This window comes from Anguilla anguilla, chromosome 4 (assembly GCF_013347855.1).
Source record: "Anguilla anguilla isolate fAngAng1 chromosome 4, fAngAng1.pri, whole genome shotgun sequence".
Classification (NCBI taxonomy): domain Eukaryota; kingdom Metazoa; phylum Chordata; class Actinopteri; order Anguilliformes; family Anguillidae; genus Anguilla; species Anguilla anguilla.
In genome coordinates, this window is record NC_049204.1 from 55,867,155 (window position 1) to 56,011,333 (window position 144,179).

Below are 144,179 nucleotides of genomic sequence, written 5' to 3' on the forward strand. Positions count from 1 at the left end.
TAGGGAGGTCTCTCCAGAACGGTGTGCTGGTTTATAAAACTGCTCCCCTCAATGAACAACAAACGAAAAATGCAGCAAGGGAACACAGTGCCTCACAAAAAAGACTTTTTTCTGTTTGATAATCACATCCCACGTTATAAAGCACAGTAAATGTTTTAATCGGGAATGCCGGAGTGAAGTACCAGCAGTTGGTACTCTGGGAATTTCTTTTTTCCTTGAAGTAAATTAATTAACAGCAGATCATTCTGCGGAGTCTATGGATGCAGCTGAATGCATCATATACTCTACAAGCGGCACAGTGATTTGGTTTCCCCAGAAGGCTAAAAACACACTCTGTGGAAAAGTGCGCAGGATCTACACTGCTGTACCCTCCAGCGGAAGCAAATTTAGACGTGCAGACTTTTTATTTATTCTGATCATACTTTTTATCTTCTTTTTCAGCCCGAGCAATGCGTTTAGTGCGTGAAATGCAACTAAATTGAATACAATTAAATAGTAAAGCGTTTCATATTTAGAAAGGATGCTATATGACAGAAGACAATACAATGTGAAATGTATTGTAAAAATAACTGCTGAAAATTTAGAGGAAAAAAACACATTTAATTATTGACAGGATCTCCAAAACTCCTACTTTTAAGAGAAGGCTAAAGCTGCGACGTCTTTCCCCTGAGCCACTGAAGCCTGTGGACCCAAGTGCTAGGAGCCAACACAGGCCCTGGAACTGAATCTTCTGGCCCCATTCCCTGTCTCTATTTACAGTATGAATTTTAATAAGACCTGTCCAAAACACATTCTTAATTAGGATTGCAGTTGGAATACTCTTTGTCTGTGAGGGCTTTCCTTTCTTAAGTTCTAATAATTAGCCTCATAATATTGCTTGAATTATATCCTTACGCACAATATTGAATAGCACACACTGCCACAATTTTTAAGAACTTGGGATGAATTAAACTCCCAAAAGCAGAAGTTGACTAGCTAGACTAAACATATTTGAATTATCTTGGCAGTTGGGGCAAAATGTAAAACAAGAGATGAATGAGGTCTGGTATTGAATGGAGACCATGCCAGCTCTGCAGCCCTGCAGGGGTAAGCAGAATTGGCCTGAGCATCATCCAGGGATGGGAGGGCTCCAGTTGGCCTTGATGAAAGCATCTCATCTCACACTAGTGACCCTGCTGGTCGGTCGGGTGGCCGTGGTCTGTCTGTTCATCTGAACATGAAGTGTCTTCCTCTGACTCATGTCCGTGGGTGACTATGGCGAGATGAGAAGCGGTTGCCATGACATGCTCCTGAGCTTGTATGCATGTGCTTGCATGCACTCTCCAAAATCAATAGCAGGGGCTGCTGCAATGACTGCTGATGACTACAATTCGTCACTTCAAACTGGAAGAAAGGGCGAGGGGGGAACAAATGCTGTTGCTGCAAATTGGGAAAAGTCAGCAGAATGAAGGCAATGATGACCTTTTACAGAATACTATTGAAAATATGAAAGGCAAACTTTTAAATTATTTGTGGAACCATTTGTAAAATATGTTTGGCTTAAATGAATGCACTTTGCACATGACAGTGCACATTAAATGCTTGGCTGCATGTTGAATATAAACAATTTAATTGATGCAGGTTGCACTGAACTTCAGATCTGAGGCTACTTGATGAATTCATATAAATGACAACAGCTCATCTCTGACACTTTCCTCTAAACATTCTGAGCCCCAGCATCATCAGCTTTAAGACAGATTATCACTAATGAGTGATACCAAAATGTCATTGGCTGGCTGCCAGGATAACAGATATCATTATGAAACAGAAGGGTCAAATCAAAGCAGAGTGTTCATTTGTAAATAGGGAAGGGGAGTGTTATTGAAACAATCACACTTTTACTGGTAGGTTTTTTTGTGTTTTGTGGAATTCAATGAAAATGGAACCTGCTTGCACAGTTTCGTGTTTTTATGACAACTTCAATCACACACCTGTACACCAAAGCACTGAATGGAGATGCTTGCCTTAAAACAATTAAAACTCCCAATGTTATTGTATGGCAGGGAATCTCAGAAGCCACAGAGTTTTGAAGAATGTCACTGTCCCCATTCCGGAGGCTGCATATTTTTCATATTTTTTTGTATTCTTTATAAATAAGGAGGAGTGAGAAGATGGAGGGGTTGTGGAGAACGTGAACTGGGTCAGGCGGAGTAGCAGAGCGGAATGGTGGACTGTGATAACATTAATGGCCTCCCTCTTTTTGACCTGCAATTACAGCGCTCCAAATTATGATCTATACTAGCTAGTGTGCTCAACTGAGCAATGGAGATGGATGGGGAAAGCGCAGAACGCAGCAGATTGATTATTGATTGGGATGACAATGATGGATTGTGAGCAGAAAAGGCCCATGGGAGGAGGAGTGCAGGATTGGTAGGTGGAAGGTTTAAAGGAATTTATTTTGTTCGGGGGGAGGGGGAGGCACGTGTGATAAGTTTACTGAGGGAATTAAAAACCTTTGTGACCTTCAGGGGGAGCTACCTACTGCAGTGTATTTCAAAAGCAGATTTAGTAAAAATAAAAGGAAACCTGAAATGTCTCATCTGCAACTAGCATGACACATTGGACGATAATGACTATCTGGGAGTTCATAAAAATATTCTTTCGGCACCAAAAATTTGTATTTCTTCATAGCTACAAAATAAAATCAACAATAGCCTGAATGAATGCCAATACAGTGGTGAAAAACACTGCTCACTGAATCGCAAAATAAACAAGGAATTCTTGTGTAATTATAGCACATCATTCTACTATCAATATCTGCATCTAAATATGGAATTAATCTTACCATTCTTACATAACCTGACCATTGATCTTACACATAAACGTGTTCCTTTCAAGATTCAGTGGTCATTTATTGTCTTGGACAATCCACATGAGATATGAAGATGCAAATAGAAAGTCGGGGTAGGATTTCACAATCGGCCACGTACAAAACCCAACTTGCTCTTTACGCCATTGTAACTCTTTCATCCAGTAGAGGACAGTGTTAGCTTATCCAATGGTGTATGGCATGTCTCATTGGAAGTTTATAACAAGGATTGGGAGGGAGCCCTGCAGAGCAGCATGAATGGTTGCTTCAGTAGAGCATTGCGCAGTCAACCATAATGTTACGGAGTAATATACAAGCACTCGTTGACGTATAATTGTTTTTTTCTTTAGGTTTTTGGAATATTTTGCTAATTTTGCCAACTGATCAATATGGCTAAAACAAATTCTCACCATGCTGACATGGAATTAGGGAGTGGGTCAGAAGAGGAGGGGGAAGCATGAAGTCTTGTGAGTGTACATAAGAACATGGTAAAGATGTATATAAGATGTTTCCATGAATGGGCCTGCTTGCTTTCCACTTTCATGCTTTCATATGCTCCCAGAGAGAAGGCTCTGCCTGTCAGACTCCTTCTTCTGATAGGAATAGGTTATCCTCTCAGCCAAGCAGGAGTTTCTTTTACTTTCATGTAGGCTATGTGCATGTTTATAAAGCAGAATGGTTTCTTCACTTGCTTCTCCAGTTTTAAAAAAGGTGTCCCAGAGTGAGACAAAATGGTATGAGACAAACAAACAGCATGGTCCTGGCAGAAAGGGCTTTTTCTGAATATAGAATATTTCTGTTTCAAAAACATTTCATTGGTTTTGCCATAATAGCTTCTATTTAATGGGGGGTTTTGAATTATTTATCAATATTAGTTACCTTAGGCTGCTCTATTTTTAGCTTATAGCCTTTTTATATGAAATAACAACAAACCAAAATTAGAGAGTCATAAGATTGTATTGGTCATTTTATAGTTTGATTTTAAAGGTTGTGTAACATGAATACGGCCCTAAAAATAAAATTTTGTTGTAAATTTCACAAAAATAAAATATTTTGCTTGCGCCTAGTGAAGATTCTCTTCGTTAAGTAATGCAGAAACCAGACTGGATGGAATACAGGAGATCAGTAACAAAATGAAGAATGCTTGTTTATAAATATCTTGTTCCATAGTTAATGAGATTTCCTTAAGAGATGGAAAAATAACATGTGCTGTGGTACGATTCATGACGGCCAAAATACAGAGGCAGTTTTTTCTGTTTTGTGAAAATGTGAAAAAAGGGCTGTTTGATGGTTGGGGAGCAGGAGCCAGTGGTTAGAAGAGAAGATGAAGGTTGATATCACTTGCAGGAGAGGTCAGTCAGAAGAGGATCAGATTGACATGTGGTAGGTCTTGTGATTATGGGAGAAGGCGCTGCTCAAAGCTGAAAAGCATAGAGAAGGTGTGGAATGATAAGAACAATACTGTTTGAATGTAGTTTGTTGCTAGGTGTATACAAAGAAGAACAAACAGGTAAATTGATTATTAATGAAATTTCTTAACTAAGTATGACAACAAAATAAAGGTAGACTCTGTGTTCATCAAGAACATACTCCTTGGGAAACCAGGATTGTTTCTTTTTTGGTGATTCATTAAAATAGCTGATCGATCCCTGGTCATAACAGAAGGCCCATACCATTGAAACATCATCCGGTCATTTCAGGAGAATCTCATTCTAACACGTTCTTTTCCCGAAGCATCCAGCTCGCCATTTCTATTCACACTGCATTCCACCTACTGACTGCCCACAATTACTCCCTGGAGAACTTAACTGTGCTGCTGCTGATGCAGCTGGCTTCAATTAAGCAATCAATCAAACTTTATTTATATAGCGCATATGACAAAGAATTTGTCACAATATGTTTCACAGAATACCCCAGTCTAAAACCCCCGCAGAGCAAGCCAAAGGCAACAGTGGCAGAGAAAGACTCCCTGGATGGCACAGTGACAGAAACACTGGGAGGAAGCAGACTCGATAGGGGGAGCCCATCCTCTTCTGATTGGCTCAGGGAGTAGCTTCATAGAGGCAGACATGGTCAGTTGTCAGGCCGGTACTAGTTGCGTGACAGTATTCGGGGGTGGTGTTCCAGGGCTGGGATGACGTGAGGTGGAGCGGAGGATGGGGGCAGGCTTCCCAAGTGGGTTGGTAATCGGGGCAGGTGGCTCACCGGTGGGAGAGGAGGGAACAAAAAATAAGAATAGGAAGTCATGGAAGAGCCATGGGGAGCGGAGGACACAGAGTGGAGATAGCAACACGTGACCCTGCCAAGAGTTTCATATGGCAGCATAGCTAGGACAGATATACAGAGATTCAGCACAGACATGAGAGGCAAGAAACCTGGCCACCCCTCAACAGCCAGCAGACGGGGTAAATACACAAGAAATTGTCAAGAAATCAAGAAAAATTAGGTGATTGCCTAAAAGTGTGGTTGAAGGTTAACCTATATTACCATTTTTACACCCCTTTGGCCCCTCCTACTGGAAACTTCGACATTTGTAGTAATTATTGGTGATATGAGATACACGCTATGTGTAGAATTATTTTCATTATCATTATCATTTATTTATTTCTTCATGTAAATGCTTCATTTAAGTGTCCTAAGTCGATCTATAATATCATTCACAGAAGCAATTACTTAAGTTTTATGGGGGGGAAAAATGTTATGATGAAAACCAGGTCTATTTTTAACATTTATTTTTTGACTAAAAGTGTAAACTGAGCTCCTCTTCTGCTTTAGATTAATCACTTGCAGAAGACTGGCGAGGGCTAAATTAACGCCAGTAATGAAGCCATTAGCATAATTATAACCATGGCAATCAGCCTATGTTTTGACCTATTTCATTCTGTAGATGTCTGAAAACACCGCACTGAAACTGAAAAGGAAAACTCCAACTGTACCCATCCCTCCCAATACTCTCACCTCAGTAGACCAAACACACACACACACACACACATACACACAAGCGTGCGCGCACACACGCACATACACACACGCGAGTGTGCACACGCATGCGCACATGCACATACACACATGCACACAGAGGAAGATAGTCATGCCATCTCCACGTGTGCTTGGGAATCAGTCCCCTGGGTCTCAGTGAGTTATTTGTAAAATTTGTATGTATGTGTATCAGAATTTGCGATTGGATTTTTAAACAATGTATTCATGTTTGTGTCAGCCAATGTGTCCAGAAGGATTTCAGTTTATTGGACAAATGAATTAAATTCTGGCCATATCTATTATCAGTGTGTGCATGATAGGCAAATGTGTTTAAGGATATGTACCAACATAATCTTGCCATTTTTGACTTTGAAAACTAATTGAAAGCAAAAATGATGAAGATGAAAGTTATTATCCATATACCATGCATAATAACTTTAATTAGTTTTAAAAAGGCAATGTGCATGCATTCAGTATACTGTATGACAAAAGGCACTGTCATAATCTTGTATCGTTAGTTGTTCATTGTAACATGTTTTTCTTCTGAATAAAGATGAATAATCTCTTAAAGAATAAAATTTAAGAAAATCTAATTTTGTTAATAAACACTATTTTTGCTATTCACGACAGCGAATAGGCCTATTTGGATAGGAGAGGATGGATTAATTGGCTTTAGCCTGAGAACAGAATAATATATTAATAACAAGACAATAAAATAAAAATGGGCTGATCATATCAAACTCATCTTTAGGCCTATCCAACTTCATAAAGTTTCGACAGAGTAAAAATGCCCAAATTATAAGATATATGTATATATATTTTAAAAAACGACAGTAATGCTATGATAGCTAAGCATTGCTAGGCTCATGTCCTTTCATTTGTAATGATACTTTATGGCATCAAAAATTGACCGTTATTGGCAAATGCAAACTCTGATTTGTGTGTGTGTGTGTGTGTGTGAGAGAGAGACAAATCTAAACAAATATGAGTGCAAATACCCACAAAAAAAGATGAGAGCCTGCAATTTAAACCTCATTCATACAATGTGGTAGAGTACAGAAGCCAAAACAGCAAAAATTGTGTCATCGTCCAAATAATGGACTGCACTATATCTGTGTAAAAATATCCTATGTAATGACAGTTATGCAATTATTTTTAAATAACTTGAACCTTAGTTGGGTCTGGATGATTGAGGGTAGTGGTGCTGTGTTATATGGCCACTGTTGAGCCCTGGGGATGTGGTGCGGGTGGTTGGGTTTTCATCTTTATGTGAGTGTGTTGGGTGGGGTGGGGGGTGGGATGGGGGGGGACTGCTATGGGCAATTGCTCATGCACAGGACCATCTCCTTTCATGAGTTGGTTGTTGTTTGTGATGTGTTGTGCCTCTGCCAATTATCCGATGTTTACAGCTTTAAAAAAACTCTTTTAAGCCACATTAAACATGCACATCTCCAGAAATAGTTTTGTGGCTGCGAGGTTAATGAATTTCCTTTCAATCAAGGCCTTGGAAATTAACAAGTGGATCTGGAGAGGAGATGGCTGCCTCTAAGTTGATTACACACCGTCATATTCTTCCTTTCGACAGAAACACATACCTAAATGCTTCCCTTCCCCCTCACGCCCAGCCCAACCCAACCCTCTATGCCCACTTCTCAGTTGGCGCACATTAATAACCCAGTGGATATTAAAAGTGTCCCATTCTAAAGCTGGAGATTTGAAGTAGCTTGATGGTCTGACAATTACATTTTAATTTAAATGTTCCAATTATGTTCTGGAATAATGAAGTGATTTTGTCCAATCAGCTTCAGTGTTTTCTAGGTGTAACCATCATCTTAGAGATGCACTTTAAACAGAGAATCCTTGATCAACAACCCAATTTGACATGCACTGTAAATGAAACCAAAAAAGCTTTTATTGTTTTTTCTGCATTGTAAAATTTTGTCTGATTATTTGCTTCCGTTCTTTGTGAAAGTGTGCTGCTTTATTCACCACTAGCCCCAATGGCATGCCACATGACTAGTTTGCTGCAGTGTGGAATAACACTGAGAATATGTGGAGGAGGACAGGGAGTTTAGGGGTGCAACCAGGACAGAGTAAGGAACTGTGTCTGTGCATCTGTGAAGTGGCAGATGCTTTTAATGTCAGCAAAGCAAAGAAAGCCTCTCTAGGATTGAATTTGACTTCTGATGTGTTGTTTATGAACTTAGGCATCCATTCTATGAGGGGGTGATGCCTTTTGAAAAGCGAGTGTCATTCTTTTCAGGAAAAGCAGAACTTCAAACACTTAAATATGCAAGCACGTACACCTATGCATGACAACAAGACAAAAGAACAGGTAACTATGAGCTATGCTTGAATGGGGATGTTAAATGTAACTGAAGACTGTAATCATTTTGTTTTACCTTTAAAGTGTTCATTAAGCCACAAGAAATAGGTGTACACTTACCTTCCCAAATTTAAAAACAAGAAAATAACATTTCCTTTTGAGACAAAGTTAAATATTTCTGATCAAGAGAACTGGAGGACTGAGGATGTATGCTTCTTCTATAAGGATTACTACAAGTTCACTTCTGATTGATAGCCTACTAAATAGACTAGCATTTAGTTCACTAGCTAGCAGAACATGGAGAACAATAAGAAAAACAACACTGAAACCAATTGAATCACCTGTAGAATGGGAACAATACTAGTCATCGTCACTGATAAGAACATGGCTGCCACCATCTGAGCATAGCTATCTACTGTAGGTTAGTAGGCTACCAATGTCTGCCACTTTGTATGCAAAGCACTTCATTGAAGACATCACAAAAAAGTTCTTCAAAGCCAAATACCAAATTCTCCAGAAGTAGGCAGTACAAGAACTTATCTGTTTTCAGAAGAAAAAAAACTTTTTTCAAAATAACAAATACTTACTATCAGTGCTTATTGTCTTTGGTTCCTTATACTTATAAGGAATAACTATTAAAATTGCTTTGACTGCACATGGTGTTTTATGAAGACAATCTGAATATATCATTAGTGCTAACATAAAATACATTAGTCATTTCTAATCTTTATGATTTCAAGAGACTTACACCAAAATTGAACATTTAAGCTTCACTGCATTTTTACATTAACGTGCACAGTGATTCAATTTCTGCACAGCTACAAAAGGTGTTATTACCGTGCATTTTCCTCTGACATCTGTATGGATTGTGGGGGATTTGTGTAGATGAGCAGGGTGGCTGTGTACTCTCTGTGTGTAGGTGGATCATGTAACCTGCTTGTGAGTGATGTCTCCTCTTTGGGCCACGTTCGAGGTGGTTCTGCAGTCTGGTTAGACACTCTGGGTGGAGGGGAGAAAGTGGATGAGGGCAGCAATACTGTGCGTTGGCACGGAGGAGCAGTTCTATGCAGCATTCACTCTTAATGAAAAAGAAAGAAAAAAGGGGATAGACCAGAAAGACAGAGGGAAAAAATGATTCTGAATAATGTATCACTGGTCTCTAATGCCTTCTGTTTAATACTCGCCTAAATCCCTCAACTTCTCGTAAAAACTTCAACAATTTCGCAGTCGAGTAATCTTCAGATTTAATAACCTTAAGCTTCCCTAGCTCTATAAATCTGACGTTCCAACACCACCACCACCAACCCCCCCCCCCCCACTCCCATACATACACCCCCTTTCTCCTACCCCTTCCTCCCCCTTCCTCCGTTCGAGGCGTCTGCGCGTTTTATCTCGCTAATAACACAAAGCCTCGTTCGCGGCCTCGGTGGGCGAGATAACGGAAAATTCCTGCCTATATTTTAATAGCTTCTCTCCGCTATCTGCGGCTCCCAACTCCTCGGGTCCTCGCGCGCTCACCTTGGAAGCTGCGCCTGGAGGAGGTTCCGTGAGAAAGCCCGCGACCGGCGTGCGCCGCAGCACGGGGGAGAATCTTAATGCCAGAGCCCCGGCTTCCCGAGTCGTGCGTTTCGCCCGTTTCGCCCGCGGCTCCACCGTAGCGTAATTACTTGACGAGGGCAGAGCTGGTGGACTGCAGATGATATGACACCTCCGACGGTGCCAAAATGCACGTTACACGATTACTTTTGGGATACTGGACTTTCATGGACCCGTTGAAGTGCCCTTACAAGGCTATGCTTCTTAATGTATTACAAGTTACAAATTACTTCTTTTTTTTTTTTTACAAATGTCAGTCCTTTAAAGTAATGTGCCTCGAAACCCACATACTCTTGTAATGTGCTACATCGAATTCTGAAGATACTGAGGTGTAGTTTTGACTAATGGCAGTGAAATAAGTATTAAGGTTAAGGGATTTCGCAATGGATGGCATTGCTTACTGCTGGCATCATAGCCGTTAAAAATGAATTCCCCTAAAAAGCCAACATTTGGCAAATAGCAATAAGCTGAAAGTTCTTCAATTGGCTCATCTCAAGAAATCTAGCAAACTGTCTATACTCCAGAGACTACAAACAGAATATATGACTCCACGTTAAAAAAGATTAAGCAAAACAAATTGTTACAGTGGATAAATAATTTTGCCTAAAGCTTGCTTGTTTTTGCCACTGCACTTAATTTGATTTTTTTGACAGAGAAACTTTACTAAACTGAATTATTACCATTGGCTACATTTTGCCGATGCAGTTGATTGGCTATGATCAAACATAGACCAGAAACAGTGCGCGAATTGAATTTATGAACGTCCTAACGATATACCTCTGGCGTTGCTCTTCTTGAAATTAGTTCAGCAAGAACACAAATGTGTAAGGATAACTTTAAATTCCGTTTAACTCAACGTGAAGGTGTTTGTGAGCTCTTACAAGATGCCGCCTGGAATTCCTGATGGGATTACGGACTCCTGCAAGAAAAAACCGAGTTCTGTCACACCAGGAAGAAGTCTGCAGAGGTCTGATAGGATAGATGCCAACCGGGGAAAGCTTGGCAGTAGACATACAAACTCACCTCGGTAATGCTATTGCACCCCTGTGAATTTAGGGTGTTACTGTGAAATCTGCGGTATAAGTCTTTTTTGCAGGAGCTTGTTGTCGGTGAAGAAGCAGATGTACTCTGCAGTATAACTTCTGGGAAGGATGGAGATTGTCCCTCGGCTCAGACCAGCTGATGCAGGCACTATCATGACAGTAAACCATAACTGGATAATTCCTTCCATCCTTGTGCAGCAACGTAAGATTACAAGCTATATAGGTATTCCTGCAAGTTTTTTTGCTTCCTGTTGGGGATGTCCCTTTCTAACAAGATAAAAATGATAAGTGTGTGTGTGAGAGAGAGAGACAGAGAGAGAAAGAGAGAGAGACAGAAGCACTGTTACAGAGATAGAGAGAGAAGCAAGTAGTGTGCTACTGTATGTCACAAACCAGATCTGAAAGTGGGAAAATCTTCAGAGCCTTTCCCTTCTGTGTTGTTTTATTTCTGTCAGAGTCAGAATGGGGAAGTGGCTATATAAAGCTGTGCGGAGACAGGAGAACGGGGCAGCTGGGACAGGATTAAACACTGACATTCTGCGGTTCTCATCTTCCTCCCAAAAATACAGCGCTCCTTCAGGGAAAGCCTGTCGTTTGGCAGCGGCCCCTTTCGGTTCCGGGCAAAAAGGATTTGCTTCTAAGTCATTCAGCTCTGTGTAATGGCTTCCCGTATGCTACGTTCTGGAGGGGGGCATGTGTGGAGAGCAAACCTGCTTCGATGCTGGAGTTCTGCAGGGCGAATGCTGATGTCAGGGGGAGGTCTCAGCTCAGGGGTGAGAAGTGGTTGGCGGCAGGAGGGACCCGCTTATTAAATCAGAGTGTTCTGCACGAGAGTGGACGCACCCCGCTAGCTTTCCGTTAACAAGTGGCCATCTATGGTAAAGGTCACAAAGGATCCAGCTGTAATGCAATGTGTGCATTTCAGATAATGGACCATGGCCAAAACAGAGAGCGTCACAACCAGAATTCCCATTCTCTACTGTCTTAGATTACCAGCACTGAAGCAAAGACAATGCAGTCTACCATACAACTGTTCTATACAATGCATGTATGGAACAGTCCCCTATCCACTAGTCATTTCCTTGATGTCCCACTCTAGATTTGATGTCAATGACAATATATGAACATAAAAACTACAATGTATGTGTCAGACTGTACAAAAATCAAAATCAATTAGAAAATGTAATGAAAATGCAAATTCTGTGGGAATTTCGTAAAGAAATCATAACCTATGGAGTCCCTAATGTGACATGGGTGACCGAAAAAAAAAAAAAACTAACACACTTTTGCAACATTTTGCAAAACTTTTGCATTCTCTCTTGTGAGATCTTGCAAAAGATTTGCGTTCTTCCAAGAAATTAATATATGTAAATAACATGTGTACTTCCTGGCCATTGTCACAATTTAATTCCCTGGGGAACAATAAACATGGAGCAGTTGCTCAAGTTTTACTTTGAACTTGGTTTTAAATATGAAGATGTTACCTAGACCATTGTCAATATATATTTATTCTGTATAAACCAAATAAATTTGCAAAAAGTAGGGATGTCTAATCTTATCCAAAAAGGGCCAGTCTGTGTGCAGATATTTATTTAAACCAGCACTTAAAACACCTGATTCTACTTAAGATCTTGATTAGAGACCATGATTAGTTAATTAGCTGAATCATGAATTAATTATTTTTTTTTATTAAACTTTTTTTGTGTGAAAATTAAATGTTATATAACTGCTCTCATTTCTAATGTGGGCATTTCTCTCTGCTTCTAACAAAATGTATCATGCCCCTGTACAACATTTTAAAATACTGCAGCCTGTCCACAGTAGTAAGTAATCAAACTGAATGTAACGTGAGTGTCGCTTGTAAACATTGCCGTCGATCATTGTCTGTGCTTAATTAGTGGCAATTACTTTACCAACTTAGATTACTGAAGTTATGCAAATTGGTAATTGTTTGAGAAGGTGCCTGACAAAGAGACTATCACAACCTCTAGCTGGTGGTGGATTGAAGTATCACGCGAGAAAACGAGGGGAGACAAACTGGTGGCCCTACATATGAATCCAATAAATTCACAAAAAAAATGTAACATGGCATAAAAATCAAATGTCCAGACACTTGTTTGAGTACAATATGAAAACCTTTATTTAGATGGTAAATGAGCATTGAAAGACAATCTACGCATTGTGACTTCACTCAAAATCATTTTCTCAATGCAGCCTAGATCATTAATGTACAGATGCAATTTATTGTTCTATGAGTATTACTATTGATATAAATATTATAACTCATAGAACAGGAATGTATGCATGCTGTGAATGCTGGACTAGAGGAAATTTTTGGCTAATAGCCCTGCTGGATAGTGCCAACAATCCTTATGCGCCACCCCTGTGAGTTCAATTTTGTGAACTGACCACTAGGTTCCCTCATGTTAACAGTACAAGTAGGCTGAGTGTTCTCTATATCTCTTTGCTTTGTAGTCACCATCAAACAGATAAAAACTAGCCACTTCAGAAAACTTCGTCCACAGACATAATGTAATTAGGGCTCAATCCAACTGTCTAGCATCCCTGTAACTTTACAGTAAGCAAAAAAAAAAAAAAAAAACAGTTTCATATCCACATCCTTCCCTGGAGCCTCTGTCTTTCTCTCTCAACCAAGGCTCTTTAATTACACGCCAGGACAGCCTATCACAGGCTGCTACTCATTTGCTGCTGGAAAACAAACAGACAAACAAACAAAAACCAGACTATGTTCATAAATATCTTCAGGGTAACTCTTGGGAATTGTTTTAAACTTTGAAATGTATTTCTTTTACATAGAAAGTGCACCTCCTATATAAGTGTATTCATGCAAATGCTTTAAACTTGGATGAAATGCAAAGTGCGACTTTTGTAGTCTCTAGGAATGTTTTTGTTGAATGTGCATACTGACATGCATTCCAGAGATACTGCCATTTTTGTTATTCAAATTTAAGACATCTCTGTGTCCAAGCTGCAAATGAAGCTCTATTCAAATCAGTCACAGAATTCCTATATTATCAAATAGGTATCTTTTTAAATTGCCATTGTAGACTGCAAAGACAATTCATCTTGGATGACAATTGTGTGTTTCTTATGGTCAGGTATGATGTGCACCATTTATTCTCTTCAAACTTTCAGCTCTGGGAAGTCCTTACATGATGAGTGAAGTACCATCCCACCAACTGACAGGCTCATTATCTGGGCAATGCTATGGATAATTGTTAATGTAGGGTTTCCGATACAGTCTGCACTGGCCCAGTAAGCATTCAACTAGACTGTGGGTCACATCTGTGCACTAGGACTAGTGCCTTAGCAGAATAAGCAGCCCCCTTTATGAGAATCATCTAACATCCTAAAGGTTGAATGACTTGTGATGCATTCTTACTCCTCATGCAAGGCTTGCTTCTATTCTTGGATTCTTTACTCTTAAGCACCAGTTCCATCCATGAGGAGTAAATTCTATTAAATTGAACATATTGCCTGAATTGGTGTGAATCAACTATGCCAGAAATAAGTGGCAAAAGCACAACCAATTCACTAAATTATTTCTGTTAAACAGCTAATTGTGCAGCCAAGTAAAATGTTGTGGGCACAATTAGCAAAACGACCACCCTCTCAAAGCACATTCTTAAGGTCCCCAAACCCCAAAAGGAAAGAGGAACATGGTTGAAAGCCAAGTGAAGACACTGCACATAAGAGAAAACTCAAGCAAGACAGATCTGGAAGCAACACAGTAGGAAATATCACATGAGTCTAAATTAAATGGACACTAACACTCCACTTGGGGAAAGGAATTGAGAGCAGAATTGAGTTACACACAAAATTAATACTTTATATGCATAATACAATTATTTAAAAACTACTTAAAAACAAACCCTTTTCTCCTTTTATCTTGCAGGTCATGAGGCATGTACACAATGTAACCAAAAGTATCAGGACATCCCTTGTTCTGGGGCTGTTTTTCAAGGTTTTTCAAGGCAAATACTACAGCATACAATCACATTCTAGATGATTCTGGGCTTCCTTAACATTTTCGGAAGGCATTTTCCTTTTTCAGCATGGTAGTGCCCCCCAAGCACACAGCAAGATCCATATACTGTAGAAATGGTTTTGTTGAGAACGGTGTGGAAGAACTTAACTGGCCTGCACAGAGCCCTGACACCAACCGCATCCAACACCTTTGGGACCAATTGGAAAGCCAAGTGCGATCCACATTAGTTTACAAATCTTACAAACTAGGAAGTGCTTCATTTTTATAAATCTGTTTACTTCAGCACTACAATAATATTGAATCCATGAGAACATTCTCCGCTTATGTTAGTCTTGTTCCGAGAAATGTATGGGGTTAGCATTATGGTTAGAGTTATAATTAGGTTTAGGGTTAGAATCAGGGAAGGATACAAAGTCTTTGAAACTATGAGAAGCAAAAAATAACACTGTTGTCTCATAGTCACATGTGCATTCATCCCAGAACAAGCTATAAAGGATTATTACATGATAATGCTTCATATGACCTATACAGCAATCTATCTGAAATGATTTGCTGCTGATGGCCATCTGTTGCTAAAATACAAAGAAGATAAATACTGTAATGTCAGTGAAAAAATAAAAATAAAAAGCTCAGTATTGCTACGTGGCCCATTTTGTATTTTTCTTTCTTATTCTTTCATGGCTTAGAAAATTTTTTAAATCTGTCAGAAAATCAATTTCCTCATTCTGCTGCCAACTCGCGGAGTGCAGCACAGCACACTCTGTCATATTTATGGAGTGTCTGTCTTAGGCTGCTGGGACAAAGCAAAGCACAGTATTTACCTCTCACCGGATATGCCATTGACCGTATTTGCAAAGACTGATGATCGGTTAATCTTAAGATGATTTATTAGTTTACTCAGCTAGGGTTTTTTTTTTCATAGTTGAATTTGAGTGAATTCAAAGTTACTGGTCCATGCATTGTATAAGAAAAGGGTAAACAATTTCTTGAAATGGCAAAATGTCTTTCAGAATTTTCTGTAGAAGTATGCAATTCCTCAGTACAAATCACAAATAACCTTTAGTGAAGGATGGAGTAGGATTTTATGCTACTGCGTTCTCATGCGAGGATTTCCAGATTTCAGTGGTTTCAATCTTGACTTAGAGACTATATCCAATTCCTTTGCATGTTTTGGAAGGTTATTTCATAGTAGAGGAGCTTTATTAGAAAAGGCTTTTCCACCCATTTGGTTCTTTCTCGGGATAACCAGATGTCTTGCATTTTCAGAACACAAAAGACCTAGTAGGCTTTTAAGGTAAAAGCATGGCTGACAGATACATTGTGGTAGTCCATGTAATATATGTTCTAATAAGACTTATTATATTTATGGACATGGATGTAGTCAGAGATTACTTCTGATTGCTGCATTAGTTTATAATTCCAGCTGTTGAGCATGCCAAGTGAGTCTGTGGGCTCTAAATCTGAAAGGGGACTCCGCACGCCCCTAGATGCCCCAAGGATTTTTTTGTTTTATCATGGCACCCAGAAAACAAGCTTCACATGCCCTAAACTTGTTACCAAACCCACACTGATTATCTGCATTCGACAAAATGAAATAAATATGTAATTCCTGAGGGGGCCAGATCCTAAAATGCCTAATTTGACACAACAAGTATAAGTATAAAAGTATTCATATAATCATCAGAGAGGACTTAGCCGCAAACTTCAAATGCCTGGAAAAAAAGCTGGTTAGCAGCATCCCTTTGGTGGTGCAAGGATATTTTAATGAGGTCACGAGTGCAAATGACTGATAAATTCTGCAATAAGACATTTGAGCATATTGGAATACGTGTCATTTTTATTCACAACGTCAGTGCGCTTAAATAAAGACCATTAAAATGGTAAGCAATTTATTTGTCTGCATTGAAAAAAAAGCGGTATCTCCTCTAACCTCTTTGCAGGGCTATTTTCTCCTTGAGCTCACTGGAAAGGCAATGCCTTATTAGAGAGACACAGAATGTTATTTGCTGATGCAGTGAAGCCTAAAACAGTAGGGCTGTAGTGTTTAAAGCTGTTCACCCCCCTCCTGTCCCCCCCCGTCTCCCTGAATAATTACCTCTGTCACAGCAGCATTGAACCTCAGAGCCTCTGGCCACAGATATTTCATAATGGGAGTCGCAAAACACCTGTATCTAAAATGCCTCAAAACCCAGAGCGAGGTTCTGACACACCTCGATGTGCTCAGGCTCCTGCAGAAGCCCTTTATATGAGCACACTGCCATAAAACCAATGAGGAGCAACCACAGTCAGTCTGCCGTGTGAATATAGATCTGCGCTGCACAAGAGGCGCTTGTGGCAGGTCTGAGACTTTCAGGATATAAAATGTCTGCAGTGATTAAAACTCCTGCAGTATCTAAACAAATGTATATGTCTTCACTCCCAGGTGTTCAAGAGTTCATTTTTAATGTAAGGAATCAATGTCTCCATGGAAATTCTATTTAGCTCTAAGTCAGACAAAGCCTAAATGTCTGATTTGTATGGTTAAAATGGTTAGCCACTGCAGTGTAGTATCATGCAGTATTTTAAGACTTTTAGTGATTGTGCCAATCGCGTGGACGGCTTTCAAAATTTCACTCATAACATTTGTTAAATTGGGAAAGACCCTTAACTGAAGATCTCATTACCTAGTTTAATTGGACATGCTTGGCAAAGGGGGTTTCTTGGGGCCAACACTATCATAGCCAGGTTATATACAATACTCACTTATGATTTTTGCTTGACAGCCATAATCATAGTGCATAATATTGTTTGCCTGTCCACACACAAACATATCGCCACGTGGCCAATCACAACCTCTGACAACATATGCACTGTATCCGAGTGACATAACAAATATTGTGTGTCAACTGCGTCAATGTACAGTGACTGTGTCCTGGACAGGAGTGTAGAGGGGATGGAGGCGTTTCTGAGCGTGAAGGGGTTAAGCCCGCAGAAGAGGCCTGGCGAATGTGATGCCCAGGCCCCTTTCCGCCCAGGCAGAGAGCAATCCGGCACCGCGCTCATTTTCAACCCGCTTTTATGCTAATGGGACCGGGAGAGAAAACCAATTGTCCTTAAGGAACGGCGCGGAATGAAATGCGCCGTAAATGCCAGCGAATGACAGATCGAAGAGATTGGGAGGAGGACGAGCGAGCGAGCGGGAGGAAGGGGAGATGGGGGGGGGGGGGGGGGGGGGGATGAAGTGAGTGCGGCCTCCGCAGAGACCGTGGACCAGCTCTGCATCCCCTGACCCCCCCCCCCCGCCCCGCCCCGCTACCTTTAACTATGCATAAACCTCATTTTACCACTTAATAGTGGAAGAAATATAAAAATGGCGGTGAAAATGAGCCGCGAAAGCCACTCTGATGTGCATTACCTATAATTAAAAAGAAGAAGTGAGAGACGGGAAGGAGAAGGAAAACCCTGAGGACATTTTTCAGCTTCTTTCCTTTGTATTTTTACTGTGCTCACAAAAGATTTTAGTGCTCGGCAGTGAAATGTTCTGATTCCTTAACGAAGGGGTAATAAAATGCATTCCCCAGGTCGGCTGTGATGGTGGACATGGAAAGTGGCTCAGTCCCTGCTCAGTGGCCACTGTGGCATTAAGCTTCCCACTCTGTCTGACAGTGGCGGTTAATATGATGATTTATTGCTGTAAATAGCTAGTGACTGACACATGCAATGTACATGAAGAATGAATTCTGTTTTTTAATCCTGGTCCTCATATGGCTGACACGTCAGCACAAATATCAACATCTGTTGCGTTAAATTCATGCAGTATAATACTGTATAATAACGCTTTTATTGGTGTACTGCAATTCAGATGTTCATAAAGTTCATGGTTCAAAGTTTGCCTCAATGGAGGATCACCACTCAGGACTTAATTGGACATGCTGCTCCTACACACAACACCTAACATTTAGATTTGATGTGACAAAAACACTACGGGGGCTCATCAAGGAGCCAAACCTTCACTGTTCAGTAACTGTGTTTAGTACTAAATAGACTCTGCTCTTAATCAAGCGATGCCCCTCATACACGTCTTGTATAGGATCTACAGTTAATTGGCTTACTCGGTGCCGTGGAGAATAGCATTTTCAGTTCATGCCCACATCTGTCTAATTCCATTCATATTTAAATATGGCCTGCTTTTGTTACATTTACCCAATGTGTTCCCTGTGATTTGCACAAATGACAGGAAAATACCCAGTGTGGGCGTAGTCCTTGGGTGGGTGGGCTTCCCTTCCCCGGGAGGGGAATTCCCTTCCTAAACCAGTCTCAGGATGACTGTGTCTAAGTTTGTGCCTAGCCCTGCTTGCCTCCAGTCCAGTGGGCTCCCACTGTCATGTGCCCTCCTCTGCAGTGCTCTGTGACTACCCCTGGACCCGGTGCTGATTGGGTGAGCAGGGCGAATGATGATGAGCAGTAGTTTAAATACCTAATTTCCTATTTTAATGTATACCTATATTTACAGTTACAAGAAAAGGTTTGTGAACCATTTGGCATCACCTGGATTTCTGCATTGATTAAATGTGGTTTGCTCTTCATATAAGTCATAATAATAAACATATATTTCTTACACTTAATAACGCTCAAGCAATTGCACTCTTCATGTCTTTATAGAACTCTCTCTCTCTCTCAGCACCCAATTGAGACCCAAGACACCAGGTGAGTTGAGTTAACTGTGTAATCAACTGCTCTAATTGATTCATGAAGTGCAGAGTCACTATGAAAACCAGACCCTGTAGCTCTCCAGGACCAGGATTGGAGACCACTGGTCTAAACATTACAATTCAGGCTTGAAAAAGTATGTGAACCCTTGTATCTAGTAACTGGTAGGACATCTTTAGCAGCAATGACCTCATGCGATACTGCCAAATTTTTTTACTTTTGTCTCATCTGTCCATTGAACATTGTGCCAAAACTTTGTGGAATATCCAGGTGGTCTTATGCAAACTTATAAGGTGCAGAAATGTTTTTTTTTTTGGAGAGTAGTGTTTTCCTCTGTGGTGTCCTCCCATGAATACCATTCTTTTTTTAGGGTTTTTCACACAGTGGACACATGAACAGAGACTTTAGCAAGTTCCTTATTCAGGTCCTGTACTACAGCATTACCCTAGGGTTCTTTTTAACCTGCTTCATCATTGCACGCTGGGAATGCCCACTCCTAAGGAAAGTAGCAACAGTACTGAATTTCCTCCAATTTGTAGACAACTTGTCTCATTGTGAATTGACGAACACCCAGGCCTTTAGAAATTGTGAGGTGGTAGCACATCTCACTCATTGGTTTCTGTGGGTTAATTGTCCCTGATGAGGGGCAGGTGTGTGAGTCCTATTGTGAGGGGGTGGCACCTCACACACATTGGCTCCTTGAGTTAATTGTCCCTGATGAGGGTCAGGTGTGGGAGTCCTATATCTAGCCCCTGGTTTCCAGGGTTTAGCACAGACTCATTGTTTGTCATGCTCTAGGTGTGTAGGGGTGTAAGAATCCACAGAAGTTACCGCATCGATCCTATCTGTGAGATTTGACCACCATTTAGTTTCTTCTCTGAGCTGATTTTCTCTTCCAACCTGCCTGGCTGCAAGTGTCACTTTCTTTAGTAGGTTACTCCACTCTGTTTTCCTTTTGGGTTTTTACTTTCTAGGTAGCTACGCTGCGGCGGTGTTTAGTTTTCTGAGTCCACTGACAGATGATTCATTGTGTAGAGGGAGCAATTATTTAGAGCTCTTCATTTGGTGTGTCCCCTGTCCCTTTTAATCGCTTGGTGATTTTTGTGGTTACCCCTTGGGGTTAACTTTTAGATCCCTTCGGTCTGCAATTGCGTCCCACTTCCTACTACCTTGACAGAAATGCCCTTGTAGCCTTTTTTTTCCAGCTTTTGCATCTGTACAGTTCTTCTATGGTCCTCTGAAAATAGTTCTGAGGGCATAGTTCACATGAACAGATCTTTAAGAGCCTTGAGAGGAGTCTGTTAGTTACCAAACTTTTGTCTTTTTTTATAGGGCAGGGCACCTCCAACCTGCACCTCCAATCTCATCTCATTGATTGGAATGCCTGACTCCAATTATCTTTTGTAGAAGTCATTAACCTAGAGGTTCACATACTTTTTCCAACATAGACTGTGAATGTTTAAATGATGCTTTCAGTATTGACAAGAAGTACAATTATTTGTTTATTAGTTTAAGAAGATTGAGGTAGTCGGTTGTGATTTAGATAAAGATCAGACTGCATTTAAGTAATTAATGCAGAAATCCAGGTAATTCCAAAGGGTTCACAAACCTTTTTTTTTTTTTTTTGCAATTGTACCATACCCATTCCTTTTTGCAAGGTATTCTGCATTTCATATTTGGTGACAGAAAGTTTATTAATTTATCAATTTATCAATCTCCTTATCTGTCTTTAAAGCCCCAATGAACCAAGGAACCTAGTGCTGATGTTGGTAACCTTTCATGATCATTACTGATTAATGATCAATAAGAGATGTGCTCTGATCTGCAGAAAGCAGACACACACACACGTTTACAGAATATGCGAAGGGAAAGAAAGTTCTGCCTATGGCTGAAGCGTTTTGTTTTTATTTTATTGATGGCATACAGTATGCTCAGTGTGTTTAGCACTTTCTCCATGTTTGAGAAAACAACAGGTAAAAAATATTGATTTTGCTTTCTTGAGACTCCACTAACAATAAAAATAAAGACATACGTTTGGGAGTTTCTTCATTAGTCCATTTGAAGCCTGTTTTCTTTTTTCCTTTGGTTATTTTTTTTTTGTTCGCTGTGGCTTCGAAGGCCCTGTTTAATTTGTTGTGCCACTTTCTCAGGATGAGAACCGGGCTGTATGAGGGGAAATCAAAGCTGTTTTGACGAATGAAAGAAAAACACAGACTTGTGGGATTTTAAAGGCCAAATCAATACTAGTCAAATGGAATTTGTTTTGGCCCCATAAACATTCTACCAGTCCTGAATGTGTCAACTACGTTGTTATTTTCACTCAGAGAAAACTGCTGAAAAATGGACGGTTTTCTTTTGACAATGACATTTGTGTTTTTCTGACTTGGGTCAGAGGTCTGGCCAAGACTGTAGAACTGACAGATCAGTGACAAGCACCTGAATTTTGTTCAGGAAATCTATTTCTTTTTTTTTTGTACATGTGAGAGGAAAGCCTGCTTTTGGGTAAAGTATGGTAGCTGTGGACTTTGGTCCAGTACTTCTGGTGTCCCCTTCCCATCCTCCCTCCAGTCACACTTAGGGTCAGCTTAGGGTAAGGTCCAGAACACAGACTAGTTACTGTTCACCCCGTTGAATGAATGTGTAGCATTTTTATGTTTGTTGGAAAGCATCTTTTTCTGCAATGGTATTTTTTGGGTTAAAAGTATGCTTTTGTTTCGGCGTGTGGCTCTCCTTCTGCGCTGCAAGGTGATGAGGGACATCTCACTGTCAGACGACAATGAGCGGGAGAAACTATTCACACGCACTTTTAACAGCTTCTCAAAAATGGCCAATTTCTCCTTTCAGCTTATGTGGCAGGAGAGAAATGGACTATCGCAATATTTGTACTAAGAGCAAGGTGTATTGCATGGGAAGGAAGGACAGGCCTGAGAGGGATTTTGTCAAGGCAGGCAAACAGATGTTTGCTTCTATGTGTCACATAAACAATATCACACATGCACTGCATGGGACACTTGACACCCCCCAGTCCTCATTATTCACTGCTTGACAGTTTCCAATAGCAAGGACAGATAGGGGGCATTGTTTGAGCACGTTATCCATGGACAATAATTCTTTTTTTTACAAGGGGAGAGCAGTGCACCAGTCATCTCCCCTCAGGTAACGAACTTGGACGAAGCCAATGGGATCACACACGGTGTGTTCATTGTCCTTGGGTGACAGCTTAATTGTGTCACTGTTAAAAGTCATGGGAATATCATAATCATATCATTGGGGAGGTCATGATATGTGCAGAGGGAAAGAGCCATACCTTCATGCACTGAAATGCAGTCAGGAAACCTGTAAGGAAAAGAAGAAACTCTTTTTTTAAACTGACTCTTTTTTTTGAAGGCCAAACCATCAGTAAAAGTCACGCCCACTTTATATTCTGTACAAGTATAAAACTGAAGCTCTTGCTGATTATGTATATTTATCAGAGACTGAATATTCTTCGAAATGGCTTTGTGGTGGGCTGTGACCTTTGCGTCAAATGAGCCAGATCTGAACCATTACTTAAACCTTGATGGCGGCAATAAACATTTAGGACGCATCATATGACAAGGAAAAGCCGAATGGCTGGTGGGCTGGTGGTGATCCGAGATATCCTTCACAGCTTATAGCTTAAAAATCATGAGCGGTGAAATCCTGGTGGGCAGGGTACTGCCGTGTCTGCTGCTGGGATTTGGGCTGCTTTATAAGTCTGCCTGTGAGACACGTATGATAACTTCTGGAAACATCCTGGAGAGCGATCAATGGAGAAAAGTGGGGAAGGGACCAACCGAGGAACAGAGTAAAGACGGAACTTGTCTAATGCTTCCCACTGACGGTCTCGCTCAGAAATATTCACACTTTTTTTGTTGGTGTCCAGAAATTAATTGTTTGTTGGAGAATCGTATTCCTGGTGTGTGTGTGTGTGTGTGTGTGTGTGCGTGTGCGCGTGCCTGTGTGTGTACTCTCATGCATGTGAATATGAGCAATGGCATGGGTAGAAGTAAAGAAAGTAATTGAGAGAGATTGTATCTACTGAAAGGACACAAATCAGATGAAATTCAGTCACACATACACACAGTTTCCCTCCCCAGGAGGCCTGATGTTAATTTATTTTAGTTAGTTTTACACTGGAAATAAACTGATACCTGATGTATTTACGGAACAGACATTGTTATTATGCTGCTTTTACTTTATTCCTCCAATAACGCTCTTCTTGTATCAGCTGATGTTATTCTCATAATGCAAATCATGGCCGTGTCTCCATAGCAACCATTTCCACATCTGTCTTGGTCAGCGTCTCACAGGAAAAGGAGGTGTTTGAGATTATAAGTGTTGTGTGTACAGTCTGACAGATGTGTTGTCCCAAATGCAGCTGACTAGGCATGTACGTTCTACAGCATATTCTTTTGATATACAGGAATGTTTAGGAAAGGACTATGTGAGAATATTTAATATTTAAAACACGAGTATATTCATATGTGATAGTGTGCATGTGTGCTTAAGTACATATACCTGTATGTGTGCCCATGCAAAAAAAAAAAAAAAAAAACTAAACTATGTTGATGTGCAATTGAAGTATACAATTTTATACATTAGCATACTGGAAAGAGAACTTACATGCGTATAGTTACAATTTCAGTACGCTGAAGTAGGCTAAATCACATGGTGTAATAGCATACTTACAGTATGTACTGTGTATGTATGTTTGTTTGTTTGCATTGAGTGTGAATGTGAGTGTACGTGTGTCTTCGTATGCTTCTATGTTGTTTGCATGTGTGATGTATTTGATTATGTTTGAGTGGAAGGTGCAGCCTATGGGCAGGGTACAGGATGTGTGACGTCCCCAGTTCTAGAATATGACTCGATGTAATACTGAGGCGCCACTCAGGGGGATAATTTAGCTATCTGTCTGATAATTCAGTCTCGTAATGAGAGGCAAAGAGATCATGTAGCTGCGATAATCAGATGTATGCACTGACCAGTTGGTTAATGAATTATTGGTGCTCACACTCACAACCTACTGTCTGAATCTGTTATTTTCTCAGTAAGACTGATATTAGGGGGAATGTTTTTTTGATTGTACTGTGCCTGTTTGAAAAATGTTTTCAGAATAAAGCTATATGATGCTATAATGCAGACCTAACGTGTGTGAGGATACAGTACACAAAAAGCAATTGCAATTTTACATAGAGAGAGAGAGAGAGTCAGAAGAGAGAGTCAGAAAGAGAGCGAGTGAGAGAGAGAAAGAGAGAGTCACTTAAATAGAGCTGTTCGCTCATTTTTTCTTTTACTAACTATTTTCATCCTCTGATTAACAGACCAGAGAAGGGAAAATCTCAATTTTAATTAGAAAAGAAAATCTATTATCTGTTCTTTGGGATAATTTGTTCCAACTGTGAAAGCTATTAAGAATACAGGGGCGTGAGGTTGGAAATGTGGTTACCTACAAAGGAGGCCTGTATTTTAATTAGCTGTTGTTTTAGCAATCAGGAAAAGGAATGCTTTTTTGTCTTTATTTCAAAACGCTCCCATTTCAAAAACACCAGTAAATCAAAATGGGAAAGGACTGTATTAAAATGCAGCTATTTCTTTTGAGTAAGATTACCAGGTAATTAGAAAGGATTTTTAAAGTTTATAATTTTTTTTAAATTTTTTTTTAAGGAAGTGGTGTATTGTGGAGTTGCAAGTAATGAAGACAATTTGCAGGGGAACAGATGGTGGGTGTTGATGTTCATGTTGACAGGTAGCATGTTGTCAGCACTTGGTGTTGTTATCATACAGAGAACAGCAGCTTTGAGTCTTAATTGGGACCCAAAAGGATTTGGCTTCAGAGCTGGGTGTAGAGGAGGAAAAAGAAGCGCAGACAGGGGAGCAGCCAGCACTAGGAAGTATTAAAGAGAAAAGCACATCAAAAACATACCAGCTGGCCCAACGAGTTTCCTGAAAAGAGGAGAAGGCAGAAAAGTTAGGGTTTTTTTTAAAAATTCCAAGTGGTGCATGTGTGTATACACTCTGAGCCAGAGACTAGCAATTTTACCTGTGGTTGTTAAAAATAGATATTTTTTTATTTACCTTTTGGTGCAGAGCATGACTAATGCTACATCAAAGCACTTTCCAGTAAACTTTTCAGAGAAAAAAAGCCACTGCATTTTGAAAGCTTTTCTCTGTCTTTTATTTAGAAAAAAATGCAAGACATCTTATTGAGGTTCTGGTTGCTTGTGATTGAAAAATGCCTTGCTAGCAGTGCTGATATTACCCTTCAACAGAGTTTCAGCAGAGGTACATTCCTGTCTCTCTTCATCCTCCATCCACTCCAAATGCCATAACAGAAAAATATGTTCATTCATAAAGCACTGAAATTCATTCATCCATATGCCCCTTAAATTGGAGTGTATCACCTACAGTATACAAGTTAATGGATACGGTTCATAAAAGACCTTTATTTGACCTGTATTCGACTTATATTTATGCACAGTGCTTGAAAAGGTCTACATTCCATTGCAGTGCAATTTTATGGATTGCTACATTGGAAATGTTGGTAACTTGTTCAATAAATAAGGACAATACTGTGTTAGAAAGTCTCAAAAAATTTGGCCCAGAACTTAAGCCAGCAGTCAGTCTGCCTAATTGCTTTCGCATGCTGAGAAGCCGATGATAAGAAGTTAGAACTAGGACAGGACATTACAATGGGCAATCTGATGATCACTAGTGGTGTTGGTAAGCCTGTTTGGTGGCAGTACAATCTTACCAATGGCTCAGTGTCGAGATGAGAAACCAATGTGTGGTTAATTACTAATGTGGTGAAATGGTGATGCAATGCTACATGAGGTAAACGTTCCACGGCGCTGTTGAAGTAAGGTTTCTTTCTTTTTAAAAATACATTCTGAACTGAAAAACGAAATGGCAAAAATACTTTCTAACATTCTGTGATATTTTATTTGTTCATGAGTTCCGTGTTTGAAGAATGATTAAACTGTGCTGTTAAACGGTATTAGATTATACTTACCTAATTCATCAAATTGAGACCTGCCGTCATAAACAGCACCAAGAGTAAAGACAGGCCGATCCATACTTAAAATGAACATCCAGGGGCTGTTTGTTTGATGGCCATATGGCCTCATTACTGGTTTAATGACCTGAGAACCCTCTTGTAGTGACAGATCCAGAGAGGGTGGAGGTTGTGTCTGCGAACCCCTCCAAAGCCAAATATATTCACAAACAATTCCAACATATTTTACAGCCAAATTTATGATTATTAATCCTTGTGGGGTCCATAAGTCTATTTTGGTTAAAACTGTTTTCATACGTAATGTTGAATCACACCTTTACATTTGCATACGCATTTTTAACTTAATGTCAGGGAAGGAAAGCTTAAATCTACAAGTAGGTACATCTAAAATTATATTTAGTTTTGCTGTCCTTGAATGATTGCACACACAGGGTGGTTGAGTCTGCTTTGCAATAAGTATTTTTACATATGTATGTCATAGGTCTAAATTAAGAGATTTAAAAATGTCTGGCGCTCTCATTTTGGCTTTTCAGATTGTTCAGTAAAGTTGCTGTTGTAAAGGGAGGGGCAGCTTTATTTGAAAAGACTATTTCTGTGGCACTACTTTTTAATACACTTTCCAATGGTTGTGGAATGCAGTATATAGTCAATCTTCTTACTTTTAATTCCGGCTGTCTTGTGTGTGTGTGTGAATTTGTGTGTGAGGCCTAAGATGTGCTCAGACTTGCCTGACACTTACCTATCCTTGTAGAGTTAATCATTTGTGGGGGATTGCCCAGTAGCCACCGTATTGCTGTGGAATGTGATCATACAGATTTGATGTGAATTATTAATGAAGGCTTAATTAGCACATGTTTAATGAAATCTAATTACTCCTCAATTACACAGTATCTGCTTATGAGAAATCTTCATTAAATTCCTTCTGCATTCAGTAGCATACGCATACAGTATCTGCACCTTTTTGATGACCAGAAGATGGGTGCACAGATGATTCTGAATCACTGTTAGTTCATCCAATTCAAAAATGTTCAGGGTTGAATCTGACAGTTTAGAGTGAAATGGGTGATTTCCGGAGGCTGTTCTCTGCAAAATATTTTCTTCACATAAATAGTCCTGTTACCTGGTTCCCCACTGATTTGGTAAATGATTCATACATCCAGGGCTTTATGTATTATAGTTAATTATTGTGTCTTATATATTCTATTATTACTCTTTAAATCAGATGTGAATTCATTTAGCATATCAGGCATGGCTGACATGCTTGAAAGTGTTATATCTCATGTTGTTATTATATCTCATGTCCAGAGCACACATCTTTTTACTCAAGGTTAGTCTCTCCAAGTACAGTAATCTTTACATGGTCACTAGAACTGATAACGAATGTCACTACATAAACAGTGAAACAATTAGCGTAAGTGCAAATAATGGGAGGATGGCTTGGAACCGTTAGTTATCGTATTGTCTACGTGCCTGATGCCCTGTGATTAGCCAGGCAGTGTGTGGACTGGAAGGATACCCCCTGCCTGTTCTCCCTGAATTCGGGAAGCCCACCAGATCATTACGCTGAGTTGTTTTGTCACAGAAAAAGACCTACTCTTTCATTAGAGCACTGCGTACTCCATCGCTCTGCAGCTCACCCCAGGAAACCGTGAGGTGTCAGTGCTGGCCGAGAGAGGGGAACAAAGCTCAGCAGGCTCTAATGGGCAGTGGCGTTTTTGTCACATTGTACAGTGCCTTTTGCGTCCCCTCTGTGATTTCTGAAGGGTCAGGAGTCCCTCTTTCCGTCTCACCACTGAGCTCAGGCTTTTTGTTGTTGTTGTTGTGAAAGTCTAAAGTCTAAAGCACATAAAGCTGAAGCACATATCATTTCCTGAAAGTCTAATATAATATCGGAAGTAGTCTGTTTTTACTCTGTATCATTGTTTTCATCCTCTTTCGTTTCTGCTTCAGTTAACTGGTGAGCTTGCCATCGTCTCTGCAGCGTGTTACACTCGAAATACCTCTTAGGTGACACGTCCTTGAACAAACATCATATTGGGAGAACAAATTCATGCGCTGCCGTTTCTCAAAATCCTGCGCCTTTGCTTTGAAACACTGCGCCCCGTGGAGTTCTGTCAAGCCATCAGACGCCAAACATTAATACGGATTTCTTGAACATCGCAAGGCATCTACACCGTTGCTTCCGAGCTCTGGAAACGCAGGAGCCCCCATTTTGTCTGAGACCTGATATGGATCACATGACCGGGCCCCGTCTGGCCCGGTACCTGTGAGGGCATGGCATGAGGGGAATCAAGGGTGGTCTGTCCCCTGACAGCCACTGCTGGTCTCGGTGATAGAGTGTACCCAGCCAGCTGCTGTTTCACGCCAGATTAGCCCTCCCGTGGTCAATTTGCTTTTCCTAATGTCAGGTCCCCTCCGCTGCTGGATCGTCTGTCGCCTAGCAACTGTGGCTGCAGCCAAGAGGGCCAGCCATGCATGCGAAATTCCACCTGCCACAGTGAAGGCAGGAGGGCCTGTGTGAACTGATTCCAAATGATCTGTGCCTGCTGCATGAGCACAAAGCGCCTGGAAAATCACTGACGGGGGCGGGGGGGGCTTCTCCGAAAAGTGTACCTCGAGTAGTCACCTCCTGGGTACCAGCGCTGCCCTGGCCTCCCTGGGACCCAGAGCTCCAGCTCTGCACTCAGCCGTTGTTGATGAATTTGGTGCTGCTGCAGGTCCAGGTGATACATCTTATGAGCGCGAATGCAACATGCAGTTACGCTTGATTACATTTGCAAGGCATGAGCACACAGAAGGTTATTGAATCAGATATAAGTTCAATATTACATTAAATTAGCAGACACATCCAGGGCAACTTGTACAGACAATCATTTTCACTTACGACACACCCAGAGAGCCCAGATATTTACCAAAGCTATTCAGGTTAAGCACATTGCTCAAGGGAGCAATGGCAGCACCCCAGCTCGGACTCAGACACACTACTAGTACAAGCCCAGTTCTCTAACCACTATGCTACACTGCCTCCCTGCCAAGCATGTGGTGTTTTCCTTCGTGCATGCATGTGAATGATGTACTGGGCAGAACAGCTGTACACTAAACTCTCATGATACTAATTTCATAAATTGAGAAGCCATAAATGTCAAGCTGATACTGTATATCAGAGGTATCATACTAAAGTCCTGGAGGCTAATAGTATCAACAGTTTTTTGGTGTATTTTGGAACTTGCGTGATTCATTAGAGTGACTGATTGGCTAAAGAGCCTACACTTTGTTTCCAAAGCTTATATCGGTTGCAAATGGAAAGAAAACCATTACGTCTAGAACCAGAGTCTGACATCCCTGGTGTATGTCAACACATATTGAAATCTAATTAATAGTACTCTGCAGCTACAGTACATTACACGGGTGTATTCAGCAATGCTGCTTCACCATTTCGTTCTTGCAAATGAAAGGCATTCAAAGTGACAAAATTCACTTTCGGAATAGTCAGAAACTATAGACCAGATCATCTGAACTGTGGAAACTGTTGGAGTTTCCCTCCAGTGTTCTGTAACTGAAGCCTCCACTTATTGCTGCCGTTGTGTAATCCTGAACTGTGTCATCAGACGGGTCAAGATTTAAACTTATTCCTGTGTCATGCTTCCAATTTGATTATAATTGACCTGCTTTCTGAGAGCGGCTGTTTTTTTTTTCTTTTTTTGCTAGGTAATAACTGCTGATTGTAAATACTTCATCTGGAGAGCAGTTCATATCCATTAGTGCTTCACCCCGTCTTAACCACGAGAGGGCTTTAAGCTCGGCCAGACTGATCACCGGCAGCTGTGCTAGCAGAAGTGGGCTTTTGACACGGGTGGCCAGCAACACCTCGGAACACTCACGTTCTTTTCATCTTTACAAGTGCATAATTCATAGCCCGGTCCGGATTATTAAAACATCCTCTAGCTCAATCAACACCCACAGATCTTATTGAATGCATTGAAGGAGAGGCTTTCTCTTTAATCAGCCAGCGCCATGGAGTTTTACTGCCCACCAAGCCCAATCGAAAACGGCACACAATACAGATTCATTGGTGACTAATGGACTGTAACTACAGTAGCACTGAGGAAACTCGGGACGCATGATGGGATCAGCTTTATGTGGTTTAATTGGCCCTTGAGGTGAAATTGAGGTGAGGTGGTTGTGACCTAAAAGGGAAGTGAAGCATTCATGACAGACAGCGGGGGGGGGACAGTGGGGAGGAAGGGAGCGCTCATCAGGTGAGATGATGTCAGTCTCACTGCCTGCCTCCACCTGGCCTGATGAGCAAGTCTGTGTGTGTGTGTGTGTGTGTGTGGTCTGTAATTCTTACAACCTTCTCACCTCAGATCCAGGCCCAAATGAAATCAACATAGGGACCTACCTGCTGCTTGCAAATTTCTAACTCATTGTTGATGATAGTTTCCCCTTTGGTTTGAACCAGGAGCCCTTTTGTGTCAAGAAACTGGCACCACTACCCTTTTTTGCAATTATTTGTTACCTGGAAGGTCAAAGATTATGTTTTATCCTCGCCTCCTTTTGGTGGTCAGATCATTTCAGTTCCAGCAGCCTGAGAACAGCAGCTGAAAATTTGGTAGACTCAGTCAATATTTTAAAATGAAATCCTTGTACTTTACCTTAGGATTTAACAGGTATGAGCAAAAGGTGAACAGGAAGGATATGACCTTAGAGCAGAAGGCTGTAAAGGTGTAAACCCTAACCTGAATATAATTCAGCTCATCAGAAGACCTTCCTGTTGAACATCTTTAGAGGAATTTAAGCCAGTCTTGGTGAGGTCATATACCAGGACGGTTTCATCAACTATAAGAATTTACAATGTGTTGCTTGACTGGGTATAGGGTATATCACACATACTGTGTATTGAGTGTCTCTTCCTCATAAGAAACTGCTTTCAGTTGATAGATGTTTTAACCCAGTAGGTCCCAAGTCTTATTTCATAGCTTGAGTATTTTAAGTTAATGACCTTGATATAGAGTCATATAGTGCTGTATTTGCTAATTATAATTTCACCTGCAATTAACATAAGTGTGTGCGTGTGTATGTGTGTGTGTGCTGCTTTTTGATCCAAAGGTCTAGAAAAACAAGTGCCCAATGCACATATCTAAAGAACTGAAAGTGTGAATAAGGGGAATGGATTCATTGTATTTGCGTCTGTTGTCTCTGTTCATCAACCTGGCATGTCCGTGGCCTGCTGTTGGAATGCAGAGCGAAGACTCCGGGGCCTTTGGAATGAGATCACTGGCTCCGGTACATTCCGCTGCTTGTGACAGATGGTGGGATGCCGACGGTGCTGAGCCGCAATATTCCAGAAAGTCCTGGGGAATCTGAAAGCAATCATCAACCGGAGTCATGCTTTGAATTGAGGAAAGATTGATGAGGGACGAGGAATAGCTGGAGAAGGGAACAGAATACCGGTTTTTCTTAAATTTATTTGTATTTCTTTTCGTTTTGGCTTACCGGTTGTTTTTTATTGTGCAGCGATTGTCACTGCTTCCCTTTGCATGCAGCGTGCCTTCGGGTTGTGTGGGTGTACAATGACGTGTACATGTCCTCCAAGGCAAAAGACAGCCACGTTACTGCTTCTGCTCATTCTGCTGTTCGTCAGCTGAGCTGCACAGTTATTGCACTGGAGGAGGGGCGCTGCCACTTTCACAGCGACACAGGTGGGTCACAGGCCAGGTGCCCCATCAACCTGATTTCTGCCATACGAAGAGGCTGGGAATATCGTGCTGAAAAACTGTCCCTGGGTGACACTCTGACCAATAACGCACGGCCCCACAGGAAGCTCGTGCTCAGGTCACGGTAGCGTGGGTCAGGATTCAGGCCAAGCCTTGGGGCACATGCAGTGGGGATATACGTTATTTTCCAAGTCTTTCGACTTTCAGTTGCAATGTTATTTGACATGAACTTCATTTACAAACTTTCTAAACATGTAGAGGCATGTGCATATGTTCGATTTTGTAGGGTCTTCAAAAAAAAACACAGTTTTACCTTGCGTTAAACCATCAACTGAAATAAAGTGATCGGATATCACAATGTCTCAGTAGCTTGAGGTTGGGTCAATGTGTTGCTTCGCTCATGCCCACAGCTGGAAAGAGGCAGACAGCGCGCCGCATGCAGAGGGCCTGAATGAGGGCCTGGAGCTGAGGGCCAAGCAGGGCAAAGCCACTCCGTCTGTTTCTGTGTAAACAGACAGCGACGGGTGCCCATCTCTCCTGCCAGCCTCCTCTAGGAAAAACAGGCTCCGCCAAGCAGTCCCGCCACCCCCGTCTCTGTCCTCAACCCCCCCACCCCCCCGCACCCCTCAGCTCCCTGACCAAAAGAGCCAAGCTGCGGGCAAGTGGTCAAGCGATGTCTGCTTCTGAGTGAGGTCTAAGTGTAATGCAGGAGTGTGGTAGGCTGGCCTGCCATGTGGTGGGGAAAAAGAGAAACATTGAAGCCAAACAACGTAACCATGTTAGTTTCTGACAGTTTTCTGGGACATCATGATAAAGTAAGACAAGGATGCCGTATTTGGGTGCTGGGTGGCTCATTTGGGTAAGGCACCATGCTGTGGGGTAAGCATGAGCCCCACGGTCACAGATTGTGTCCAGCCCGTGCCAGCACTGACTGTAGCTGATAGCTCGACAGGGTGAAGTGATAGCAAAGATAAAAGAATCCCTCTATAAATTCTGATAAAGTGTTTGGGAAATGGGCTGTCGTGACTGGAGAGAAATGCTGAGAGCGATGAGAGGGATCTCAGTGGACGTGTTGTGTGGCATCCTTTACATCACTGTCCTTAGCTCGACAGCGGACCCTGAAAGAAACGATGAAATTTGAGAAAGCAGATGTGCTGTGGAGATAAGTCACTGTCCTTTGAAATTCGGCCCACTCTGGACAGCTGGTTGAGGAGGACTCCAGAGCTGTGGATTGGGGTGACTCATGTTTTCATATTCCTGCCTTGATGGAGCTCTTGGCTCATTAGGCCACTAACAACCGGAAAAGCAGGATTCGCTTAACTGGCTCCCTTCATCTGTAACGATGCCAGCGTTCTCATCTCCCCTCTTTTTAACTTAAGAGATCACTGTTGGCAAATGTGCTGAAAACCAATCTGTGCTTTGTGGAGAAATATTTAAACAGTGTAATTTCTTCAGGTCTTGTGTTGAAGAAACACAGAGGAAACGATGTTTCACACTTTTTTTTTTCTTGCAGGAGTATGTTGACAACCTCAATGAAGTAAACATCATATCAAAATAATACACTAATGCAGATGCAGGGGGCACTATGGTCTCACAATTATGTTTCCATTTTACTCTTAGCTGAAGAGTGTTTTCCTGGTAAGGCTGAAAAGAGAAACCTTCCATTGTTTTGACAAATACAGTTCTTCCGTTGACATTGTTACATCTTCCTAACTTTAAAAGTTATGTTTTGACAAAATAAATCAATGAGATAATTATCAAGCAACACTCGCAATGATTAATTAATTACTCATTTCAGTGTCTTCGGTAATGTCCCGAGGTAACAATGAGGTTCCTTTCCTATGAAAGAGCATTATCGCAATGCTAATTAAAAGGCTTTTAAATTAGAAGGCTGCTGCACTGAAAATATAAAAAGAAATATGCTGGGATATTTTCAGACATCTTATGTGCCATGCTTAAGATAATCTGGAAATATTTTAGCTATTTATTATTATTCAAATTTTGGTATTCAATAATAGCAATAGCGTTTTTAAAGGCAATCAGAAGTACATCGCCTTGTTCCTTTGGTCCAATGACTACAACATTCAGCATGCTCTGTGTGTAGTGATTTGCAGGATTCAAAATGTTAATTAACATAGGGAGCCATTGCACATCTATATTCTTGTGTTTATATTCGTGTTTATATTCTTTTACAGCTGGGAATAGAAACCAAGCAGAACTATGGACAACGTGTAATCAACACTGCACTAGCTGAAACTTTGCAAATGGCCAAAACATTACTTTATGACTTGGGTCACCATTTTTTCCTAAAGCATGTGATCCACAGGAATTTAAACATGAACCACAATGAACATCCTCACGGGGTTCCTCTAGGTATTGGATAAGCACGATCACCTGACTAATCGTTAATTGTGACCCTCACAGGAGTTATTTCTTTTCCCAACACATGTAAACATAAAGTAAACATAGACGGAAAGTCAAAAAGAAAAAATATCTTCCCTGTGCTGGCCCATAAAACTTAATTTCACCAACATAGCGCCATGGAATGAAGGCAATGAACTCATCTGAACCTGGCTACCAGAATACAGCCACAGCTCTTGAACCCACTTAAGCTGATTTCCTGGAACAATTCTCACATTTTACTGAATTACAAATGATATATTGGTCTTTGTTCTGTGTGATATTTTATTTAAAAGCACTGGTACTCAAAATTAATTATTTTAAGGTCACACTGGCTTTATATTAGAATATTTTTTTAATGAAAAATATGCAGAAATATGCTGTTTGCATACGTATTTAGTCCCTGTTCTCTGGAAGGTCCAGGTTTACGCAGATGAAAATATTTTCCCTAACAAAAACACAATTTCTTTACCTTTGGCTTCTGCCTGTGAACTATTAGAGTAACTGTAACATTTTCTGGATAAAAACCCCGCTCTGTTTATAGGAACTTTGCAGCCCTCAGACGTGCAGTAACCTGTGGTCAGGCTGTGAATAAAAACAAAAAGGTGTGAAAATGAAGAACAGAGAGAGTGTTATGGAAATTAGAGATAAAGTACAGTAAACAGTGACCGCTGTTGAATCAATAGGCAGGAAGCAGAACCTGCATCACATGACCCAGGTACTGCCTAGAACAGGTCATCCTTTAAAACCCAGCAACGAAGCAAGAAGGAGACTTATAAATTAAGCCACGGAGAGACCAGTGGCTGAAAGTGGAGTAAAGGTGCACCAGTCAACAATATCAAGTGCTCAGCATAAAACTGGCCTGGTTTTGTGGCCAGATGAGACCAAGTGGTTTTTGACCAAAGCACTATGCAAGGCACACCCCCACCTGAAGATACATCATCCATGCAATGGAGCACGGTGAGGGCAGCAACGTGCTGTGGGGATGCTTTTCACCATCAGGGACTAAGCATAATGTATTTTTTCTAAATATATTTACAACGCAAAGGTGCAATGAGTTTAGCTAGATGTAGCTAAGTTACTTAGCCATTTCTATACACCATCCCCATGATTTATAGGTCATATTTGGCACCGCATGCTAAAAGCTCCAAGAGAGGAGCTTTTGTCCTCTCCTGCACCATGCTGGTGAACATACACATGACTATACACAACACTCTAGTCCCCTTTCCATATCCTCCCTTATTTAGCCATTTAGGATTTTAGTTCAGATGTTTGTTTTATTAAACCTCGTCATGTGTCTGATTTATTTGGGTAAGTACTTGAGCCCACCACCTCAGAGAACTTACGCATGTTATCACGTCATTGGTTATCATTTTAATATTTAATATTGAAATTTGTAATCATGATTTAATGATTCATTTTATGAGCCTGATTAATTATGAGACTGATTATACTTCTGTACATTTTGACCACTGCACGAGGTAATATTTATTTATATCTCCTGCATACCTTGGTGCCTACTTGTGAGACTTGTTGAAACGGACACATTTTAATTATCTGTCCTCCCTATTCTACAATTCGTAGAGGCGTTTTCTCCGCAAAAGTTTAGTCCAATCATCATCATGCAATGACAGAGTATATTGCTTATAAATTGACCATGATTAAACTAAATCCCAAAGTTGAAATGTTACATTTTCGTTTAATTTCTGTTTGTCTGTTTTAATCTATTTCATTTTTCAGTAGCTTACCCCTGCCCCAAACCATTTCATTATTTTGAAAAGCCTTCTATTTATAATCTTTGTGCAGGTGATGTAATTGCATTTTTTTTTTTTTTTAATTGTGTAGGCTACTTCCTATAGATTAAATAACCACACTGAATGCAGCACCTGACTGTGGGAACATTGTTGTCAATCATTAAGTGGCATTTGATTTATCAACTGTGGATCACTGAGGTCTGTTGTGACAATTATCTAGTGTGACCAAAGAAAGCTCTACTGACCTCATACTGAGGAATGACCGAAATTCAGGTGGGAAGAATGGTGACTCTATTTATGAGATGGAAGAGTAGGCCACACCAACTATTTGCTTTTGCTATCTAAGCCACTTAGATAGTCTTGTATTGTACATGATGGATTTATGAATTCAACTGACCAAGAACTGTTGAAATCATTGAGAAGCAAAAATGCGACTAACACATTTAACAATGTTGAGAATGTGTGCTTTCCTGGATGACCTAACATAGATTACATTAATGCAAAATAATTTAAAATTAGGTTAATAGGCCCTTCCCTGTATTCAGCATCTTTCAATACAGACATCTACTGTGGTAACATTTTATGATGAAATCATCTATAGAGCACTGAATGTGGCCTTTGCAGTTCCATCTCTTCAAATTCCAGCCGATTTGTTCTTTTGCAGCTATTCCTCATTCCTTTGTGAATATAGTGAGAGCTCTTTCACACCAAGATAGCGTGACCTCTAAATGCACCTTTTCTCTTCAGCTTCACTTTCAGGCCAGGGAATTCCAATAGAATTTGAACTGATTTGCAAATACAATTTCCAATTTAGTGATTTAGTGTACTCACTGTGATGTTCACTTGCAGCAGTCATACTGTGAAAAAATCCTGTCAAGGTATGATGGAGAACAGACACTCAATAGGCTTATTTTTTTTCTTACGGTGTACTTTCACCAATTTTTTTTTTCCATGATTTATGTAATTTAGTAACAATTATGGAGAGGATGAGACATTATTAAGGCATGTAACTAGTGCACACAATGAGAAATGACACCATCTCAACACCTCATTTTATTGTCCCAACATTCAAAAGTACAAATAATTCAAACACAACAGTTTTATGAAAAAAAAAACAAAAAAACATTTACAGCAAGTTTTTTTATTTTGTTTCCAGTTTCAGAAATGACCTAAACTAGCAAGGATAACATGAAGTCATTCATCGCAGTAATTTGAGTAATAATAAGAATAAGAATAATAATAATAATAGTAATAATAATAATAAGAATAATATTAATAATAGTAACAATAATAATCATAGTAATTAATAAGTAAGTAATAACATAAATAGGAGAGACCAGTTTGGTCCAGTGAACTTTTTTTAGTTTTTTTCTATTTAGATAGTTTATAGATTTTCAGATAGTAAACAAACACATTTCAGGAGAAAATGAAAAATGACAAGAGCCTTGTTCCTCACTTGACCTTCCCTCCCACACTACTGGCTGTTGATTTCCTTTTGGCAGGCTGCCACTATAAGGCGCTACAGGGGATGGTGCGAGCCAAAGGGGCTGGGCCTAGTCTGCATCAACACAGCCCAATTTTTCATACGCCCCTATAGACACACACGCACGCACACACACACACACACACACACACACGCATACCCACACACACATCCACAGACACACACAGAGGGTCTAGACAAAATACACACTCATCTCAAAATTTGGAAAGAAACAGGAATGGAATGGATTCACTGGTGGGGGCCATTGCGTGATTGGAGATGCCAGCCCCACTGAAAGATGCAGGCCCCTGAAGCTGCTCTGTGCTCAGATCAGCAAGAGGATGTTGAGCATGTGTTGCTAGTCGCTTGAAGTTTTGGGAAATCTGTACGTATCTGTACGGCCAAAGTATTAATTTACACTAGAATCCAATTCACAACTCCAGGGTCTGTTCTCTGTGTAGACTGCATATTGAATAATCCTGTAACACATCCAGTACATTCTTCTTTAAAAACACTAATTGGTATTTGCTTTGTGGCCATTTTTAATTTTTTTAATTTTTTTAGATTTCTCAGACAGCATGTATTCAGAGAATTCTTCGTGGTAATTAGCAATGACTTCTTGTGATAGCCAACATAATAAATTGAATCTCAACTGAGTCAACTGCTGGGGCCAATGAAACACATAATCAGCACTTGTAAGAGACACAACATTTACTTTTTTTAAAATGATGCTGTAGTGCCTTAAATGCAGGGTGTGGTAAAATTCAGTTTCACTGGGAAACTATGAAAACTATGCTTAAGACCCACATTTTGCATAAAGTTTGAGCTCAAAGCAACAGTAGTGTGTGGTGGGAGGGCATGGAGTGGCCTTAAAAATACACAAACTTATCACAGGTTATATTGAACCAGAACAACTGTTATAACATTCTATTAAGACTAAACTTTATTGAAAAAGATTTAAAGATTTTGTTTAACAAGACAAGAAAAAAGCAATAGCAAATTTAACTATCAACTAGGTTATGCATAGCGAGTAACTGTTTCTAGTAATTAGGGAAGAGCGTCACCAACCCTCATATTTTTTTGTTTTCCTCTTTTTAATTTTTTATATTGTCATTTTGATATATTGGTACAAAGCACAAACGTACTAAAAGTTTTCAGTGCACTGGACTAATGGAAGAGCCTCTCCCCTAGCCATTTTGTTCCCTTTTGCTCAGAAACATCCCCCTCCCAATACCAGAATCACGCAAAAACACGGACAACATAACGAATAAATAAATAAATAATCCAGATAAATAAATAATTTAATTAATGAAACAATCAATCAATCAATAAATAAATACAATTATTTTATAAGCTTTTGTTCGGTTTCTTTTGCCGCGGCGGTAAACTAAAAAATAAATTCAAAAAACTTTTTTCCACAAGCGACATGACAACATATTAAACAGGATTCCTCACGAGTTTTCTAAGTAACTGAACCATCACTTTATAAAGTTGTCATATGAAAAAGACAAGCTTAAACAAAAAACAGTGACAACTCATATAGATATAGATATTGTAAAACAAAAAGTAGACTATATATTATTTTGTACACAACAAATAAAGACACAGTTGTACCTTTTTAAATAGCTCCTTTGAGGAAACAAATACCTAGACTAACAAAACTAGCTAATTATTATTGAATTCTGACAAAACGTTTCACACTCAGCAATTAACCTAAAAGTCAGCAAGCCAAAGAAAACTCGTTAAGTGGTTCTTACAAGGCCCAAATTCAGTCATCTGGCTATTTTCAGAGACAAATATTCAAACCAGATGGGGGCCGACAATAAAAAAACTAACCGAAAAACAGCAGCTCAATTCAATGCCAACATCGAAGATTTTTTTCTAAACAACACATAGAACAACAAACTTGGATATTTAAGATATGTGAGTCATGTTATATAGCACCTACCGCTGATCGCTAAAGGAAGTTTGTTTTGAATGTCATTTCGTAAGTCAAAGCAAAAAGAAATCAATAAATGACGTATGTTTTCTAAATGGATAAATCGATGTTTATTACTGATATCCCATAGACTGATGACAGAAAGAAAGCGAGCGGACAATGCATCTCCTTGCTTTGGGCTCTGGACTGTGAGGACATTTGGGCCTAGAATGACCCCTCTCCCTTCCCCTTGGGCAACGCTGTTGAATAATTACGCGCTATGAAAAGATACGAAGATCACCTGCCTTAATTTGCATCCCTTGATAAAACCTTCCATCTACAAAACAATCTCTGATCCAGTTCTCCAAAAAACAAACAACCTTTGATCCTAAAAAGTACCACGGCAGAACGAACAAGACAAGATGGCACCCCCCCCCCCAAATTAGCCAGTCAAAATATTTTTCTCTTTTTTTCAAATCCAGATTCTTGTAAAAATTCTTCAATAATTATTATTTTAATTATTATTTATAAAAATAGATTTTCTTCTCTTTATTTTTTATTTTTTCTAAACGCATTTTCAAGCAAAGAGATTTTCTCTTTGGCAACAGTGTTTTTAAATCACTTAACGTGTCATCAGGAAAGCTAACCCATCCCATCCCTCTCCCCTTCTCCCTATCCCAGTGAGGAAAGACGTATTTCGTTTGCAATACAAAACAAAAAGTGTTAGAAATTCTTTTTTTCTGCATCAGAGAAAAAGGTGTTATCCCTTCTACTTTAAATGGGGGTTTAATATAAACTGGAAAATGAATGAATGGTCACCTATTTTAAAAAGAGCCCCCTCCCAACACTTCCCAGGGAGGCATTATTCTAAACGACAGTGGATCCGGATTAAAAAGAAACAAATCCTAAAATAAGAACAGAAAAATATATAATTTAGAGTTTAAGAAACGACAGTCTCTTCTTGAAATAAGGGGGACTGGTTTTGCTACTGTATACAGAGAAGAGAAAACAAAACAACAACAACAGTAACTAAAAAGATACACAACAGAAACCCGGTAATGTTACAGGGTTTCCAAATCATGACTATTTTCTCTTTTTTCATTTTGTAATACTTAGGCAACATTGGCTTATAGGTCCAAAGTTATAATATAAGCCATTTCCAGTCCTGTTTGTTTTTTTTGTTTGTTGTTTTCCCGTATGGAATTGCTGTTTTGGGTGACTGTCGGGTGGCGGTTGGTAGTGAAAGGGGGTTTTTAAGGTGGGGGTAAGGGGTGTTCAGGACTTGTGGGTCTTGTTGGTTTTGAAGGAGACTTGCAAGACGCGGTCGCCCAGCCGATACCCGTTCAGGCTCGCGATGGCCATGGCCGCCTCGTCGTAGTTCGTCATGGTTACGAAGCCGAAGCCCTTGCACTTGTTGGTGTTGAAGTCGCGGATGACCTTGACGTTGTTGACCGCGCCAAAGGGCCCGAACAGCTGCCACAGCACGCTCTCGTCCGAGTCTGGGGACAGGTTGTACACGAAGATGCACCAGCCGGTGCCGGTGTGGCCCGGGATGTTCATGCCCACCAGACTGGTCATGCTGTCAATGGTGATGGGGGAGAACCTACGCCAGGAGAAAGAATGAAGAAACAGAGAGGAGGAAAGTGAGAGAGAAAGAAAGAAAGAAAGAAATAAAGAAAAGGAGAGAAAGAGAGGGATGTCCCAGTTACAGCTAAACTAAAACAATGATGAATCAGCCGTGAAAACAGACCATGTTACGCAAATGGGCTTCCATTCATTGACTTTGCAAGCTGTAAGCTCCAGACTGACAGCTGAGCATACTGGATGTGGACTGTCACATCACCTTTACCTTACTGTGTGCTACTGGTCTGTTAAAGCTAAACATCTTTTGCATGGCCATTTTATGTCAATGTCAACTAACATTTTGTTGTGACTGTGGTACAATTGTGTTTTATTGTTCGCATAGTATTCTCAGAAATAAATTCTCGCTTGAGGGAATTATTAATATTATAACCCAAATATTGCAAAGCAGGATATGTGAGACATTGGTAAAAAAAACAAAAAAAAAAACAACAACAATGTGATAATAGTCCTTTCGATAGCTTCACAGAGAGACCCTAGGCCTTTTGTTTCATTTGAACAACAATATAAGAAAGAGTAAAACAAATATGCTATACTGCTACAAGCATATATACACACATATATATATATATATATATATATATATATGTATATTTACTATAGTAATATAATTTTCTTTCTTGCTGAAAATTGTTCCTCACAGCATTAGTTGTGATCCAGGTTGTTCATACCAGCAGTGCAAGTTAATGATGGTGCCAGCTATACCGTACATTTTATGAATGTGTTTGATTGAAACCTCAGTCTGGATACTCCTCTATACGCAACTGTCAGGCAGAGAACGGCAGGTTTTCAGATCATACAGCCATATTGATTGAAAAGACTCTCTGCTGATGCTGACTGCAGGGGACTGGTTATGAAATGCCATCGGCACATGGAAAGCAAGTGCAAAGATTTTCTTTCTGTTTCTAACTAATTGTATTTATTGGGAACTAAATTACAGGAACTTGCTGAATTAAAACATTTAAAATTCATCGGAGATTTAGCATGCACCAAATAAATCTTTTTTTATTATTCTTATAATCTTTTCTTTTTCAGTTTTTTTTTTCTCCGTGATATGTAAGATCTGAATGCTCAGTTGACTCCACTTAATTGCCTTTCCGCTTAAAGGAAATTTCCACTTTAAATAAAAGGTAAATTGCATAAAATGTTCATTTCTTATTCCACCTCTGTGGGAATGACTATAGGCATTATTAGTTATCCGGTTAAATGAGATTTCCGCTTTGCTGAAGATATCACTGAAGAACCCGTTCCCTCTCACTGGGGCTAAATGGAAAGCGCACTTCAGAGCTCCACGGTGTAAGGAACTGCGGATTACACCCACTCCCGCAATCATCCCTCCTGCAGCATCTGACACTGATCAATAGTTCTGCACACACCAGAGGACCGACCAATTCTCTGGCGCTTGTCACGCCTACAATTATTCCAGGCTCTCCTCATCTGTACACTTTCCAACTTCATTGAGCTTCGCTGTCTTGACAGGAATGGGGACCGCATAGGCGAAGCTGCACCCCCCCACACCCCCCCCCCCCACTTGATTGCCTGTCATTTGTGTCTTTTCCTCACAAAGAATTTCCCCATTTCTTTTCAGCGCAATTTGCATTATTTCCCCTTTTTACGTGATTGCTTTTGTCCAGTTCTGGCAAGTGTGTAATGCTCTAACATGTTCAATGGCGCTCAGATTTCTCTAGGTAACAAAGAAGAGCCTTTCACACGGGCCTATTAAGGCCACGTTAGGCCCGGCTTTGGCACAATGCGAGGGAAAAGTGACTGAACTTGCGGATAATGTCTGAGGAGTCTAACAGGCCAGGACCGTGCCACAGCCTGTTTCTCCTCCGCAGAGAATAGAGAAGGCGAAGAGTTGCGTAGCAACAAGCAAGCTGACCTACAGCCGTCCCCCTCCCCCAACTCCCACCTCCACCTAGCGATGCTCACTTCTTCAGTTCGTCAGCAGGCTGACTGGAAACTTGCTTTGTTCATTAATTACGTCCAACTACGTGCCCTGAAAGCAAGAAGCCTTTTAGCAGCAGGCTGGCCTATGCGATGGCAATATTTGAGTCCTGAGCAGTTTTACAGCAGACCACAAACGAATACATAATCTCTCTTTCCCCCCTTTCTCTCCATCTCTCCCACTCTCTTTCTCTCCCTCTCTACCCCTCTCTCATGTGTGTGTATGTGTGTGTGTATGAGAACAGAAGATGGAGAGAAAGAGAGAGAAAAGCATGCCATTTCCCTGTCCAAGAACAAAAGCCGTTGGGTGTAAGATTAATATTTCATAATTCATTATCTTATATTTCCAGGTTTCTTTCTGAATTTGGCATTTGCTCAGTTTGATAATTTCCATTTCGGATGAAGTGAAATTTTTTTTCAATAGATAATGAATTGTTGTCTTGCCAGATTGGACTGGACAGATGAGCTTCTCAGACAGTCAGGGAGAGCTAGGTGTGTACAACCCTTTCACATACAAATATTGCAGCATGGGAGAGCAAGAACTGCTGCTCAACACCATTAAATTCCACCAATGAATTAAAAGGATGCTTTCTTTTCTAGAACCAAGATTCCTTCAGTGTTCATGCATATCAGCCTCATTGGATATGACACTTTTTTGTGGACAAAGAAACTCACAAGGAACAATCTGCAAGATGATGTCATGTGCAGGAGTGCTTGTCTGAAAGCATGACATTTCTACCCATCACACTATATGACATCAACAATAACAGGAAAAAAAAAAACAACAAAAAAAAAAACATGAGCAAAACCAAGCGACCAGAGGCTGCTCTGCCTGCAGTGAAACACAAAATTTCCTGCAGGGATCCAGGTGTCTCAAGCCACACCCCTCAGCAGTGCCACACCCCCTGGCCCACCCATAACCCTCTCACCCTTCTCAAAGAAGGTACTGTACTACGACTACAGCTGCGTCTGGTGGAAATTATCCATTGACAATCTCAACCAAAGCAAGCTCTACACTGTGACTGAGGGATCTCCACAATCATAAACTATCAAGGAAAAAGTCACTGCTGTGATGTGCACTGGCCTTAAAAATGTATCATCATTAAGCTACAGATGAGTGTGAGCACAAAACCGTGTAGCCAAGAGCATGACGGCAGAGTTAGGCTTAGAGCACCTGAATCCAATGGAAAACAAGGCCTAAAAACAAAAGATATGCACAATAAAGCAAACATGTACACAAAATCCAAAAAACGAGTCCACTTTAAATAAATAAATTCTGCAATCATCAAACAACGCAAATTCAACTTTAAAAAAAAATAAAAGCGATTCGATATTTTCTTTTCCTGTTCGATTGGTGGTTGGTGGTTTCAAAAGAAACAAAAGTGAAACAGAAACAACAACAAAAAAAGCAAAAAGATTAAAAGGAATCAAGGGAAAACCTTGAACTGAATCCAATGCAGGTGACTTTCAAAAATAAATAAAAGAGGGTAGAAATAATTTTGTCAACATGGACATCTGGCATTCGGTGAAGTTTTAATTACCTCTTTACGCCATAGGCCATATTAAGCAAATTGTCCAGCCTGTAAAGAGAAGGAGGGTTCTGGGGTTAATGCCAGGCAGATGGTCGACTCACTCAATGGAACTAATGCTACATCCCTGCCTCATTCAAGGAAGAAACACACCCAGAAATGGCCCATTACACTGAGGAGCCCCATCAGACGGGCTGACAGTCATTCACACCGCCACAAAGCAGCAGGCCAGCGCAGAGGTGGAACTGCAGCCCGCGGACCGGCCTGTCCCAGCTGGCTTCCCTTCCTAGCATGGAGGAGCATCTGTACCATCCAGGCACTTTACAAATTGCTCTATTTTCTTACGCTTTCTGGCTTTCTGCTGTACTGTACACGTTATGGTGCAGAGGCAACCTTTTTATCATTTTCATCTCTAGGTGTAGTGTTCACAAGCCCATGTGAACAATCACTAGAGATTAAACAGTTAGGTAAATTGTGTTCTTTTCTTTTTTCTTTTTTTTTTTAAACCAAATTTTACATATAGTCCCTGATTCTGATTTTCTTATTACATGTCATGCATACAACTCCAATTGTCCCTGTGTGCGTTCCAATCTTTCAGTTACAATCCTTAAAATGTATAATCCTCTAAAAAAAACTTTAAACTTTAAGATGACAAAAATGAAAAGTAAACAGATTTTCTCTCCATACAGGGTTCTGTCAGTGTAATGGTTTTGTATTTGTAGGAAATGAACAGAATGAGTGAGAAAATGGCATACCAGTTGGCAATGTTTTGAGACAAAAGTGAATCGAAGCACAACTCCAGCACTGCAGTAACACAGTGAAATATAAGCATGCGTAATTTTATTGGCCAGGAGATTTCCATTTTAGTGTCAATGCATTTCACATATAAATTTGTAACATTTGAAAAAGAAAGGCCATGTTTAAAAAAGAAAGCCATATGTGTGTGGCTTTCTCCAGCCTCAAATGTATGTGCTCAGATGTGTAATGGCCGTTTAAACAAGAGGGGGTCCAATCTTATCCAAAAAGGGCCAATGTGGGTGCAGGTGCTGTATCGCTGGGCTAAAACAAAGCCAGAACCCACATCAGCCCTGTTTGGTTAGGAGTGGACACCCTTGGTTTAACCGAAATGAAATAAAAAGATGAAATTGTGCATTTTTGTCTGCCCAGCTGGACGGCACGGTATCTTGTTTCAGACTGTAATAGAGGTCTACATCCTGACCTGAACCCAATGGTACGCTGTGATTGCACCGGGTCTCGGGCCTATTTTAAGCCCTGTGACATCAGGTCAGTTCAGGCCTGCTGCCAGCTGGGAAATAGCATAGCAACCCTTTGGCAAGCTTTTAACAACGACTGACGACAATGGTTTCAGTTTTTGTAGTGTAACGTTATGCTCAACTAGCAAATTAACGACAGTGTTTGAAAGCACAGGAATGATAAACTTACTATTGTAATGCTTTAACAGAAAGAAAAACAGCGCTAAAACTAGCTGGCTAGCATGTTCTGATCAATACGAACAGCCACAAATGCATTAACATGACATTTAACAAAAAGAAACAAAAAAAACAAAAAAAACAAAACTATAGCTTGCTAGCCTGTTCTGGTTATTAAGAACATTAAAATATAAACTATGCCTCTATTTTATGAACATCCTTTATGTATACACATACTGAAAGAAAGAGAAAATCGCTCCTGTCCTGTTTGTTGCAGAGGTACAAGTGACAATCTTAAAATCACGTTTAACAGAATGGAAAACACGTTTTAAAATTAGCGTAAAATCTCAAATACGGCTGTTGTAATTAGCAAGTGTAGCATGATGATACACAACAAAAACTAGAAGCTTTGCGCGATTGTTGTCAATCATTGTTAACAGCTGGCACAAGTGTTGCTCCCCCTTGTTCCACGACTGCAAGCACCCTCACCTAGCAGCTTTTCCACAGGAAACACAGCATTGTTTTTTATTGTGCTGTATGGTGCTGTTGGCTTGTTATTTCAACGATTGGGCTCTATGGGGTTCAGGCCTAATATCTGGCTAGAGCTTGTCAGGCTGGTTTGGGATGGATGAAAAATACATCAGTCTTAGGCAGACTCGGGCCTAATTTCCAGCCCGATGCGGGCCTCTAGCCTGTACTATTAACAGCACCAGCCCAGTGGGCCAGGGAAAGCACTCATCCACACAAATCAGACTCTGCTTGGATCCGCTCGGCTTGGCTCCTCAATGACTTCCATTTCTCACAGGGTCTGTGCTGTCTCACGTCTTATTAATTCCTCTAAGGAAGGGGGGCGGGAGGGGGGGAGGGGTGAGAGTGGCTGAGGATTTTTTAAAACGCCCCCCCCTCCAAAAAAAAAAAACCAAAGGAAAAAAAAAAAAACAACTGAAAAACCCTGTCTGCACTGCAGGTCAACAGTTGGCAGAGGGGATCGTCTGCGAACCTGACAAAAAATGAAACAAAGGCAAACAAGACAAAAACAAAACAAAACAAAAAAAAGGCAAATCATTAAGGTGGCAATTATCCTATTATCTGGGCAGGGACTGAACAATCTGCTTCCTGGGTAAATGAGTAAATTGGAGTGGAGGCGTAGAGATGGAGCTGCAGTAGGCCACTGAGCAGGAGACATCTGCTGATCTGCTGGAACCAACCTGGCTCAGACATGGCCTCTTCATGCACGCTCCCCGAGCCCCCGCACACAATACGGCCTTTGTGTTCATTTTTTAATGCATGCAGATGGGAGACCTTCCTTTATCAACCCAGTTTTTTTTTCTACACTGTACATGTTCCATTACGTTAAGTCCTGGCACAAAAATAATAATGCTAATTTGTTCATGCTGTGCATTAGCAATGCTAAACCACACTAATAAATGGAATGTGTGCTGTTTTTTTTTTCTTTTCATCTAGCCAATAGAAAAAGCTTTAAGTTGTACATTATAGAGCTACATGCAACTGACATATGATGTGGTTGGGCATATACTGTAAACACACTGGTGACCAGCTAGCCTGCTTTGTCCACCTTGAAAGCCTTTTTACAATGTTTTCCAGGCTTAGATAATCTTTCATCCTCTGGTTCATAGTACGGAAGGCAATTTTCCCTTCTTAGAGACAGTTTTCCTGCAGAGGTTGAAAATGGGCCATGTACATTTTTGTTGCAGCAATGTTCTGCAATTTCTGTTTTCAGTACAGACAAGCTGTTCCATCAATAATGTCCGCTCTCTGAAATTCCTTTGGCGTTTGTGTGTGGTTATACATTTTGCGATGTATGTACATTTTTAATTGGTTTCCGGTGAGTTCTCATGGTTCAAGCAGATCATTTATCCTCACTTGTTTATTTTTTCATAAAGAAACTTTAAATAGGGAACATAAAACAGGAAACATTTAATTATAGCCCCTTTTGATCTCTAGGCTTAGCATAGCTGCAACAAAAAACAGAAAATCAGGTAAGAGCACTGTCCAATACTGGAGTTGATGCTACAGCAAGCGCATTCAAACCCATACGCAAGAACAGGGTGATTTAACCGTTATCATTTATGGATTATATTTGTAGATGACATACACATTTTAAGTGTGATACACGTAGAAGTACAGCCAGTGAAATGTCATTTTAGATGTGAAAATGGAATGAACACATGGCAGGGGAATGAAATGCGACTCCATAGTATTCCAGTGAAGACATTGTGCGTGACAGAACCCCACTCTCTTATGAACAGCTCCTCTCTTATATTCATGGAGCTGGGGGGATAAACCCAAGCTTTTTTTCACACCATATCCTGTTTTTTTTAATGCGCCTGGGACATTTGTCAAGATTTTGCCTTCCCTAGCGGCCTGTTTGGTAAAACCACAGGGGCACTGCGAAAGCTCTTTTTCTAAAACCGGTAACACATCAAAATTGCACACTCAATATTACAGGTGACGTGACTTAACTGTCATGTTGTTTCTTTTTTTAACCCTTGTGGTAACCATTTTGGAATTTCTCCACATTATCACCAAGTACAAAAAGCCAGCCTGTTGACGAAACGTATAAGCGGCCCACAGACCCGCGGGGCTGCCTTTCCCCCCTCCCCCAGGGGTATTACCTGAACCTCTGGGCCTGGTGGTGCAGGGGCCCCGGGTATCGGCGGTTGGGGGACTGGTAGAGCTGGGAGAGCAGGGCCTGGCTGGTCTTCTGGCTGGGGTTGTTGGCGAACTTGACGGTGATGGGCTCGGCGGCGCCGGAGGGCTTCTGTCCGTTCAGCCCCTTGATGGCCTCCTCGGCCTCTATCCTCTTATCAAAGCGGATGAACCCCACGCCTCGCGAACCGCCTGAGGGGCCAGCACACCAGAAACAAGAGGGGGACACTTTTACTTCACCTGGCTGCGTGTGTGTGTGTGTGCGTACCACACGCAGGGCTCTCTTCACCCTGTGCTGTAGAATACTACAGACATACCGCACATACACATACACTGCCATATGTGTGGACTGGAAAAGAAAAACACATCTGGGAGTCTGGAATATTGCTGTTGTTCAAAGTTGATTATCACAAATCCATGTCTTTTCTAAAATACATAATTTGCTTTTAGTTGTTACATAATAGCATTTAATGACATTCTATGATTTTTCCCTCTGTGACTTCCTTAATGTTTCCTTAATATTTTTTTTAATGAAATGGAGAAAAACGAGGAAGAATTTAATCACAGAACATTGCGTCAAAATAAATTAAAAGTGCAAGAAAGAACTGTCAAAAGTACCTAATGTGTTTATGCACTGTAATGCAAGGGAAACAAATCTGAGGGAACAACAGCAAACAGTGCTGTCTGTCAAACAGAAACCAGGTATTTTGCACAAGCGGGCTGCAGCTGTTCTGCTGGTTCTGTAAAACATTTGAGCCCCCCCCCCCCCCACGACTCTGGTCCGAGCTGCGGCGGCAGTGATTGCTAAGGGCAATACGCCTACCGCACTTCACAGCCCTACCCCCCTCCCCCCCCTCCCCCCCTCCCACTTAGTCACGTGGCATTAGGATTGACATTCAAGCAATTTCAGAGCGACTGTTTCATAACCGCCACCTGAAAAGTAACATTTAAAATCAGGACCGCCCGGGAGGTCTTGTGTGGGTCTGCATAAACGCGCGAGGCTTGGTTTTAATGAGGCCCGCTCCGCTGGCCCAGGGGAGCCGCATTCGATGGCAGCGCGCAGGGAGAATTATTTGCATAACACTGTTCGGAATGGCAGCTCCATAGGCATGGAGAAGCATTTCTTATTGTCATATCTCTCTCTCTCCACTCACCATGCTGCTTTTTGCTTATTGATGTTTTATCCTGGGCTGTCTTATTGTCTATTTAAATCAGGCCCTTTTGATACGTGCAGCTCTGAGCAAACATTTGAGTACAATCGTTTCAGCGCAGAACACTGTTCTTTCACTGTTCTTAGGGGCGACATAGCTCAGGAGGTAAGAGCGTCTGTCTGGCAGTCGGGGGGTTGCCGGTTCGATCCCCCGCCCTGGGCGTGTCGTAGTGTCCCTGAGCAAGACACCTAACCCCTAATTGCTCCTAACGAGCTGATTGGTACCTTGCATGGCAGCCTTTCACCGGTGGTGTGTGAGTGTGTGTGTGTGAATGGGTGAATGAGAGGCATCAATTGTAAAAGCGCTTTGGATAAAAGCGCTATATAACTGCAGTCCATTTACCATTTACCATTCACCCAAACAGTGCTGTGCTTCAGCCTACAGCATTCGCCCCTATTGACAGTTAGGCGCCTCCTGCACCTGTACTTTTTAATTAGGCCGGCAGCGGATTCGTCCACGGCACAGGCACGCTGTGAATCGAAGGGGTTTGCAGGCGTGGCTGATGGTTCGCAGCGCCAGTTTCAGGGTGAAAGTCAGGTCAGTGAGGAAGGAAGCCTTGGAAAAGTGGAGCAGATTTAGGAAGCCAAGCAGGGAGCTCGTTTTTTTCCCCCCATCTTTCACAACATAATGAGTGGAGCCCTGATGCTCACGGCAGCATAGAAAAATATCCAACAAAACAAAGCACTGCATACGAGGGCTATGGCTGCAATCTTTTCAACTGTAAGTGACATATTTAAAATTACAGCACAGTGCCACGACGATTTGGGAATTAATTTTTTTGAAGGGAGGACTGCCTCCAATTCCTCTCCTCTTCAAAAAGCATCACAGAAAAGGAGTACTGATCTAGATCTAGATCCCTCTGTCTATATCCTTTAACTTTATCCTTTTAAAACTCTATATTGCTAAAAAAAGGCGAGACTGATCCTAGATCGGCACTCCTGCTCCGATATGCTTAATAGCTATAGGCCCCTGACATCCATGTTAGAAGCATTACTGTCCTCCATGTGAATTTCACTAACCCAATTACGTGCACTGTGGATGTCAGCGCTGGGGAGTGGATCTAATGGACAGAGAGTGAGAGGGGGCAGTCATTCGAGCTAAAAGAAGAAGAAGAGGGACATTAGGACCATGACTAAGACCGCCGGTGCAATCTCTTGTTATTTTCCAGTAATGTGCTGACAACTCTCATCTCTGCGAGGGGAGCTCATTGGGCGAATCGCCAGTCCGTCAGCCGTTCCCTGTTGGGCTCCACGGAGACGCAGAGGAAACGCCGGAGTTGAGGCCGAAGCTGCAGAGTCTCTGCGGCGGCAGAGGAAATCTAAACGACAGTGCGAACGTCGACTGTGGCATTTATATTTTCCGCGAGCTTTTCCGCGTTTGACAACACGGGCCGTCCGGCCGTTCTTTCTTAACCTCGAAACGAAGACAAAGAAAATATCGCAGTGACCCCGACAGCTTCCACTGGTTTTGCCACTTATCACAGTCAGGCCGCGTAGCATCAGGCTACACAGTGTAGCCCGCTAAAGGCACTTTCCTATACTGTAATCATTCACAGGTTATGTAACTCCACCTGTACTTATCTCGGCCCGCCAACGCGCGTACTGTACGGTGAGAATCGCTGGTTTATTAATAATCCGGGAGAACGAGGGAAGACGGCAGCAGCGAGGAACTGACGGTGCCCTGACAAAGCTCTCCGCCCGCCCACCGCACACGCGCGGCTCCTCGACACTTAAAGACAAAATGAAAACAGTCCTCGGGGAAATCTGGAGAGATCTGAGGGCCCGTGCCGCTAATGAAAGCCTTCTCTCCGCCGGCTCGAACGCGAGCGCTCCTCCGAAACCCCTCGTTTTCCCGCCTTTGTGCGACTCCGCTAACACCGCTAACACAGCGGAGCGTTTATTAAACCCGCGCAATAAACACATTACAAAGACAACTCCGGCGTTTGCCTTCCCCCACTCAGCTCGCGGGAGAAGTGCCCTTGTTTTATATATATAACTCGGTTTGTGCTGACGCAGGTGGTCTTTGAGAAGTCGCGGGAGAGAAGTCTTTGAAGAAGAGGTAAAAATAAGGCACGTTTTGTAAAAGTTCAGCAAAAACCATCTGTCTGCATATTTGGGTTTATTGAGGTCAAGGTGACAAAGTCAATGTACTCTCTGTAGCGTCGGTGCTGTTGGTTATGGAAGAATGTTGTTGTCATGAGAGGAAATAGGGGGCATATTTCACCTTTAATAGCAGGGATGGTTGACACCAGCAAGCAAAGCCACAAAGAGGTTTACATGTAGCATTGTAGGATATAAAAAGGAATGCAAACATATTCAAATCCATGATAAGGAAACTGTTGTATTTGGCATATTTATTTCCACAAAGAAACTCTTAGCAGGGAGGTAGTAGATTGTGTTCTGTTTTTTTACTGCGTGTGCACATGCAAGCACATGTGTGATTATGAGATGCGTGTATTTATATCTATGCTCAGAACACCCCAAACATCTGTGCTTCTACTATATGGAATATGCACACGTGTTAAGTTTTACCTCTCAATGCCACTCCTTTTGTATCACTGTGTATGTAATTATGCTGTGTGTGTGTGCGCATGCGTGTTCAGGCCATCCCTCCACATGCATGTGTAATGTGCATGCGTGCGCTCTCCCCCACTCTTTCTGTATGAGTGTGTGAGTGCGTGTTTGTGCTGTGTGTGCTTGCGCTCTCCCCCATTCTGAGTATGAGTGTGTGAGTACGCGTTTGTGCTGTGTGTGTGCTTGTGCTGTGTGTGCTTGCGCTCTCCCCTACTCTTTCTGTATGAGTGTGCGAGTGCATGTTTGTGCTGTGTGTGCTTGCGCTCTCCCCCATTCTGAGTATGAGTGTGTGAGTACGCGTTTGTGCTGTGTGTGTGTTTGTGTTATATGCGTGCGCTCTCCCCCACTCTGAGTATGAGTGTGCGAGTGTGTGTTTGTGCTGTGTGTGCTTGCGCTCTCCCCCACTCTTTCTGTATGAGTGTGCGAGTGCATGTTTGTGCTGTGTGTGCTTGCGCTCTCTCCTACTCTTTCTGTACGAGTGCGTGTTTGTGCTGTGTGTGTAGCTCTTCTGAAAGAGGGCTTTGCGGGGACCGCCCAGGGGAACAGCGGCGAAGCAGTCATTTTTCACTTAAGAAAAGCAGCATGTAAAAGGCAGCTCCGCGGATCCATTGTATTTGCTCCCATTGATGAGAGGCGTATTGACTGCCATGCGCAGGACCCTGCAGTGCTGCTCTGAATATTTCACCATTGATCAAAGCCTAACAGATATTATATTTCCATTCTCCCTGATGTTGGTTTAAACTGGATGTTTCTATTGAACCTCATGATCTTCAATTGTTCCCCAAAGGTTACAGACACTGGTATAATATAGAAACGGGGCTCTTCGGTATTTGCTCATGTCCACCAATTGAAGAGGTGCAGGAATATGCACGTTCCTTTCGAACGGATCAATGAGAAGGGAAGAGAGCCGTAAATGCCAATCAGTGGCCAAACTCCGCCTCCGTTGTCACCCACAGAACGTGTTTGCCGAATGTCAGGAAGCATTGGGAGAGAAATTATGGTGGCTTGCTACTGGGGTGATGGGAAAGCGAGCCCAGAACAATGTAATGTCTCATGTCAGGTGAAAATGATTGTTCAATCAACATAATTATTCTCTGCGACAGGCAATGTGCTTGGGGCGAGCTGGCCTTTGAAATAATCTGGATAATCTGTAATTAATTAAGTCAGGATTCAGACAGTTGCAACAAAGATAGGCAAAATGTTTTTCGAAATTGAGCCATATTATTTATAAAGAATTGAACCTAATTACAGTAATTTGCAAAAAGACCTAGGAAAATAAAAAAAGGAATGCATGTTCTTATGGTTGGGGGGGGGGGGGGGGGGGAAACTAAATATAAAAATTCAGAGCACATCATGCCTTAAACTCCACTAATTTCAGTGAAAATGACAGTTTGTATATTTCCTTTCCATCATAGCCCTGATGCAACATCATAGTCCTGAAGCAAGACGATGGCTCAGTACACTCCCATATACGCTGATAATGTCACACTAGCTGGCTGGCGTTAAATTCAAGGTCCTCTGACATCCATTCCCGGAAGCAGTCGTGCGACATTGAGATGTGCTCAGGATGCGCAGCACCTCTACTTAATTTTTATTAAAAGACCTAGTCATTTCAGGCAATCATAAATAGCCAGTTCCTTCACTGTGAAGGACAAAGGCATCCCTTTGATACTAAAATGTGTGCGCGTGTGTGTGTGTGTGTGTGTGCACGCGTATGTGAGTGTACTTTTCTGCTCTCCTCTGTCTCTCTTGCCCTCTCCCTCGCTCTCTCCCTCCCTCTCTCTCCTTCCCACCAAATCGCTTGAGAGTTTTAATTTTCGGTCCATTTCTCTTTATTGCAGCATGAACTGAAAGGATCTGCCAACACCGAGCTCTCTGGGTCCTCTAAAATCCTCCTTGTTTCTTAATCACCGGCAACTAAAATTTAATTAGTCATTAAAATTCCTCCAGCGGATCCCCCTGCCTCCCGGGAGGCGTTTCCGGGCCGGGCAGGGGCTGCGTGTGTCAGAGGGAGGGGTGAGCGAGGGGGAGCACGCGAGCCAAGAAAGCCTTTTTTTTTACTAAAGCTACGCTACGCCATCCTCCCACTCCCACAGCCCTGCCTGCGTTCCCCGTCTGAGCGCGACGCGAATCGTAGCAGATCGACCCGAGGAGAGCCCGATTCCTCTAGAACACCGCCGCGAAGATGTCCGACATCTAAAAAAAGGGGTGTTATGGTTCGCGATATCCTGAATTATTGAGATGTTTTCGGACACACTGCTCCACGGAATGCACCGCTATAATTCGTTCTACGGCCATTTAGGCAAGACAAGGGTTTATTTATTTATGAAAGTGGTTTGAGACGAGGTTACAATACGGGAGTATAAGGCTGTCATCAGTGTTATCATCTCCTCGGCCTCCACTCTCTGGCTCTTTGTTTCTCCCTGTGTGCTGAGCAACATGCATTGTGGAAACAGAGGAACACAGGGACCTTTTAGAAGAAATTATTTCATCTGCATAAGCAAATGAACGTGGGTTTACGCTGGCATGCAAAGTGCTGCTCTCTTTCTGCTTCATCGGTGCGTGTTACACATTACACTGGAGTCTGCCACAGGGGGAGAAAGCCTCTGAAATGGATCTAAGAGCAGTACGACGGGATTCACCATGCACAATGCCCCCTGCGTGCAGGCTTGGGCTGTGTGTGCTCAGTGTGTGTGTTTGTTTGTGCGTGTGTGCGCCTGTGTGTGTATGTGTGTGTGTGTGTGTGTGTGTGTGCGTGTTGAAATGAAAAGCTGCCCCATGGATACCTGTGACCTGGTCCACCAGGATGCGGGAGGTGATGATGCGGCCGTACTGGGAGAAGAGCTGCTCCAGCTCCTTCTGGGTCATGGTCTTGGGCAGGCCGCTCACGTACAGGTTGGCGTCTCGAATGGAGGCCGAGCTGGGCCGGGCGTATGACACCTGCACAGGACAGGGAGACAGTAACACGGCAACAGAGTATTAACTGGAGACAGAGAGACAGTAACACGGCAACAGGAGACCAGAAATCAATGACAAGCCTGATTTCGACTATTTTCAAACACAGATATTACTCTTAGTTTGTTTTGAACTGTTCGTCCCACCAGACTTGACTTTGTATGCACCAGTCAGCACATTGTATGAAGTCTGATACTGATGTCAAAATGCATGCAAGAACTGTAGACTACATTTTGGTCTGAACAGGCTGTGCTACGCAAATTATAGCAATCAAGAGCTCAAAATATAAGGTGTGTGTAAATGTTGATGTCCCTGTGAAAAATTTGCTTGCAAAAATCATATGATACAGGAATGTATATGGCATTAATTACTATGTGTGTATATGCCTGCGTGTGTATATGCCTGTGTGTGTGTGCGCGCGCGCGTGTGTGTGAGTGCGTCTGCGCAAATGTGAGGGATTACATGGGTACTGTTAGGGTGTGGGTGTCGCCACATCTCCCTGTCTGAATCACGCAGTAAACCTTCTGCTTGTGGCCCTAGCTGTGAGAGCTGAGTGAGAAAGCTGTCTGCACAGAAGAAACAGTCAGACGCGCCACCAGCTGTCTCTCCACTGCTCCTTCAGCAGCGCGTCCTCAGCCTGCAGCACTTCAGCACCACGGACAGAGCCCGCACACACACACACACACACACACACACAGACGCTTACACGCTCTCAAGCCACACGCATCCTCACACACACACACAGACACTTACACGCTCTCAAACCACACGCATCCTCACATACACACACACACACACACACACACACACACACAGACGCTTACATGCTCTCAAGCCACACGCATCCTCACACACACACACACACACCGCATGCACACATGGATTCACATACCCTTCCCTCTCAACACACATTTTAATTCTTTATCGAAGACCACATCAAAACAACCAAGGGCCCGAAAACAGGCCCACAAACACGAGTACTATGACAGCAGTGGAAATTTTTGTTTCATTAATATTAGGAGGTTTTTATTAGACATCTAGTATTACTAGTTTAGTTATTGACACTGTAGAACAGACGTGCATAAACCCAGCACTGTATATCACAGAAAATCAGGTTAGAATTTATGAAAGCTGAAAAAGAAATGTGGAGATTTTTTCTTCTTCACTTGCACTTCACTGGTTTCATTCTGTTCCTTTCCTCACTTCCTCTTTTTTCTCCTCTTTCTTTCTCTCCTTGTCATACAGCTCCAGATGTCTGATCCATTAACACCTCATCTGGCTGTGTGGAGTGGGTGTGTGTGTGTGTGTGTGCATGCCAGCATTGGTATGGGAGTATGTGTGTGTGTGTGTGCACCCGGGCATGTGTACGTGTGTGTGTGCGTGTGTGTGTGACTGTGTGTGTGCGTGTGTGTGTGTGTGCCCTTGTATGCGTGTGTCCGTGTGCATGTGTGTGTGTGTGCATGCGGGAAAGTGTGTGACTGTGTGTGTGTGTGTGTGTGTGTGTGTGCTTTTCCTCCCTCCGTGGGGCTCCAGTCTTCTCACCTCCAGCGGCTGCTTCCCGCCACATCTCGCAGGGCAACGGTGGGAAAATTGAGCTGGGAAACTGAGAGGTGCCGCAGAGGCGGATTCCACAAGAATAAAAACAGAGACGCCACCTGTGCGTGTGTGAAAACTGCAGACCGGGGCTGAAGCAGCGCTTTATTTTTAACTGCATTTAGCCAATGCTCTTACACAGAGTGACTTAACGCAGATTGCATTTTTTTACATACAAGCCATTTACACAGTTGGTTACACATATTTTTTTATCCAAGCAATTTTAAGTACCTTGCTCAAAGTTATAATGGCAGTACTCTGGCCAGTAATCAAACCCACAACCTTCAGTTACAAGCTCAGTTCCCTAAACATTATACTACATTGCCAACCTACATCTGCACACTGTGGAGTGGTGACTACAGCTTGGCACACACAGACATGCACACACATACACACACACGCACGTGCACACAAACACACAAATACAAACACACGGAGACATACAAACACACACACACGGGCATGTCTACACAGACACAGATGCACAAATATACATACATACACACAGATACAGGCACCAGGCACATACATGCATATGACATAAATACGACCAGGCACATACATGTAAGCACATTTACATAATACATAGACACAGATACACACAGACACCCACACATACAAGCACATAAATAAACACACAAACATAACAACGCGAAACTGGGAATACCTTTCCTCACGATAAATATTTTAAATGCTCCTCTTGCCAAAGCATGCGTTTGAGCATATCAGTGCACAGAGAGCACTTCAAGTGATAAGAAAAGCTAGCTCTCTGCCCTTTCCACATTGGGCTGGAAGACATAGCTGTCTACTGCTATTAGGGAGTCTGTCTTCATTTTCATGGCTGCTTAAGATAACCTCTGGTCCAAAGAGAAAGGCCTGTGGCAGTGAATGGATATTTCAAGACAAGAACGACCTTGAACAACGCTATTAGAAGTTGTAAAAAAGGTTCTTTTTTTCCTGATTTTAGGGGAGAGGCCTTATTGAAATTGATTTTACTTTATAGAAAGAACACAAAGGGAGCATATCAACATCAAAACGAAAGATACTGCATGAAGATGTTCAGGCAGGGCATTACTCCTGAAGGGCATAAGTAGACATTCCCATGAGTGGTCGGTGGGGGGGTGGTCTGTAGGGTTGACTCAATCAGATGTGACGAAACAGACCGCGCGGATCGCGTGTCAGAGGAGGAGGCGGACCACGGGCACCGCGCATTAAGGAGAACAGAGACTTGTTCGCTGGTGTGTTACTCAGTGAACTCGTGTGTGCGGAGGGGACAGACACGGAAGATCGCTGCTTCATTACACACGTGCTGGAGAGCGCGCGGGGGCGGGGGGGAGGAAAACACCGCGACTCAAGAAAGCACCAGAACCGTGAACGTTCCGGGTTTTGACAGCACCGTTCAGGAAGCAAGCGGTGCGCTTTGCTTCGCCCCCGGGGAAGCGGTAGCCACGCTCCGCCGATCCTCCCCGTGTCACGTGCTCTGGCGTGGCGGGTCCCTCGCGACGTGCGTTTCGGCCCCTGAGGCGGCGTCACCCTCGTCCCAGCCTCTGCCAAAACGTGTTCTCCGTTTGAGAGCACAGAGAAGGTTGTCTCCCAAAAAAAAAAAGAGGGGTGGGAATGAGGGAATGGTAACGGTGTGACTCATTTCATTTTGAGTGAGTTACGAGAAGGTAGCGAAACTGAGGCTGAAGCAACCGCCTCTTCTGCCGCGGCCGTCTCCATTATTCCTGAAAACCCGGCCTCAACACAGACCTCAAAGAGGCCTGGCTGATTTAAAAAAAACTGCTGTGCCTTGTTCTTTCATTCCGCCCTCGAACACCTCCCTCCGCTGGGGGGGGGGGGGGGGGGGGGGGGGCTGTCATGTTCCTGACTGTAAGGGACCGGGACACCGCGCAGTGCCCCCGCATTCAGAGCTTGTCAGGGAAAATGTGCCGTGATTGCGTTCGGAATAATCGAGCGAAGATCACAGAAAGCAAGGGCAGGCGTGGTTCACTGTAAAACAAGAGGCGGAGGATAGCGCAAAAACTGATTACGCTGAGTAATGTGAGCATCGCATCTCTGCCATTCCAGGAAAGACCGAGCGCCGTTTCCATCCGGAGAGATAATGCCATTAAAGAGGACGTGTGGTAGCATCATGAAATTACTCCTCCTCTTCTCCCCGTTTCCTGTGTTCCGAGCAAAATCTCCCCGTGCCTAATGCTTCTGTTCAACTCATGAGCAGCATTTAATAATAGTATCTCTCCGTTTAGCATGATCTTTTTTTTGCTATGTTTATTGCTTTTATGATTTCACCTTATACAACACGGCCCATAAGTATTTGGACAGGACCATAATGTTTGCCATTTTGGTTCTGTACTCCAGCATGGTTGTATTTCAAATTAAACAATGGCTACGAGGTTAAAGTACACACTGTCAGTTCAAATTTTAGGGTATTCACATCCATATTGGGTGATCGGTGTAGAAATTGCAGCCCTTTTTATGCATAGCCCCTCCATTTTAGGGGAGCAAAAGTAATTGGACAATTGGCTGCTCAGCTGTTTCTTGGCCAGCTGTGTGCCATTGCGTCATTAGCTCACACACATTTTGCTAACAAAATATCTAGAGTTCTTTCTGGGTGTGGCATTTGCATTTGGAGTCCGTTGCTTTTGTCTCTCAACATGAGGACCAAAGACGTGTTGATGCCTGTAACAGCAGACCATCCTGAGGATGAAAAATCTGAATCTGAAGTTGATCAGAGACATGGCGAAAACACTGGATCATGGAAGACCACTGTAGTGGATGACCGACAAATACTTTCAATTGTGAAAAACAAACACTCTCCAGGATGTGGGCACAGATGTGCCAAGAACAACCATGAAGATAAGACAACAACAGCACAACCTCAGAGGGTTCCTCGCAAGAGTGAAACTACTTATGAGCCTCAAGGACATAAGATCACAGATTACTCGGATACTAAAAATTATATAAAAAACTGTTGAGTTCTGGGACAGACAAGTCTTAACCTGTAGCAAAGTGATGGAAAGAGGAAAGTGTGGGGAAAGAAAGGAACTGCTCATGATCCAAAGCACACCACTACATCTGGTAATGGAGGTACAGGTAGTGTTATGGTTTGCGCATGTACGGCTGCCACTGGAATTGGCTCAATTGTCTTTATTGATCATGTGACTGCTGACAGCACTGGAAGGATGAATTCTGAAGTGTACAGAAACATTTAATCTGCTCAGATACAACCAAATGCCAAAACTCATTGGATGGCATGTCACCTTGCAGAAGGACTATGACCCCAAACATACAGCTAAAGCAACCAAGGAGGTTTCAGGGCCAGAAAGTGGAATTATCCTATCAGACTAAGTAAATCACCAGACCTGAATCCAACTGAACACGTGCTTCTCTTGCTGAAGACAAGACTTACAGAGCCAAAACAGCAAAAATGGTGTCACTGTCCAAATACTTACAGACTGCACTCTATGTACAAGCATGCTGAAATATGGCCCTTGTTGCTGGCTTGAGAGAGTGAAGACAACTCATAGGTTCTTCTCATGGGCACACGTATGATTGGGCCGTGGAGACCCAATCATACGCGTTCCCAGAGAGCAACCCACGGGCACCCAGCTGGCAAACAGGGGTGGCTCAAGCAATGAACACTACTATCCCCACCAAATGAATCCCTCCCATATGTCCTTTGGGCAAAGCCAATTGTGCACCGCCCCTGCAGAGCTGTCGGCCATAGACGCCACTGGCCCGGGCCGCGTTCGATCGGAGACCATGGTGCTCACTCATGCGCCACAAGCGGCACTTTTACCCAGAGAGGTGAAAGTGATGAAAGTCCAGAAGTCTGTCAGCAGTTACCTGCTCATGCCGAGCATGGATTCATTTTTTTCTATCAACACAGAAATCCCATTACACCCCCACATACGAAAGGCTTCTCTTGTTCTTACCTTGATAGTTTTGGTTTGGAGTCTGAGACCGTTTAACGTGTTGATGGCTTTCTCTGCGTCCTTTGGGTCGATGTAGTTAACGAAGCCATAACCCAAACTCTGCCCTGGAAATAGGAGAGAAGAGCGATATTGCAAAAAAGTTGAAGCACAAGTTCATCAACAGAATCTGAGCAGTGCAAACCAAGGACAAGCTCTGACAGCGTACATAGGGTAAATCTGTTATTGATGACTTCTTAAGCCTCTTTTCTTGCTATAGTCCTTCACTTCTGCACGTCTCATCGGTCAACCATTTAACATACGAGTAAAAGTATGGCTGCATGACAGGCTGTAAAAGTGCCTGGTAACTCCAACTGGCGCTGTGCAGTTATCCCTGGTAATTGAAACAGACAGCAGTGAGTCTACAGTGCAAAGACAAAGTGAATCACAAATGTGGAACAGCACACTGCTCTACCAAATAAACACCACCCGAGCTACAGCTCTGGGCTGGAGTGGAGCGGTATTCCTCACATGAAACACCATGCCTCTCCCTCACTTTCAGTGGATTACCCGGATTATCGTTCCCCATTGTTAATTAAAGCCCTCCTGTCCTAAAGAGAATCTCCCCACTTCACCGCTGTTTTTACAGTAATCTCCCTGACACTGATCTGACAAGCTGTACTCCAAAGGTACAGAAATAGAAAAACAAAAATATCTATGGGCTACATGGATATATTTAATATCAAAGTGTCTCATGTGAGACATCTCTTCCTATACTCAGCACACAGACACAATTAGCCGAAACAGAGTACCCTAAACCACCCCCCTTTGCCTCACAGGGTTCATCAAAGCTTCAGAAGCGTCACTTACAAAAGGCTAGCAGCAAAGTGCATTCTCAGAAAGTACATGTGCATAGCACCATAGACGTGTCAGCACAGTAGTACAGCACACAGCAATACAGTCTGAGTAGAATGCCAGTATGTCCCAGCGCACAGGCTGAGAGAGTATCCGCAGTCTTCTTCCCTTTTTGTGTGCGTTTGCTCACTCCTGCAATCTCCACAGACCTCTCCATTGGCCCTACTGAGCACATAACTCTCCACCGTGTGTGTGTGTGTGTGTGTGACACTAGCAGCCACACACGGTGCTTTAGGGTTTCTCTCAGCGTTTCCAGTGTGCCCCACACTCTGCTCTCTGGGGTTTGGCGCCAGTCACTCCGTCCAATTGCGCGTTGGCACGGCTGACGGGCAGGGCTCAGCTCCTCCCGCCTGGAGAAGTAGGACAGAGCAGCTGCTGCAGTGGGGATTCCGCCCACCAGCATCCAGCCGCGGCACCGCGGGGGAGGGGATGGGGATGGGGATGGGGGGGGGGGGGGGTTCTAGGGTCGACAGCTTCCTAGAGTCAGCACAGCGGCCGAACACCCCAGGGAGAACCGTCCTCGGCACGTCCCCCGTGTGGGATTCTGCCCGCGCACAGATTCAGTCTCTCCCGGTGCTGAACGTTTCCCGATGAACCAATTTCACCGCAATTATAAAACCGACCATTTCAAGTACGACTTTGTAAAATATTAAATATCTGATTCGGTTTCATTATGCAAGGACAATTAAAAAACAAAAAACAAAAATCCTTTGTCCACAACGCAGCGCTCTCTCCTCTCACAAGGGCGCGTGGAGAAGATGGAAACGTAAGCACTAACGAACTCCCCTCTCCCACCCTCACTGAATCAACCCTCCCCCCCCCCCCCTCCCCCCCCCCCAGGCACGCTGACGTGGGCAGAGAGCTGCAGCATAGACTGTGGGCCAACACGGGCAGGCAGGCTTGGCACCGCCTGTCACAACAACGGCTCCCCTCCGCGTGTACACAAGCTCAGCGGGTCCGGCCCGCCGCGCTACGCGCCCGAAATAGCCGCGGCGGCGCAGCGCAGGTGCGTCAGCCGCGGCCTGGCGCTCCCCGCGGGCTGCGGGGTGCGGGGCGCGGGGGAATTGGACACTCTGTTCCCGCGCGCGACGCCACTGAAGCGCGGAGCTGCTGATGAAACCCCACACCGCCAGGGGCGTCGCTGTCGCCAGCGCTGCGTCGGGTCCAAGCCCTCATAAAGCAGCCAGCGCTGCGTCGGGTCCGAGCCCTCATAAAGCAGCCAGAGCTGTGCTGAAGCCTCTTCTTTTCTAAGGTCAGCATCAGGGCCGCTCAAAGTGATGATCATGTGTTTTTTTTGTTTTTTTTTCAAGCAAGCCATCAGTTCAGGAAGTGATTTTTGTACTCCCTATGCTGTAAATGCTCATTTAGTATCTGAAGGGAAAACTCGATTTTCTGACATTCGTGCAGTTTCCTTTGCTGTGTACAGTAGCCCTTGGAATTAGCTTGAAACGTGCAGAACGAGAGAGCTGAGCGCTACACCATGACCTGCCACTGCAACATGTTTAAAAGATAAATGGGATTGCTGTTCAAAATGAGCTGGAGATACCCTTAAAGCGACACAATTCATCTAATATATAAAATTGTTCTAAGAAAATCAAGAACCAAATTAAAATAACAGAATAAATACAATCTAATGGGGGAGCAAACACAGAAAATTAGTCTGTTAAAAAATATTAATGGCAAAATTTACTTAAATTAAAATTAGAATTAAAAATGCAAACAGAAATGACACATCGCTGTTTTAATGAGCTTTTAATGAGGGTAAATCTTTATTTTCCATTTATTTTAATTCTCAAGCATGGGTGTGATAAATTTGGTTGTGATAAATCTGGAAGAATTTGAAAGGCAACGCTTAAATGATAAAGAAATTATTCAGGGTTCAATTTTTGTCCATCTAACCTACGATCATAAGCGATCCTAAGTTAGCACATAGCCTGCAGGCCATTGCTCTTATCAGTGTTGACATTCCCACAGTTATGCAATGATGCTGTATAGCAGCTGTCCCTTTCCAGCAGCATCTGCAGGCAGTGAGAAACTTGCTCAAAATTCAGCGGCTGGCAGGGCCTCGACAATTCTGTCCGCGGTTTGAAAACGACATCAAATTCTGGAGAAAAACTATCTGTCAAATATGTTTCCTCTGCAATTCGTGCTATTTTCAGTGAGTGGCCCCACTCGGAGACGCTATGAAGAAGCCATTACTTGTTTCCTGAAAAGCAGCGGGGTCTTGAATGAGGAAGAGGGGGGGGAAAATGAGTCTGTTTGCAGGGAGAGTCCCGCTGCTCCACACCGCACGCACACCGTGGGGGGGCGGGTCACCCCTCAGGCCTTTCCGGGTGACTCTGCTTCACACGCGCTCTTCCTCACTTCCCTCTGTCGCCCTTCCAGGCTGAAACAGCACCCTAAGCTTCATGACCTATCGTAGTTTCTCACACTGTCTCCTCCAGAGCTTAATACGTGTACACAGGCAATGCAAACACTGCCATATGTGACAAGTTATATGGCTCTCACAGTTCCTGAATTTTAATTATAGGGCTTTGTTGGTGATGTCATGTCTGGTACGCTGATATTTCCCCTCCTCGTAATGTCACAAAATGGCGCTTAGACTGGTTGCCTTTTATTTGTCATGAGACCATTTTAGGGCAAAAAGTAAGTAATGGAGAGCATTAAATAGAAAAAAAAAACCTTGGGTGCAGTCAACAGTGGATGACAGAGTTGGATACAGCTAACGGTAACATACCCTGATGGTACGATGCTCCTGTGGCATACACAGGCAAATCTGTTTGGTCAGCCTTAAATGTAATCACATTACAGTTATAAAGAAAGCAGGGATAAATATTTTTCCATATGTCACAACAAATTATTATTTTTTGCTTGCTGGTGTTCTAACATTCTGCCCTTGCTGCAACAAGGGACACACTTCTGGTCTCCACGGTAACAGAGGTGCACTTCATGAAATGCAATGCTAAAAAAAAAAAATATCTCCAGACTCTCAAACTGGTTTTGTAAACACATCTAACTACACAATTGCCTATAATACACTATCATATACAGTTTTAATCAATACATTGCCATAGGTGGCTTAATGTAAAGAACAAATGAAACAAGAACCATATTTCTTGCAAGCGTAGCAAATATTTCATTTTTTCTTATATACAGTAGGTTTACAGAAATACACTTTTATTATTAAGCTATCTGTTAAACAGCATTCTGAGGACAATTAAATTTTTTTGAAACATTTTCTGATTTTATTAGTCTATTTAGCAATTTTATTTATAAAGTAGGCAAAGGCAAAGTGTGGAGGCCGAAAGGAACTGCCCAAGATCCAATGTACGCCCCCTTAATCCATCAAACATGGTGGTTGTGGCTTCACTGATGATGCAACTACTGATAGCAATGAATTTTTAAATGGTACAGAAGCATCTTATCGGCTCAAGTTCAAGCAAATGCCAAATTCATTGAATGGCGTTTCATTCTACTGTAAGACAATGATCCCAAACATACTGCTAAAGCAACAAAGGAGTTTTTCAAAGCCAAAAACTGGCCAAGACATTCATCATCCAAAAACGAAAAAGAGCTGAAGATGGCTGCAGTACAGGCCTGGCAGAGCATCACCAGAGAAGATACTCAGCACCCGCCAATGTGTATGGGTCACATACTTCAAGCAGACATTGCATGCAAAGGATAAGCTACAAAGTACTAAACATGACTACAGTCATTTACATAAGATTAACATGTCCCACACATTATGGTGCCCTGAAATGGGGGGAGATGTATAAAAAGTGCTGCCATTTCTACATGGTGAAAACAAAGTGTACAAAAATGCCCTTAAATAAAAGTCCAGAGCCAAGAAATCAAGAAAAAATGTATTTGTCCAAAACATTATGGAGCTCACCGTATAATGAAAGTACTGCAACAGCACAGAGCAATTAAATGTTTATCTTCTCCAGTAAAAGTACTTGATTGACATATTTTTCTTAAAAATCCCATGTATTAGTTGCGTGATTCATAATTAAATGTAGCAATAAACTCTGAAATCATATATGTTCACTATTTTAAACTGTGAAGAAAGTAATGCATTTCATGATCATATTCATAAAGATTTTAGCCATTTCTAAGAGCAGACACATTCTTACACACAGTGGCACACAGAAAAAGAAAAACACACACACACACACACATGCACGCACACAGCTGAAATGTAAAAGATTTAAAGACAGACTTTAATGTTCTGTACCCGTCAATACAAGCTCACAGTTTAAATTCCCCATTGTATTCTGACTGTTAAAATGCTCCATTGTATTATATACTTTTAGTCATTTTAGTCATTGCTATTCAGTTTATTACCAGGCAAAATACTTAATTCATGTATTTAATAATGACATGACTTACTGATAAATATTTATGGGGAAATTATTCATACAGCAGCATTCAACATAAAAAAGAGTGACATAACATTATTTTAACACACACTATGTCAGGCAAAGTTTGAGGCTATCATGGCGTCAACATCACTGAAACTTCAGTATAATCTTTTTTAGGGGCTGCTACTTGACTGCAAGGCTCCTTGGTCTGAATGCTTGTATGTTAGATTTGTTCCAGTTAGAATTCAGACGTTTGTAGACTAGGGCAAGCTGCTGAATAGCTTTTGGTGCAACATTACTGTTGGTGGACCGCAGAACCTGGCTGTCATTTCAATGCAAGGATAATGTTGAGGGAGATTCACTTCACTTCACCAAGTCACAGTAAAAAGAAAAAGAAAAATGAGAGCAAACTCATAGCTCCATGTTCCAGTTGCACACTCCTGGTTTCTTTCAGCAAATCACACTTGATTAAACTTCTCAATTATCAACCTAGAACCAGAGACGTTCTGAACATTTACAAGATGCAGTGTGAACAAAAACCCCCCAAAAAATCCAAACATTTCAAGGCTTCGGAAGCTTGCAGTGATGAAATTATTCCATATATAACAGTCATGGGATATGGTGTGAAGAAACAATATAAGATGGCAAATTCAACATGATGCTCTGACACTTTTTTTTGTTCCTGGAATTTAATGGCTTCTGCTGCTTTTGTGCATCTCCAAAATTTCCAAAATGTCTGTTTTATGTCAGATTTATCCCAGTGTGCTATCCAAATACCAAATATAAGCATATTTTTAAACCTCATTACTTCCAATACAGGGAAAATATTTCAATGCGCATCACTAAAACAGGTTCCCAGTCACCAGAATACCGCCAACTGTGCTACGCGGGAGCTTCCCAGCCCCTGTCCCCCCCCCCCGTCCCCCGTCCCCCGTCCCCCCTCCTGCATGAGGTGGCTGCTGCCGGAGGCGAGTTGGACAGGAGCCCTGAAATGTGTGGGATGTCTGAGAGGATTGTGGGAAAAGCAGCCCCCGCGTATATCTGGGACACCCCTGATTACGTCAGGCCAGGAAATGACAACACTGACGGCAGAGCAAGGAACCCCTGCTGAGCGCTACAGCTCCGCGGCCCTCGGGTTCTTAAGACCCCGGGGCCAAAATGACACTCAGACGGGCGCAGCGCGTCAGCACATCGGCCCAGAAGAGGAAGACGAAGGAGAGCCCCCGCGTCTGAGACTCGGAAACGGTTCGACGTTTGCCTCCTGCTGAGCGAGGTGCTTTTCAGCCACTGCTGCAGCTAAAACGGGCCTATATGTTGATACCAAGCTTAAGGGAACAACATCAAGACACATTTGTCTTGTCACATGTCATCCACAATCATCTCCTTTCATACTTTGTGTTATTTTTAATGCACTCTAATGTGTACCACAGGTTCGACAACCTGTGTGTGCACTGCAATAAGGCTCGATGGATCTGTGCTGGTAAGACTGGCAGTGTTTTGCAGATTGCATTGACTGTAATGTTTTTTTCGCTAATGCAGTTTGTCAGGCACAGAAGAGCACTGCTCTACTCTGCTGTCACACAGGGCAAAGCGATTTACATTGTTACAAATTGGAACTGAAATTATTCAAAGACAATGCATTCTCCGTGCTCGATTCTTCACTGAGGGAACGATTTTATGCATCCTCACAATGTATTAATTGTCATACAAAAAAGCAAGATGCATCATTTCCGAAGGGAAGGAAGAATTCTACCCTACTTTTTTTTTCCCCATCAGCGTGCAGGCTTTTATTTATGAGTTTAAATTCAGGAGGGAACACAAAAGGGGAAGATTGATTATGCAAAAGGAATTAATTGTCACATTGAGAGAGAAGCTAAATGCATTGGGCTCTGTTTTTTGCTTCATTTTTACTTTTAACTTGTACTCAGTCATGGCAAAGCATTACTGGAGTTGTTACATTTGCACTGAAATGTTGGCTATTAATGCCGATACAAATTAAAGTCAATGAGAGGAAATTATGTATTATTTTAACTGTAACTAATGCTGGCAGATTTATTCACTAAAGGGGACAAGTGTATTTTTATCTAACCCATAGCCAATCATTCCAAATTAAATGAACGGAATTGCATATTTGGAATAAATTGTTCCTGTCTTTAGAAACAGCATTCCATTAAAACAACCAATGCTTCCAAAATTCCATGCCGATCTCAGTCAACTAAGTTTTCAGCATTTCTGTCAGTGAAAAATGATACAGTTCATCCAACAATTTCTCATTTATTGCCTATTATATCTTCAAGCGGTCATACTAGTGCAATGTCTACATTGGAAATCAGATTGTAAAAAACAGTTACGCTTAGGCATGGCGGCTTTGCTTGCGAGAATATGGCGACAAGCTGTATCATAAGAAATAATCATAATATGTTGGCAAAAAATATCCAGATAAATTATTGCCTCGGATTATGGACATCTCAGGCAATCAAAACACTCACTTTCTCTAAACTGTTTTGCACTTCACAAAAGAAAATAATATACAGTATTATCATTTGCCGAGATAATGTCCTCATTTTTACAGAATTAAATAGACGCCAGTTAAATGTATTTAAAAGGAGCTTTGATTAAACAGGCAAATTATTCCAAAGCCATTTATAACAGATTTGCATATATTGTACCTAATACCAAAGTGTTTATCTTTTTATGTGAGGCCTTATTAGAATAAACAACAACAATCAAAATAATTACCCCAATGATTGTCAGAGAAACAATTTAAGATTTGAAACATAAGCCTTAATAAAATAATTGCATTCCTGTGAAGCTTTTCGCAATATTTTTTCAACTCAAACAGTAAATATTTAAAAAATGAAGGCATGTATAAAAGTATATCCTTGTTCATATTTGCAGTATTTAAAAATGCCACATGTTTCCAGGACGGGGATGGAGAAACAACATTCCTTTAGTCAGAGTTCAAGCTGCACCAGGTTTTCCCAGCATTCTCAGCGGGGTTGCCACGGCACACGGCGCGGTATTTCAGGCATCAATCACGATTAATATTTCACAGCCTACATCTGTTCGTTGTTTTTATTTATTACATTATTTTTTTTTTTGGTTTTGTTTTGCCTTGTCATTATGTTGAGTAAGAGGTCACATGGTGTGTGAAGCCCCGGCCTCTCCTTCTCTGACACGTGGCGGGGACACGGCGGGTCCGAGAAGCGGTTTGGGCGTGATGGACCGCGGTTACGGGTGTGCGTGATGTGCACCTGGAGACGTCACGCTGCAGTACAGCAGGACTCATGAATCTTTCAGCGCTAAAAGAGGCAAAAAAATATAGGAGCCACCTGGCTAGGCATTTTAAATGAAGCAAGGACAAAACAGGCATGAAAAGGGACCGGTTGATTGGGGGGGGGGCTTCTCTTGCTTCGCATGGCTGGTAAATTACTTGTATGGAAGTGTCGAAACACTTGTTTCAATAGCCTCGTTTTTCAGCACTGGGGGACTTGTTAATTTGTGCGTATTACGATGTACGAAAGCAATTGAGAGACAGGGGCAGAAGCCTTACAGCTAAAGCTTTCCCTTCAATAGATTTCTGGTGCTGAGATGGGACATATACTGAAATATCTATTTTTCTTATCTCAGTTATTACAATGTGAGCTGTAATTATTTACTGTATGCTGAATATGCTCAGATAAATATGTAAAGAACTCTTATCAGCTGAAAAAAAAGTCACAGATGCAATCTATTCAAGTTCCAGCATCCAAGTGCTGGCTCTCTCTTTTTTTTGCCATGTCATTATAAATACAAATGCATTCATTTTCCTGGAGAAATGCAGTCGGAGGCAAAACATGATCCAGAATAACTGGGAAACTGACAAGGATCCAATTCCTGCCCAGCTGGCACTTGATCAGTCATTTCCATTTTCTGTGTGCTGAGGGCCAGAAGCACTAACACTTTCTTAATGTATTCCATTAAAAGTTTTCATTCAAGATGTTGCCTGGCTCACAAGAAAATCACTACCTCTCCCCGAGGGCTATATGTTTATTTGTGTTATTAGAGGCTAACGGAGGCATTTCGGCAGCAGAACTGGCTCAAGATGCATAAATATAACTGCGGATTTTCAGCTTTCTTCATGCCTTTTAAGACACACAGAGTCTGCTGCAACACCATCTGTTTTGTCCCTAGCCTCAAACATGGGCTTGTCCTTGCACTTCAAGTTTTACATTTATAGTCAGCTTTCCTTTTTTAAATGCAGATGGCACACTCGCGAAAATGAACAACAGCATTCGGACATGAATCGGTGAGACGACACCCAAACGCGCTCTTCCCCTTTATCCTCTCCGCTACAGACAAAAGTCAAACGGCGATTTGCTTGCTGATGGATAACGCGTGTGAGCTTTCTCCGGGTGTGTACCTTAGCATTAAACAAACGATTAACCCGCAGGTCCCCAGTGCATTACATGCATATCGGGAAGGCTGAGGGAAAAGAGTAAACAATCGGAGGTGGCACTTCACCGCGGCAAACACGGGAGTGCGGACAGACGTGAGTAGAGCCAGAGGTGTGGCCAGTACCTGAGAGGGCTTTCACTTCATCAATACTGACAGGGCTGAGTCCAGAGAGGGAAAGACCCATCTATTCAAACGCGAAAGGCCTAGATGTTCGCGTGTCCATGTCCACGCTGACATCTTATTCTCTCATGAGCCCGCTCGTAAAGGAATTTCGTGCACACGTCTAAACGCTGACGGAGAACCGAAGAGCCGCAAGGTTTGAGAGGGGGAAATAATGGCTTGGATCCCAACGTGGAGCTCTGCAAGACGATTCACAGGCAGCATCCAAAAGCAGCTGCCGCACAATCGTTAGTCACTGGAATTCTGGGTGAGATTTTGTCCTGGAGCTTACTGCGCATCCAAACAACCGTTCAGTCACGGATTGTAAACATCCTGCATGTGGCATAAAACATACGAAATTACGCACCAGCATTCCGCTTCAAAAATAACTCAAGGGAAAGGAGGCGGGGGGGGGGGGGGGGCATGGAGGTGCTATTTCTGCCGCATATATGCACATTATTTCACACAGTATTTTGTGCCCATTATCGGAAACAGCGACCCTGCACTTATGTGTGACTGCTGCTGCCTGACCTATAGCCCACACGCCGCGGTCAAGAGTCGGTGTTTCTCACGACGGCTGGCAGCTCCGCGCTCTTTCCCTTAAAACCAGTGGCTTTAGCCTGGCCCCTTTTTTAATGAGATTATCAAGAGCGAAGTGTCACTAAGTAGGATATAAAATGGAAGCCATTATCTGGCATTATCTCGGAGCAGCCTCCCCATCCATCTGCTCGCCACCCACACAGCCACTAGTCCAGGATTAGAGGCGTGATTAGCTGGGGAGCGCAGCTTAAACACCTCTGCTCTGCGTCCCGCTCAGCGGCTCACCGGCCAGCTGAAGCCTCCTGCTCCGCGGTAACGAGCTGGAGCTCCGCCCGGGAGCGCGGGGGCCACCGGCGCCACACCCCGCCAAAATCCGGCAGCGTCTCCTCAACTGCCTGCCATGCCTGCCTGCCTGCCTGCCTGCCTGCCTGCTGGCCACGTGGAGGGTATTTCCTTCTGCGTCGAGATCCGCGTCACAGAAGGCGTTCTAGTTCCTGCTCGACTGACAAGTCGATTACGATTTTTTTCCCATTACGTTACATTACAGGCATTTGGCAGACGCTCTTATCCAGAGCGACGTACAACAAAGTGTATAACCAAAAACCAGGAACAAGTGCGTTGAAAACCCTAGAGGGAAGTACAGTTCAGGGAACGACCGCGTAGTTTAACTTGGACCCTGTAGGTTAATCTACAATCTCCCCCCTACCTCTCCTCTCAGCTTTGTAGCTTTCGTTTACGACACATAATCCGAAACAACGAGCGACCGCGAAACGATGTCAGTTTTCCTGCAGCGCCTGTCCGTGCAGCGAGGGGGCCTCACCTGTGATCTTGTCCCGCACCAGCTTGCAGGACTCTATCTCGCCGATGCTGCCGAACAGGCTGCGGAACTCCTCCTGGGTCATGTTCTGCGGCAGGTAGTTGACGATGAGGTTGGTCTTGCTGTCGTCGGTGGAGCCGCCGGTCTGCATGGGGGACGGGCAGCTCCGGCTGTTGCTGGACGGCCCGTTGGCCGTGGTCGCGTTCGGCCCATTTGTGACCTGAGGCTCCATGTTGCTGATTATCTGCATGGGGGGATGGGGAAAGGACAGAGAGGGGGGGGGGGAGCTTCAATCCGGGGAACTAAAAGAATCGGGGATCATTTCAATAGTCCTTGCCCAAAAACCCAACAGACAAAATATACTGTAGTGTATAACTGACCCTGCAAAGACGAAGAGAAATGAAAAGAGAACGTCTGAACTGACACACAACATTGAACGTCCAAGCTACGAAAGCTCTATAAATATTTAAAAAAACATATATATTATATATATATAAAGTTCCCCTTTCTGCTTTGACAGTTGGAACATTTTGGGAAGGTAAAAATGAGAGCCCTTCAGCATGGCACTGCTGTCATGGGGAACAATATTTGCAGCTCGTTTAGCATAGCGGCTGAAGAGCAGGTGTTTGAAGTAGAGCTTGCTGGCCCTCGGGGAAGACGAGCAGAGGAAGGCAGACTCCGCTGTGCTTATCTACCAGCAAAGACTTATTTTAAGATTCCGACTGCCACCAAATGTATTCAGCCATTAGCATAAAATGTGTGTTTAATTTAATAATTTGCCTCTTCGTTACAGTCAGTTGATTTCCATCATCCACTTACTTGAGATTGTGGAGCTAAAGAGGTTCACGCCTTGGTGTGCCATATTTTTTTGTTGTTTTGAATTCTGCAGAGGGGGCACTGTCCTCGGGGTGCCTACTGTTAAAAGCTCCTCCGATGTCAAACGTACGCAGGGGGAGAGAGCTGAGACACACTGCGTAGTAGAAGCCCTTTGAAAGGTGTTTTAAAACAAAGGAGAGGAAGGGAGAGTCCCTCCCAGCTAGTTTGAGCCCCGCATGCGTTTAAAAAAGATGAAGTCTTCCCTCAATTTGCCGTGCTCTAATTTGGCTGGGGCAGTGCAAACTCATCAGGAGGTTTCTCAGTGGTGGCTGCATTTTCTAAGGATGTCCAAACAAACTGTGAAAGTGTTGAACTGTTACGAATAACTTGTAAAAAAAAAAAAAAAACGAGGAACAGATTCACATATTGTAGCCGAAAACAAGGCTGATTTAAATTAGTTTAAAGGTCTGCTCTGGTGAATTGAAGAAAATTGCTTAGCAATCCACTGAGGCTACCTTACCACGGAGGCTAAAAAGGCTCACATTTTCTGCTCATGGAGTCTAAAGCACAGGAGAACAGATTTGGGGGGTGGGTGGGGTGTTGTTGGGTAGAGAAAAATCTATTATGTGAGACAAAACATTTCTTTTTAGCATTTCAAAAATACATTCAAAAACACTGGCCCCAAAAATAAAATGTCTTATCCAAACGAAAATAAACATATTGGAATGAAAAACAAATACAAACTATTTCCCTCAAGATTTGATTATCCACAGTAAATTTCACATATATAGAGAAGTAGGGCATGTTTAAAAAAAATAATGTAATTGACCAGCGATCTCCTTCACACCTAATGTTTCCTTCAGTATATATACAAAACAAAAGGAACACAAATGTTCTTAGAGTTAAGGAAATCATATTAAATCCTACCTCTAGAACACAACTGAACAATACGACGATGGAATACATACTTCTCCATTACCATTACCAAACCATTCCATAAAAATGTGCGACACCAGAATGCAACGGCACTTGATGATAAACCCATCAAGCGATAAAAAGTTAATTAACCTCTTCATCAAGGCTTTCTTTGGATCTTATTAAATTGTATTACAATACGAACTGAGTGGCATTTTATTGTTTTCAAAAATACTTTTAGCGCAACCGGATGTGTTAACGAGGCTAAAAAAGCAGGGAAAGGAACACAACTCACACCTTTAATTACAACAGACATGTCAAGTCTCATCCGCCAGGTATAATTTGTAACCACTTACGGTCTAAAGTAGCTTGCATACATTTATTTCGCCTGCACACCCACTGTGTTGCAGTGCTGAGGAAGGCAATATCTGCATATCTTAAGCAATGTAGCACAAAAATGTCTCCCATCTCTCCTGGCTGTGCTGCTAGCACGCAAGACAGCTGTCTGAAGTCCTCTTGGGCACTGGCTCTCAAACGCAAGATGGCTGCCGAGCAATTTATGCAGCAATTCTTTCCAGTTAGGTGCCTTAAATAATATGAGCTGTTGTCACACAGAATTTTTGAATGCAGCACCTGCAAAATTTAACATAAAGGAACGAAACTTAAATTTCCATGATGAAGTACAGAAATACTCAAACACCAGCACCTCAGCATAATGACGACCTATTTACTTAATGGTGGCTTTTGTTCAAACATCGGAAGCTAGTGAGATTAAATAAATGGAAGTGCCTTTGGATATGCTTTCCATGGACTTAAGAAAATGAAATTGGAATGTAGCCTCACATTTTTGGCTGCAGTTTCGACCTCCTTACACGTGTCTGCGGCAGCCAGCATGGCCATCCATTTAAAAAAAGCTCCTTGGCCATTGCAATGCGAAGGAGAGCACTGAGGCTGTGTGTCAAGAGCCGGGAATCTCTTGCATAATTCTGCATCAAAATGGGGACGGAATATAAACTCAGCAGAACGGCGAGCGGCTTCTCTGACGTCCTCCTCGTCTACCCGTCTGAGTGAGACGGGGCGCTCAGCCATGACTGCGATAAAAACACAGGCTCTGAATAACCCTGACATTCGAGAAACACCGCGAGCCATTCCGTCAGAGGTAGGGCTCAGAACATTACAGAAACAAGCGCATAATTTACACTAGATAAACACCACCTGCTGGTGGGGAGCGGGCTCTTTTTCTCACTGAAGTGCATTTAAAAGCAAAACATAAATAAGCTAGATTTCAGGACGAAAAAGGGCAAGCCATCACATACTGTGTGAACTTATGATATTTACATATTATTTTAAGACATCTTAAGATCTAAGCTTATACATGCACACTGGTGTTACATCACCACAGGAAACTAGCAGTTGTTTTAAGTGCAATGTTATTACAAAACAGACTAAAGGAGTTAGTCATAAATAATCACTGTAGTTAAAGTAATAGTGCAATGTAGTTTTCTGAAGAACGATCATGTTGTAGCAGCAACTGACAATTGAAGACTACAAATTGTTGGTCATCGGAGAGAAAACATTTGAGAACCACTGCTCTAGAGCTAGCCTGGAGGTACCCTGCTCTCACAAATTCAAATAACTGGAGCTGTTGGATCACACTTGATAGTCTAGATATTGTATGCAGTCAGTACAACTTCACTGTTAAATCTGTATGATTTTAATGCTTTTAGGTACATTGTGTGGGTTGGATTTATTTGCTTTTGCATTTTAAACATGGCCTTAAAAGATTTAATAGTTAAAAAATGTATAAATTTTCATAAAATGTAATTTGTCTGAGTCACACAGGGATATAGCAGAGCTGCTTGTGGAGGCGTTCTGTTTGTGGGAGGCAGTAATGGGAGAATCTGGGTCTACAGAGAGTGGGATTCACCCTGTGCCTATGCCACATGAGTTTCTATGCACTGTGGGGTCTTTACCTTACGTTGCCTTGACTGAATTCCAAGCATACACACCTAACAGGGAGCTCTGATTCATGCATAACAGGGACCTGCGATTCCTCCATTATTATTTCAGGAAGAATGAAATCATACAATGAGCCTTGTGTTTGATATGCCTGGTCCTCTCGTGTGTCTTATGGCTAACATTCAAGATATACAACCATTAGAAAGGGGAAATAAAAGGCATTCTAAAGCATTAATTATTCAATTGGGCATGAAAACATTTTTATATTAGATATTATACACACATATTAAATTCAATTCACTTCATAAACATTTAGTATTCAAGATGCTTTTCTTCTTTCTTTCTTTCTGCAGAAACACGTTCCCAAAAAAGGTACTAGACAGCTACATTTATATCACATTAACATTTAGGATGACAAATGTCCATTATATGCTGTCTACAGAGGCTGGCTAGCCTGAGCAGTGCACAACATCAGGGCTTCCCCCCCTCCCCATCAGCCCCTGGTGGAGAGCCCCACCCCCCTCTGCAGCACCCTCTGTCATCAGCATGGTTAATGTTGGGTAAAAGGTCATTTGTGGCTGTCTCCTTACCATCTTTGGCTGTGTCAGCAATCCCTTCTCTGCCCAGCCCTGTAGCTGCGGGAGCTCTGCCTGACGCCACTGTGTCTCTGTCGATCCCTAGGGGGTTTCAGGGTCAAGATTTAACACGCCGGTCTCTGCAAAGCCTTACGGTCACCAGTCACACTAAAACACCCAGGTGGCTCTCTTTTCCAGTTTCTACATTTGCTATAAATCTGGATTCATTTCGAATGGTTTTAAATAATCAAATAATGGCACTTTTTTTTTTTTGGATTGTACAGAATAGTAATTTCGGGCCGAATAAAAAAGGCGCAGGAACCAGTGACCTGTGTAGAGTTAATAAGATAGTGTGGGCACCAGGCCCACCTAGTTTGGTAAACAAGGCCTTTGACAAAGACAGCTCCTCAAATCAGCCAACGCGGGCTGCTGCATTTAGAGCAGAATCTGTACAGCCGCACAGGCGCGGGCTAAAACAGCCAATTTAGGAGAAACGGGAGAATGTGAGGTTGACCTTTCCTTCATTTACTCTTTCAGACAGATAAAATGGTGGAGGAATGCAACGCGGGCCTCCAGGACTAAATGACGGAGAGGGCGGAGGGAGATACCGTTCGCCCGTGTCTCTTTAAATGTTAGAGGGATGTTCAGCTAAAACGCCGTCTCAAATGGTAATAGACTGTCAGCTGTAACGGGGAGGGGAAGGGCAAGCTTTGTCTGCTGTCAGGTCTGAGAGTAATAGGATTTTGGTCAATATTCTCGATAATGAAATCAGGCAAGTATTTGCGGGGACCTTTGTTTACCAGATGCCACCTTTGTTTTAGTTTCAGTGAGGACCGAAGGTTAAAAAACATCACAATCTTAGTGCTACAATTTGCACATACATTGTACACATACATTTTAAGGGGATGGATGATCAAGTAAATCTGCATTTTATTTCTGTGAGACTGTTATGAGAGACATTTCCAGGTTCAGGTCTTAAAAACTATGAGGGATTAATGAACACACACACACACACACAAACACACACACACACACACACACGGTTTTACAAACCAATCAATACATGCACTTGTTTATCCAAGCGACTGTGAGCACCACACATTCTCTTGCTATGCTCTTGTCTTGTTCATCCTGTACTGTACAGGTGTGGGGGCATCAGATTATACCAGAAACAACAACAATAAAGTTCTTATGCAGCCTAGCTGTCCCTTTCAGAAGGGAAATTGGGCAGCATGTAAGTGGGCCCACCCTCCATTTTCTAAGGTCAAATGGCTTTCAATGCAGCTGAATATTTAATGGGCAACGGACGAACACAGGCCAGAGCAGATGTGACTTTTTCAAGAGCATTTTGACCCCATCTGCTACTGGTGCCTCAGTAGTAATGATTCTAAAGGAGCGGTTCTCCAGAGACGAACATATTGCACTGTTAAAGCGTTTTAAAAATGGTACTCCAGAATGTGCTATTATACAAAAGCAGCACAGCGTGCGAGAACATATGGACGAGCTGGGATGTAGGCAATGGTGATTAATAATCAGTCACATGATCTCTGTTTCTCTTTTTAAACAAATAAGCGAAAGAATCACACATCCTAGAGGAGGCAATAGTGACAAAATGGGTCACTGTAGCACACTCCTCAGCATATATTAGCACATATTCAGACTTTTTTTTTTGATTGTTTAATATCTGTGATATCTGAGAAGTGTCAGATGTGCTCGTTAGACGGTAACAGATCCTTACTGATGCGGCAACATTTAATAGAAATGAATATTGATGCTAAAAATTTGCATTTGCTTAACAAGCCTGGAAATAGAAAGAAGCCAGGATGGTGAGATGGTGCAGCAGGTTAGAAACACAGATATGTATCACATACATGTACTGTACATGCTGCTCTCATGGTATGGAATGTGAAACAAAAGTACAGTTTTCAAAACACACCCACAAAAATAATCCCTTGCCCTTCACACATACCCACATACACACTCACCCTTGGCATGGATAATTCAGACACAACAGGTTTGCAAAGAGCAACAGTATAATAAAGCAATGCTTCAGTGAACATAACAAGGTCTCCCATAAATATTTATCGCTGTTGGCATCATGACACTGAAATATCATACTGTATGTGGACCAATTAGCATACATACCAAAGATTCCTGATGAACAATATATGCACATATGGCTCTCTAAATGTTTCAAAATGGCATTGTCAAATAATATTATTTTATTATGATTGCTTAGGTGCCTGTATATTGTGGCAGCAATATGAGGACAGAGCTTTTTTTGTCTGGGCCTGAGACAGCTCCCTGTGCATCCCTGTGAGTGAGCAATGTTGTCAGAGGCACAGTGGCACAGGCCGTGGGGTCAGAAACACCCGGGGCAGGTAGACATTATCTCGCTCCAGAGCCTGTGTCATCCTGCGGGCCTCGCGAGCCACTTCTCCGCAGAGACGCAGTGAAACCGCTGCTTCGCTTCGAGCAAAAAAAAAAGCTGGCCCGACCCAAACCGGCTTAGACAATCAATTTCCCGTGACTTTGCCGGGATGGATGAAGCGACACTGCAGTGGATCAGGAATGCGGCAGTATCATTTAACTGATAGCGCCTGGCACAAAATGGAGGTCATCTGGAGCACTTGTTTGTGATTTAAACGTCTCGCCAGATTCAAGCGTTTTTTTTTTTTTTTTTGTACGGCACGCTGATCCGCAAAAAGGATGATGTTATGAACGTCCCCCGAGGAGAATAAATACAGCACCATAGAATGTCTGAGCATTTATTTTCCATTTGAATTTTGGCTTCTGCTCTGATGTAGTTGTTGGCAGCATTACTCTCACAGACTGCTATGCGCAGAGAAATGTAGCATAAATAAGTCATACGAGAGCTTTCCTCAACATTGTGCGGTAGATGGTATCAGAAACATTTAAAAAAAAAATCTGAAATACGATTTTTCTGTGATGTTCTGCCGTGTTACCACTCACACTGTCTGAGGGGAGTCGTCCCCCACATCCCCACCAGCGCTAGCCGGCAGCTAAATTGGCATGTGGACTGGGGACTGGTGCGTCGGCTTCAAGAAGAAAAGAAAAACTTTGGGCTGTCAAGACTGTTTAGCTGAGACAGCTTATGTGATTTTTGTGTCTTTACACAGGGTCACTAAAGTTCCCCTTGACATTGATTTTTATTTTTCCATTTTTTTATTTATTTATTTGGGCTTTCTCTCCCGCCGCCGGGCACGTCCCGGCTCCTCCACATCCTGCAGGTCAGACGGAAGCTGCAGCAGATCAATCAGGAACGTAATCTGGGACACCTCGCACCACAGCCCCCTGCCCCGCTCTCCCATCGATCCGCATCTGCTTTGCCAAATGGATTTTTCTGTGACTCAGAATAATAAATGTTTCGGCATGTAAGCAATTTTTCATTTAACTCTGCTTTACTTTTTTCCCCCACCAAGTCTGCTTCACGGGATCAATAACACTTTTTGAAGATGCTCTTTTTTTCCCCCCTTTCCTCTGTTATCTGTGCGGACTCCGTTAGGTCAAAGGTTAGCAGATGGGAGAGCTCCACCAGCAGGGGGTGAGGGAGAAGGAAGATTACATCTTACGCGTTGATATTCATGTATATATTGATTAAGCAACCATTTGGAGAGCAAGCAAGTTTCATTTTATCAAGCCACTCTTTAATACCATTTTCTCACTGCGGCACTTAGCCTTAAAGCAATATAAAATAAAATCATATTTTTTCAGTAAATTCTTAACAATAACATAGCATATATTGAGAGGAGATGACATATACCAAATTAAAATAGTTACTTTTTTATATTTTAAAATACTTTTAAGTTAACATAAGGCAGGCAAGTGAGTAAGGTTCATTATACTACCAGTTTTCTAAAATAAATGTCTGGAATTAAATTAATTAATTCACTGTGTCATGCACATTTTTTGTTTTTTTGTCCAAAAAAAAAAAAAGGTTCTGTTATGAGAAATAGACCCTCACGGATACTCCACAGGAAGAGCACTGCCTGCAGTTTCACTTGGCCCAGTCAATGACCTTATACCCGAACCTGCCTGTGAGCTGCCTACCAAGCACACAGCTGCACATCAAACATCCCCCCACATTCTACCTCCCTGGACTGTCATTTTGTCTCTCACTATATGACTTCAGCTCCCTGGCCTTGAAAATCAACCACAGTCAACAAAAATGTCTGTAAACTTTAGCCATACATTTTCATGAAAAGCCAAACACACAAAAAAAGTTTCCATACCAGACTCTCTCCCTGGGAAAATGTACTTTGCAATGTTTTTATAGAGAGATGTGATTAAGATTTGGACACCAATTCAGTGTTCCTGTACCACAGAAAAGGTTTTAATAAATAGACCACCGGGCAATATTAAAGTCTAGAGCTGAGCACAGCTTGGCAAAAAGAATTTATTTACAAGAGAATCTACCACCTCGCCAGACTACTTATAAATCCCAAATGCAAATCTCTTAACTAGGAAATAGCACAGCAGTACTTCCTCACTCCCTGTTACCAATGCAAAAAGGAATTTGCAGCAGTGTAATTTATAAACAGAATTATAATACACGTCCCAGAATGAAATGCGCATATTTTATGCAAGAGACTTCCATGAGCCATAAACTATTTGCCATAAACCATCAATCAAAGGGCATAACCCCCTGCAAGTAAATTGTCCCAGTACATTGATATCATGAAGAGTCAATGACTCCTGCCACCCAGGAATGGGTTGTATTTACTTTTACTATTAACTGCTAGCATTTGAATTTATATATATGTATTTAATATCTAATATGTTTATGCATGGTTTATACCTATGCACCACCTGCAGAGCAAACTAAGCCACCACTATTTTCACTGCAGTTTATAGATATTTTGTATTTTGTAAGATTGCATTTTTGCCCAATCTTGCTGCTACAGCCCAACCAAACGGGCTTATTCCCAAGGCTTATTCCCTATTCGTATTCAACACCAGAGGAAGCAGAAAATTGGTGAGGATCGTGTTTTTTTGAGGTGAGGCTTTGGTTTATGTAGCTAGAGTGGGTAGTGTTCTCTCCCTGAAGGAAAGGTGAAATTTCCTGGACTCCTGCCTGCTGGCTTGGCTGTGTTTGGGCCCACCCATCCCGCGCTGACCCTGGAGCTCCCGTCCTTCAGATAGCCAAGGAGATGCTTCCTAAACTCCGCAGGCCTCTGCTGCCTGCTGGGCCCTCAACTCTACACGCAGCAAGCATGCCTCTCATTAGTGGATCTACACTCTACAGAAAAGAGTGGTCTGTGTCAACCTTATGCATGTGCCGGAGTGTGTGTGTGTGTGTGTGTGTGCGTGTGTGTACACATATATACAGAGTACGTGTCAGTAAGTATCAATAAATTTCTAACAGACATTATAACTGCTATGAGCAATACTGAATAACTGTTGGAATAATATTGATTTGGATGAATGGATCCTATCGTACAGTACAAAATGTTATGTATTATATAGAATTTTTTTTTTAAGTTCCTTTATTTAGTTTGAATGCAATACTTTAATATATAGAATACAATGTGCCGTTCACTGTACACTGCACAACGCACATATCATAATCATAGGGCGGGGCGGGTCTGACATAAGACCTGGAGAATATGTGTACTGCTCCTCTGAAGGAGGACCTCTGGGTGGCAGTGGCAGTGCCGGCTCCAGAGGAGGCAGAGATGCATCTGAGATCATTGCATGAGAAAAAATACTGAGCGCCGCCCTCGTCTGTCTGTCTGTCAGCCAGCCAGGCCTGCCCCTCTGGCTGATTCGCTGTGACAGGCCTAGAGACACTCCGCCACCTCGCCCACACCAGCGCCACGCTGGAGCCGCGGCCAGAGCCGCACGTGCTCCCCCCTCTCCCCTCTCCCCTCGGCTCCGCGCGGCCATGTGGGACTCCGCTCGTCTTGAATAAAGGTGACCTTGCCGTGGAGGATCTGGGCACGCGCTGTGAACGCGAAAGCGGGCGCGCGGGGTGCGTTCCCCTTTTAATTCCAGGAGCAAACTTGACATTTTGTTGTTGTTGTTTTTTTAGCGAAGCGCTAGCGTCAGCACCAGGTGTCGCGAGGACATCCCCACAGGTAGCTGGCGGGCCGCAGATCAGCGCACCTGTGCCGGCCGGCCGTGACGTTTCCCGCCCTCAGCCTCTTTCTCAGCTGACCAAGTTCAGACGCGCTGCAGCGTGCACTGAATTTCAGTTTCAGGCTGCGTGGGTGAGCCATGCCATTCAAATTCACTGGAACGGTGTGTTTTTCATAAAGTTATTCGAGTGGGATTGAAGGAGGAATATGCAAATAAAGCTTTTGCTTGCCATTTAGTTCTTTTATGTAGTCCATTCTCTCATGTTAAATCTGGAAGAAAAAAAAACAATTCAAACTGCGAGCTTTGAATATCTAAGTAAGAATGTGCCCAACAGTTTGCCATTTTTATGCACAATTCGGCTAAATTTAACGTTACAAAGGAATACAACAAAAAGGCAAAATAAAATGAATGACTTTTCGGTACTGTCCATTCTGAATCAGCAAATGTGTGCATCATCTGTAAGATAATACTGCACACTACTACTAAGCATAAAGCTTATATAAAGGAGTCTCAGCATGTCCATCTGAAGTTGAGGGAAAGGCAATGAATGAAAAACATTCTAGAAAGAACATAATATTTTACACTACTGTAGATTCAGATGACATTTTAATGAATAGGTTAATTGGCAAATTAGCCCTTTAGTGAGCCATTAACATATAATTTTTAAGGTAGCTGACCAAATGCTAAAATCTGAGGCCGCTGATAATGGCTCTAATGGTACGGCTTTTTAAAACTCAGATATGCACATTCATATTTAAACTATAAAGAGGGCCCCTTTGTGTATTAGATCAGAAGACATTAATAAAACCCCTTCAAATTAGATTTCATTCAGTGGATAAAGTTTATCAACTGTTTTAATCCATAGACTTAAAGCAAAGAATATAACTTGGCTCAGTGTTATTTCTTACATAAGAAATTAAACTAATGACCTGTATATTTTTTGTACACTTTGTTTTTTAATGAAACTTATTTAAAAAATGAACATTAAGACATGCAATCACACTGTGACAATTCAGCGCTATTGTGCTTTGTCATAAAAGTGAGATTATTTTAATTTAAAATGAATCGAATTACATATTTTGGCCTAGCAGTTGAGCATCTTCTGTTTTATTAGACAACAGCACGTTTGTCATCCCTTCATATTTTTAGAAAAATGGCATATCTTCAGTTAATTAGAATTCAGATGCAGCCACAGCACGACTACAAACAATTTAATAAAAGCCTTAAAAATCATAAAACAAATAAATTGCATTGCCTTCCTGTCTTAGGCATTGATCTTACTTTTATGATATTATATCAATACAATTATATTATTTTTCTTGTATTATGTATGAATATACTTTAATATCTACTCATTAATAGGCAAGACAAGGCTTTTCTGTGGGAATGAAAGTACAACCCTGCTGCAATAATCAACTCTAATAGCTCTTTAATGTTCCACAGCAACTGATCTAAAGCCATATACAATAAATGCACACTTAAAAATATGCATTCAACCATACAAATATGAATATGAGCCCACATACAGTCACACGCTCACACACACACACACACACACACACACACACACACTTACATATGCATCTGTACATGCAAACACTTTCACATACACGCGCATGCATAACTGCACGCACGTTCATGCATGAATGCGTGTGCGTGTGAACAAACATACATACAACATACCGTGCGCACACAGTCAAAGTCAGTGTGAGAAAAACATAGCGTTTTATAACGATAGACTTAGAGAGATACAGAGGTTCCCTGAAAGTGAAGAAGCCCTCATACGAGGACACAAAGACGGGATTTCTGTTGCAAGGCAAACGCTTTGTGTGTTGAATGCAAAAAAACCCCTTCTTTTGCTTCTGGGTCACAAGCTGCACTTAATGAACGACGATCGAATGTAAAATAGCCCCAGCAGAAGAAACCACAAGGAAAATTAACTTTTCAATTGATCAATGGGGTTTCAAGGATTTGTTTGAAGGTCAAACTGTGTTTTTTTCCCCTCCCAGGGGGCTTTCCTCTCTGCAGCATCTAGATGCTTCCAATCAGCAGCGAGCAAAAAAACCCCATCAATAAGACCAAAAAAAAAAAAAAAAACTAATTTATACACACAGCGAGAGTATAATGCCCTGCCAGGACATCAACCAAACCATAAAATTTGAAATGCATTCACAATGCAAGATTAATTTCCAACAGTACCTTGTGGGTATTGTCTTAATTGAAAAAGCTCACAGGGGACTCTCTGTCTTCATACTGTAGGTTGCCGAAGATATACTGCAGGGTGATCCCCATATAAATTTTAGTTCAATATTCTATGATGCAGAATACTGTTCATTGGAAAGGGGGTAGTGTGTATCTCTCTCTTGATATCCAGAATACTATTGTTCAGTGCTGTCATTTGACATTATATTTCAGTCTGTGCTAACGATATAATTAGAGTATATCAATTATTTAATTTATATAAAGCTAAATCATTCAATTAAAATTATACTATTTCTATTACAGGCTTTATATCTATTTTTGAGGAAGGGAACTGGAAGGCCCCAAAGATATATATGTATTCCTGTTTCTTCTGTTGTCTTTAGCTGAGACAAGCTCTCCAGACAGTGATTAAATGTGCCCACAAAATCTCACCTTGTTTCTGCAGCATACAATTCTCATTAAGGAGAAAGACAGCAGTAAAATTCAAGGCGTGGATTACTGTAGTGTTCAACCACTTAATGCTATTAACAGAATATATTTTGTGTTGTGCTTTCTGATGTGCGCAAACACATTTTTTTTTCTGACCATAGCTGTCACACAAAATCTATTGAATTTACTATATAAGATGCCGTAATTCCTTGCACTCCCCTCGCTGTGGAAACTGCTGTCAGCTCTAAAGCCGTGACCCCTGACCTCTGTGCATTTGGAACACCCAGGCTTGGTTTGCAGATCTGCCTATCAAATAAATTCCCTGCTTCATCTTTTCTGTCTCTCATTCTTTCACTATAACTGTTTCTGTCTCTCTCTCTTTGTGCAACCGGCGGTGAATTTTATCATTTTTCGACACTCCAGAGGATTTTTCTGAGAATGTGACGAGGCGTCTTTGCAAAGACACATCTACTGACGTTTTTCAAGTTATATTTTCTTTATTCCAGCCAACAATGTCATTTCACTTTTATGCTATGTTGCATGGTTAGTGGATAACTCATCCAGCAACAGAGGCATAAATATTTTACATATCTGAAAGTGCTGTGTGAATGACCTTGAAACGTCCTTTAACGTCACAGCACTGGACCGCTTCGCTAACGGTTAAACGCGATACAGCAACCGATAATGACACTGAGCCTGCTGCTGCAGCTACTGATGCTGCTTTTCCCTTCTTCTTGGGATGCAAAATGCAGATCAGAGGAGCGTGCAGCTTGTGCACAGTCTCAGGAGAAGCTGCCACTCAAACCCAAATGTCTGCGTGAATATCACAGCTCAAGGGACGGAAAGGGAGATGATGGGGGGAAAAAAACAGGAATACAAGAACATTAAAATCAGAAAATCTGTTTCACTCTTCATTTCTGGATTTTTTTAAAATGGCAAAATACTTTGCAGCTTTATAGGTTTGCATACCCTTTCTCTCATCCAGATTTATTCCCTAAGGGTATTCATTTTAAATATGCACCTGAGAATGTGACAGTGAAGATTGGGACCCCAGCCCTGTATTTGTCTGCAGGTTGTATGTGCTGTGTATTTCCAGATGATTATCTAATCTAATAGTCTGTGGCATTCTGAGTTTCCACCAAAGGAATTAGCATTGCTTTGTGAAGCTAGTTCCTCTCATAACAGAATTTTTTGTTTCAGCTTTCTGAAGAAAAAAATGTATATATACACATTTTAAAAAATCACTCAAAGCATGTTAAATTATCAACTAAATGTTTCTTTAATACATATGTATATTTTTGCCTTAACATGGAAGGAATTCTTTTTAAAAAATCTTGTAATTGAGGAATACAGATTGAGAGCAGCTTATTTACAAGGTATTCGCCCATAAACTCATGATTAACCTACCATCATTTTCTGAATCTATATATGCCGAAAAGAGTCTAATAAAAAATCCTACATGAGGATACAAAAATTAATCTCATAAGGTTGTTTTGTAACAACTCTATAACTGTAATTATTTACTTTATAACATTCATGAGGACAAGTAAAATCCCTTGTATTTGCAAATGATAATACCTTCACAACACAGGGCTTCTTTAACAAGGCGATACAATTAAGGAACAACAGCCTTCTTTTATGGTAAAAATATAGAGTAAATAGTAATTCCACTAAGTTTAAATTGAGCATCATGAGAAACTTTCAGAGACAATTTAGGTTATATTCATTATCAACGAATCTCTATTTACAGCCCACCATTATTTGCAGATACGATTGGGCATTATATCTCCCACAGTAAAATTTACAGTATTGTATTTTAAATGAGCTTATAATTATTAAAAAAAAACACTTGTAAACTATACTTCAGCCAAATATATGTACGCTTCAGCTAAATACATATAACAAATTTGTTTCCAGTGATGCAAAAACACAATTTATGCTACAGGAGCGTATATTAAGTGAGGAATAGCAGTTAGGACCTCAAGTCCAGCTCTGTTGATCACGGTGGGAAAAAAACCCCTGGTATGACAAAGAAGTGCTGTACAGCATCATCGCTCCACTGTCTACTTCAGTCAGCCTCGCTCCTCAATTTGTTTGTCTAACTCTTAATCTGGCTCCCATTCGGCCTGCCTCTCTCCATCTGGCCAAGTGTCAGTTATTTTAAAATCGCTGTCCACTACCACATATCCAGAGCAACAGTGGCTGAAACACACGAAAAACAGCAGTGATGAGAAGAGCTGCATTCAAACACACCGACACACGCACTGACACAAACGCCCAAACATACACATATATGCTGATGCACTCACAAAAGGCACGCGCACACACACACACACACACACAGGCCTTATGCTCATTTTTAATTTGTTAAAATATTTTTTCTAACCCATTAAGGGAATATATATACACATATATATATATATATATATATATTGATTGGGCCTTTTATGTGGTACATTTCAAATATTCACAACAGCTGACTTGAGAGAACAGTAAATATCTTGAGCTGCAGACAGGAAATCCAATAACGCTCGGCAAAAGCAAAATTACAGGCAAATTGTGCTCTAGCGTGCACTCTGAGAGAGAGAGAACCATGTATATTTTAGAACCTTCCTGAGTAAAAAAAGGTGTGCGGTGTTCAGCTATGCTATTTATTCACGCAGAGGCCCACCTGCGCTGCCACCGGAAGCAGATTAAATCTCCAGCTGCAAGGACTGTAAAACAAATTACCGTGTCCGCGTTCTGCGCTATAAGACGCCATACAGTGGTGACATCCCCTGAGCTCTTTACTCTGCTTCCCTGCTTCACGGGAACTCAGGCCAGCGGGAAAGCACCGAGAGGGTTCCTGGAAGAGCCTGCTCTTCCACCGCCCCTGATGCTCCGGAACCAAAAGCAAAACACCAAACCACCGCTCCCCTCTTTCCTCCGGCATACAGACGATGAGCTCTCGTGTGTCCCTCTCTGCTCTTTCTCTCTTCCACTCTCTCTTGCTGGGGGGGGGGGGGGGGGGGGTCTTAAGATGACATGGCCCTGTAGTCATTCCAGCGTTTTCTCACCACAGTCAGAGGTGAAAACTCTGCCGCCCTTAGATAACACACCTCACAGCTCTATTCTCACCCCCGCCCCCCACCCCCACCCCCCCTCTACTGCACACTCCCCGTTTTCTGCACCCACTTTTCTGCCCCAACCCTCTGGCCCTTTCTTTGACTGACATTGTTGCCACTTTCTTTCTTCTTACTTATTAGCAATGTTATATGGAACCTAGACTAGGGTTTTGCCATAACACAATTGGTTCCTTCCTGGTAAGCCAGCACTGGACAGCACTTCCGTCAAAGAGCTCTGGGACAGGACAGTTCCTCTGCCTGGCAGCTGTACATGTGATGACTGTGCAGGTGGGGGGGGGGGGGGGTGTGGTAAAGGCGGCCACATGCAGTTCTGCACAATAAACGTTGTACCTCTCCCTCTCTCCTTCTCCCCCCTCTCTTGGGCTGAGAGACAAGCAAAGCCCTCTCCGACAAAACCACGGCATCAATAATGGAGGCGAGGTGATCTCGGTCAGGCGTGCAAGGAATATTTATTTTTTGCCGAGTTTCGTCTTATTTTGAATTACAATTCCGTTTGCACAAAAAGGCAAAGCACAGCTGTTCACTGGTGCAGGGATAACACGCAGTTCTTCAGGAAATGAAGAAAGAGCGTTTTTTTTTTAGTAAACAGGTATTCTAAAACCAGAGCTACAAATGCCTTGGACATACGATGTCTTCTACCGTGAACATTCAAAATGCTCGGGCCTGCATGAACGACCACACAGGTCAGACCAAAGAGGCGAAAGCGTGAAAGCTTTTTTTTTTCGCAATGGCGTGATTGTCGCCGAGCTCGGCCAGCCCTGCCACTTGGCCCTCGTTCGTGACGGACGCGAGTCGGGCTCGGCCCCTGGCAGGCACGGCCTCCCACCAGTCCGGGGGACAGCTGGGAGACGCCGCGACTCCGAGCCCACAGTCAACAATGAGCACACATCTCAGAGAGAGAGAGAGAGAGAGAGAGAGAGAGAGAGCGAGAGAGAGCGGGATCGCCAGCGAAAAACACGCCTCGCATGCAGAGGAGAGGCATCCATTACCGCAGGGTTCTGAGGCAGGGGAAGCGACGCCGAGAGGTCCGTAAAACATTTCAGTGAGAGGAGGCACAAATACGCACAATCGCACAATCGCACACAGACACGTGCAAACAAGCGACTGATATCCTGCACCGTACAGTGTATGATTTGCAATTTACAAGCGAGCAATGGATTACAACCACCAAATAAAAGCACACACATATGTAGGGAAAGAAAGAGAAAATGTTTAAAAAATACACGACTTTACCAAAAAAAAAAAAGGGATTTCCACCTATGCTGTACATACAGCGGATATGATAAGAGTATTTAACAAAGGCATGCAGTGAGCTTGAAACCCTGCTCCTGCATGGCAGATACAAATGGGTGCTCAACCCCTCCGCTGCCCCCGGCCTCCACATGCAGTCTCACACAGTGCTCTCCGCAATATCAAACAAACAAACAAAAAGCAAAATGACCTGCACCTTCCTATTCACCAAATTTCCGTAGACCATGCCCATCAATGTGAAAAAGAGAGAGAGAAAAGCACAGTGGTACTGCTGCTGCTGCCGCTGCTGCTGCAGGCTGTCGGATGCAAGGGCATACACGAAACGGGCTGCTGCCTCCTTACCATCTTAAAACCATTCCACTCCATTTGTGAGCTGGCAGCCGTTTTCTCTCGCAACCCGAGCAAATTTCCCCCCACCTGGAGCACTCTCTCAGTGAGCACGAGACGGAGAGCGGCTCGAGAAAGCGGGCATTCCTCCTTCCTGAGAGGCTGGGGCGAGAATGCACGGGCTTCGGCATGAGCAGTGCACTGCAGCCCCACTCCCTGTCTCCTCCTCATCTGTGAGGTCAGAACTGCCCCCTCGTTGGGAGAGAGCGCTGCAGTGCTCTCACTGGCTCCCGCAGCCATCCATCCCTCCGCTCAGGAAAATTAACACCTTCGCTCAGGCGAGCGCGCAGATGCAGAGCCTTCTTGGCGAAGAAATGCTTGCGATGCCAGCGAGCAATCAATCGCAGTTGCAGTGCTCTTTGACTGAGTGAGCGCAAAGACTGTTCCTCTGTCACTGAGCCTGACGATAATAGACTGCTAGCACAGCGCTGTGTATGTAAATTAACCATGCATGCATGGATATTTGGAAACAGTACTGCAAATACGTACATATACGTGAATGTTACAATTGACTGTATTCGATTAATTCCACGGAGAAATTAATTTATAATCAATGGACCTTTAGACCGTTTTTCAACAGTCATATTTGCAAGTATGCTACATCATACGAACATGAACGGTTAACATTTCAAAAGATGTATGCAATTCAAAGGCTTAGTATGAAATTGATGTCGTTGTATTTTGAAATAGGTCAGTTATAACTCTATTTTAACACCCAGGATATTTACCGCACAGTAGGCTATAACAAAATGATCCCGGGAAAAGATAACCGTATTTAATACATCGTCTAAGGAACAAAACCCTATTATAATGAGATATACAGTCCCTCTCTTTCGTACGCCAGAAATCCCGTTGAAAAATCAAACAGCGTGCATACTTCAACGTGTAGTTTCACGAGTGTGCGTTTCGTGTAGCTTGGGGTCCATCAATAGCATAATCTGTAATGGAATTCACACATTTTCTTTCATATAAATCACGGCTGTTGCTTTGGAACAGAACATGAAAATCACGCGCGTGCGAGTTCAAAACACACATACGCAACACACACACGCACAGATAGAGTCAAAGTAACACACACAGGACCACCACTAACAATCAATGCAACGCGCTGCTCACCTGCAGGAGCCGAACGGGGAAATCCAAAATACAATTAACCTCCCAATGTGCAATGCGCACCAAATTTATTTAATACATAAACCATTGAAAATTTAGATTTACAACATGCCATTAACGGAGCACAAGCACTTCCACATTTTATCTTTTGACTACATCAGTATGGTTAAAATGTCATTAGATAATTTACAGTTTGTTGGAGGCAAAGAGATCTTAAAAACAGTTGCTTACCATGACCATTCTTGTTCAGCGAGTTTGAAGAAACAACAACAAAACGTGTAGATTTGTCTTCAACAAACAGTGTAGCGAATCGGAGGATAAATAAAATAAATTGGTATGGAGGTGGCAATTAGATCGCAGGCGAACCGCTCGAACGTCCCGGGGACAGTCGAGTGCAGAAGGAGCGAACCTGAGTGAATAGATGAGAATGCGGTAGGCGCCGCTTGTCGAAAGCTGCTGAGCTGTAGGTGGAATATATCGTTCCCACGTCTATTCGGCGGCTTTGCAGCAAAGAAAGGGTACAAAATAAAACAAAAAAACAAAAAGGAAGAACCCTCACTGAAACTGAATTGCAAGTGCTAGCGTCCTTTTTTCTACACCCCATTTATGGACCCATCTGTCAGTTGGGTGTAGAATCTCATTGGCTGCTAAGCGGAGTAGGGGAGGTGCGCTCGTGTTGTGTTTAGGAGGAGGGGAGAGAAAGAGCAGAGAGAAGGGGGTGTTTGGGGGTGGGTGATGCCGATGGGACGCCTAAAATCGCAAGTGCCATTGATACTTGCTGCTATAGTATATACTGGCAATGTTAATTTGACCTTTCCACCGGAGGAAGGAAAGGGAGCGCTTTATCCACTGAGAGCTATGTAGTCGGGATCACACAACAAACGCGCTATCCACGCGGCGAGCGCGTGGTAGAATTATACGAGCATAAGGCTGGAAATAGGGGTGGAAGCTTGAAATGCAACGTAAAAAATTCAGTGTGGTCACGGTTTCATTCTCCGACTGCAAGGCACTACTGCAGCCGTATACACTGATTAATGTAACGACCTAAATATACATTGATTAATACTATATTGATTTAAATATGAAGGCACCAGGTAGACTATCGGTTCCTTCGCAATGGATGTCTGAAAAGTCGCAGTCACACATATATACCACACATATGGTAAGACATATTTCACTTAGAAATAGCAGACTGATTCTTTTATTAAGTGCTGTTTATTGACGCCTCAGATTCAAGGTCGCATTTTCCCCAAAAATGATTAGGAAAGCTTTCGGTGATGGCAAGCAATACATTCTACATATACACAGAGCATCTCTTCCTGACTATAGGCGTATCTAGCCTTCATTGCGAGTTACACCAGCCATCAGATGGGTGCTGAGACGTTGCTCATGTTGCCGTGTAACCCTTCCCTTCCTGCTCCGTTCACTGCGCCCTTCTGTCTGTTCAGTAGGCTACGCTTCAACCACATTTGCTCTCCATCGCAGCTGCACGCAAGCGGCATCAATAATTAACACGTAGCCCCAAAGCTCCCACCACTGACAAAACCAATTTCACGTCTCTGGCGGTCGGGAGGGGGGGTTCTGGGGTGGTTAGGCGGGGTGGAAGAACAGCTTTACTTTACCTTGATTAGAGACTCATCCCAGGCCCCGACATAGGCTACCGTGTGATTTTCTTAAATAGGTCTATATATTTGCACACCCAGAAGTTTGTGTGCTTTTCTTAGGTGTTTATTTTCTCCCTTGTGCAGCTGAATGTCTCATTATTTTGTTTTATTTATGAGGAGAGGTGAGAGGGTATAGAATAACTTTCAGTTGGCCAATTCCTTGTTATTATTGTTGTGGTTTATGAATTTAGCTTTGAGATTAATAATGGAGAATTAAAGTAATTCCTGATAAAATATTTGTGTTTTTCAATGAGAAATAAACCTCCCCCCACAAATACTTTGTAAACAAATCAAGAGGAAGGGTATGTTCATTGTAAAATACATTGTACAGGGAAACACAACTTCTTTTTATTTTGGTTTTTAATCACAAATGACTACTGTGATCAATCACATATACACTTTGTTTTCTTATAAACATTAACCATAATATCCCAATGAACATTTATCAAGTTTGATAAGAATTGCTTTTGGCATGAGAGAGCTGCAATAACCAAGTAAGTCATAAAATATGAATCACATGCACCTTGACATCCAGACAGCACAGTCTAATTCAATAACCTGGCCTGGTTTGTCACCTGTGGTCTAATGCAGTTATTGTAGGTGACTGTGGGGAATCCCCACAGCTAAAAAACGTAAAATAAAAATATGTTAAGATCATTTTATAACATTACTTTCGTATACTGTATTTTGGCCCCACATATTTATTTATACAGCTATATTTTTAACCTGAAATATGTAGGAAATGGCCTTCTATACTGTAAGAGCATTTGACATAAAACAACAAAGCACTGACAAAAAACAAATTATATTACTTCTTGACATGGAATTGAAAATTTGAGAATGAGAATAAGGAATAATATTTATATTTATACATTTGGCATGAGAGCAGTCATACCTCAGAAAAATAATATAATTCTTTTTCCTCACCTGGGCTTGTTTAAATGCCCCCCAAGTCCCGATATCTGTGCTAATTTTTGCTTGCTTAAATTTATGCCACTGAAGTTGATGCATTAGCTGGTTTAAAAAAAAAAGTATTTGTTGTTTTCCATCACGCACTGTCAAGACAAGAAGAAAACTAGTTGCTCTTCTGAGTTGCATGCAGTTTTTTTTTTTTTTTTTCAATTACTGGGTGATTCTCACTGCTCGGAGAAACTTGAGTTAGTCCATTAACCTCTGTGTGAGTTCAACAAACTCCAGTTTAACAAGCGCTTATGGGAAATATTATAGCGCTCTTCACAGTCTCCGATCCTCAAGCGCTGTTAACCCAAACCTCAACGAGCCAAAATATTTTCAGCAGCACCGTGTTCTGAAGCGTGAACCGCATGGCCGTGAAAAAAGAAAAAAATTAAAATATGTATTTGGATAGCAGGTGTGGTAGCCTATGCACAAAAATGTAACTATTCTAAGCAGCTCTTAAGCCCTCCATTCTCCACACTTCACCTCTGCCCCCTCCACCTTCCTGAGTACTAAAGCCTATCACAATAATGTGCTTGAAATATTAATGAGTGCTAAAACTACTGCCAAAAATCTCGCTACCTGCAATTAAAAATAAACAAAGCTCCGGTGTTTTTTCAAACCTGGGAACACATCTGCTGGGTGACTTTTAATTAAGGAAAGAATGAAATCTCTAGTACTCTTTCTTTTTTCTTCTTCTTTTACTAACAGAAACGGAGCACAGACATTCTTGTTTCACCAAGGGTTAATAATCCTGGTCCAGCGACTCAAGCCTTGTTTCACCTTCTATTCAAAGAGAAAATGAAGGCAGACAGGTACGCCTATTGTGCAATCCCAATTCCAATTCACCACTAGTTTTAATATCCCTTTTCTTCTCTAGAGAACACATTTAGTCAGTCAATAGGTAAATATGAATGGAAGACATACCGTGTGCATTCAGGAGAAGAAAACTTCCATTTATTCTAGGTTTACATAAATTACTGTTCTGTCTGGGTTCACATTTTATGATCATTTATTTGAATGCTTTACAGAGAATAATAGCAGATAATATAATAAGAATGCTGTTTTGATGCTAGTGGTTATATCCACTGAAATTAAAACGTAAAGATGTTGAAGATTAAATCTCAGTTTACCACCATATCATAAGCATTCTCTGCCATACACAGTGCTGGAACACCCTTATCCTTACAAGCTGGAATACTGCAAAAGATATTGTTTTGTTAAAAGCAAGCATCACACCACAGGGTTATTCTGATTCATCCAATTTCAAAAATTCAGAAATATTTATGCGACAGCTCCCTTATAAAGGCTGCCAGTTTTATTAATATACCGCGTGTCATCTACAATTCTCTCTGGTTGTTTTGAATACATCCCACCTCTGTAAGCAGGAATTCCTGGCAGTGACTGGACGCAACATGCATTTACATGTTTAATTAGGCTGTGAGTGATTAACTGTAAGGGCAACACTTTACAATAAGGTCACATGAACTGGCATTATCTAATGTAGTTGTTAACTACTGAAAAGTTAATCTGTACAGCTCTGTTAATGTATGTGTACATCATTAATTCATGTTAACAACTGCATTAGTTAATGCCAGTTCACATTAGGATTAAAAAACAGTTAATGTAATTGTTAATGGAAAATGAATGAAAAGTTAATCCTATGTTTTGCTCATGTATAAATAATCATGTAACTAATACATTAGTTCACGTATTTGTTAACTACTAACTAAATTTCATACTTAATTCATGTATTTGTACATCATTAATTCATGTTAACAACTACATTAGTTAATGCCAAATCATGTGACCTTATTGTAGTGTTACCATGGTACATTAGAGATTAACAGTCACATATCTAATTCCAACCATTGATATAACACATCCAAGGGATGGCGGGGGACTTGAGAAGGAATTTTCACTGCTCGGACAACCTGGCTGGATTGAAATATCTCAATGGACAAACCACAGATGAAGGAGCTTTTCTACTTGGGTCACCAGAAATGCTGAGCAAGTTATTTATGTGCAGCTCCATGGGGATTTGGTCCTCTGCAAGCATGCTCAATCACCTCTGTGTGAGTGCAGAGGTATATGCCCAGACATTTCCCAACTAGAGATATCCCTTAAGGCTATAAAGCATGAAAGAAGACCAGCTCATCCTTTACATACTCATAACATATGCTAGCTGTATTTCCTGTGCTGCTCCTTAATCAGGTCTTTAATATAACTTTAGTATGGTCTCAGTGTTTCCCAGATGAATAGTCTGGAGGAATAAACTTAGAAAATAGCTTGCCAGACTAATATAAAATATAAACAAACCATTATTACATTATAATATGCTGTTCATATATTTTAAAAAATCTAATATAATTATTTTTATAATCATTTGAAACTGTTAATGGATATTACCCAAATATGTCAATAAGGCTCTGGATGATTGGCACTGCACCACTGATACAGTAAATTGTTTGAGTGCCACTGAAAAAAGAACGATATCATGATCTAGTTAAAATGTTTTAACTGTATTGCATGTTTACTTTGAATGTATTGTATTACTAATGTATATTGGCCTCTGGTAGAAGTCAACAATTATTGAAAATGTTTAAACTCAGGCTAGCCTTTGGTAGGATATATTAAACATGTAGGAAGCACTGTACAGATCCTGACAGCTTTGAAAATGAATCTTATGCTCCAGTTGTATGTATATATATATGTTCAATAGTCACTGCAAGGTCAATTATTTTTTATAAACAAAGCGTTTCATCTTCAAAGTGGCTTTGTAAGTTAAATGTAGATACTTCTGTGTGATGCTTCTTGGGAGGTTGGCCAGCAGTGCAGTTTCTTGCCTGCTAATATCAGCATAATGTCAAATGTCCTCTTCCTGATTGATTGGTTGCTCGGCTACATGGACACTCTGCCCCTCGGCCCCTCACTGACACACCCTCTTAGCCAGACCTGGGTCAAATACGTATTTGTTTTGGATTCAAATACTTTTCTGTGCTCAATTGATCTTGCCTGATGAAATTGAGCCTGCCCATGTGACCAGAAGGCAGGGTTTGCACTTTTTTGAGAGTATTTCAGTACACCAGGCAAGATCAGTAAAGCGTAGAGAAGTATTTGAATCCAAAACAAATACGTATTTGACCCAGGTCTGCTCTGATCCCACACATCACGTGTCCTGAATTAAAGCACTCCACCAGCACTCTTCCAGCATGTTTCTGGCATCCATTTAAATCCTGCCATTTTTAATCCTTCACTACAGAGGGTGTGCCTTTTCAATTGGCGATGAGGAGATTCAGGTTTGTTCATTTAGAATATCTACAGACATTGCATGTTTCCTCAACACAACAGCTAGTAGTCATGCACAGCTATTGATACACATATCCTCACGAGTCCCAGAGTTTTTATTCCACATTTTTTGCAACTTTTGCTATTGTTCTGATGCAACCCTGCTTCTCCAATACAAATACCATATGTAATATCATTATATTCAGTAGACACAGTGCTATACAATCAAACCGTTTGGCAATGTCACACTGATTTTTAGATGATTCTACAGCAGGAGAATATTAATTCATTGAAACGACAAGCTCAAAGAAGCCAAACATCCGACAGTCAACAAGCCAACGACAGACATGGACCAATGCTGATTAGCACCTAAGGCTCAGTCTGGTAAAATGGTAAAAAAAGAATGGTAAAAAAATAAAGAAAAAAAAGAAACAAGGGTCCTCTCCCTCTTTTTTGCCTCTGTACACACGCTGTGACACTTCTTCTGATGAACACTAACCGGATTGGAAGAGTCATCTGCCACCTGCTTTCCTGGCCCATTCAGCCCTGAGCCAGCAGCGGCACCGACGCTTCCACTGCAATCTGTTCACCGCTCACTTCCCACCACACTTAACCTCTGAATTACAGCCTGCCAGGGGGAAAAGTACAGTATGTCCTCTATTTCCAAACAAGCAAACAGAGGCAGACAGGAACAAACGAATTACAGTGCGTGAGAACCAAACGCTTCCCATTCATATAAATATTGAAGATCAAGGTCTTTAATGTCAAGCTGTTGTTCTCACCAGCGGAGATGAATGTTGATAAGAGGCCTTGTCTTGCTCTTTGAAACAGACCTTACGCAAGTTGCTTTGACGCATCATTCTTTTCGAAGGTGAAAACAACCTGGAGGTGCAATGTAGGTTGACCGTCATCACTGCCCTGGCATATGTCCATTGTGCACAAGAATGCAATCAACAAATTGCTGTCAAAGGGAAGTCATTTCTCTGTGCAGCCATACATGTCAAACAATAATTTCAGGAGAAGTACTACGGAAGAAGGGGGAAAAAAGTCTCCTGAGCTTGTCTGTTTGAACAATAAACCAAGTACCGGTACAAACCATTTAGAGTTTCCCCTCTATTTACACATATTTATTTGTCAGAGGACAGAAGATCACAACTATTTGAACTCATTTTCTTGTCTCGTCGAGAAACTCTTCAACAACGCATGAACGCTTTGTGGACTTTGTGTGACTTCAGGACAAGACAATTCTATATTTGCCACAGACATGTCTTTATCTAAAAAAAAGTTATACACAGGGATTGTGATCAAACTATATCTTTGTCTTGAATAATCTGACTTCTATTAAGAATAGGTATATGCATATGTGGCAACAACCCACCACACATATTGATCAGGTGAGCACATTCTGTCATACTTAAAACCACAACATAGTCCAAGCCCATGGCATAACTGCATTCGCATTTCATTAAAAAAATTTATTACGGGATATTTGTTGAAACACTTGACGAGCCAGTTCCAAAGTGTAGATCAAAGAATGGTAGCTGTGTGTTGACCCTGCGTGGTTGCAAGCACAGCAAGAGTTTTGGCTCATTTGAAGCGCAGAGGAAGTTACGATGTGTGATATGTTATTAAACCACAAGCCTTGCGTCATATGATGATGCTCATTGTCTTTTTTTACGCGTGTCATAATAGCGATGTTGTGGTATGCTGCGGGGAAGTCTGCTCGGTGTTTGATCCTAGCCAGATCCCCTCCATGCTCTTAGGGCTGACCGCTGTGGCCCATCTGGCCTAGGGTTTAGTCTGGGGTTACTGTGATTTCCCTCAGAGAGGGGGATTCACACACACGCTCCCAGGCTGGATTTGATTGGAAGAGGTGGGAGGGTTCGGGCAGGAGCTGGCACAGTGCAACGCTGACTCTTGTTCTGAGAGTCTTGGTCAGGGCATAGTCACGTGGGTGCAGGAAGGAAGGGGTGGAGTCAGAGGGAGGAAGAGGCCCTATTTGTAAGGTGGTGTTTTTCAGGTGGAGAAAGCCAAATACCCTGAAAACCCAGTGTAGCTCTCAAAGCCTCTGAATGTACCAGTAAATTGTGAAACAGCAATGTATTATGTCTTAAAGTGTCAGATGTAGTGTACCTCCTTTGCACTTGAAACTTGTTGACCATGGTGCAATAGTTCACACTCTCCTCTCATTCTTCATGTCCTCTAGCTTTGGCTCAGGGTTGTAAGTACAGCTGGTGCTGCCCGCCCCCTGTGTTATCGGTCCTAACTTCCCTCCTTCCAATCCAGCAAGCCATGCCAATCACGCTCCTCCCCAACCAGCGCCCCCCCCCCCCCCTTCCAGCACACACACGCACATCACGCACATCACACACATCCCTCTGCGAGTGAGGAACGGAAAGGGGGAGAGACAGAGGCCTTAATGCCTCAAGGAATAATTACCATACATAAATGCATTTTTTCCCCTGCTTTAAATTGGGTTATTTCAGAAACTTGCCATTGATGTCCCAGGCAGACTCCATGGCAGACCATTTAAACCTGAACACTGCTGTTAGAATGGATGAATTATTTATGGCTCAGAAAACTAGTGGGGATGGTGCTTTCCCGTGGTCGTGAAAAGAAGTGTTGCATCTCCAAGAAGTAACATTGCACCGTCAGGATTTTTCTCAGTGATGCACATGGGTCAAAGACATATTATTAATTTATGACAACATGAAGTTAAATGAAAGTACAAATTAAAAAGTGAAATGCTTATAATAAAAAATAAATCAGTAAAAATTTAAATCCGTCTCTGAAATGATCAAGTTTTACACTGTGAATTATATCATTCCTTTCTCAAAATCTCTGCCAATCCCACAAAATGCAATTTGTCACGGATGCCTGACATTGACTGGAGATGAGATTCTTCCAGAACCACACCCTTTACATTCACTGTCGCTTTGATATTTCATGCCTGTTATGCAGATCTATGTTGAATGATATTTCACATCAGGTATTTCACATCCGATGAGTTGTCCAGCAATTGAGAACAATACAGAAGGTATAGAGAGGAGCTTTTGCCAACCAATGAGCTATACAGACACCAGAGTTAACTATGCTTTAAAGTAACTAAATAACATCTTTTGCTTTCAGATTATATGAATTCCCAAAATGGACCACATTGTTGTCCTCGTGGTTGTTATGGAGTACTGCAAGACAAAACACAGATTAGACAGGGACTACTCCAGTCAGTGTGAATAATGTTTTCTGATGTTATTTCAGGGCCAGATCATGTTTGTGTAGCAGAACTCCAGCATGTGCAGTGTGTGTGTGTGTGTGTGTGTGTGTGCGTGTGTGTGTGCGTGGAGGGGGGGGGGGGCGGGCGGGATGGGTCAGAGCATTCTAAGCTGCAGCTCTTTTCCTCAGTACCCTTTCTCGGCTCCACTCTAATTAACAAAAACACTAATTACGGCACTTACACAAACAAGACTAAACCTTGCTGTTAGCAGTTTTTCCCCCCAATGTTTCCATATTTTTTCATTTTTTTAATTAGCCAGCCAACGGATATAAAACAATCTAAATGAATACAAAACAAAAACAAAATTGCTTTTTCATTCAGACAATGCTTTCACACTCAGACTATATATACTATTGTTTATATACTATAGACAAACTACAGTAATGCTGTGATAAGGGTACCCTAACAACTAAAATCTAAGAAAAACAAAGGATTTTAAAAGGTCTATTAAATGTAGCTGTTAGACATCCTCTGTTCACATACAAGAATTATAGTCTGCATAGGCACTGTTGCCAAAATAAAGCCATAAACACATTCAGTCTTGCATGACCCTGCCCTTATTCAATAATGATATTTTGTTTCTGTGGCAAATACTATAAATGGTCATTCCATTTTGCCATCAGTTTTATTTATGAAACAATCATAGAAAGTATTATAGCAGTTGAATGCCATAGCATCCCTTGCCCCCACCCAGTCTCAGCTTCTACATGAAATGAGGGACTTTTTCAGCAAGTTGTGCTCTTGTCATTGCTGTGCTCCTTGTCCTCTTTACAGGGGAAATTACTCCCTGTTACTGCATCTGCAGGTCTAAATACAAATACCCACTCTGCTAACCTTTTTGTTTTTGGGTGGGTACTCCAGCTGGTCCAATTACAACGACTCCAAACCACCTCCTTTCTTTGAACCACCCACACAAACGCACACAGACAAGCAGAAGGCCCCTTCACATTTCTCTTATGTCTACTCAAAGTGACTCAACAAAAGCACACTGCCAAGTGTGAAAGCGGGCTGCAGATATGCGCCACAACAGAGGAAGATGTAGCGTTCCCGCTTTTTCGGCACATTGGAGGCGACGCCATCGCTCCTAAAATCCTCTCTGCCAGTAGATTATTTTTAAAAAAGCCAAAGAGGGAGTCCCTAGAGGGAGCTCTGTAGAGCGCGTCTGCAGAGAGGGCCACCTGCCCTCCCTGGGCACAGAGTGTGCTGGCCAGCCCACCCTCTCTCCTGGCTTTAGGAGGCTCTTTGCCTGGCTGGAGACACCTGCTCCTCTCAGTGGCGAAGGCCCCCAGCGGGACTTTGGCTCAGCTGTTCACGCGGCCCCCCCGCAGCACCAGACCTTTCTCTCCGCGCGGCTGCCAGCCTGCCCTCGCAGAGCCGCAGCCTCCCGATGAAGATACCCATCAATGAAACGCCACAACAAAGAGAAATGGGGAAAATGGGAAAAGTAGCTGGGCCTACAGCACCACTCCGCCATTTGGGGGCACGGCCAATTATAGTGTTTTATGTCAGTCTATATCGACAAAGGCAGCTGCTGCTGTGTCATATTTTATCGCGTGCAATGCACACGGTTAGCAGTTTTGTGACTCAAAGAGGTGTTGCGTAATTATCCCACAATGATTTCACTGCAAAACCCAAAAAATAACTATTATTTTAGTCTTATATTTAGACATAAAATATATCTATGACTTTTTTTTTTGCTAAATAAGACGAAAACATTGCTAATGAGGTGAGACAGTTTTACTCATTTCAAGATTTCAAGACTTGCTAATGGAGTAAGACAATTTTGCTTGACAAGCAAAAAGTAACTTAAGCTAATAGTTTCTACTTGAGAAAGAAAAGTGTAATTCTCATTACAAGACTAAAACTCATGTCAAGACTTTTTTTCATGATTTTTATCTGATTCTCAAACTTTCTATTGCTCTGTAACAGATCATCATGGCAAGTTATGTAAAAAAAGAAACCTAAAATTTATGGGGTGTGGATTTCCCTGTTTGTTTTCCGAGTGCCTTTGTGCAAATCTGGGTGTGGTTCTTTTGATGCCAACTGCAATCAGGTCCGAGAAGGATCTCTGACCTCTTGCATGGTGTAGCAAACACAAATTGATCTGAAACTCAAGGTCCCATTATTCTGCGTAATTGAAAATGGAAGGAATAAATAACCATCGAGCTGACGTTACTGTGCCAGGTGATGTCTCAGGTGACGTCACTGACATGCATTGGTGTGGAGACAATGTAACACGTCGGATAATTATTTATTTCTCCACACAATGTGGACAGAGCTTATTGAACTCTACAGACAACTTGACAGTTATTGTATTTCCAATAAGTAAAGTAAGCATTATCTTGTTTCTTTTCCTCAGCCTCACCACATGGCAAAAACTCAATAGAAACAGTGAGGAACTTTAAACAAAAAGGTTAAAAATTGTGCTAATCATCATCATCCTGCTATATAGCCTGCACTAATTGGCAGTGCACTAGATTTCACAGCAAATATAACCTACTATCGAGCATGTTCTACAGTATGTTCGGAAATATAGCAGGAAATATAACCTGCTATATACACCATATATTTCCAGTGTATTTTCAGTTTTAACAAGAAATATGTATCTTGGAGTAGAAAGAACAGAGATGTGTTTATGTCTCACTCAATTGAACTTTCAAAGCTCTAAATTATGGATTACAATGATCGACAGCCCAGCATTTTACAATTTGCTTTTATGGGAACCACCAAGGTTCTGATCATGCTTTTATTGAGTAGAGAAGGAAACACAAAAAGAACATGGTAGGCATACTCAAAATTGCATATGAAGCTATTTGACATTGATCTACATTTATGACTGCATTTGATTCCTAGAATCTAAAATGGGTCTATCCAGTAGGGATACATGATATAGACAAAACGTTATATTGTCATTATTTTTTTCGATATTGTGATTGTGATATGGGGTTTAACATAAACATTCAACGACAAAGGCTTACTTCTAAGTTAGATCATAGAAATGGCTAAACCTGTACTGTACTAACAGACTATAAGTACAAACAGAAACAAATTATTGGTTAAACCTGCACTAAACTAACAAAACGTAAGTACAAATAGAAACAAATTATTTCAAACAATATGTTATTAAACTGATTGGACTATTTAATCAAACCATTAGAGCTTAACAATACAGCTGTTACAACAGCTGCAATTATTTGGAATATACATTCTGTAACTCACAAAACACTGAATCTCAAATAAGTCAAAAGCTTATTTGTCACAGAATTATCTGGAATGAACATAATCAAAAACATGTCAATAACTCATAAGCAAATTTTCTGCATAATTATCTGGAAAGAACATATTTATGAAGAAGAGAAGAAGTCATTCAAACTGAAATAATAGTACTGCTGAGGACAGGAGAATGTGAACATAAATCATATAGTACCAAAAGATGTAAGTAGGCCTATTTTGGCTTCAGGGTTCGGTTTCACCAGCTTTGTACAAACATAGCCTCATTTTATTGTTAAGTAAGTGCTTACTAAATTCAAATCATTTTGCGGCATCAATTTATCCTTTATATTCGTATGCTCCTCTTCAATAACAGCCTTCGACTTGTCTTCCTCGTTTAACCCACTCTCAGTGTAGGTAAACCCTCAGACGAAGTTGAAACTTCCAGTTTTCCAGTTCCTACTTTACAAGTGTCTGATATGGTTTAGATATGTCAGTTCTGTGCCATAAATTGTGTCTTGCAGTGCATTTTAAAAGTGCCCCAAGAAAATGCCATGTGCGGCTTAGATTTTTCACCCGCATCGCAGTAGCTCAGCTGGGTGAGAAAACTGCGGACACTACGCTATCTGATCTAGGCTTCTGATTGGTCAGCATCTGCAGCGAATAAATGGCCAGATCAATTGCATTTCTCCAGTAACATATGCATACCAGCTCTCCATTTTGTTTTAATACGTTTAAAAAAGGTCAAAATTGTGACCTTTTGCAGTTGCGAAATCACACACATTTAAAAGGCAATTTCAATATGAATTTGATAAATTTTTAAGCCCAACCATCTGGCAACAGCAAATTGCATTCATAAGAGGAAGTGTGTGAAGCTTAACCTCTGAATGGCTGATGATTCACATTGTGGATCCAGGCTAAAAGGAACAAAAGAGAAACGATTGGGGGTATCTGTCCTCATGGATGATTTTAATAGGAGTAGGGCCTCTTGTCTTTGCTCCGCTTTATGTTTTTTTTTGCTTGTGCAGACACATTTTATTACAGTTGGAGATGTGCTCTCGCAGCTGTGAAGGGATGACCGCTGATTGACCTGAAGGATAAATAGCGCGTTCGTGTGCAGTTCTCCCAAAGAACTAAGAAATTCTCCCAAAGAGCATTAACCAGATCTAGCAAAATTTCAGAAGGGGTGTGGGGGGGGGGGGGATTGGAGGCGGCGTGGGGATGTGGGCTGGGTGGCAGTGGCTCTGTTTTATGTTCAGAGCAGGGAGAAACACCAGTGATAGCATTTCATATTTCTCTACCATGAGAGCACTTCAAGAGGCTATTTTAACCTCCGTGCTCATTAAATTGCTACCATTGGTGGTGCAAAATGTCTGATATTAATTAGGTTAAAATACAATGTTGCTTTTTCGTTATAACAATCATATCTCCCCATATTTCATGGCTCTATGCTGCAACGGCGAATTTAGATTTACCTCGACGGCGATGCAGATCATTTTGCAAAGGTAAAAAAAAAAAAAAATTAACTAATAAGTGATCCTCATTTTGCTTTCTTGCCAAGTATAGCCACAATTTGGATATTGTGTTCTCATATCACAGATGTCATTATCCTCCACTGCGTGCTGCACTTCCTCTGTGGTATAAATGAAAGGCTCTCAGTCTGTCCTCGTGCCGGGGACTGCACCTGTTTGCGGAGCTTCGAGGCAGGGGTTGCGGAGCACAAATGAACTAATTTCCTGGGGTACATTAACCGGAGAAACACTGCAATCAAGAACGGAGGAAACGATGGAAACGGCAGATGGGAAGAGCTAATCATTGTTGTGAAATAGAGATGACCCTTGCAATCTCTGGAACGACAATAGGCGCTTGCCAGTCGCTAGACTATTCCCTCTCGTCTCTCTGTGGCTTCGCTTGTTGTTGTAACGCCTCAAATTGTGTTTGTAGGAAACTTTAACCCTTTTGTAATGACTGGGGAGAAAGTCACCAAACAAAACAACGTGAAAACAACAGCTGTACGGAAGAAGACGATGATGCAATCTGAATAAATTCACCCTCACCAAAAAAAAAAAAAAAAAAAATGCTATCTAGGTTTGTGGATTTAATTCTCACAATAATAAAAATTGCACGCAACATATATAAAAACTATTATCAAAATCAGAGTCTGATGTGCTGTTCAAATGTCCTCAGCTATATTTCAGCTATCTGATTGAACTGAACATGGACTCGCTTGTCTTTTCTGTGGACTTTCACTGAACACTGATACAGAGCTCCTTTGCTTCAAAAGTATTTCTGTTATGAGAAGATATTTTCAAAATAACCACTGAAGTCAAACAATTAAAGATAACATACAGAAGAGCAACCTTGGATTTACTGAGCATCTTTGTTCAGAGTGACAGAAGAAGATAAAAATGGCATCGAAGCACTTTAAACCTGAATCAAAGAAAGTACAATACATTTTGACTCAGAACAATTCACTTTTGAAAAATCTATTTCACTTGATTCTTTGACTTTTCCTACAGCATTCGGATACAATCTAGATACAGCTTCATAGTTATATAGATTCAGAAACACTCCAAATATCAATATTGCACTCTAGTTATTGATTAAATATATTTATATACAGGGTAGACACATACCTGTGCTGAAACAGCTCTGTATTTGTATACTCTATATACAATGTCACTGTTTAAAATATTACTTTTGTATTGTGTAGATGCATGACTGCCCCATGAAAAGTCAGGAGCGGTTTCTCGACCTACCCGTTTTTACTTTTCAAAATGGAGTGCCTCCCACATGCACAAGAACAATAATATGCGGCGAGCTCAAAGTGTAAAGCGATAGGTTTACACTCTCCTCACACATTGCTAATATATGCAAATTATCTAGCTTTGGTTAACGCCGTGCCATTAATCATGGTGGCGAAGGGCCGTTTCTACCTGGTTAATCACAGCCGATGACACTCATATATTCTAGGTTGTGTACAATGTATGCGCTCTATTCAACACGAAATCTGAAACGGTCACCTCTTAGTAATTAATATCACCCCAATCTGAATTATTTTTCACAGCACATATTACATTTTTTTTGTTTACTCTACAATATGCTGCTGGCACAAAATGCTAACTGTCAAGCAATGGTCATCGGCAGCCTGGGGTCTCACAAATTTGACTTTGAAGCAAAGTGGCCGGTTTTATAGAACAAACTGCCACCTCCAATATAATTATTCCTGCTGTCTCATGACACGTGAACCTCAGTTCATTCCTATTAACATTCTTATTATCAGGGCCTCTCTGGACACTAATGTGCCCTGTAATCAAGCAGAGCTGAGAAAGACAGCAGCTCTTTTCTTATCAAATCATCAAACTGTAATGTTTTATAACTTCTTGTCTGTCCCCCACACCCCCTCACCACCGCATCACCATCAATGAAAAAAGATTTCAAAAATTTTCACTGTACGTAAATAAAAATGTCCGGTACATTCAATTTTTTTTTTTACATTATTGGTTTGAGCTTATCTGTATGCTTGGATGTAGGCTTATGCTTGTTTAAATATGCCTTTCCCAGGCTTCTGTTTATTTAAAATTCATCAAAATAATGGAATTTGCATATTATGAATTAACTTTCATCATGTGTGAAATTATGTTGTGTTTCTCTCAGTTTGGCCATCGTGCAGACATGTATTTCTTACATTATACTTATAAGTGTAGCTGATGAAAAGCAGCAACAACAATATTACAATATAGTTTCCCTGGATTCACTCTATCAATTTTTTGGCTCTATTTTGAAACTCAGTTTCAGGAAAAGGCAAATATTTCAATACTCTTAGCTGTGATAGGTATTATGAAGCTGGCTACCAATTTAGGGTCTTAAATATGCATTCAGCAGACAGGTATATAGGGTACTTTTTATCCATAAAACTTATCTTAACATAATGCAAATGTATTTTATAAATTGAACAGGTAGTGTTTAACTATATAAAAGAACTAGGAATTTGCATATAGCACAGACACAAATTAATACAGTAAGGGTGCACACCCACATCTCTAAGTCCTTATGAGTTTTTTTTGTCTCCAAGGAAGGAACAATGAACAACTGCTTTTAGAGGCTATTAGGGAGAGTTCTGGTAACTGCCATTCATTTGCCCAGATAAAGCCACCTGCTGCAGTCCCATATGCATACAATAAGCAGCAGCCGTTTCACTGCTGTCAGCATTACTCTGATTTTTTTTTTTTTTAATTCAAAAAGCTCCGAGCTTGGAAGGAGAAGCAGTTTGAACGCACGCCGAATGAGAAGCCATCACAGATTAGACACCCACAGTTTCATGTCAATTTAATGCACCAAGCAAAGGGATTTTCTCTCTACGGCTTTCAGCGAGGGTTCCCCTTAAACCACGCGCTATGCAACACCAGCGGCTCGTAGCTTTGCGTGGACCGAAGACAAATGAGAGAAAAAAAACAAAAACATTTTCATTATTTTCGAGATGCTTCCCCCACATCCACCAGCATGTAAACACAGCATCACTGCCCCCACCTATCCAGCGGCTCCTATCACAGAGCTCCTGCCCTGCGACTCCCTCCCAGCCTGCAGCCAGTAAGAGAGGCACAGCCCGCGTCCGTCAGTGCAAACTGACCGAATTATCTGACCAGGAAGGCAAAAGACATTAAATGGAGACGGTTCTTTTCTCTTTGCATCGGTTACCATTACAAAGAAGCTTCCAGAAATATACAGACGTTCTTTTTCCGCATTATTGCCAGCCTCCAAATGTGTCCATTTAGCCATTTAACACAGTCTGATTTACAGCAGTCATTCAATACCAGAGAGCATTTTGTCATATAACCACAACCTTGTTACCGCTGTCATCAATTTGACAGAAAAAAACGAAGAGGCCCTGGGAAAATGACACCCCATTTTGTGGACCGTAAACATGACAGTGAACACAACCGATTTCCTAATATTTAAAATATAGTTCACAGTGTGTCAGGTACCCTTGCGTGTTTTAAAGTTGATAAAAAGTTATTGGATGCTGTCTGACAAACTAAAACTGGAAACATTGCTGCATACCCAAGGTCACACCACACTCACCCCCAATGCACCCCACCCCCTACATATACTGGCATACGCACTCAACACACAGGGAGGTTGCAAAGAAACTGCATTGGACTCAAACCCGAAAATTCTTTGCCACTTTCCCTCCCCAACTGTCTGGATTGGATAACAAAGTGCACAGCCACAGCAGGTGGAACCTCACATACGCAACCACATAAATCGGCTATTAATTATCCCAGAGTTACAGGATCTCAACTTCAGCACCTCGTGCCTAATTTTATGTCTGAAACTGACAAACTGTCTCCGCCCCTCCTCTTACCAAAAGTGCCCTGGCTCCTGGCTGGGCGGCAGGGAGATTCCTGGGAAAAAGCTGCGATCGCATCTCAGGGATGGAGCCTTCAGCAGGGGCTAGTCCCGAGTGCTGGGGGTTCCTCACCATCATCTCGAGATGCAGCTCACAGGCACCTCACTCACACGCGGACACAGAGACAGGGAAAGAGAGAGAGAGAGATGGAATAGTGAAGGACAGAGGGAGAGAGAGAGAGAGAGAGCGAGTGAGATGGAAAGAAGGAGAAAGAGAGAGGGGAGGTAGAGACATATATACACAAACACTGCACTGTGCGCGCACAGGCAGGCAGGCAGGCACGCACGCACACACACACGCACACACACACACAAGCGCACGCACGCATGCCCGCACACACACACGCGTACACGCGTACACACACTTAAGAGCCCCAGATGGGCGATTCTTCAAGCAAGCTAAGCGTTAACAGTCACCTTGCTTTGAATAAATGAGGGGGAAATAAAACAGTTGTGCCACGAAAAACAGCCGGTCGCCTTGCCTCTCTAATTTATTACCGTGAGCAAGGATGACTGGAAAGAAAAGTAGTCCCCTTTCAACTACAGCATCAAGCTCAGCTGAAATATACAGCCAGATATTCAGCCTTCTTATATGTCAACTCCCTCCTCATCCCTCCATCCTCTGACCATCCAAAAATCATGCAAACATACACACAGGACAGGATGATCAGCAGCATATACACTGAAAGTAGTGAACTGGAAAAAAAAAATCAAATCCAATTTCTTTACCTCGTTGCTCAACAAAGCAGCGTTGAGTGTTCGGCTGATTTCGAACATCTTGTAGTCAATGCTTTTCTCGTCCCTCTCTTTTTTTTCTTAGGGTTCCCCTTCTATGGATCTCTCCCTCTCTCTCTCTCTAATGGAAAAGGGAGTCAGTCCCGGCAAAAAGGGAAAAAAATTATAAATGGAAAAAATAAAAAAAATTCCTCTATTGTTGTTTGTTTTAGGTTTCTGTCCCCCTTCTCCTCTCTTTCGGTGCACCTCTGTCAGATGTGGCGCTCGTGCCCAGGGTCTCGGCACACGACTGAAGAGTCAATATTTTTTTTTATCTCCCCAGAGTCAGCACATTAAAACAAGCGGTCGGGCTGGCGGGCTGGCTCCCTTATCTGTCCCCCGCACACACGCTCACACAATGTGCTCCGATCCTCACACTGCTCTCTGGCAGATTAGCTTGTCCCAAAACATAGCTCTTAGTTTAAACTCCCTCTCTCTCTCTCTCTCTCTCTCTCTCTCTCTCTCCCTCTCTCACACACACATACACACTCTCTCTCTCTCCCTTCCTCTCATTCCTTCTCTCTCTCTCTCACTCGCTCCCTGTCTCTCTCTCTCTCTCTCTCTCTCTCGCTCTTCCTCTCCGGCAGCTACAGTTCACCGTATTACCACAAGGTGGGAAAAGACTGTGCTAACAACAATGGCACACACACACATCCACATCTGCCATCTTCCTTTTTCATTCCCGCTCCTTTCCTTCCCTTATCTTCCCATCCCTTTCACGGGTGAGCTTATTGGACGCGGCCGATTCTGTTCTTCTTCTTCGTTCCAGCGCAAATCAATCTGCTCTCATCACCAGAGGTGTGTAGGCCTGATTCGTGTGCAGATGATTGAATGCGGCCATCAATAAAATGCCACTGATTCCCTTCCCTCCGTTTTCATTCTGACTCACTTACCCTTAAACATGCAGCATTTTAAAAAAAAACATCACTCACCTTTTCTGATATATTTTCTGGGATAGAAACCTTTAATTGGTTTACCCATAACATGTGTGTGGGTTTTCAACATATTTGTGCCAGAAAACAGTAACTGTGACTGCTATCCTTGGATGTTAATTATAATGGAATTGAAAAAAAAACCCATTCATATGAAAAGGTTCAAATTTATACCAATGCCATGCACAATATTTTAAATATGAAATGACCTTCTACAACTAGATATTTTATGAAGGCCAAATGCACATCAGTTTCATTTATCAGCTCTGAGATTTCAATGTGAACTTTAAAAATAATTATTTCTTAATTTTTAATTAAAATATACAAAACCATTTTTTATTAACTTCGCCTGCAAGTTAACTTGCTTTGTAAATAGTGTGTGTTGGTAAATTTTCGTAAATAAAGCCATGCTTTGGGAGGCCAAGACAATGGTACTGAAATTATTACATCTTATATTCTACCCTTAATAGATGGCCTTCAGGAACGATTCTCTGCATCAGCTGGATCACAGATCTGTGATATAGCTTTTCCCACTTCACAGCGAGTTCTACAGTAAGTACTAGCCACTAGCCAATTTCAAATGTGCTGATAAGGAAAAATTATGTAACATGACTCTTTCTGGCAATAATCGTCTTTATTCAAACTATGATAATGACTCCTACCTTCTACCTTATAAAAGGGATTATTTGCTACATTGAAAATACTTTCTGGTATTTCACAGATATCACACAGATATTGAAGAAGAGCAAGTAGACCCTTAAAACTGAGAGAAGACAGCATTAGGGCTATTTGAATTTGAGAAGATGACTTTTAGCCTATGCCATGACCCAGTAACCATTGAGAGGGTGTTAAAGTGAGGGCCTAGTGATAAAGCAGTTGATTCTCTACTCATTTGCTTGGATGAAATTATTGTCGATTCCATTGGACAACAATTTCTATTCTTTCTCACAGCCCTCTTGATACACCAGGAAGCAGCACATTGAATAGTTACATTACATTACATTACAGGCATTTAGCAGACTCTCTTATCCAGAGCGACTTACACAACTTTTACATAGCATTTTACATTGTATCCATTTATACAGCTGGATATACACTGAAGCATATATACTGAATTTCGGTTAAGTACCTTGCTCAAGGGTACAACGGAAGTGTCCTATCCGAGAATCGAACCTGCGACCTTTCGGTTACAAGCCCAGTTCCTTACCCACTGTGCTACACTCCGTCCCGTAGTTCTGGGGCCATAGGTCGAAGCTGCAGCCCTGGAAGTGCAGCTTTCTCCTGTGAAAGGTGAATTATGAGGAACACGGAGATGGTGCTGATGGTGTAGCTTCTGTCCTAGAAAAAGTAAAGACCATAATTAAGCCCAGCTCTTCTACAATCCTGTATGTACATTCCTGTTTTAGCTTGCAATCATTGGGCAGAATATGTAGTCCGATGTGACTGTCCTTTGTAAAGCACGGGCTCTTTAAAGCAAGGGTTCTCAGAAATATAATATTACCCCCAGTTTTGATCTCCTCCAGGTATGGATTACCTCCTGGTTCCGAACACCACACATCCTGGCACACAGTGATCCTCAGTTCAGTATTGTTTCATTTCAGTCACAAAGAATAGTTATATCACTCGTGGAGGTAAAATTATAATCATCTTGAAATATCACATTTTAATAATTAGCAAATATAATTAGTTCTGGTGTCATCTCATATCCTCGAATGTATAATTTCCTGATTCCAAATCGATACAACTCAACTTAAGACCAGCCGCAGCTTTACATAATAAGCTTTGCATGCATTTTTGTATGCATTTGTATGCATGTATTGTGGTGGGGTGGAACAGTGGTGCAGTGGGTAGCACTGTCGCTTCACAGCCAGAAGGTCCTGGGCTCGAATCCTGGCCTGGGCATTTCTGTGTGACGTTTGCATGCTCTCTCTGTGAGGGTTTTCTCCAGGTACAGTCCAAAAACATTCAGGTACTATAGGCTAATTGGAGACTCTAAAATAGCCATAGGTATGAGTGTGGGAGTGAATAGAAATAATAAACATTGCTGCTATTCACATGATCTTGGATCAGAGGAGAATAGCCAATTTAGGAGGTAAATAAGAGGTATTGTGGTTTTAAATAACATAATTAACTTTTTTTAGGCAAATAAAGGCATGAGCCTGCTCTTTACAGATTTTTAAATATTTTATTTAACCTCAAACATAAAAATGAGTGAATGCATCAGAAACAGTTTTAACATAGTTGTGACTGTGTGCTCTTAACCGGAAAATCCCCAGGCCCAGATGGCACCTGTGGCAGGTCCCACATTTCCGTATTAATTAGTCGAGTGAAGTCTTTCCAGACTTCGCTTGATTCATGTATTGTTCTACAATCACAACAGTAATCCCTGTGCCCAGGAAAGAAAACCTGAAACAACAAATAGTTTTTTCCATCATCTGGAATGAATGTTACTGCATGACTTCACTAGGTTTTCCATTATACATATATTTTTCTTTTTTCTTTTTTCACAAAATGAAACTTAAGTTAAACTGGGTTAGTAAACAGTGCTGCAACATTTTGCCAGTCAGTGAGAAAATGTCTAGGGTCTGTTCAAATAACACAGCTAGGACCTTACAGAAAAACAAAAGGCAATAACTATTATTTATAATGACTTACCATTCTTTCACCCAGTGTATACTTCTCTACAGTTATTTTTGGGATATTACTCATAATTCTAAATAAATTAATTGGGGTAAAAATTTAGTCGGTTTAATTTATTTACTTTGTGCTTGTAGAGCATGTGTGTCTTGTCTGTGCTGTGAGATTTCCAACAAACAATTGTGCTGAGTTGCTTTTGTTAGAGCGACCTAGATTGTGTTTGAACCCCAACAAAAAGAGAGTAGATAGTAGATTATGGAGATAGTAGATCAACAATTAACATGAATTAAATATATATTAATGAATGCTTCATTATATGTCATTTTCAGTGATATCGGGGAGTTGAAAAAATAAACTGCACTGCTGGCAGTGCCCCCACTAAAACATTGGCCACAGGAAAGCTTTGGATGGGTGCCACAATCCGAAAAGGCATTATTTCACAGTTTGCAAAATATCTGAAAACATTTTTAGAAAGGGAAATGCATAGTTGCCATTTTTGCATCTCTCTTCAGTTTGGCACGAGTGCAAGTTTCACACATAGGCAGTTACGGCTCTGGATCCCACCATTGTCGAGATAGCAGATTCTCCACCAAGCCCTGAGTATTCCATCATGTCTTCAATATGGGTGTACCGCCCAATGTGAGAATCGACACTTAATTTGAAGCACACCTCTACTGCAAGGACTACCAACTGCTAAATAGCATTTGAATGGCTGACGAGAACAGTACTGGAATGCTCTGCTCTCACGCACGCTGACTTCACTCAGCCATTCAGGCTGTTCATATGAGACCTGACTCAGCAGGCTTGCGCTAGCGTTTGCACAAGTGCAGAGTGATTGGGGAAGTTATTACCTATGCCAACTGAGGTTTAGATTTTATTACAGTCAATGACAAATTAAAATTTCTTCAAATTGGAACTCTTGGCTTATTTTTAGAATAATTCTATCATTATTTCCTTAGATAACCATTGTTTCATATTTAAACACAATTTTATTATACATATCTATTTTCAAATTTTTATTCCAATTTTCTTTCTTTTTGCAGTTTATAATAGCTAAAGACATGGGTAATCCTACAGCACTACTACACCTTCATCAGTCAATTTGGGAAGGGCGAAGAAAAGCAGGTGCCACTTTTCACTACTGCAGCCCATCACCTGAGCTGTGCACCAGCCGAACCACATAACTGTGCATACCGCACAGTTTGCACAGGGTTCACAAGTGTTTGTTGGTAGGGAATACCCTGCCAACAGACACCTTCTCTCCCAGGATGATACTTTAACCAATAAGACAGCACCTCATTAGACTGCCAGCCAGTCTGCCCTTACATGGATTCCAGGCAAGACCAGTACTTTAGCTGGCCACCCAAATGCCTGTTTTTATATAGGAACATTAGGACGGTATACTTTGTAATTAAATAGTAAAAGTGATCATATATATATGTGTAGCTTTTAAAGATGTTTTAAGCAAATACCTTTTGCTTTAACAGATAACATTTGGTCCCACATTTTAGAGTGGGACTGAATGTTATCTACTGAGAGTTGAATTAACATAGGACATTTTACTGTGTACAAAATTCCATTGTGGAGTCCATAACATGATATGGTGACAATATTTTGTTTAGGAGACTTCCTATTGTCTTTTTATGAGTCTGCATTCTTGTATGTGTATTTCATTAACTGAGAGTTGCAGCAATTTGAAAATAATGCCTGTTCCTTATTTTGTGTGATTTGAATGTGATTAGAATATACTTTGAATATAATCATAATAAAGTCTGAATAGCCCTCCAATAAAAAATATGAGAATGAAAACCGTCAAGAATGTAATTAGAATATGGATTTATTAGAGGACAAAGAACCAATGGTACATTGGTCCCCAGTTGTTTTGTGAATGTGGTTAGAATGTAATTAGGGGGCTTTCACATGCATGATGCAGATCCATTTGTGCTCGGAATGCAGATTTTGTGGCTAATGTGGGACTTGGGAAGTCAGAGAGATTTGATTGCTTTCCCAAAGTTGATTTGCAAGTGAAATCTATAGAAAAGTGCTTTCCAAACTGTAAGTTACCCACATTCCTTATGGCAGAGTTGTAGAATAGGATTAGATTAGAATGTGATTGAAACAGTGAGCAAAATGTTGTTAGAATGTGATGACAAATGCGACAATTTCAATTATGAAGAAAAAAAAAAAACCATAGTGAGCTGTATGTACACTGCAGATACAGTATCAAAATCCATTACAAAATAATCTGTCTATGACCAAACAAATGATTTGCGAAGAACTGGATGTGGAAATGACTATGTTCAAACTGAGTGATAGTTAATTACTAGTGTTATTGCTACTACTGATATATAAGTATCCTGTGTTCAGACCCACCAGCAGTATTAAGCAGTGTTCCCTGAGCAAGAACCTTATTTGACTTGCTGAAAGTTTACATTTCAGAGCCAAATTTGATTTAATGAGGCCCTTAAGACTACTGTTATTTTGAAACTTGCCAATCTTTCTGTTGTTTGACTAGCGTTTATCTAGTATGTGAAATTCAATGATAAACAAAAATTTTGTTTATTAATTTATGTTTATTAATCTAGCTAACTAATTACACGCTGACGACAAAATGTATGAGATTGGCATAGTTTTTTAAATTGATTTGGGTGGTGCACTGCCAATTATATCAAACTAGCCACATAGGTTTTATGAGATATTAACTGAAATTGCTTTGCACTATGTTGATTTATCAGACATTCTTCAGTTACACTGTAATAGGAATACTGTAAAATTAACAGTAACTAGCTTGGCAGCAATTAGTTTGTAAGTTTCTGTAATACATTTCACAATATGTTTACTGTCATAGAAATTACAGTTCTTCGATGGGTGCTGTAATTGTATTTACAGTGAACATACTGGGAATGTTTCATTTGAAACATTTTCAGATGCAACTATCATTTTTACAACACACTGTACAGTTTCTCTTGAGATCTATTAGCCCCTTAGCTAATGTTCAAATATTTGGCCCAAGGGTAGAGTGACTGCAAGTAACAGTAGCTTTCCAGCTAGCCTCTAGGTTTGTCTAATGTCATACACTGTATATGTGTTGCTAGCTAGATAACTGATAATGCTGTTAACTGAGTAATACTGAACTATCTCCAAAGATATTCAATTGCAGGTTACAACATTATCATTATTACAAATGAGTCCAAATGAATACAAAGCTACTCTCACACTAAAGTCTACTGTATGACAGTTGATTTATCTCTGAACGTTCTGCTGTGTAGGCTAGCAGTTAGACAGCCTTGCTTATTTACACAGACAATTACACCGCCTCAGAACTTCTGCTACACTGATATTACTGTATAAGCTCTAGGCTGCTAAGGTTCATATTACATATAAGCGTTTATTTACACTGAAAACATTTTTCTTTAGATATTGGTTCTTTATAAATTTTGGAGGGAACTATGTACCATACTTTAAAACTTTCATTTATTATGAAAAACCTCAGATGACAAAATGGTTTTCATTAGAAATGTCTGTAATGGATATAAAAACAACTGATTTTGAGTTCAAACAACCCAGCTATTTAACAGGACATTGAATGCGCTACATGGATATAACAAGCACAGGCCAATGCTTTGTCCTTTTGTGAACATCAACATAAAGGTTAAACCTATTATGTTGTCTATGGTGATGTCTACAGCACTGACATATTTGGCTGTGGTCTAGCCAGTTTGAATGTGTGATGGAGTCAGGCTCTAAATTTATAATCACAGAGTGAACCATTGGCACCATTTTGTGAGTAATAGGATGGTTTTGATTTTCAAAATTAACTTTCAAATTAAATTACTTCAAATTTAATTTGCTTTCCTATGGTCTCCAAATTTTTCTATAGTAAGGTTTCTATTGCTGACAAAATACCATGCATTTTCATTCAGTACAGTTTATTACACAATGTAATATTTTGTAAATGTTGTATTAGACCCAGGGCTACTCAACTCCAGGTCCTGTGGGCTGCAGACGCTGCAGCTATTTTCTGTAACCATGGTCTACGCCACCTGATTTCACTAATGAACCAAGGAAGTAAAACAATTAATTAAATCATGTGCCCACATGACCTGAAGTAGTGCTGTATTAGCTCGGTACCGTGGTACAATTATATTGTTAAAGTAAAATCCGAATTGAAACAATAATGGTGACCAACATTTTGAGAAATCTTATCAACTTCCACATTCACAATTTGGCAAGCAAGTGATTTGATTTTGTTGCTTGATTCACATAATATATTCACAATATATACAATCAAATTAAATAAATTGTTAACATATTTGGCCTATATATGATCTGAATATAACACAGGTAATTATTAAATCTGAATTGATTATGGATGAACGTATTCAACTCAAATTTGGAACCATATTGCTCATATTTTCTAATATGTGTTTGACTTTATGTATATGCCCACTTGCAATGGTTGGAATCTGTGATCTTTTCACTGTAAGCCATTCAAATAATTGAATATAAATTTCACAAATACGTACAAACATTCAGTCTTGGATTTAAGGATGAGTTTCAATTCCTTTAGGACCTTGTTTTAACCCGCATTGTCTGTAGGCTTTACATGGCCCACTAAATCCTTGTGTATGAATATGCTAAAGTTATAAAATGAATGGAAATGAAACCCATCCAAATATTGGGACGCATTAGTTCCCATAGGCAGTCATGACAGGAATGCTCATGGCAAGAGAAGTATATTTCTAGACCTACACTGTATCATGAAGGTCACCAACTGTACTGAAAACCCTGGATGTAGATTCTTCACGCAAACAAAATAAATCTAAATAAAAAAAGGTGCAATTACCCCAACCAAACCAGAATGGGGTCCTTCTTTGACACAATGTACGGTACTGTATGTGCCATACCTCTCACCCCAGGGGGAAAAGTGGCTAGTTAATAGCAGCCTATTGACACTGAACCATCTGCTGGAGTGGACCACAGCCAGGAGGGAGGAGACACAAAGGCACTGCAATAGCCCTGTCACACTGTTGGTGCTGTACTTGTGTATGTGTGTTTGAACGTGCATACACTCCATCACCAAAAGTATGCGGACATCTGTCATCCAAAATTTTGGGCATTAATATAGAGTTGGTGCATCCTTTGCTGCTATAACAACCTCCACTATTCCGGGAAAGCTTTATGCTACATGTTGGAACATTGCTGCAGGGATTTGCTTCAATTCAGCCAGAAAAGCATTAGTGAGGTTGGGCACTGATTGGGCGATTAGGCCTGGCATGCGGTTGGCTTTCCAACTGATCCCAAAGGTGTTGGATGGGGTTGAGGTCAGGGCCCTGGGCAGGCCAGTCAAGGTCTTCCACACTGTTCTCAACAAACCCATTTCTATATGGACCTTGCTGTGTGCCTGGTGGCATTGTTATGCTGAAACAAGAAAGGGCCGTCCACAAACTGTTGGGGAAGCGCAGAATCATCTAGAATGTGATTGTATGTTGTAGCAGTAAGATTTGCCTTCACTGGAACTACAGGGCCTAGCCCAAACCACGAAAAACCAGCCCCAGACCAAGGGGTGTCCAGATACTTCTGGTTACATAGTGTATACTTTTGCATGTCCATTGGTATCTGCTAAGAATGAAAATAAAACTGCTTAAAGGGATAGTCTTAAAAAGATTATTTCAGCCTTTGTGTGTGAGTTTTTCTTATTGAACAATGCAGCGTTTATGTGATGAAGGTTATTTAAATTTTTTCTTATTGTAAAAAGGTTTCTGATGGCCTGCCGGTTGTAAAACAGCAACTACAGAGCATTCTGAAGTTTGTGGTCTAAAGAAAATACACCTCAGTTAACCCCATAGCAACTTGTTCAGCAGTGTTATACCTCCTGAGATTGTGTGTAAATTACCAGATTATTCTTTCAAATATAATGTGTAATATCATTTTTGTTTGTAAACCTTTCCTCTGACGCATGCAGCCTGAGACCGCTGCATCTAAGAAGCGATGCACATGAGAAATGTAAAAACTAATATTTATGTTTATAATTGTGAATAAACACAATAAATTAATCTGTTCATATGTACAGCATGTGGAAATACTGTCACTGTACAAGCTGCCTTGCAGTTACTTGAAGTTTCTGACCACAAATCCCCAAATGTCTGTACCCGCCACTGTAAAGCCAGCAGGTTGTCAGAAACTTCTCTAAATGTCGCAAAATATCATTCACCGCACACAAAAACTGTCTGGATCAACATTAACTAAAAATAAGATTATGTCAAAAACCCTGGAAAGTAAACTAGCCATTTAAATATTTCCACTTGCCAAAAATTGAATTGTTCTGCATTTAGATTCCAAATGGCAGAATGGCAGAGATTCTTAAAGGCTGTTATCACCCTAGCAGTGTACCGTGGCACTTAAGAGACTGGTCTTTTAAGCACAGGGATGGACTGTCAGTAAAATCACCGAGTCTGCAGTGTGATCTCTTTGTCAGCTGCCCCTCATCCCCCCACCACACACACACACACACACACACACGCACGCACACTTTTGGCCTCGTAATCCCACAAGTCTGCTGATTGCTGTCGCCATAGTGACTCACTGTGTCTTTCTTCATGCAGCTTCCTCTTTACTGGTCCCCTGTGTCCTGTCTTTTCACTGCATGACCTTCCATTCATTTATGGTGGTTTATATATGAGGGTCCTTAGTCAAGAGAAAAAGCATTACTCTGTGCACAGACACATAAAACATATATTACATATGCATACTTCTTAAGACTTGGTTTCCTTTGTATTAAATGTAAACTGAATGAAGTTGTCTAAAATCTAATTCAGTGTATTGAATTATTTTTGTTTAAATCCTGCTCTTGGAAGACCTATATTTTCTTTTTAACTCAGAATCTGCCTAGAAACACTTTGCCCATGATTGAACAATTGTATAAGATTATTTTGTATGAAAACATAAATAGTAATGTAAAATCTGGACATGTAAACAATTTTTTCCCTCCCAAAATCTATTAGGACTTATTGTATAAATATTGTCTGTTTCATTCCATGTCTGTCACATATGTTGTTGTACAAGCTGTATGATGGGAATTATGTTTAGGTAAAACTTGTTTTCAGGGGACATAATACTATCTCATGGGAGGCAATTAAAAATTGAGGATCAAGAAGTGGACTGTATTTTTCTTTTCTTTTCTGTGATTGATGTGTTCATTAAATTGTTTTTTTTCCCCCCATTCTATGGGGTGGATGACAAGAGATGGGCATTGCGCATAAGCACACATTTCTCATTATAGAATATTGTAAGAAGTATAAGGAGTTTGTGTCTTGGCTAAATGTCTTCCAACATCTTATCACATTACTTCTCAAGAACAAAGCTGGAATAACAGCAGCACATAGAAATTCAAATTAGCCTATTTAGCCAAAACATTGCTCAAAATATTAAAAACTGATAAAAGACATAAAAGAGATAAAATAATCTCTCTTACACACACACACATACATGCGCACGCCCGCAAACACGCACACACACACACACACACACACACACACACACACACACACCAGGAAGCCATTAATTCATCAGGGTCAAAAATTATATACCAGCAAGGGCAGCTATTCAATTTTCAGTTTTAAGAAAGTATTGGACATCACAATTTCTCATCATTTCCAAAATAATCATGATGCAGCTTTAGCTGCCCAGGTGCCTGAAGCTTGCTATCAAATATGATCAAGGGAAAACAACAGGGCAATCTTATTAAAGAGGACCCCCCACCTAGTCTCATTCATCTGCTCCAGGCTGCTGTTCCCTACAGAAGTCTACAGAACATGCAGCTGTCACTAGCTCCCAATTCAGATGTCCCTACGCGTTTTTAAAAACCAATCAGGCGCTTTGTTACAATAATAATGGCAAATGAACCAGTGCATAATTAAGACATTTTATGTTGTGACATCATGAGATGTACATGTGAGGAGCAGTTAATGTTGGCCACTTGCATCTTTCATTGCAAAAACTGTCTCGGCATAAAATGTTGCTAATATAATGTAAGAAAAATTCCTCAGCAAGTTGTGCCTTATTATACCTTGATGTATATGCTAGCCCGGATCTACCATCAGGGTGACTTGGGTGCGCACCCTAGGGCCCAGAGTGCCAAAGGGCCCTTGCATGTGCAAGGAGAAATAAACTAATGGGGAATAGTGTCAGGCAGTTTGTGAATCTTTCAAATGAACAAACTGACGTAAGCAGAGAGAGAGGAGAGTGGCGTGTGGGCTTCAGGGCATCAGCACCCAGGGGCCTATCTGGCCGTGTGGATATGTCAAAAAGCAATGGACATCAATGACAGTTAGAGTTAGAGACTTACACACAGAGCACATGAATTCAGTTTAAAAATGCCTTTGTCATACATTATAACTGTTTTCTCATGTTCATTTATAATGTGCAAAGAATCTGTGATTATGCATCAACCATAGTGGAAAAGCCTGCTTGAATTCTGTACCACTGACAAAATATACATTTTAAATGCATGGTTATATTAATTAAATGTGTGCATACTTAATTATTTTAAGTTACTGTAGCAAAATTGCCTAAATGAAAGAATAAACTTTTTTCTTATAAGAGATGCAAGCAATGTACCAGAACCAACTTCAGGTTAGGATGTTCCATTTGATTCAAGAGGGATGAAATTGTCAATGCCATCATTATTAAAGCAATAGCTCCCAATACTAACTACTGTTAAAATATTTGTTTACAGTTATTTATTTGTGGTCACGTATTTCCGGACTTTGACAGCAGTCACCTAATAATTTAAATATTCTTTATTCCGCCTTATTTTTATGGTATTTGATGTTCCACCATCCCATGCACCTGCAGCGGCACAAGTATGCAATCAGTCACATGGTACAATTCAGGCCACGCACTGTCTCCTCCCCTCCGTGACATTGCGTTACCGTGGCAACATGCTACTAGCGTCGCGTGCTTGTGTTGTGACCAAGATGGAAAGAAAGATGGAGGAGAATATCAGAGACCATGAAACTGGTGTGTAAATAGCTTACAGTAAAATGTTATTATTCTCATATTTGGGGATTATTTTACACGCACTTAAGTATATATGTAAGCTCATGTTGTCGGGCTGAATCTTAACAAACCTATGGAGCTGGCAAATTTAAATAGTTATTGCATGTTCATTTCTGCTCAGGCAATAGATAGCGAGCTAGCTAATTCCCTCAGACTGACACTGATTGTAATTTTACAGGCTAGTTTGCCAACATTTTGAAAACAATACTGCTAAGCAAGTCTGCTTGACAGCTGTTACTCCCAAAACCACAGACTGAACATTCATTTGTTTATGCATGCCAGTGGTATTTGACTTGCTTATTATTGACGTTAGCTGCTACTCAGCTAGCAAGCTACGAATCAATTCCTCGTAACGTTAACGTTAGATTGTTAGGTAATCTACGATACACATGCGGACAGTGCATGTTTTCCGGTCATGTATTGTATCAGTCTTGCTTTCAACTTATCTAGCTCTATCAAACGTGATGTACGTAACGTTGCTCATACCATTCTCGCTCTCATAAAGCTTGTTGCAGGCTAACAATTAACATAGGTTGTATTTATATTTTGTGGATATGATTGTTTGATTTTAACCGCATCACTTGTATCGAACTGCTAGAAACGTTGGCTGGATATAGGTGTCTCGGCAGCCGATAAATAAAAAACACTTCAAGACAAAATCAGCGAAGCTCCAACACTGCGAAGTAAAACGGTGAACTAACGTTAATTCTGTCGTGGCTACTGACTGTAATCGAAGAAAATGTGAAATTATTGAAACATTTTAAACGTGACATGCAGACGTTTAGATACTTAGTAAATAATAGATAATAGTATTCGAATTGGACTTATTTTCACCACATCTATAGGTTTGCTAATGTTACATGAAGGTGAATCTCAAATGGTCAGAGACTGTTCACCTTCCATGCCTGCAGAAGTATCCAAGAAGTGTAAAGCACCCCTGTCCTTTCACGTGCCTAAAGAGTCTTGCTCTAAGATTAGTTGCATCTTTTAAGTGCCTCTTTCTGTGGACCTCATTCCACAGACCTACCTAATAAAGTAGTGGTCTGGTAAATGGAACCTGGAAATTTTCCTCCACAGGCCTTATAGTGTACATTGAGGATAGCCGCCCTGGCTTAACGTGCTGAAACACATGCCTAGATCTTTTGTGGCAGGAACGTCTGGTTGCTGTAACTCTGTGGCTGTTTGAGAGATGAATTATTATTGTTGTTGTTTTGTGTTAAATTATTCTTGTTGTTGTTGTTGTCATTGTTGTTGTTTTTGTTTATGTTTTTCTTCCTCTTCTTCTGGCATGAAAGTAACCAATTATTTGAAAAATATGCTATATAAATAAATATTGATTTGATTTGAAAAGCCCCCTGTTGTAACTCTAGTGCACTTCTATGCTCAAAAATGACTTTTATTGGCCAACTGGACAACTATACAATTGAGTAGTTACGGTTTCCAGATTTAAAATTTGTGAACTGGACAACATGCACAGCTGGAAGCTTACAAACAAGGTAGGGAGCTATCGGAATGGATCAGAGACCGTGGGATAGTTGATACGCAAATCCATTAAACATTAATGGTTAATTTTCCAATCAGTTGTTCAGACTGGACATTATATAGGCTACTGTCCGGTCAGGACCACAAACCGGACCTGCTCATATAATTTGAAACCCAGACGTTCCGGTCAAAAACCAGGATCTGCTAACCCTATGGGCAGTTCTGAATTCTGTTCATAACAGGATTTACAATTTCACCTGCAATTTATTGGATATGTTGCCTAATTTATAAATCTACTATTGACTTCAGTGCCCTTTGAACACATAGCCTATCAACCGTATCCGTTATTGTTTGTCCATGAAGTTTGTGTATTTTTAAGTATGGACCAAAGCTATCATGTAGCCTATTTAGCCAAAAGGAAAGGCTGAGCAAGAACCTGTCAGCATAAATATTAGGGTTAAAATCTGGACTGCTAAAAAATCTCAGCATTAAATGGACATGGGTAAAGTAAACTTTATATTACAATATGGCAGAACTACAACTACAACTTGTGTAAAAAAAAAACAACCTTTTAACCTAACCTACATTTAACCTACTTGCATGGAATTTGAGGGTGTCTTCTGTTGGGTAGTATGTGCAGCAGACTGGTAGGAGAAACATGTTACTTAGCCTTCTTAGGCTAATCATTTCTCAGTAATATTGATGAGCATGGCTTTTTCCTGTAGAACACTGTTAGAACACATTTGACTATTTTCATTAAATTGAAACTGATGAATTAAAAGCAAAAAATTTGAACACCATCTGTGTGAATTTTTTTTGTTGTAAGTAACCACTTGTTACAGTTGCAATCTGGACCAAAATAGAGCAAAAGAAAGAGCATCAACCAAGTGCATTGAAATAGAATAATTAATAATTTTTGGTATAGGCTTTTTGCTTGGTTGCTTTAATCAGACGTGGCGCACCTTATGTTACCTTAAGACATTTTAATAAATTAGATTTACAGAAGGCATATATTAAGAAATTACCTATAAAAAGAAAGTCAAGAGCCTCAGATCACTGGAGTAAATTATAATCAAGTAGTGAACATCAGTGTTTACTGAGCGGCACAACAAGTGACATTTTTTTTGTCATAGGCGGTGAAGCTGGAGGTGAAGATGCTTTAGTTGGCAACGTCAACAAGCTGCTGGTCACCCCACAAGGCTACACGGGTGTTCCTCGGAAGGGTCACCTCATCTTCGATGCGTGCTTCGAGAGTGGTGAGTGGAAAAAAGCCGTACATTTTTTACTATATTTTTTTGTCAATGTCCCATCAGCATGAAGTCCAAACGAAGAATTGAGTCAATGCAATTTTCCGCCTCAGAAGGCTTTTAAAAACACAATGACTTAAATAGGGAACTGCAAAAGTCTTTGCGATGGGGGGCCATTTTGATAACAAGCCGTGATATTTCATAGTCAAAAGCCTGGCAAGCACTTATTACAGACTCTGCTACAATAAATCAGTATGCAGGTAGTACTTGGTAGCAATATTTTACTTTAACAATCCATTTAGTAATATGTATCCTCTCATTGCAAATTATAAGTGCTTTTGTAACCTGTGCTACATACAGTATGACTACCCAAACAAAACATTGCCTCCTACATTTGCCCTCTCAAGTGAATTTAAAGTCTATGGACAGTTGAATGGGGTGGGGTTAGGGTGGAGGCTTGCTGAAAAGGGAAATGCATTTTCTATGGGGGGATAAAGAGAAGAATGCTAACGAGAGATACCATTTTCATTATTTGGAAGTATAATATAGCCAGTTGCCTGACATCTGTGCATTTCGAAGCTTATTCTAAACTGCTTTCAACCCATGCGATTCTAACATGGACCACCTAGTAGAAGCAATTTATTTGTTTTTATTATTATCCAGTCTCATCAATTCAGCACTTATTTCTGAGAAAATTATTGTCTGTCAAGGTGTACCTACATTACTGAGTTTGCAGCTGTTTTGTGCTCTGTTAGACCAATTCTAAGCAAGGTCACAGCATATGACTGATTTCCGTGGTCTCATTAAAATGTTCATATTCACACTTGTTTGACACTGTTAGCGTCTGTCCAGTCTTATTTATTGACAGGCCATTTAATAGTTATTAAATGGTTGTCTGTAGAGTTCATATTTGGGATCGGAGGCTACAATATTTGAGTATTTAGTTAATTGTGAAAGCAATTAGCTGAAACAGGACATGTACTGCTAGTCTTATCCAAGAACTACCTGAAGACGGCATCAAAGGTCGCTGTATTTGAGGAACTGGCGTTGGTAAGAAAAACTTCAGTACCCTTTTTCTTATTTAATTTCACTCGGAAGACTGACATAGCCTAAGTGCTATCAACTATGCCATTCAAAGAAGATGTTTTTGTCCTATGTTAGCAAGGTTAAGTTACTCCATTTAAATCAATGAGGCTCTAACCTAGCTACTGATGAGGAATGGTTTACATATGACGTGTTTTATGCATATGAATAGGCACAGGATACACACCCACCCTGTCCTTGTCTGCTGAGCAGGTCTCAATGATCTAATAGTGTTTATTACACCATTTAATGGTTATAATTGAATTAAAAACTTTAAATAACTATTAAGAAGACAATCAGTTGTCACTTCTGGGGTACATACAGTAACCACAGTTTTAATCCTGTTTCCTCGACCTTTAACTGATGTGGTCTTTTTCAATGTTAGTTATTTATGATAATACAGCAGTGGAAAATATTTAGCTCGTGGGTATTATTGCATCATCTTCAAAATGTTAATTCCTTGACATTCTAATCGCTCATGTATAATTGTGTGCTGCAGGGACCACATACGTTGGCTTCTAATACAGGTGATTATGCTACCGATTGGTAATAAAATTGTGTTTTTAAAAGACTGCGGGTGACGTTGTTGCATCGTTTAATCGTAAGCTCTTTTTTTCAAATCTTTGATAACAGAATGCAGCAAGTGCATATTTCTGCATTTTCCCCTTTACATTAGGGGAGCTACTGGGTAGGTTAGGGGAGATGTACCATCTGTCCTATAAAGAGCTTTGGGAAACCATGGAGTTCCTATTGGAACAACTAAATAGTTTGAAATGAGCTCATTTTGCTTCTTTCTTTAAAAAAGAGTTGTATGGTGAGTGTGTCCTGCTCTTGACAAATGGAAAAAAGCACTGCAGTTGACCTGTACATTAAGTTCAGTGTAAGATTAAGAAGTACTCTTACTTTCACTTAGAACAATTCTTGTTCATATGCTGTCATTATGTAGCCTACAGTTTATCAGTTAATTTCATATTCATTGATATCCTTTACGTCTATGTACTATATGGTGATGCATCAGTTTAGGTCTGCGATCATTTCTTTTTAAGCTGTAATGCCAGTTTCTTCTTTGTTATGTCGGATCCTCATGAATGCAATAGAAACAAACAGGTTTTTAAAGTTCTTTTGTAGTTAAGGGACCCGTTGATAACTATTTTAGAATTGCTCTTTTTAACAAAAACAGGTCATTTATGAAATGTATCATAATCAGACAAGTGCATACATTGTCTTTGTGTGAAACTGAGTGATGAATACTGATACTGATCCACTCTCTGACCCCATCCTTATGTTTTTATTGCTGTAGGGGGATCATTTTGGTTTATCCCCAGTGTCTCATAGTTAGCTGACTATTATTAATAAAAGAAAATCAGGCAATGTTTAAAAAGATAACATGTTTGGCCTTGTTGTCAGTTAGTGAGAAAATAACAATATTCCTTCTTGTGACAGAAACCTAGGCAGAGCATTGTGGCTGCAGAATGTGGTTTTTAATGGCTAATTATCTGCTATTAAAATTGAAATGCTTTATTTCTGTTACCTTGTCAGTTTCCCTTGTTGAAAACTGTAATTAAAAAGAGTTGATGTTTTGACAAATGCTTTGTAAATGGCTTTTGTTTAGCACTTTTAGGCTGAGTGAACACAGCAGTAATGAAAAAGCTTTTTTTTTTTTTTCTTTTTTCCCTGGGACAAGGTTAAGTGGGCATCGGAGAGATATTGTGAGCTGGAGAGACCGTGGAACCTTCACAACATTGTTATCTAACTGTGAGGAAAATGTTCTGGTTCTTCAACTGAGAGGCCACCAGTTTCATTTTATTTTTTGACAGGCAAATAACCCATAGGCCATCTTGTCATTCATTTGGCATTTGGCTAGAGCTGGGAAATCTTAAGATTAATAATGATAATAGAAATGGTATGGATATGGTATTGTGCATCACATGTTTCTGCTGTTATGTCCACTATAGTATACAGAAAGATCCTCACCCTAACCCTCACTAGGGGCTATTCCAGGTGAGGCCCCTTCTGTAGAAATCATCAACTGTCCTGGCTGTGCAGCACATAATATGGCAGACAATACACAATATTACTTAGTCCTCTGTTATCAGTTAGGTTGAAGCATTTAGCATTTTTTTACATTTTTATATCCACAGTCGTATTTTCCATCATGTTCTGTAAAAATGAAGCCCCACCCTGGATTTTTCCAGAGTAGCTGTTTTCCTGATTAAAATGAGCTCTCAGCCAACTCTTCGTGTAACGAGCATTGAGAGATGTAGCCCTTAATTTCTGTGCGTGCTCCGGTTTTCTGCATTACTTTGGGAGAGTAACGGGCAGGCGCTTTCAGTGTATGGGGAGGGCATCGGACTACACCAGTCACAGGTTTCCACGCCTAATGAGTACAAACGCAGTGGCTGTGTGCTGCTGCTTGGCCTGGTAGCCGTTCTTCGAGGGAGGCTACGATTACTCTCCAGCGTGCTGGCCACTGAAGAAAGAAAGTCTAGAATGATGGTGTTCAGTTCAGTTTACTTTTGTGCTTAAGTTCAGGGGGTTATAAAATTTGATACAATATAGCCACCAGCAGTTCAACCAAACACAGTTACTCAGAGTAATATTTCATGCCAGGTGCAAATAGACGTAACTTTATCAAAAATGGGAAGAAGCCTTGCAGTGATAAAAAGATATTCAACTTGGCTGGTAATACAGGTTTTGGTATTATCACAATTAATTTGATTACTGATTTCTGATTCTGATTACTGAATTACATTACTAATTTCTGTTATTTGGTGCAATGTGGCAACATGCAATATTAATAAATTACAGGTAGGACAAAATAAAGTGGCACGATTTGCACTTTGTTGTCGATTGAAGATGAATATAGTCACAATGCATAATAGTCTGTCTTGGTTAAAAAAGCTGTTAAATTATTAATTGCTTTGCTTTTTCAGAAGTATCTTTGTAACAAAAGCCCAGTAATACTCTATAAGAATTTGTCCTTCAGCTCAGACAGACATAATTACTCTAAAAGGCATTCGTCAGATAGTCATTTCCTTCTTCCTAAATGCAGAACAAATTCAATGCTGCGAATGGCAATTTTCCAAGCAATGGAAAGCTGGAACTCATTACGGAATGAGTTAACTCTACAATATAAAAAGTTAATTTTAAGAAAATATTGAAACATCAGTTTTTGTCTCAAGAAATGAATTGGATTTATTAATTGGATATCCACTTTGCACAAGATACGGGGAGACTGTAAGGTAGAATGGGGCCATAACATTTCTAAAGAAGGCTATAAAAGCAAATTAATGAGCTTAGTCTTAAATACTCTGTTTTACAACAATTTAAAATATTAGATCTAGTTGTATGTATGCTTACTTATATCAGTAGTAAGAGCTGTCCTTTCTTGTGTTTTTATGTTTGTTGTACGTTTTTTAGAAAGCAGTAAATGTTGGTAAAAAGCCAATTTGTATGTTGTTCTTGGTTCTATGAATAAGTGCAATATATCTATGTGGAATCCTGGAAGAGTAGCTCCTTTCCATACAGTAGCTAACAGGGATTTAAATAAACATCTACTGAATAGAAAATGCAGCTTTGCGGTAGTGTGGCAAATTGTGAAGGCTTAACTTCGTCAAAGGGAGGAGTTTATTTTAACGGCTACGGCAAGATGAGGGCGAGAGAAACACCCCCTTCGCCCAGTATGGGAGGTCAGATTTTAAACCCACACGCAGCCGTTCTTCAGAAGTGAGCGAGGGTAGCGGTCACTATGACGTCCTCCACTACCGAATCCGCTCCAGCCGATGACGCTATTTCTGTGGCCGGCCAATAAGAGAGACTTAATCAGTCCTGCCTTCATCTGATAAACAAGGTTAATGCTGTTTTGCAGTAGAATTTCCCTTTAATTGTGACTGGTTTAATAAAATATATATATATGGTAAAATAAGCAATAACGTATGTAACTCGTAAAAAAAAGGCAATCAAGATTTTGTACCCTTAATTAACCTGATTAATATGTTAGGCTAATTGGTAGAGGCCCAATGGATTGTTTTGTGGAGGATTTCTTGTCCTTCTTAGACGACGGTTGAATATACAAGTGTTAATGAGAAATGAACACGATACGCTGAGATTTTTCTGCCTGTGTTACTGTGTGGTTTTCATTTTTTCTCCCTACCAGCATAACATTTTTTCCTGTTTTCCCAGTTTTTTGTTTGTTTTCAGCCTTCCCTTACTACATTTGGACGCCTTTTTGAATGTAAGCTGTGTGAAATGCAGTGATAGACCTTCAGTAAATAAATGTATTGCATAACAGCTTAATTTTTCATTCACATGTTTCATCTACCAAAAGCTGGCAGGATGTTTACAAATCATAGTGGCTTAGAGTGTGCAAAAAATGGCATATTCAGACTTGGAGCAATTATGATGTAGGCCTATAGCATATGCTGACAAGTATCGTAATTGCGCGTAAATCACATGGGCATTTATATGGCCTCATGAGACGTGGTGATGGGAGGGGGACAGAAGAAGCTGCTTTAAGGGAACACAGGAGACATGTTTCAGAGGCTGGTATGGCCAGTCTGGAATAAGATGAGATAAGATGGCAGGAACGTGTAAGCAGTCCTGGGAGGGATGCAAGAAAGCAGGGGAGTATAAACATATAAAGGGTATAAACATATGTTTAGAGGAGTAATATGAATAAATAATCAGGAGGTTTTTTTTTTTTTTTTTAAAAGATTCTCTATTTTCCCAGATGACATGCTCTGAGGACCCCAGACGTTGATTAATGGGCACTGGGCTCCCAGACTGAGATCAGCTAACATATATGACATTACCCCAGTGTCTTTGGGTCCGGATATTCTGCTGAATGATTTATGGAATTGATATTAATCTCTTTCCAGTAAATGCATTACCGAAGTTGGAAACGGAGGGGAATTGATGTTACTGCGCTAATGTCAAATTAATGCCCTGTTGCTGTTTCAGCAAAGCAACACCGTGGCTAAATGTTTTTAACCACTTAGAGGCCGACGTGGGCCCGGTGAATACTGAAGGGAGAAAGGTCATTTTTCACCTTATTGCTCGTGTGGTTTCGCCAGGCAGTCCACCGCTGATTTTCAGGTAGAGGGCTGTGCCAGGAGAGCTGGTCACCCGAGCGCTGGGGCAAAGACGACTTCTGTAAATGCTCTGAAATACTCTGAGGAGCAGCGGCACGGTCTGCTCTTCTGCCTGACATCGCTGCTCCTCTCGGTCGATTCGGCTGAGCTTCTCTGCTGCTTGGGCACTTTGATTGACAGTGCTTGAAGTGCAATGTACCCATATTGCCCCTGAGCCCTACTTGTATTGGTGAATTTGAATAGCGGAAATTGTTTATTTTTTTGTTTCATGGGCGGCCCCAAGAACCTGAAAACTGTGATTTGCGATATGTAAATGACAGAAGGTGATTTACATTTGGAGAATATAGAGACGGGTTAGAAATGAAGGGATTAACCAACAAAAAGTGCCTTAGTATGATGTTGGGCCACCACGAGCTGCCAGAACAGCTTCAATGCCCCTTGGCATAGATTCTACAAGTCTCTGGAACTCTACTGGAGGGATGGAACATCATTCTTCCAAAAGATATTTCCTCATGTGGTGTTTTGATGGTGGTATTTGAGACCGCTGTCTTAACACGTCGGTCCAAAATCTCCCGTAGGTGTTCAATTGGGTTGAGTGACTGCGTAGACCATGGAATATGATTCACATCATTTTCATAATCGTCAGGCCATTCAGTGACCCCTCATGCCCTGTGGATGGGGGCATCGGCATCCTGGAAGACCAAGCCATCAGGATAGAAATGTTTCATTATAGGATAAAGGCGAATAACTTTGTATTGATTTGTAGTGACACTTCCATCTAAGTGGACAAGTGGACCCAAATCGTGCCAGGAAAATGCCCCCCACGGCATAACAGCGTCGCCGGACCCTGTCACTGTAGGGGTCATGCATTCAGGCCTGTACCGTTCTCTCACTGACCACATCACTTTTTTCCTCATCTCTGTAGACCAGTGCCTATGGTTTTTTGCACCACAATGTGCATTCGTTTTTGTAATGGGTTTATGCACTACAACCCAACTATAATTTCCATCTCTGTGTAGTTGTCAGCAGGCTGTTCTTGCTGACTCAGTCTGTCATGTCCTGCATTGACATTCTCAGTCACCTGAGGAAGAGTACCCCAGTATCATGCAGTACCCCTGTATGGATGTTTTTCCACTCGTTTATTTTGATTTTTCCTTTAATTTGTGACCCGTCTGTATGTTATATTCATTCAGATAAACATATGAATTTGATACAAATTTAGCAAACGGAGCTGTTCCTTTGTACTGTAACGGGAACAGGCAGTACATGACTACAGTACATGAACCTGTGCAGTTAACTAGCTAACCTCTGGGAACAGAGAGATGCAATGGCTAGCTACTATCTGTCAGTACATGTAGATTAAATAATGATACATGGAATTATTATGCCCGTTGAAAGCTAGCTAGTGCATTAAAAAATGGACTGAGCAAGGCAGGCAAATGCTTTCAATTGAGAGCGCATTCTTATGCTACAAATAACCTAGAATTATATAGGCCAGGTATTGCAATGTTTATGGTTTGATAACGGTCAATTTTACAGTCGGGATAGTGAGTATGGTATATCGTTGCATCCCTGCTACAAAAAAGCAGCAACAATATTTTTAAGTACTGTAACTGTCACACTGACTGGCCATTCTTCAGTGAGAAAAAATAGGATAAATAAAATTAAAAAATGTATCCAAATTACGGAAGTGTAGCCTTAAAACTGAACTACCTCTTTCTTCTCCCCCTTTCTGTTTTTTCCCAATGTTTATTTTATTTATTATAAAATTATTGAAATACAGTACATTGTAAGAGATATGTACCTTCCAGCAGTTAAGGTCCTTGAAATGAATTTGTTATCTGATTTCTCAAGTCACTGTTGTGGAGATTACTCTGTAATTGTTTTCTTGATTTATAAAAACGATAGGATTTCAAGTTGCAGTGGTTTCCATGTGAGCCATGATTATAAACATATCTGGCTTGCTGAACAGAAGGATGGTTCACAGGAGGCACAGTGATGCTGCCTCTTGTATGACTGATTTCAAGACCCTTAATGGCCGTCCGTTTCAGTCAAAAACAAGTTCATTTTACTGGAAACGTGATTTGTTGATGGAAGTGAAATAAACAGGTGAATGTGACTGTAACTGTATTAACATAGTGGTGTCACGTGGCAGTGTTCTTGTGGCTAATACTATTTTGGGCATAGCTGCCGATGTCTTTGCACAAACACTCTATGATCCAGGAAAAATTCAGTATGGGAAATTTAACATCATTGGTATCTGTGATGCAAAATAAAAAGTGCATTAGAACAAACCAGTGATGTAATTTGTTTACTCTAAATATAAAACATCTAATTTACATATAAATTAGATTGAACTAATTTCAGTTTGTTGTCAGCAATGTGCAGATTGGGTCAGTATATCCTTTTATATGCATTTCAGCCTACAGGTTTTTTTAAAGTTCCACTGAAAAGCTGCTCCTTCATCCTCTTTAAGTTAACTTAAGAAAATGACCTCCATTATGCAGTTTGATCATACAGAAACATAATGAATATTTCTTCCAGGCGTCATTAAAACCTCACTGATGGTTCTGCAGATTTCATAGTATAGGACTGGAATGTAAATTTCCATAACATTGTGTATGCAAATGAGCTTTAATGGTTATCATTTTATCACTTTGGCCTTTGAATCTTACATTGGCCATGGCTGTTTATCTATTTTTTTATTGCGAAAACCTTTTTGCAGCTAGAATTAATTTGACGTTCATAAGCGGTACTGTTTACTGTAATTAATATTTTCTTTCCATTTACAGAACACTGCAAATGGAAGAGTCTATTGTCTATCCTTTTTGTTTTAGAAATGAGAATTTAACAACAATAAAAAAAAAACAAATCAGTTAATTTTAATAATACTTTGCACAGGGCCTCAGTATTATAAGTCCCCAAAATGCTGCATGTGTTCTCTGGTGGTGCTCTGCCAGGCCTGTACTGCAGCAATATTCAGCTCTTGCTTGTTTCACGTGATGTGATGAAAGTAGTTGAAATAACCGTGAATAAGCGTAAATTATGACAGCTGGATGTGGCAGAGGGGCAAAACATGCAGAGGTGTAAAATCCAGGTTCAGAAAGTAAGAATCCTCCCCAGTATTTTGTTCCAGTCACCTGGATTTGCTAATGAGCAATTCCTCAGCCCAGAGGTAGAACTAATTAGTGAAATCAGCTGGGTGACTTCATGGGTCGAAGAAGGACATGACAGGGTTTTTACTTTCTGAAATCCCTGGACCTTCCACCTCTGAATACATGTAAAAACAGTTAAAAATCCAAAACAGAATATCAGAGGTGTTGGAAAAAAAGAAAATTATATATAATCAAAGTATCAGATGTTAGCATAGAAGTGTAAAATCGTGTTCATTATTAAATTGTGATTAAAGTTTATTGTTTAATTTCATCGGTGCATTGTTGCAGACTTCTTTGTCCTTTATAAGCTGATATTTTATGCCACTTAATGTGTGACATACAGCTTTTCATCGCAGATCAATGGCTAAATAAACCACAGTGCACTTTAAAACTGAATAGCCTTACAAGAGAATATGAAGTGTCAAGTCTTTTCAAAAGTTCTACTTAAAATCATTGGAATGCTTTGTCAGTTAATTACCCCCCTTGACAATATTGTTTAACACGAATATGTTCTGTTCCGAAAGACAGCTGATTTTATGAAAATAATTACCCAGGTCATAACTTTCGGTGGAAGATCTCTATTGATATACTTCATTATTAAACCTGTATTTAGTGAGAAGTATTATCATTATTCGCGACACACTTGCTGCTATTGACCCCCCTTACCCCCAATGTCATGCATATCCAGTTAAAAGCAAAAATGCTAAAGTATCAGGACAGTGACTCAATTTTTGTCTGTACTTCAGCACATTGGATTTGAAATAAAACAATGAATATGAGGTTAAAGTGCGGACTGTCAGCTTTAATTTGAGAGTACATCCATATTTTGGGTGATCTGTGCAGGAATTGCAGTTTTTTTATACAAAATTTGTGATGAAATAGAGCTGCTTAGTGGCTCATTTGTATAAGGCACCACACAGTTGTTCACGGATGAGCCCCATGGTTTCAGGTCAAATTCGCATCGTGCAAGTGCCGACTAGCGCTGTCAAACGATGGTTTGCTATTCGAATTGTAAAAAAAAAATGACCAAGGATTTGTGCATGAAAATTAACATTCATATGTTGAAAGAAAAAAATGCAGGGTGGGTCTGTTTTTAAAAACGAACTTGGATTGTGGTAAACCAAAAATAAATCTAGAATTTTAGCGCCTCCTCTGGATCATGTTATGCTGTTACTTGGCAGGCACGGCACTTTCACTTCGTTCCTGGTCCCTTGGTGCGATCTGGTCGCGTCTTCTTCTCCACTAAAAAGAGACTGGCACTGGCCTCTGTTTTTGCAAATAACCTGCAGTCCTGACATTGGCATAAAATGCTTAACCAGTAACCTTTTTCTTTTTTTCTAGCATTTTGGGAGTTCTAGCATTTTGGCAGGATAACTTTAAAACTACGCTGATCTTAGGTCCCTCTCCAGAAGGTCCAAGAAAGTACTTTTTCTATTCCTAATAGCACTTTATTGTAAATTATCCATTTAGGCTAGTGAAGTTTGGCTCTTTATTTATAGAGGCTGAATTATTCCAGGAAAATGCCATTACATATTGCACTGTATGTTTGCATGCTAGCCTCCAACAAGAGCAAGCAGCACTGAGTGAAGAGAGAGTGGGCGTGAATGTTTGGGTGCAATTTTTTGATTGACACTGCTGATAATTGGCCAGTACCAACACCAGAGAGAGTGAAGTCTTGACTGTCGATCAAAGTGGCATTGTACCTATGGGCATTGGCTTTGACTTTAGGTCACATGTGCAACATTAAAATTTGTGACCATATCCAATCATATAAATTACACAGGTTTTAAATACAACTGGACAAATGGTGATTGTATAAAGATTATTATTTTACTCATTCAGATGAATGAATACAAAAACACTGCTTTGATTATTATGAAGACAATATAGACTTCGAATTTGACTTCAGATTTTTGTACCAAAGGGGAAACAATGCATACAGCAAGGGCAAAACCTGTCTGATGGATTGTCTGTTTACAGTAACCCATTTCAGTTTCTGATTCAGTTTTTAAAAATAGTGTTTAACTAAAATATATTCACTCAAGGACAAAGCCCAAAGCTTTCCCAGTGAATATAAAGTGCTCCTTCATGGAAGCTGAGACTAGCTGCAGTGTCCACTCTACATGGATCATAGAGTGGAAAACCTTGTGTTTAGTGTGAGGTGCAGGAATGGAGTGGGAACCAAAAGAGCGTCGTCAGAGGCTAGCACGTTGCCATCTATTCCTGAAGGTGAGTGGTTACATTACCACAGAGAGTGGCTCGAGGGTGAGATCTGTAGGAGGTCTCTTGAAATATGAGATGCTTCTTGTGCGCTGTCTGTGCTGAGCTGTAACAGTTGTGATTGTGAAACTGGAACCAGTACGAAAAAGTTTGAAGTGAAAACAGCCATGGATGTTAGGCACTGCATGTGCAGTTTATACTGTACAGTAAGTGCTTGGTCTTCACTGAAGGGACTATTGGACTTTGCTAGAACATGCAAGCATGTGCACTTTGCCATCCAGACTTGTACAGTATACCCCCTAAACCCACAAACAGGTACTTTATCTTAATTAAGTGGATTAAGTATGCCCACCACTGCCTTACATTTTTACACTTTAGAGCAGGGGTGCTCAAATCTGCCCCTTGGGGCCCGTAGTGCTGCTGGTTTTCATTCCTCCCCTCTAATCAGGGACTGTTTTGAACCTGACACACAAGGTGAGTGTTATCTCTGGCCAATGAGAGACATTATTGGCCTGTGGACTATGAGGCAGGAGAGAAAACCAGCAGTACTGCTGACCTTGAGGGCCTCTGAGTATCCCTGCGTTAGAGAGTCAATGTTAACTGATGCATTTGAGACGAAGACCAAAATGTTCTTAATTTGGTTCCCCTAGTTTTGTTCCCTTAATTTAGTCTTCTCAGTTCTTAGGGTCTTACTAAAGGACTGCGACTGCCTTTCTGATGGGGGCGACATAGCTCAGGAGGTAAGAGCGGCTGTATGGCAGTCGGAGGGTTGCCGGTTCGATCCCCCGCCCTGGGCGTGTTGAAGTGTCCCTTAGCAAGACATCTAACCCCTAATTGCTCCCAATGAGCTGATTGGTACCTTGCATGGCAGCCTTTCACCGTTGGTGTGCGAGTGTGTGTGTGAATGGGTGAATGAGAGGCATCAACTGTAAAGCGCTTTGGATAAAAGCGCTATAGAAATGCAGTCCATTTACCATTTGATGCAAAAGTAGTCGCTACAGGGTCGCAATTTCTATGTAGGATTTACTAAATGGTTGCAATGGGTCCAAATCGCTGTTATTTGGACATCATTTGTGGGGATTAGGTCCCTCTACGACTTTTCTTTTGATACGTAGTTAAATGCGTTCATGCATATGTATACTTTGAGTGAACGCGCTAAAACAGGGTGGAGATTAGGCTAATTAAGTATTCTGTCTAATTTACTAAAACACGCATTAATCGCGACCCCCCTCTTTGCGTGAGAAATTTTAGAGCTCCTGAAACAGGTGGTAATTTGTCTGCACTGATGCAGCCTATAGCTCACACACAGCATGCTGGAGAAAGGGTGTTGGGGTGCATGCACATCTTCAGCAGTCGAATCACTTTCCACTCTGCACCGCATGGGATGGAGATGAACGGATGCATCCTATGATGCGTAAAACTCAGGAAAGGAGAGAGAATTAAAAATGCGTTTATTTTCAGATATAATATGAAATTATCTTTGTAAGGACGTAAGAATTTTGTTGAAGTTGTCGGCTGGCGGTTAGTAGGCTATGAAAACACAGTTCTGAATTTCAACAATTTAAACATTTGTTGTGCGTATGTGTTCAGTGGGGTATAGGGGAGAGGAAGGATACATTTATGCTTCATAAATGTAACACGGTCAATAACTTTTGTATACTTTTTGACAGCTTAAAAGGCTTAAAAAACACTTAGGCTGCCCACCTAAGTCATTTCAGTTCAGGAAAAACCCTGTACACAGCATAGAACAGTTATAATTCCCGAACATAGGTTATCCAAAGCTTAAAAAGCTCCCTTGTGATGTGACTTAATCTAACAGGTATCTTGCTGAATATCTATAACTTATATTACACACAGAGGAAATGAAAACCTCTGCCATTTGGTGTGTTTACTTACTTGATGGGTTCATATTGCCTGTCCTAATATTACCAGCTAATTTAAATGTCAGAATTATCAATGTAAATTTCAATCAGTTTATGATTGCACATTAGCAGATTGCTGTACTGATAGCATCGGCATCAGTTTTACTTATGTGAGTGGTGTTTGGTGCTTCTTCTAGATTTTTCCTCGATCATCATCTTACCATACCATATGAAAAAGATAACCGTGGCGTGTTATACTCTAGGCCTAAGTTAAATACTACCATGAATTGTGTAAAATCAGATATTCCATATGGGCCCATCTGTGACCTCTTCTGTTCTATATATACCTGTTTGTCTGTGGAGGATATACTGGAGCAAAGGTTATTTTCTCAGAATACTGTGTGTTTTTAAAAAAAAAGAAGAATGGACAGTGCACCCACCTTATGTGTTTTTCTCGCTTTATTCAGACCGGGAAAGCAGAGGGAGTTAAAGATAGGGACGGGATCGAGACAGTACAGGAAGTGCCGTGGCGGGGAATCGAATCCCTGGCTGCACGGAGGAGTTTTTTTTTTGAACATGGATTGAGAGTCAGCCGCCCCGTGGATCGTGTCACGCTGTGTCCCCCTGTTCCTATTTTTACCGGTAGAAGACTTGAGTCATCACATTTCCCTTTAGTTGCCTTTCTCATATTAGGCTAATGTAGGCTGATACAGTTGTTGGAGCGAGGCTAGTTTAGACACACTCTTTGAATATACAACAAACTGTGTGAAAAACACTGGGAAGCGCGCAGTGAGGTATTCACTTCTTCAAGCTCTCGGGCTGCCTTATGGAATTAAATATGATATATTTTTATTTATATGTTTAAGGGAACTTGGATCTTTAGAAAATCACCCCACAAGATGTTTCACCTATGTGTATTTCACTGCATTTGGAAACATGTGTAGTATGTTCAGCTAAAGCCCTGATTCATACAGAAATGATGTACCCCGTGGTTCAGGATTGAGTCCTAGCCTTACAGTGGCAACTGTGCTTTATACTGTACTTTTGAGGGAAATGTAACCCTGGAAACTGTACTAGCATACTGAAATGTTTTGCCCTTTGATGAAAATGGCAACAACCAAGGTTACAGAGCAGAACTTCATACAGCACATCTGTTTAGCTCTAAGCACACAAATGATCCATGACAGCATTCAAGTAATACAATTAGTGATTAGTTTGTGCTAAAACAGTAAGTGATGCAGCTGTATCCAATTTGTGGCTCAGATATACTCAATACAATGAAAAAACAGAACAAAAGTAAACTGGTGCTTTGTATTTGATAGCAGTGTGGCTGCAGTATTGTGTGCTGATATCCACTCTGTTTATTCAGTATGTCCTCAGTAAGTACAATCTTGATTTGCAATATTATACTCTTTGATCACATCAGCTAAACAGCAGTTTTATGCGCAAGAGGGAATTAGTTTACAAAATGGAGACAGAACAGACGGCCAGTTGACGGAATCTAAAATATGCGAAAGATGAGGAAAGAAGAAAGAAAACGTCATCAATCAAGGCCCAGAAATTATTTATCTTGTCTAAAAAGCGTCACTCCGTCGGTGGAGCTCAGGTGTGCTGGTGTGCGGTTCTGTGTCTGCTATGCAGATAACTTGTCTCCTCGTGCAGCGGCGTATGGATGCGGTAGGATGCCATTTCCCTTCACACTCCATCAGCTGTCTTACCTGCACGCTCAGGCCTCCGCCGCTCGCAGTCGCCATTTTCACGCAACAGCGCGCAGCTGCAGCCCCAGCTCTGGGGGGGCTGGGGGGGAGGGGGAGGTTCCGGGTCTGCCTATCACACGGCGTGGAGGGGCAGCCATCCTTTTCACTTTGGCACATTGTTAAAGCTTTGGGATGGGGGGAGTAGGGGGGCGGAGACTGGCCTGGGATTTGATCACACAGGTGGCTTCATGCATTGGGAACAGGGTGCAGGTGGACTGCAGCCTTGTCAATGCTTAAATATTTGTTCTGCTCTTTTGAGTAGTGTTGCAGATATATATATATATATATATATAGAAATATATGGTGGCAATCCTTATTTTTGGACCCCTTATATCAAGCCAAAATGGATGAAAAGTGTCCCATATAATATTAATATTTAATACTTTATTTACTGTGTATTTTTCTCTTTGATGAACAATGTGGGAAATTCTTTTCCCTACGTGTTATGGAATAAGGAACCTAAGTTGTTCAGATACAGCTGAAATACTAATGTGCATTGATGGAACTAGTTTGGCGGTGTTAGTTTTGCCAAGGCTCTGGGACCATGCCTGAAATTTACTTACAGGATGGTAAGAACGAGGATGAATTTCGCCAGTAATGTGAAAACAAATAAGTGCCTGCAGGGGCTGAAGGAGAACATGCATTATTGAAGTAATCTCCATCCTGTCCAGAATTGGAATTAGGGTAGGCCTGCTTGAAATGTTCCCTGTTTTAGCATTTAATAAAATAAAAACTTGTTTTCATGCTGCTGTATATTCAATGCTATGTTTAAACTAGCCCCACACCAATAACTGCATGTTTGTTAGCCTGCATGCTTGCCTAATATGAAAAGGCACCTTTTTCATATCAGCAAATGCAGTATATCTGTGGTCCTGTACTAATCCAGCTGTGTCTCTCTAGATACAGTAAGCTAAATAAAAGAACCCACTGGACTGTATAACAAAGTGTGTTGCTGCCTTGTTGACAGGCTCTGTTGAAGGTCCAGTTATGCCCAGACAGGCTTGGAAATCGTGAAATAACTCAACTGCGTCCTCATAAGATAGGTGCCCAAGCACAGCCCTAAAATCAGATAGTGGCTCCTTTACAGGGTTTTCCTTGCTCTAAATTGGGTTTAGGTAGGTGACTTTGTGTGACAACGACTGGGGTCAGCCCACCGTCAACCGTCAACTTGTCATCTCCCTATATTTAAGCTACATTTAGAATGTAACATTCTGGCTTGGAATGCAAAGAGTCCATTACGGTGCTTTGAGATGTAAGCTATAAAAATTGAAACGTGTGACAGAAATAAAAAAATTGGAACAATTTACTTATTTATTGATGGGTTATGTATTGTAAGTGGCAACATTGTTGTGAAAATATGGCCTATACTGAAGGATTTACACACTTTTAATTTAATGAGCCCACACATATGCCAGTTTACTGTATTTAAATTATTTTGATGCATTCACTCTAAGAATGCTTGCACCATCTTTTTTGTCACTGGTGTTACTTGCACCCTACGCAACCTTAAAGGCATAGACCATCGGAATTATGTCCAATTACATTGCACAATGATCTATAAAAATTTTAAAAGTGGGCAGATGTGGCATAAATAAACTGATAATTGGGAAGGTAAGAGATTTCTGTTGAAAACCATGAGGATAACGGATGCCTGAGTGGCACGCATGGCCTTAGGAACTCTTGAATTCTGAATTCTGCACTTGGTTAATTTGTGCACATAAACCTGAAAACTTTAAAAAGCTATAAAAACTTTAAATGCGGTATCGTTAGGGTTCTGGCTCGCCGAAGACATTTCAATGCAGGAAAAATCCCGCTATCGCAGAAGCGTGTTACCACTACCAACAGAATACTGTGGAATTACGGCCTTCAGGCCTTCACTGTCCTGGTGGAATACGGAATACTGAAGGTGGTCTATATATGTAAGTTGGGTTTTTTCATTGGAATAGTTTTTTGAATAACTACAGTTAATTTGTGAAAAGTGTTTCTATTTATATTCTCTCAATATTTACATCACAAGGTGAATGCGTTTTTGACAGATTATTATGAATGCGACATTTATAAAATGGATAAATATGTGTCAATAGCCATGAGTACTGCTCCATGAATCGACATGCAATTTAATTGCGTGCAATTAGTTACGATTAAATTACTAATTGAAATGATTTAGGTACTGCAATGGGATAATTGTTTATGATTACTCAACAGGTGGTATCGTGAGGAGGATTTAATGGCATTTTGACACCGGAGACATTTGGTCCCGTAAAATGCTGGGGATGTTACCCTATGCTTGGGTCACAATAGAATTTGTCAAAGTGATCTTTGGGAGTAAAACTGTTGCAAGTTTTGGTGATGATTTTGAGATGCAGCAAACAGTATGAATTTAGCGTATCCCCCACAGTGTTCCCCATAGAATGTTCTTTTGGGTTAAACAGATTTATTTTTGCAGTTGAAGGTTTAATTGTTTATGTTCTGCACAATTGTATTAATCTGTCTTGCCTCCACTCAGTTCATGCTGTAATTGTAGGGACCTTCCACAGAAAGAATGATTAAAATCAGTGCCAAATCAAAGTGATGAAGGAAAAAAGAAATTGTTACAAAGACTGGGGACCAAAAAACAGTCAGGTCTGTCAGAAGATATTTATGTACTCTCAAGCATCTATGAATCAAGATAGTTGGGTCCCCATTGATTGTAGAAGAGAGTAACGTTTTAACAATCAAGCAAGATGCTTGGCACAAGTGGCTGTGGTTGACATAAAGCCTTCAAGTAGTGTGAACTACATTCTTCCTTGTCTCAATGTCCCGTTGTTTTTTCACGACTGGGACCAAAAGGTGGTAACAGAAATATAAAAGAGCTTAGGCAAAGATATATATGTGGCCTTCTAAATGTTGCCTTTTTGTCTATGTGGGTCTGTTGGGTTGTTGTTTGTGACCGTATAAATCATATCTCACTGCTTGGGTCCGAAACCCGTGGAGCTCCAATAGGCAGCCCTGCTCCAGCTGGGTTAGGATTCCGGTCAGCTTGCCATTGGCCAGGGATGCAGGTTCCATATTGTGAATACAGGCAGGGTCTCCCAAAGGATTTTGTGAACACTTTCAGGTTGAAGAATTTATAGCAGCAGTTTCATGGTTCAACTAACGTCTTCCTTGTGCCGTGTATGGATTTTATTTGATGCTGGTGGCATTGAAAGATGGTTTTTCCAGAGAAAGAGCCTGTTGCTTTGATAGTGACCTGTGTGTGCCTTCTATATATATATATATATATATATATATATATATATATATATATATAGAAGCTTGGGCTTCTATCTTTCTCACTTCTCCTACATTGCACCAGAGCAATGTAACTGCCCAAGCCAGTAAATGGCTTTTTTGTTTTTCCTCTTTGTGTTCCTTTTATTCCTCTCTTTCATGTGGTAGACAATATGGAGATAAATTTGGGCTGTCAAAATGAGAATAGGCCAGAGGATTCCTTGTGATTTATTTTATTATTTTGCCATTTATAACCACAAGAGTTTATTTCTTATTGTAGTGTTCTTTCTCTCCAACCATTTTGTCAGTTGGACTTCCGTTTACAAAGTTTCTGATACCCTGTTCAATAATACCACATTGGCATAGCCCTGAAGGATGTGCATGTAAGACTGAGGTTCCCTGCTGTGGTTTCAGAGCCTTACCTGATTATTTAGTGGGTGGATAATCTCAGCATTTAAACATGGAACCATG

At 41.2% G+C, this 144,179-nt stretch overlaps 2 protein-coding genes across 9 annotated transcripts in view; one reads left to right on the forward strand and one right to left on the reverse strand.

Moving 5' to 3' along the window:
* Positions 1-37,437: 37,437 nt before the first annotated feature.
* On the reverse strand, positions 37,438-110,406 carry elavl4 (ELAV like neuron-specific RNA binding protein 4). 7 transcript variants are annotated; one of them, XM_035414582.1, is made up of 8 exons: positions 109,890-110,406; positions 76,771-76,857; positions 72,494-72,734; positions 61,286-61,389; positions 55,586-55,739; positions 48,982-49,216; positions 44,928-44,966; positions 37,438-41,401 (listed from the first exon to the last, which is right to left on the reverse strand). In XM_035414582.1, the coding sequence occupies exons 1-8, from the start codon at positions 109,935-109,937 to the stop codon at positions 41,074-41,076; spliced, it is 1,236 nt and encodes a 411-aa protein (XP_035270473.1). In that variant the 5' UTR covers positions 109,938-110,406; the 3' UTR covers positions 37,438-41,073. The 7 variants fall into 7 exon arrangements, with proteins under 7 accessions (XP_035270473.1, XP_035270472.1, XP_035270474.1 ...); XM_035414581.1 differs by lacking the exon at positions 109,890-110,406 and adding an exon at positions 109,117-109,313; XM_035414583.1 differs by lacking the exon at positions 109,890-110,406 and adding an exon at positions 91,593-91,992.
* An 11,991-nt stretch (positions 110,407-122,397) lies between these two features.
* Positions 122,398-144,179, forward strand: part of agbl4 (ATP/GTP binding protein-like 4) — a 312,708-nt gene continuing 290,926 nt past the window's right edge. For both annotated transcript variants that reach the window (XM_035412247.1, XM_035412249.1), the window contains exons 1-2: positions 122,398-122,524; positions 125,179-125,301. In XM_035412247.1, coding sequence (XP_035268138.1) covers positions 122,446-122,524; positions 125,179-125,301 — 202 coding nt within the window. In that variant the 5' untranslated portion in view covers positions 122,398-122,445. The remainder of the gene's footprint in view (positions 122,525-125,178; positions 125,302-144,179) is intronic.

Excerpts from the sequence above, each read along its gene's own strand:
- elavl4 (XM_035414577.1), bottom strand. The coding sequence starts at position 90,488 with ATGGCTGCGGGAGCCAGTGAGAGCACTGCAGCGCTCTCTCCCAACGAG. Across the intron at positions 76,858-90,203 it reads AGTGGAATGGTTTTAAGATG|GGATCGACAGAGACACAGTG; the intron begins GTAAGGAGGCAG and ends GAAACCCCCTAG. Across the intron at positions 55,740-61,285 it reads TCCAAACCAAAACTATCAAG|GTGTCATACGCCCGGCCCAG; the intron begins GTAAGAACAAGA and ends TGTCCTGTGCAG.